Below are 131254 nucleotides of genomic sequence, written 5' to 3' on the forward strand. Positions count from 1 at the left end.
AAAGCCACTTTACTTAATTAATTCCCTCCCTCTCATAAGGAAAAAGAAATAAATATTTATCATTAGCAAAATTATTTTTAAAAACATATTTGCAGTTTGTGGCAATTAATATTCTGTTTGGAATTTGACTCCTTTATGACTCTTCAGTATATGTTACTCCATTCATCCGAATTTTAGTATTTGTCTAATAGATGATTCAAAAATCATCAACATCTTCCACTATGTTTCAGTTTGCTTCACTTGGTCTGTATTATAGAATCATGAAATCATTTAGTCTGAAGCATATAAAAACTGCAGAAGATATACCCTTTCCAAATCCAGAGGAACAACCAAATTGGAGAAGAGGTTAGTGGGCAAGCTGACTTGCTAAATCAGAAATATAAGAAGTGTGTATTGGGAGCCATAGAGATAAGAGATGTCCATGTAACATTTTGTTGCTAAATAAGCATTATGTAAAAAAGATTTCAATTCAACTCCTCATCATTGAAGCTAGGCAGCCATAAGTAGGAGTGAGTGGTAGGTAAAAATAATTTTAATAGAGACATCATTTTCTGCTTAGAATAAACTTAATAGTTATTGCATTTGACTTTTTTTTTTTTTTTTTTTTTTTTTTTTTTTTTTTTTTTTTGTCAGCCTCAAAGCAACACAAATCTCATAGGTCAAGCTGCTATCTTGTAAAGCTACAGGTAGAAATTTCTGGGAGGAAAACCAAGGTTAATTACTTTTGCATGTTTTCTGTCATATTTCTTTTCCCCTCTGGATGCTTAATGGAAAAATGATTGCTTTGCTCAGAGTGAGTACCTCACCAAGATTGAATCGCTTGCATTGGCAAGAATTCAGGGAAAAACTGACATCTGGAAAGGAGCCAAGGAAAGCTTATCTTTTAATTAAATGAAGCAAAAAACAACAACAAAAAAGATGCTCCCGAGTGAGTTTTGAGGATCTGTAGCATATTTTCCAGTGTATCAAACTACTTGCAGTCCTCTTTAGAGGCAACTGCAGATGTTCTGACTCCGTCCTCTTCTCATGCAGTTCATTTTTGTCCATCTCATGCCCAAAAAGCATGTAACACCTTTTTCCTATAAACTTCCACAAGACTTCAGACAGATATATTATTGCTTCTTGAGCTGAAACCTCCACATTCTCCCCAGCCCTTGACACATTTGAGAGCTTCACTGCTACCTTCATTTCCTGGGTTCAAAGAGCAGCCTTCTCAGGTTGGCACAATTCCCTGTTGTTTCTTCATATCCTTAATCAAATTATGTTCTCAACATTTTTTTTTTCTAGAGATTTCTGGGAAGCTGTCATGAACCAACTCTGACACGCAAGCAATTTAATGTTCTAATTGGTTCTTAGTCGGGAACTGTTCTTCTAACCTGCCTGCTTTTCAGAAATTTCCCAGAGGAATTTTGCTAAGTTTGCAGGTTTGTATGTCTCCTATACAATGTCTCTTGAAAGAGTTTCTGCAGGAACTGATGCTTATCAAGCTCTCTATTCAGTGTCCTGAAAGATAATACTTGAGTTCTCTCTCATTCTGAGCTTCCCAAAAACAACTTCCCTTCTGGTTAGTTTTTAAACTGCAAGATCATGGTCTTTGAACCAAGCCACCTCTCACTGACTATTCTTTTATTTCACTTCTTTGTCTATTTGTTCCTCATTTTGGTGTGAAACAGTCGCCATCAGCTCAGGTATGGCCTTTTCAGTTTCAACAGAAGCCTGGCCAGCCTGTCCCAGGCAGATGTTTATATTAAAGAATATGCCTGTGATGCAGGCAGCAAAAACTCGGTTTACTCAGAACCCAGTAACCATCAGTCACTTTCTGCAGACAGCGGGGCCTCCTCCGGTAGAACCACTTCCTGTGGTTTCTTTCCTTGCAAGTTTCCTCCTGCTACATTTCCAGTGAATGAAATCTGAAACTCCTTTGCAGGAATCACAGAATCACTGAGGTTGGAAAAGACCCAAGCCAAACCATAAAAGAAACTGTAGGTTGTTTTTCCTTGCAAATGCAAAAATAAAATTAAAACAGAGCGTCCACTCTCCTGTTGAGAGCTCCAAACCACTGTGACAGGTATTGGAGAAGGCAGAAGCTTTTCTTCTATCTGTATGAATTCTGTATGAATTCTGCTGCTGTACATCCCACCCATTTCTGTGGGATGCATTCCCGGCACAGCTCTCTATGACCCTACTCCAATCCATAGGTGTAATGTAGAGAGCAGGAGACATAGACCTTGTGTCCTGGTTGGATTTTTATGGTCTGCCTGGGTCTTAGAGCCCTATGTCCTGTGTCACATGAAGGGAAGTGGCATGTGTACTGTAGGGACACCTGGCAGAACGGGGTGAAAATGAGGAGGCTTGGGAGGCTCCACCTAGTCTTAGATGGTGCCCAACAGGCACTGGTAGGTCTCCTGTGGAAGTGGCAGGCACCTGTAGCCTATAAGCTCCCCAAGCAAGGAGCTAGAGTGGGAGAGCTGCAGTTGTGGGTGCAGCACCTAATCCCTTTGTGTGGGGTGTTCTGCTGACAGTCATCAGTGATTCTGCTGATTCAGTCATCAGTGAGCAGCTTACCCAACCTCTCTCGAGCTGGCTCTTCCCCAGCACTAATAAAGTGAAGGAAATAATGAAATAAACACAACCCTGTAAAATTAATTAATGCTTATACATGCTGTAAGTGTAATAAGAACCTATAAACCCGTCTCATCTAGCTGATTCTGATGCTGAGTTGAAAAGATCTGAGGGTGTATCTTCTATTGCCGTAGCGAGAAAATTAACATTAAAATTAACATTTTGGTGGCAAAAGCAGGTATTGCGGACCGAGTAGGTATGCTGCATATCTCGGTTTTTCCCTAGCGCTTACAAGACAAATTGGGTAATTAACTTAATATGCTTATTTTATAACTCTTTCTCTGCACAACATTCTTCCTGACCATTTTAATCGCAGCCGCAAATTCTGCTGTAAGCTGAACAGGCTAAGGAGGTGTAATAACCCTGGAGGACACGGCGGGCCCACTGGCCCTGCCCCTTCCCCCCGGATCTGGAGCTCTGGGGGCTCCCCCGCCGTGCCCCGGGTGCCCGCGGGGCTCCAGCGCAGCGCTTCCCGCATTCCCGGCCGCCGGCTCACGCCGGCGCAGGCGGAGCGGGGGAGGACGAGGGTGGGGAAGGGGCTCGGGGAGGCGCTGAGGAGGAGCCGCCGCCGCCGCCGCCACTCGCTCCGGCCCCAGCCAGCCCGGAGGCGGCAGAGGAGCCCCGGCAGCCCGGTAAGGAGGGAACCCTGCGGGAGGGAGAAGGGAGGGGAGAGAGGGAGCCTTTTCTCGCTGCCCTGCCGGTTCCTGCAGGGCTGGCGCGGCGTGCCCGCACCTCCTGCGGCACGGCTGCCGTGGGGAGCGGCCGGGCCGCCGGCCGCGCCGTGCCTCACAGCTGAGGGGCGATGCCGGCGGCGGCCGCGGAGGAAGGGGGTTCACGGGCACACGCGGGGCCGAGCGCTGCCGGGTGGCCCCGCTGTCCCGGCCCGGCGGAGCCCGGCGGTGCCCGGCGGTGCCCGGCGGTGCCCGGCTCGCCTGCTGCAGAGCCCGCGGCGCTGAGGCGGCCGGCCGCAGCCCGCGCCCCGGGCGGGAGCGCATCCTCCCCCGGTCCGGGCTCCGAGCAGCGGGGCAGGCACTGCCGCTCCACGCCTCCCTCCCCCGGCCGGATACACACTGTCACACCCGGAGCGCCACGACAGGTTTAATTTCATTGGGTTTTGGTTTTTTTTTGGTGGTTTTTAAAGGGGGGGGGGGGGGGCGGGGTGTTTGCGTGCTTGCTTGCTTTTTCTCTTTTCCTCCTCCTTTTCTTTGCCGGGAGTTGCTTGCGTGCTGGGGAAGGTGGGGGGCAGAGCTTTGGCAACAGGAATTGGTCGGAAAAGCGGCAACTGAAGGTAACAACCTTCTGGGGAACGGCGGAGGGAAGCAAAGGGAAAAAAGCCCAAAAGCACCCAAGAAGGTGGTGTGGGGGCGAGGGAGAGGAGGAGGCGACGCCGGAGAGGGAGGATGCCCGGGCGGCTCCGGGGGGCCGTGCCGGGCAGGTACCGCGGCCGGGGGCCGGCAGCGGCCGGGTCGGGCCCTGGCACCGGGCGGTGCCTCGGAGGAGCGGCGGCCCCGGCCCCACCGGCGCTTCGGCTCTTCCGTGGGTGGGCTGGAGCCGGGGGGCGACCCTGTGAGCGAGGGCAGGATGTGGCGAGCGGCTCCCGCCCGGCCTCGCCGCAGGGTTGCCTCCGGGCGGGGGTAAATCGCAGTGCGATGCTGTTGAAAATAAAGGAAGACCTAATCTAATTTTGGGGGAGGGTTTCCTTTTTGTTTTCCTGCTGTTAAGCCTATACGTTGTTTCTGTTTGTTTGTTATTAATAGAAGTCTGGTTTTAGCAATTGAGTTTTAGTCATATGGAGAAAGCGCCTTACTCTAAGCCTTGGTGCTGTTTTCTGTCTCTCGGTTGGGAAGTGACTGGATATCCTTGCTACCCCCACCCGCAGGGCACCAGAAAGATTTAACGCAAACTTTGGGACAGAATCCTGTGAGGATCTTCTCGGTTCTCTGTAAACTAGAGACATGTGACCTTGTCTTGTCTTATACAGTCCTGTACCTTAGTGTTGCTGCTCAGAGCAATTTGCTTTTACGTGTTTGCCTCTATGCCTTTTAAGGGCATAGCCAGGGAAATAAATAACTAATGACAGACCACTATCTTGTGGGGGGAAGCAATAAAACTAAATGGGAGTTCACCCAGAAATACTGCACTGTAAACTCAGTCAAGGGGCTAGTTCTGCATGTTTATTTAGACTGAGAGTTTGTTATCTCTGAAGGCAATTACTAGGCCAGAAAGATGTGTTCCAAAATCTGTATCAGCTCTAATCTAGGTTCACTTGAATTTGTATTAAAACAAGTGTGCAGTTGAACTGTCAGATGATCCCAGAAATGTGAGAAAGGCCTTTCAGAAACTTTCAGTACCAACACTCACATTGTTTTGGCTTGTTAGTTTAGAGTGTAACTTTCTGTGCCTGCTGGCGTTCTGGAAACCACCTCTTAAGAAGGTGGCACAGAGATCTGCTACTGGTGTTTGTTTTGATTTGCGCTGCTGTATCAAAAGCATCCTTACTTCCTGCTTACCTGTAATGTTCTTGACTAGCAAAGTGCAAGTTGTGTTCATTACTGAGGTGCTCGTCTTTTGTTTGAAGGAGCTACGTAATTCAAAAATCGCTCTTATAGTCGCTTTAGTGAAGTTGTAAAATCCCTGCTGCAATGTAGTGCTTTAACCTCTAGATCTATTGTGTTCTTCTGACAACTTGTTCCTGCATAACTAGAGTGTTTTAAAACATTACCTCTGTGTTTTGGGGTGTCTATCTAAGTTAAAATCACCATAAATTTCAGTATGTAGGTGATGAGAACTGGGGATGAGAAAATTGAGGGGCATGGGGATGCATTCACTCAAAGGTATCTGAATTAAACATGAAGCAATAGCAGTTTTAGGCCAGCCTTCTGCTATATTTAGAGTATGTTTGAGGATGCATCTGATATTATAACAAAGTTCCAGATTCTTCAGTTCTTCCAATTCTAGGATTCAAGTCTAATCCCTGTCATGGCTTGTTCAAATTAGTGATGGGGAAATGTAGTTTTAAAACGTCTTGAAGACCATGTGAGAAAAGGCTGAGTAAATAGAACCCGTAGCATGTCAGCTGGGAAAAAAAATCCAGAGATCAATGGCTAGAAAATGAATGGCCTGTTAACAGAGGCACAAAGTTGATGGCTCTTTTACAGGAAGCAGCTTTGACTGATAAGCTTCTTGTACTTTTCCCAAAGTTAGTTCAGATCTGACAAACCTGAATCTTGGGGAAGTGGGTGAGCTGGGAAGGTGTGGGAGTGCTGGCAGAGAGAACATGGATGATGACAGGGCAGAAGGATTGTGACAGGGACTGTTGGCAGTAGGACCAGAGGCACAGAAACTCATTTGTCTGCGTGGTGCAGTAGAGAAAATGAACAAGTGGTCATTGTCTTCAGAAATCTACTGGATACTGACAATTTAAAGTCCAGTGGCAGAGTGTAGATCCTTGCTCCAGAGGAGCAGCCTGCAGAATTAGACTGTCCTTGGAAAACAACTGAAAACAACATTTTTTTTTTATTTTTTTTTTCCCCCCCGTAGATTTCGCATAGAAAGCTCATAGTTCTGAAGAGTTTGCCAGGATTTTTCCCGATAGCAAGTTATTTTGACCTATACTAGTGACAGATCATGTGAGCAACTCAGTGGGGTGGAGAAAACTGTGCTGATGAGTACCTGACTCGTCTGGGGACTGTTGCTTATCTTACTATGTTTTCTGGTTTTGCTGTGTTTGGAAGAAAACAGTGGGAATAACAGCTGCAGGGGATAACGTTAGCATGTCCTATAGTTGGATTATTTTGCATTATCACTATGAAAATTATAGCATTCTGTTTCCCTATGCGTCCTGAGTCCACAAATGAGGCTTAAGAAATAGAAGTTTTAATATTGTCCAGCAATATTAAAGTTATCTTAAGCTACTAGGAGTGGGTCATGGAAAGAGTCAGGCATCACCAGATGTGTCTGGAAGTAAGGATGATCCGAAGGACGTTCACTTCCCTGGCTCAGGCAGCTATTTCACAAAGGCAGTCGTCGTTTGGGGGCTCCTCACCCGTGCCCACGTGGAGCTGTGCTGGCGCTCCCCAAACCTTGCTCCCTAAATGTGGGGTCCTGCTTGACCAGGGGGTCAGCCTGTCTGCCTGCCTCACCTCTGGCTACGCATTCCCGCCCTCCCGCTTGGGATGGGACTATTACTCCCGGCCAAATGCAAATCTGCTCTTCTTGTTGTTCTTGGCCTGGTTTTCAGTTGGATGAATTCCTGGGTCTGACTCAACGCCTGACTAAAACACGCCGAGGGATCGGCAGAGATGGAGATCGTGGGGTTGCGGGAGGAGCTGGCTGCTCCTCCTCACAGCAGGGGACATTCAGCCTCATGAGCTCGCTTGGTGCTGTGCTGATGCTTCTGATTTAATTTGGCTCCTATCTGGCCAATTTGGAGAGGGAGGAGAGGTGCCTGACTGTCTCCAGTTAGCTGTGTAGGCATACCCTTCAAGGGGGTAATGTCTACAGCCCCTTGTCAGAGAGCAAACTTTGTTCTTCAAGATAAAACTACAGCAGATGCTTTTTCTTTTATTGCAGTTCCTTTCCATTCAGTTTTTGAATGGTAAGCCTGTATTTTCCATTTTTTAATGCCATCTGAGGCAGACATTTTGTCTGTGGCATTTCTTGTATTTTTTTTTAATTCTTATTTTCATGGTGCTTTAAGGCTTTCTTTAGAAAATAGAGCTGTCTTTGAGTGACATGCAGCATTAAAATTACAGCCAACTAGGTCTTTTCATAGTGAAATAAAATTGTAGGCATGTAATTAATGTTCTGTTGATAATTATCAAAAATTGGAAACCCTTTTCCCCTCAAATCTGTGGCTACATTTGTTGTTAAAGCATGAGGTGTATTGAAGGTTTGACAAAAATACCTGTAATTCAGTTATAATTGTGTTCTGTTCTAAGCTTATATTAGCTGTGTTTTGCAGAAGTTGCTTGAATGTGTTTCTCTTTGTGTGTACCTCTGCTTAGGCTGTTTCAAGTGCCTGGAAATCGTGTGGAGCTCTGTTCTTTCACCCATGTTCACAGAAAAAGTATCTTGCGCCTCAAAAATACACTGTTGAGTTTGACTCCAAAGTTTTCTCCTTCCCAGTTAATTTTTCTCCTTCCACAATGTAATTGTGGTGCAACTGTGTCCATAAAATATGGTTATGTTAGGTTTTCCTCATAGTTCAATTAATTTTTAACCCTCTATACCAGTGTCCATCTTCCATATCCACTTTAAGTAGCAGGTGGTTGTCTTGTGGGATTAACAGAAAAAATACAAAACTTGATGACTGATTAATGCATTCAAGAATGGCAGGGCTGGTCGCAAACCCAGATGCTTAAATATAATTTCTAAAGCCGTTTCTCAGCTTTGCCTTTGTCCAAGCCCAGATCCATGTTTTATTGTGTCCAAAGGTAAGAGGCAGTATTACCATGAGGTGTTCTCTGCAAACAGACACAAGGTTTTGATTCCAGTTTTGAGTGGCTTGTGTTTATTTGCATTTGCAACTGACTCAGTTTTCAGTTCTGTTTCTTCAGTGCTGTATAAAATTGGGACTGGTTGGACTGACAGCTCCCTTTTTTGGTTGGTTTTTTTGTTTTCTGCTTTACCTTCCTTAAAGAAGCCATAAACCTAATTGTTTGAAGGAAAGAAAGGTTCCCTGATTTAATGTAAAGAAGGAGGTATTATTTTACTGTAGATGGTGCAAAAAGGCCTTTTCTTATTTGAGGGTTGCTGAATGTAATTACACAGTAGTGTTACAACCCTCTCTAGAATATTCCTTCAGGAAGTACCTTAATACTGTTGGTGGAATTACGGAAATGTTAATTGACTGAAATTTTGTAAACAGTGCAATAGATAAACAACAAGAAAAAGGTTCTTACAAAGCTCTGAAGTTGTATTGTTTAAAGAAATGTAAAGCAAGAATAAGTGTTACGTTGATAATGGAGCAATCACTCCTGTTTCTGATGAAAATCTAAAAAAAGGGAGATGCTGTGTAGGAAAAGTACCAGGCCTTTTCAGGAGGGTAGTTCCTACTCTTCACTTTAGTAAATGCTGAAAAAAGAGATTCTTAATTTACTCACTAAATGTGTGAATATTAACAGAGCAGAGCAGTATTCTAAAAAGGTCTTTGGTATGTGTCTGCTGTGGAGTTAATGGTGGAGATGGTTACAGGTGGTTCTCATAGTAGCCAGAGGTGTCTCCATGTAATGATTCATTGGCAGAATAAGAAATTGTCTGAGTCATCTTTATAGGTGTGCAGCGATAGCTCAGAGGAGAGTTACAGCTGACTGGAGCTGATGCTGTGCTCCAGCTGAGGCAGCGTGCCCAAAGCGACAGCGTGACGCTGGTGCTGTGGCTTCGTCATTAGTGGGTCCTTGTTCCCTGAGCAAAAATAGCAGTAACTTGGGGAAGGTTGTATCTGTAGCAGTCAGCATTGCTTTGGCCAAACACTCAGCACGCATTGGAAATACATTTTTCTGTCACTACTGTCGTTTACGCCTGAACTAATGGGGTTTTTGTCCACTTTCTCTGTTTTGACCTGTAGTGGAATAGTTTTGCTTCATGAGCTTTGCTCCCATTGTGGTATTGCTCTATGATTAATTGACATTAAGTTATTCACCATTTGTCAAAGTTTGGCTGGGCAGGGTTGCAGCATCTGAGAGACCCCCTTCATATCTAGGGCCTTCAGAAAGAGGTTCTTTGAGCAGAGCCTTGGCCAGCAGGCAGGTTTGTGTGCTGGGGTGCAGCACTGGAGTGTGCCATGGGTTTCTCTCTTAGGTAACCATCCTGTGGTGTGGTCGTGGTCTGTGATGAGTGACTGCCAAACCCAGGAACTCTGCCCACTCTGGTCCTGGCTGGGACCAGCAAACATGAGGGTGCGTCTTTGTCTCATGTCAGGTGGGCACTCAGCTGCTCAGCCTAGAGCAACGGCTTGCCTTCAGCTGGGCTTCTACAGAGAGGCAAAAGCAGTTTGGAGGTGGGATGAAGACATGAACGAGTTTTGCTTGTCCTGCCTTTGTGACAACCAGCAAGATCAGCTGCTGCTTTTCTGGAGTAAGGAAAGGAGCCTCTTCTTCTGCCAGTATCCTGTGGAGCTTCTAGGATGGTGGAGCCAGGGACTGCCACAAATCTTTTCAAAACCATCTGCTTTTACCACCTGTCACTGGTTATTCACTAACATGTGGTCTTGTTGGGCATTAGTATTAAAAATCTTTCTCTGTAAGTACAGAAATGAAGAGATTTTTCTCCGGTCCCATGCTTGAGCTATAGGTATATAATTGAGGTGTTTCAGAAGTGCTCTGTTCTGAGGGAGAGTGGGGAGTAGAGAGAGATAAAAGGACTTGCCTCCCTGACGTAAAGCACTTTCTGATGTAGTACACGCTCACAAAGCTCTTTTATTTTTGTTATCTGTTGGTCTGAAATGCATGGCATGATTCTGTTTAAACCTAATTTTAAGGACAATTTTGAGGGTGAAATTTTGTTATAGAAGGAGCCCTTAGCAAAACTATTGCATATACTGACATCAGCTTATTCATTGCTCTTGGCTTTAAGTCAAGGGGAACATCACAGTCCAGGACTGCTTTTGGATTTCCTTTGGCTATTGAATTAAATGTCATTGCTGTAAAGGACCCAACTCCTTTGTTGGACAAAAAAATTTTTGAAGAGGATGAGGCTATTGGTCCCCAGGCCATTAATAAGACACCCAAACTCATGTGAAATGTATTCACATTCCTAAATTGAATGTGACAGACAGAACTACACCCTTAGTTAACCCTCAACTCATATAACTGCATCCTTACTGCTCTACTTTTAACCCTGCAGACTGCAAAGAAACAACCTGCTTGCTTTTACGATAAAATATGTGTTTATGCAGTCTTGGAGCTCTGATAGCCATGCAGTGTGTGCAGCAGATTCTTCTTTATGCCTGTGACTGCAGCTGGAACTTCTCAGCCTAGCTCTTTACATGCCCTGTGATCCATTCTCTAGTAACATACATTATTGCTTTGATATGGTTCTGCTTCTACTTCCCTGTGGAGCCCTGCTGCAGGAAGAAGTGAAATCCCAGGTCAAGATGTTACAGGCATTGAATGACACTGGTTTCTACCAGTGACCTCCTTTGAGTCCTCATTGCTGCTGTCTTCATTAGATACTGCAGAGCAATGCATTCCTAGTATGGAACAAAATGTCACTGATTCCCCTCTGCACTTCTTTGTGCCTTTCTTTGCATCTGAAATAAAGTTGATGGTGCTTGCAGAGAGGAGAAGGTGAGGAGCCTGGGGGTACAAGGGTGTTTAATGCCACACTCTGCTATGTGTAGCAAAGTAACCATCAAATCTTGCGCCTAGATGCAGTGCTCAAACCTGCCAGCTCAGTGGGAAACCTTTGTGGTTCTGCAGATAACCAGTAACATTTGCCATAAAAGTGTTTAGCTGTGGTTACATTTATGTTCAGTGGCTACTGCCTTGTGCGTCCTCCAAGCAGCCAGTGGGTTTCTGCTATACTTGAATTTAAGGTTTCAGGTACCCTAAACTGCATAATGATTTGATAGGAAGTGCTGGATCCTTGATTCATTTCTCAGTTAATATTTTTTCATTTGCTCTATTTCCTAATCTCTGTGTCCTTTCCCAGGCGTTTTGGTTTGTTCCTATGCCTAGTTCTGTTGTCACTTTGCTAAGCTGAGAGAGCTCAGGCTAGGTCCACAAAGACTCATTTCCTACCAGAGGTGGATCCTTTCACCTTTGTTTTGGCCTATTCCCAACCCCTCATTCTTCTGTAGTGTCAGACAGACTCCTAGCTGTGTATTAATCTCTTTGGCTCGCAGTAGAATTGAACCCATCTCCAGTGTGTTCTAAAGCTGTCTGTAACTAAAATCAGTGCTTTACAGGCACCTGTCTCAAATCTGGTGTTCTGCTGTTTGCCACAGGGTCCAAATCAGCTGATCTGTGGAGTAGTATCAGTTTCTTGTACTGGAATGCTCCATACATGGAGCCTCAGGTGTTTTGGCCCAGCGTTTTTTTCTGCTGGATGTTTGTATTGGCCCATATGCAGCTGAGATTGTTTTCCTGCCATTGGGGATGCTGGATTTTCCACCGAGGGGAAAGCCTATTGCTTTGGCTGGCTCAAGGTTTTTCAAGAACTGATAAGGCGTTGCTTACAGCTGATAAACTTTTCCATGAAGAGTTCCCAGCAAGCAGATCGAGGAGAAGGTGGAACTGTGTGCTTCCAAGATGAGGTAATGACAACCCACCCATATTTTAAAGAGATCTCTGGACTCTGCCAACACAGTAATACTGTTGAAGCAGCCACATATGCAAACTAAACTGTGATCTGACAGCAAGTCAATCTCAACCTACAGATGCATTAGCTGCTCATATTATTGCACTTGGACGGGGGGGTGTGCCTTAATTCTCAGGTTCTTCTTGGAAACTTTTGCCAATGCTACATTTACTGTGGCATTGGTTTTCAAGTAAGGAATATTTGTGTTTCAACAATCACCCCTCTGCTGGTGATTCATCAACAGGCTGAAGTTCCATTAATACTGATCACATTTGTCACCTTTTCTGGAAGGCCAGAATTTCCCCAGCCCAGGATGCTGATATATACAGGAGGACAGGTTGCTTTGCTCTTGACATTCAATATGATTTTTAACTTCCCATCTTAAAGGTTATAGGTTAGCACATCTAGCTGTTGATATTTAACCTTAAAAATTAGATAAGCATGTTGAAAAAAAAAAAAAAAACCAACCTAAAATGCAATACCAGAGATCCTGTTACTGACCATACATTGCATCCTTGATGGTGGGAAAGTTGTTGCCTTCTGAAGTGACATAATCTGCATTTGTCAAAATCCAACTCCTCTGCTTGTCACTAAAATTTCATTTCCCTGGCAGCCTAGGTAAGTCTTGTTCTGGGAGATGAAGTAAGGTGATCTGGAGCCCTTAATAGGAACTTGTTTCTGATCTGAGGTTCATGTGTTCAAAATGTTAAAACAGTCACAATACTGTAAGTTTTTCATTAAATGACAGGGTGCCTTGAAGGAGAGTAGTTCTCTTAGTTTCTACATACGCCTACACTGAGCGTGACTAACATGATTGTGACTGTGAGCCCTTAAATAAAAAGTGGAATTCTAGAAGTCGGTTTCATAGCATTCCTAGATACAGAGCAGGAGATTTGTACCTTGTCTCCTTGGTAAGAAGAGTAAGCTGAATTTATTACATCTGATTATTGGAATTAATTAGGACAGTAGGATTTGGTTTTGTAAAATACATGCAAGTCCTCATGTGGATTTTTACTCTAAACATATACTTTTCAGTGTATTTTCTGTATTATCACTCTAGAGTAGCACTGGCAACATTTGGTGCTTTGCTTCATGCAGTTTTGTAAAAATATTACCAAGTACTGCTGACTCATAAAATAAAACGGGCACTTCCTTGCACTTACTTTTTCTTTTTTTCTGTCTTTCAGTCTTCAAAAATCCTACCTGCTGTGTGCAATCTTATGTCCTTTCCAAGTAAAGTATAGTGCCTAAAATAACCTGTAGATGCTTTTTATCTGAAATGCTCATAATTGCCAGCAGCAGCTTCCTTTAAATCATTTACAGGCTTTTCACTGGAGTGTCCCATAGGTAGATGGGTTTTTATTATGTACAGTGCTGTGTGCAAAAATCTTAGCCAACAAGAAAGTTCCACTTGCACTAATAGAGATTTTGCATCTATTTGATAATTGTTTTGAAAGTTCAGGAAGATTAAGGCCAGGAAAATACAGCAAGGATAACTAATTCCATGATGAAAAGGTCATACTTCATTGCCTTAGCTTTTTAAAATGCCATGTTTTTCATACTTTATGGAAATTTACCTTTATTCCTTTAAAAACAAATTCTGATCTGAGTGCACTGTTAGGGTAAAATATATCAATTTTGTTTTCATTGTCTTCCTATTCATAAGCTGTAAGCCTACAACTGTAGAGCTTTTTCTTTTTCTTTTTTTTTTTTTTTTTTTTTTTTTTTTTTTATTTTATTTTAGTGTTTCTCTATTGAAAAAATTATTTCTTTAATATATTGCAAATAAATATCTGGTGTAGTGTTAGCAGGGGAACATATGTCCTGATGTCTTAACATAAACATGAAAGTTCTACTAATTTTTCTCCACCAGAACTGCGTGCTGCAAGAACAAGTTATGCTGGGCCACAGGTAGTGTGGTTTCTATCCTCTTGAGAGTGTTCTCTGCCAGAAAATGTTCATTTTAGTGGTCATGTTAAGTCTGCACTTTGTGTTTACTCACACTCTCATTGGAGATGTGCTTTTTTTTCTTTCTAAGAGTGTGTCATTAGTACTAGAAAGCAAAGGGAACATAGCAAAGCACAGGAGTGATAATAACAAAGTAGGTGAAAATAAGGTAAATGTGGTAGAATTGAAGTCAGATACAGAGATCTGCCAGCGTGACACAGGCTGAAGGAAGAGGAGCAAGGCAGTGCTTTGCACTTGTGTTTCCCACTTCACTGTTAACAAAGAACATGAGATTCTGAACTCTGCCCAGCCCTGGGAGGCACATCTGGAGAGCTGTGTCCAGCTCTGGGCTCCTCAGCACAGGAGGGACAGGGAGCTCCTGGAGCGGGGCCAGCGCAGGCTGCAGAGATGATTTAGGGCCCGGAGCATCTCTGACAGGGAAAGGCTGAGGGAGCTGGGGCTGTCCAGCCTCGAGAGGAGCCCCAGCTGAGAGGGGCCCTCAGCCCTGGGTGTCCCTGTGAGCAGGGAGGGCTCCGAGCAGGGCCCAGGCTCTGCTCCGGGGGCCCAGCAATGGCACCAGAGGAACGGGCAGGGACTGAGCCCAGGAGGTTCCACCTGGACATGGGGCAGAACTTCTGTCCTGGGCAGTGACCGAGCCCTGAACAGATTGTCCAGAGAGGGTTTGGAGTCTCCTCACTGGGGATGTTCCAGAACTGTATGGGCACAATCCTGTGCTCTGGGATGACCCTGCTGGTGCAGGGAGGTGGGACCTGCTGCCCCACTTTGATCCCTTCCAACCTGACCCGTCCTGGCATTCTGTGACAGAGTGTATGCATTGTCTAAACACACAGAGTAGGGAGTAGCGTTCAAAAACTCCATATGGTGGAAATGGCTTCCCTTTTTTGTTCTGAACACTGAGAATTGGCAACCATGCAGGTGGCTTTGTCTGAAGACCTCTGGAAACGCTGCCGTTAGACAGCATTTGGGTCCTCCTGTTTCTCAACTCCGAAACAAGTGGCAACTAGTCTGCAGCAGGTCCCTGGTAAAGTTAAAGGAAAGGGTAGATAGCAATCTTGCACTGAGCATTCAGGAAGGTAACCTGATGGGTTAGATCTGTCAAGACAGCAGTGAGATTCTTTAGTGTCAGTGAAGGGGAGTCTCCACGGTTCCCCTGAAGGAGCCATAACCTAGCAGAATCTATGTGGAATCTAGTCATTTTAGTCCTAAGTTTGAGGCCATGTGTCAGAAAGGTGAGTTAGTATTTTTCTTTGTTCCTTCAGTTACTTTGGAGATATTATTAAGGGAAGGGTTGAAAGTTTTCTTTGTGCTGTGAGTAGTTCTTGGCTCTCTGTTCTTCTCCGTTAATCACTATTTTGAGGCTATTGCTCTGAATATTTGAGTTCTCTTCTTTTTAATATCACTGGATAGTTGTGAGAAGCAGTTTTGGTGCTGAGGACTATGAGATAGCTGCTCTCATGGAGCTTGAGGGTAGAGTCCTTTCCTGTTTAAAAAGGGTGGGGTGGGGATAAATGCTGTGTCCTCAGAGCCCAAGCCGTGTGGGATTGAGTGCACAGGCAAGAGGTGGTCTTGCAATTTGTCCCACCAACCAAGAAGCATAATACATTCTTGTTCCAAATACAATTTTGTACAAAAGCAAAGATTGCGTAGGAGAACTTAAATAAGCAGTGCAGCGCAGGGAATATTTTACTCCTTGGAAGTATTTTAAAAAGCTGGCTATGTTCAGATCCATCAGGCTGGATGGGATTGATGCTAGATTGCTGAAAGACATAGGTGAGGCAACTGCGATTTTGCAGTTGCAATTCTCTGTGAAAATGTATCAGAGAGGTTCCTGAAAACTAGGGAAAGGCTTTGTTTATTACACCCATATTTTGAAGAAGAGAAAGAAAGGTAGTTCAGGGCTAATCAGCCTTCTGCAATCCCTAGAAATATTATGTATCATGTCTCCAGGGAATTTGTTTCCAAATGGGGGAAGAATGAAAAGATAGTCAAGAATAGTTGACCCAAATGTACAGGGGCAATAAGTATTTGATGAACTTGAATGCCTTTTGTAATTAAATGACCAGATATGTAGATGTGGGCATATTGGTGGATAAATTCCTTGCTGTGAGGGCACTGAGGCAGTGGGACAGGTTGCCCAGAGAACTTGTGCATGCCCCATCCCAGGGATGGAGCTTCTGGCAACCTGGTCTAGTGGAAGATATCCCGGCCCATGGCAGGGAGGTTGGAACTGGCTGATCTTTAAGGGTCTTCCAACCCAAACCATGGTGTGACTCTCTGACTCCAGTGTTTCTTATCATCTCTCACTGAGGACGTATGTGGATTGTTAGATTAATTCAAATTTGTGTGGATATTGGAGTTAAAAATGTAGTGTTCCACGGGTCAGTGTCTCACTGGAGACTATTAACAAGTGAAGGATTGGGCCAGTGATGTCACCTCTCTGTTAATTAGCATGAGAAAAGTTATAGATCACATTAAATTGGCACAAAAGAGACAGTTCAGTGCATCAAGTGGTAGAAATTCAATTCAGATTTGTCTTGGGAAGCCTGAGATTTGGCTAACAGAAAGCTCTTGAAGTTCAGTGAGAATAAACATGAAATTCTGTGCCCGTACAGATCAACTCCTTGCACCAATGTAGTCTGGGAAGCAGTTGGCTGAACAGAGCATTTGTGGAGAAGCTATGGGATATAATGATTGCTGCCAAATCTGAAATGAGTTAGTGATTCATTTTCATTGCAAATGAGACAAACAGCATAGTGGTCTCCATGGTCAGCAGATCAGGGGAAGTAATTGTCCTCAGAATTGCTGAGTACTCTGTTTCTTCAGCCAGTCCCAAGGTTCCTCAAATGAAAAGCATAACGTTTAGAAAATGAAGAGTGGACTACTAAGGTGATTCCGAGCCATGGGAACCATAAGTAATGAGGAGAGATTAGGGTCCTTGGACTGTTTTAGTTTGGCAGAAAAAAAAAAAAAGAGGAAAAGAGGCCATCTTACAGAAGCCTGTAGCTTCTTGAAGACAAATCCTTATGACTATGGAGATGAACTCCTGTTTGAGGCAGATTGTAATAAAATAAGGAACAACTGTCACAAATTGCAGCTTAGACTGGCCATTAGGAGATGTTCAGACTGGTCATTAGGAAATATTTTTCACCACTGGGAAGCACAAAAGTTTTAACATGCCACCCAGAGAGGTGGTGGAATCTTTCCTTGGGTGTTTTTAAGACTTGGCTGGACCAAGCTGTGGCAGACCTTATCTACCACTAATGAGCGTCCTTCTCCAAGCAGAGAATTGAGCTGCTGATCTACGAAGTATCACAGCAGGGTTTTTTGTGTTTTTCTGTGATTCTGCCCAGGACATTAGGGCTGAGCAATGCAGAGAAAATTTCGTACAGCTGTGACATTCCTGCGTCTACGAGGGTGAATCTGAAATGGTGGACAATGGAAGTACTTTTGTAAAGATTTCTTCCTTACTGTCAGCTTGAAATATATCCATGTACTAGTCCTTCAACCTGCATGAGATGTGGGTTTATATTGCCTAGCCATTTTAAATTTTTCTGCTCTTTTGACATGCCATGGGAATAAACACCACAGTGTTCACATGAACAAAGGAAGCCAGGTAATTTGTATTTCATCAGAATTATTTCATTTGAATTATTTATTGAGCATTACATCTACTGTTTTGTAGGGGTCCTAGGAACTGCAGAAATACAGAAATCTGTTTGTGAAACTTAATTTGTCAAAAGTAAGAGAATAAGATATGAAAAAATAAGCTGTCAGAATCATAATAGATCTGGTTTCACCAATCAGTGTTGATGATTGTTTTCAATTGAGTTGATCCTTTTTTAAATCTGACTGTGATTGATAGCGAGTGCTGCAAGATTTAATTGAAGAGGCCAACTCATGGAAAGTTGAAAAAGTAGTCAGCTAAAAGCCAGGATAATTAGAAGCATGATGTTATCAGTAATCCAGGGTAGGAGCGGAGAGAGACAGAATGGGGTCAACCTTTGACAAGCTAGAAAGAAACACCCAAAGTCCTGGTTCTCCAAACCCACAGCCAAAGTCCCATTGCCAGAAACCTGTGGGTGGGAGTTCTCTCCCTTGAGGCTGGCCAGGAAAAGGTGTTGCAATGGTATGTTGGTCATCCTTCATGTTTTACCTAGCTCTCAGATAAGCACTGATGCCAGCTGCATCAGGGGTAGGAACATGCAGATGTGCCTGTATTCACTTCAGAGCTGATTCCAGTTCCAAACCAGTTTTATTTCTTCCTCTTACTGCCTGAGCCAAGAAACTCTGCAGACCTAAGTCAAGCCAGTTTAAGCAGGATCAGATCTCATGTAAGTTGCTTGGGATTATGTACAGAACAGGGGGAAAACATCCAATCAGCCCCTAAATATTTTGTGTTTTGAATCCAGGAGAAGTTGGCCTAGGAAAGCCTGGATTTAAACTGATGACTTTAATTGATATAAACTGATGGAAAGTACTAAACTGAACAAAACCTTGCTTGATGTGTGGTCATCATTTCCTCATTCAGGATATTTCTGTGAAATACTTTCCCAGATTGTGTCTATGTGATTAAAATTGGTGTTACTCTTGATTTACTGCACTCTTCTGTGCTAAAGAGCTTTGCCATAAAAATAATGCAACGTAGAAATGGTGCTCTGAGTAGATGCGGATTTCCTTCTTATGGTTGGTATTGCTATAGCAACATTTCCCTCCAAGCCATGACTGTAATTACAAAAGTTGCCATTGATCTAATAAGTAGTAAATTAAATCTGTATTTAGCAATGAACTCCTAATGTCAAATGAAATAAATACCTGCTTTTCCTATTCATCCCCCACCAAGCATGAATTCTCATTTCAACAAAGGAATTTTATTTTTAGGAATTCAGTTTTTTCAGTAAGTTGTTTTTAGATGTGAACACAGTTTTCAAGTCTCTGGATTCAATATGTTAATTGTAGCTTAATTTAAGTATCAGTGTTTGCTGTGGCAGTTTTGTTGGGAAGGTTCTTGTCAGGAGTGTCTCTGGCTCTGCTGGATATATTGGGGGTTAATTACGATCTTGTTTCGATCTCAGAGGAGGCATACCAACAAAAGGAAATTTTACGTGTAGAACATCTTTAAAATACATTTCAAAGACAAAATATTCCTGGTGAACATTTCTTTTGTAAATCACATTATTCATGTAATAGGAATATGTCTGTGTTCATATTTCTGTTTTCAGTCCAGAATTAGGAATGGCAATCAGAAGCAAGGGTATGCACAAGGGGTGTAGCTAAGAAGACAGTACGGGAAGGTCAGTGCCTGTCTTCTTGAGTATGCTGCCTGGAAGTGAACTGTGTGACTGCAGCCAGCAAATCTCATTGTTAGACTACATGCATAAACCCACATGCACATAGGAATTAGAATATACAAACCTGATTCTGGTTAAACCCTGTACATTATGCAAGAGCATTTATGGAATGAACTTAAGATCTGCAGAGTGACAGCAGCTAAGGTAAGAGTGCAATCAATCATATGTAATCGCATTTTGCTCAAGAAGCTGAGGGGTTATTGTTATGAAAACAAAAGCATAAATCAGTTTTAATTTCTTGGATATGATCTGGTCTTTCTTCTCTGAGCAGCCCAACTGGGAATTCCAAGCTGAGTTTGCAGCTTTGAAATAAATTGTAGCTTTACCTGGATTTCTTGGTTCTGTTTGTCTTATAGTAAGTGGCCTGTTCATTTTAAATTCCACTTTGTGCTTAGACTTTAAACTGGGTTTTATTTGAGAGATTCAAGGTTCTTGAGCTGTGATATAAACACAATTTACTGAAGGGCCTTTGTCTGTGTAAAACAGTTGAGAAATGGTTTTGGGCCCCAAGTACCAAAGGTACATGGTGTTAACATCATCCCCTTCTCTTTATTTTTTGTTGAGTTCTGAGAACAGACTCATCTCTACCTCAGGCTGTAACTTAGTTGTCCCTCTCCTGTAATTGCCCCTGCAGAAGAGCCTGGCTAATACCTCCTTCTGTGTGCTTGGTACCTTAAACTGAAAGGAATGAAGAGATTGTTGTCATGCCATAAAACATGTAGAGTGGAAATAAAATCACTTGTATCACTGGAGAGGAGAGGGAGTGAAGCATATGGCTAAAGCTTTATCATCAGGGAGCATCACATTGCACAGATGATTTTTTGAGCCTGAATATGTTTAAACCAAAGCTGGTTGATATGTGACTGGTTTTATCACCATGTGGCCACCTGAGAGTTGTTGGAAACACACCAGTACCTCTAAATCTTGTAGTTAAGCTGGTTACAAGCTACTTAACCTAGGAATTAGCATGAACTTTATAGATATGACGAGTGTACAGTCTGTTCTGAGTTTGGAATGCTCCTAATGGAAATTTTATATGGATACATCAGCATGAGATAACAAACTATAACAATGGCATTTGTAGGCAAAACTTTTTATGTGTGAATGTGGGTTTCAAAGGCTGTGAGCCACTTCTGACACAGGCCTGTTGAATCTCATGCTTCACATGTATGATTTAGTTCATTGGCCTCTCTTCTCTAAAATTCTGTCTGTGGATGGTTTTCTCTCTGGCTCCAGGCTACTGCTGATGGTGAGTTGGTAGAGTTGGAGAGGCAGTGTTATATGGGACTGTGCTGCAAACCAGATTTTGCCTCCCAGCCAAGCCTGCCTGTGAGATGTTGGGCATGGAATGCTCACTTTCTTCATGACCTGAAAGCTTAATGTGCCCTCAAGACTCTGATCTGTCACTTCTTTCCACTGTGCTAGTGCGGAGTCTGTCATTCCAAGATGGTGCTGGAATAACTTGGATGGTGTCATTTAATATTTTGGTGTTGTTTTTAGATGATGATGATTGATTCAATCTGCAGTGGAATTCCAGCAGAATGAGTGATGTGCATTGATTTATGGTCACTGAAGATTATTGGTTTACTTTTTTCATGGTTAAAAAAGGTGCTTAAGTAAACTAGAGAACTTAGTAACCAGCAGAAATCTTTTTGTGCATCAGTGTGAGGATAACTTAGGGGAACAAAAAAGTGCCAACGTTTGTTCTAATTTCCTACTAGACAATACATTATTTGTAACCTTAATATCATGGCTACGGCAACTTTCTTTTTAGGCCTTAGTTGGTACTTCAAAAGATAGGGCTCTATATATGTTTTGCTCTGCTTGCCACACTTCTTGGTCATGAATTCTGACCTTGTCAAGTGGATTGTTTTCATAACTGCTAAGCAACAGCAAAACTCCAAACCACAAGGCATTACCAGAGCAGTAGTCTGCATTTCTGTGGCCTCCTGCCATGGGATGGAGTCAGTCGGCATGCTGCAGGTGCAACAAACTGCAGAAACACAGTTTGGCCAAGTTTGAAGGTAAAACTTTCTTTGGTTTTCTGTGTTATACCATCTTAATAAATCTCCTAATTGTGGAGGCATTCAGCGTTATTTTATGAACCAGGGTAATTCAAAGGCCTGGTAAAGGGGTTGCACTCTCCTACATGGTGTAGTTACTTGCATAGATCTAATTCCTCAAAACTGCCTTGTGTATCCTCCAAAGGCCAGAGGATATTAGTTCTTGTATGATGCAGACTGAAAGGGAAGTGCATTATCATGCTGAGTGTAAGTTAATTCTATGACTCAAGTAAATGGTTTTCATTCAGGTATGAAGCTTCTCAACTGTGTTAGTTCAGTTGTTTTTAAAGTTGTTGAAAGTGCTTCATTTTCTTGCTAAAAAGTGTTACGAAATGCTGTGTAAATACAACTGTGCAGTGAACTGTCACTTTTCTTTTTAAATTTGCCTGCTGTAAATTTAGTTTTGTTTAATGAAGCCTATAAACTGAGCAGATGAGTTGGGAGTGCGTAACCTTGGAACCCTTCCTCTGTGCCTGACTCACAGACATTTTGATTTAGCTTCAGGGATGATTCTCCTTAGATTCTGTTATCCTCAAATGGCACTAGTTTTGCCAAGCTTGGCTATTCAGGAAACATAAATCATGTAATCAAAAAACATGAGAAAGCACTGAATGAGAAAACAATCAGACAAATGAGCAAATCTGTTTGAATTCCTGAGCTTTAGTCTTCTCACTGCAGTACTTGAGGCAAGAAGAGCAAAATTCACATGTAATCAGGGAGTCCAGGAGCTGGCTATTCAAGAAAAATATTACTGCAAGTATTGTTCTGGTATTGCTAAGGATAGGAATACTGTAATATAGGTATAGTCTGTAACAGATTTTAGCTAAAGCTAAAAGCAATATATGATGTGTTGGATGATGTCTACTGGTTCTTCTAGATTCAATTTTCTCCATATATAAGCTGTCAATTCAATTTGCTTACAAGCAGGGCAGGGTTTTCTTTCTTTTACTTAGTTGAAGAAATAAGCCAGTAAAATCAAATAGGGGTTTACTTCTTGCAAAAATTGTGGTGCTGTGGTTACAAAACTTGTCAAAAAATGTAACTGTTTTAATCTTCTGTATTCTTCTTGATACAAAATACACTCACAGCTCACCCAAAAAGATCCTGACAAGGTCTAGCTGGACTCTGTGTAGTTTTCATTTTCATCTTTCTGATTTGTTTGGTTTAGGGACATTTAAGCACTTTGTTTCCTTTGGGCACAGTGTGCTTTGTGTCCATGGTTATCCGCTGAAAGCTTTAACCAGAATACCAAATTTTGGTGACGTGCAGTCAAGTGCTCTTTTGCTCCCTAGGCTCTGGGTGCTTGTATTTTAGAAAGTAGAAAGGGATAACAAGACAACCAACTGGTTCATGCATGAGCAAGAATTTTAATTTATCAGTTGTCTTATAACTCCTTGTTTTCCTAAGTTTTCATTTGGAGCTTGTCTTTTAATGTCGCTGAAGATGGAAAGGGAAATAAAACAGGTTTTTCCTCAGCCTCATGTGGCAATCATCTGTCAACTTCAGATTTCAATAGTATATGTCTAAAGACCTTCTAGGGAATGTGGTCTGGATAGTTACCATTTCAAACCAGATTAACTTTATGTGGCTTAATGTATGGGATTTGTGGGCATTGTGCAGTTTTATTGTCTATAAACACCATTTAGCTGCTGGTGATTTAATCTTAATTAATGTTACAGCTCCTGGAATTATGTGTTTCAATGCAGTCATGGTGAACTTTAAATTAAGGTCTAGCAGTCCTGTACATAAGCATCTCCTAAGGGGTTTGTTTTGTTGGATTTTTGTTCTCTTGAGTAGGGAGTGTTTATTGTCTCCGTTCCAAGGACTTCCACGTCTAATATGTAGCATTTTGATTTACAAAACAATTCACTTGCATTTTAATTTTCATTAAAAGTCTCATGGAGTGTAATGGTTTTTAGTTGCAAATTTGGACAGGCATGTAGTGCTGTAATCTTTCTTTTGACTATTTGCCACAGGCCAAGTGAAATTAAATATTTTGGAACATCTTAATTTTGCTGTCTGACAAGTTTCCTCTAAGTGAAAGCAGATGGGTTTTCATCATCAGGAAGGGAAAGGAAGTGTGGCATGCATAACAACAATAACAACAACAACCCAATGAGTTCTTTTTATGCAAACTTGTGCAGGTACTTACAGTCTGTGTCTAATAGTGAAGTGCAAAGATCTGAAGTTCACTTAAGGTGTGAATTATCATAAGAGTTAAAGAGTGTTCTATTTTATTTATTAATATTTTGCATTTAAGCATCTTGGGGTTTTGAATATTTTGTGTCTTCTGTGATTCATATTCAGCTAAAGTGCTGTTATGTAAACAGGTACATATAGTCCTAAATCTCTTTGAAGTGGTAACCTTTTAGAACATTATAATTTGTGTCCAGTTTAAAGCAGTGCTTCACATGCCGTCCTGACTAGGAACACTTTCCAAATTCATGGATTTAATGAGGTCAGCCTGTCTTATTCTTTACTATGTTATAGCATGCATTATGTCCTTGTAATTCTCTTACGAGCTCATTCATTATGAAACTCTTAACAATGGTGTTTCAGATAAGGCCAATAAAATTAAACCCATTTGTAATTTATGAAATGTAGTCAAGCAAGCAGAGTATGTTCCAAAAATGAGTGTTACAAAATTTCTCTGGAATTGTTTTGCGGCGGTTTCCTAACAACAGATTTATTTCTGTAATGTGTTTAAAAAAAAAAAAAACTCTTTATGCTCATAGAAAGCTTAAAAAATTATGCTCTAGCATGAATTCTAGATGTAAGAAATTAACATTCACTGTTTCTTTTAAGATAAATGAGTTTAGAAAATAGTACTTGAAGTGAAAAGCCATCCTGATAGTTAAGGAGCATTTACAGCAGCTGTGTATAACATCACCTGTCTTACAGATTATTGCAGTCTGCCCAGAAATAGTTAAAGGACATGCACTCCTAGGAGGAAGAAGGTATGGCCGAGCTGGCTAAGGGATCCTTCAGTTTTGGTGCAGCAGCTGTGGAAATGCAGTCTTACTCAAAACGTAGACCACCAAGGGCTTTATCCCCATGTGCATTGCCTTATTTCATCTTCTACTTGTGTGAGCTTTAATTAGTGCTGAACTTAGAACTTCATGATGCACTTGGAAAAATCCTTGCACTTCATGCGCCAAAGCCTTCACCAGTTCTCCTGAGAGAACCTTGCTCCTGCTCACCCATGTGCTTCTAAGGGGATCGTCCAGTGGAAACAGAGTTATATAACCTGATAATGAGGGTTTTCTGGTTTGGTTTGGTTTTACTCTAAGAAATGGCATGTTGTTGTGTAGGGTATGGCCTATAGCATCCATGAATTACTTTATGGGACTTGATTTGGTAGTTGGGAGATTTGAAAGACTTTTCAGAAAACCATTAATTTAGAGGACATATAAACACCTAACTTCTTTGCCCATATTTGTGGTTAACAGTATGCTTAAATAAAACCGCAGAACAAAACCTCTGTTTCACTCCAGGAGGGGTGATACACATTGCACCCTAAAGTACAAAAAAGAAGAGTGTCATTAATTACAATGACAAATTACGTATCTTGGGGAAGTCTCTGATGAACCACAGAATCTACTCTTTTGATTTCTGTCTGCATTAAGTGCTACTTAGTTGTCCTTGCTAATTTGCAATTAAAGCTAGTTTTGGATGTGGTTGGCTTTTTGGTTGTTTATAGGGTTTTTTTCCTCCTGTTAAGCAGTGCATTAAAGTAAAACCTCTTTCATCCCAGTCATGCTGAACATGCTTCAGTGTGATCTGAGTCAAACAAATAGATGACAACCAAGAGGAATTTCTGCTCCATGCTTGCGGAGCAGCTAAACTTCAGGTGCCACAGACCACATCGTGGAATGGTGTTAAAAGCAACCAGCTCCCACTAAGCATTTCCCTCCAAGGCAACAGTTCTCACTGTGAGAAAATGCATTCCAGTTCTGCCCTAAAAATCCTACCAGAGCACAAGTGGCTCTTCTCCTAAGCCATTGCAGATCTTTGCAGCTATTTCTGGATACTGCTCTGAGATGAGAGGAACTGGGTGGGTCAAGAGCATCAGTTGTGCTCCTGTTGGTAGCATCTTCTGTGGCCGGGTGCTGGAAGCTGAGCCTTGTGCCAAAGTGGTTGGCAGGAAGTGGAGCAGCTTGTGAGGAGCTGCCTGTGCCGAGAATTGATTCTTTCTTTTGAGGTTTGGCTGGGGGTATAGCTCCTGGAGGGCAGTACTGCTGACATGGCGAATACCAAACTGCTATTCAGAGCTAAACAGCTGATAAAAATGGGGGATGAGAGTGCAGCACTCTGCAAAATCCATGTGCTTAACTCTCAAAGCTGTTTTTGAGAAGATAAGAAAACAGACACTGAAGATGCCACTTCCACTAAGCTGTATGTCTGTATCTTTTAGAATTAAAGCTTCACTAGACTGTAAAAGGCCCACAAAACCTGATAAATGTGCATTTGAAAATTGGAAAGGGCAGCACCATCTCCATAATTCCTCACTGGCTTTGGAGCCGAGCACTCCTGGTATCATTTCTTTGATTCATGAGAACAGCTAAAACCTAATAACATGGAACATAGTCATCTCTCTAACAGGCTTCCTTTCAGAAGACTCAAAAGTTTTTTAAAGCTACTGTTCAAAATTCATTTCACAAGTCAGGCTCAGAATAGAGATGGAAAAGTTAGGAATTTGTATTTTGCTAATTCTGAGTGAAACTGTGCAGAAGGAAAAATTCTTTGGGAAAGTTTTCAGGCTGCCTTGAGAATATGTTAACTTGGTTTGTCATGCTGTCTTTCTGATTTTTAACTCTGAATTGTTTCTGAATTTATGAACATTGGACAATTTTTTGTCATGTATTTCATTTGACCAAGACCTGCTCCCTGTAAGTGCCAAGGAGAATCAAAACCACCTTGTCACTGTTATTCATAATTGTGCCTTTGAAACTGTTCTGACACTTGGCCAGGCACCCAGTCACTGTGTTTTACAGCTTCAGCCAGTCTATTTACATATATGGCAGAAGAGGATCTAATAATCAGATCTAGCTGGAACAATTCCAATGAAACAACTTCTGCGAGTGTTGTCCTCTGGCGCATTTCTGCCTGCCTCTGAAGGATCCTCAGTGCCCAAACACTGCTGCTCTGTGGGCAACAGTGGCCCAGGACAATAGGGGGTTTGTTATGGAGAGGGAAAGGGATAAAAAGCCTGGGAGCCTCCGTTCCTGGGAGGCTGTGACCTCAGCCCTCAAGGCTCTCTGGAGCAGAGAGCTGTGAGGGTCATTCCTGAGGATCTTTCAGCTGTGTATTAAAGTGGTTTTTTTCATGGGAAGGGCATGATGTCAAAAGCTGAAATTACAGGTTTTGGCATCATTTAAGAAATTTTTTGGTTATTGTTGGCCTTTTTCAAATTATTTAAAACGGTTGTAGGGGATGTTTTACTCCTGGAACTGTGTTAGTCTTCCTGGAAGGGCACTGCAGCCAAGAGCTGCTGGGTGTTTCTTGTATCTTGTTGTGAATATACAGTAGTATCTTTGAATACCAGTACTGATAAAAATAGTAATTACAAATAATTAAAACAGTCCTTAGGAATTACTGACTATCCACCTACAGGAGCACAGTAGTGCTGTAGACTTGAATAGGGAATCTGGGATCCCCAGCACAGGAAGGACATGAGCCTGTTGGTGCGAGTCCAGAGGAGAGACCACAGTGACCAGAGGGATGGAGCAGCTCTGCTGGGAGGAAAGGCTGAGGGAATTGGGATTGTTCAGTCTGGAGAAGGAAGGCTTTGGGGCGACCTCACTGTGGCCTTGCAGTGCCTGAGGGGAGCCCACAGGAAAGATGGAGAGAGACTCTGGACAAGGGCCTGGAGTGACAGGACAAGGGGGAATGGCTTCACACTGACAGAGAGGAGGGTTAGGTTGGATATTGGGAAGAAATTGTTCCCTGTGAGGGTGGTGAGGCCCTGGCACAGGTTTCCCAGAGCAGCTGTGGCTGCCCCATCCCTGGAAGTGTCCAAGGCCAGGTTGGATGGGGCTCTAAGCAACCAGGGACAGTGGAAGGTGTCCCTGCCCATGGCAGGGGATTGCAATGAGATGGGCTTTAAGGTCTCTTCCAACCCAAACCATTCTGTGAGTTTATGACCATGCAATGTGTATGTGCCCTGCATATAAGATAAACACCTCTTTCCTAATTTGTCTAACACCTGTAAGAGGATGGAAGATGAGGGTTTTTTTACATCTCTGACAGGGCACTAATCCTTTTTTTGACTCTAAAGGTTTTTTGCTCAGTTGAACAGTTGGTAAAATTAATGATCTTTGGAATTTGCAATAAATGTGCCTCTTAACCACAGTGCCGTCATGACTCTATGTTCAGCTGACTTACTGCTTTTGTCTTCTTTCACACATACGGCTTTGTCTCTCTTTTTAAAAATCCTGATAAAACTTTAATTGTCCCGTTATTGTCTCACATGTTCTGCCCTCTAGCAGATGTCAGGGATAGGAATATACTTGCTGCAAAGTCAAAGGTGAATAAACTAGAAAAGATGTATACACATTTTTTTCATTTGGGTTTGTTCCATACTTTTGTATGTCATGTGTTTCCTGAAACATCTTATTTTTTTACTAAGGGATTATCTTGTTTCTACTGGTAAGCATAAGAAAAGATGAACAAGAGTGCTTTTTTACCATCTTTTGAAGAATTTTCACTGCAGAAAGGAAAAGGAAAGAAGTGAAAAAAATCTTACTTTTTTTTTTGTTTGTTTTTAACCAAGCATTATGCAGTAATAACTGCCTTGGCTTCTAGCAGACATGGTATTTTACCTTTCTGGTGAAAAGCAATAGTTCTTAATGTGTATGCAGCATCCCAGCATGACAGGCTCAAAGAGAAATAGACACCATTTGACAACAGGAACACCACAGGAACTTCATCTTCTGTCTCAGTGGTGCTAATACATCAAGGTTGTTGTGACCTCTCTCTCAGAGAGCCTAAAAAGATAACTACATTTAATGATAGCTGTTTGTTTGGCTTTCTGGGGGCTTTTCTTTCATCTTGAACTCTGTTTGATTTTATATTTTTAGCTGTGTATTTACCAATATAGAAAAATTAGAGTGTTTTCTTTTTTATTTATTAATAAATGCTGGAGTGAAAGCTTCAAGGGGTGAGGCTAGGTTTAGATAAGAGTATGTAGGCGTGGTAACATGAGAGCAATCTTGAATAACAGCATCAAACCTAAGGGCAAAGACATGGAAAATTCAGATAAGTACCAAGACTTGTCATCTACTCAATTTACTGACTGTTTTATGTGTTTCATACTGCCCCAAGCTAGGATGACATGGAAAAACACCAGAAGGTACTAGCATCTATAAACTGTTCAGCTTGGGACCTGATGTTACTCTCTCTGCCTTCCAGTCTCAGCGACTGGTGTGGTGCACAGTATGAACCCCTTCCTTTCCCAAGCAGTAAATTGGTGAAATTGGCATAAGCAGTGTTTCTGAACCTTTTTAGATTTGTGGAAATTACAGTATCTTTCTGGAAATTCCAGTGTATCACCTATATTGCAATATCTCTCTGTGTCCCTTTTACCTTCAGATTTTCATAGAGCGCCACAGGAGTCTCTGTGTCTGTGGCCACGGTCAGGGACCTGGATCAGTGGCAGGAAATCAGAAGAGAGATATTAGGAAAGAATAGTGTTTGTTGCCTGCTAATTTGATGGTGTCCGGCTGAGAACATCTTTATTGTAAACTATGCAAAGAGTGATTTCCAGCAGAGAAAACTGAGCAGCTGCTTCTTTACTGGCTCTCTCTGCTTCAAAGACACTGATTTTCAGGTCAGATGCTACTACCTGGAGTTTTATTGTCATTCACGTGCAATATGTGCACTTAGCAAATCCAGTTGCTGAAGGTGGTAAGAATTTTGCTGTTTCCATCACCTGTCCGCCTGCAGGAAGGGAAAAGGAATGAGGGCTTTTTAAACTTGGGAGATAAAGTTCCTTTTCCACAGTAGCTGGAAAGATGAAAACTAAAAGGCAGCCAGACAGGGATCGCTGGAGGCATTAGCTCAGTGCTGTTTAAAGGTGTTTCATAGAAATACCATGGAAGACAGGGAAGCTTAATTAGGAGTTCTTAACAAATCATAAATCTTTCTTAAACATAACTCTTAATGTGGTTTCCTAGAAGCATTTCAATGTATCTGAGAAATGGAAGGAATCCTGCTGTGATTGACTTTTTATGTAATGCCACATCTTCCATAAATGAGATCTACAGAAAGTTTTTGCTTTGCTTCTCCCTCCACTCCAATATCCTAAAATAAGCAGAAGGTGGTATATTGTAGATTGCTAGCTTGTGCCTCTTTTTAAATTTTTGAATAGCAAATATTAGAATAGATTTTTCGTTTCCATGCATGTTTTCCTATTAGTAAAAGAAGATTACAAATACATGCATGATATTTAGAGGGTTTTTTCCCCTGGGTAGCTTACTAGAAAAGCTCGTGTGATACGGTGTCAGACTGGGTTTGTCAGAAAGGTACACATAATTAATTGCAAAACTGTCATACATAAATTACTGTTCCTTCCATAATGTGTTAAGGAGAACTAATTGGAGTATACTTTCTTCCAGATGTGCATACTTTCATTTTCAAAACTAACCTCCTTACAATTGCTTTAAACAATTGGGCTTTTTTGGTCAAGAACTGTTTTGTTGCTTTATATTGATGCAGACTTAAATAATGAGTTCTGGGCCCATGGCTGCAATTTAGTGATGTGAATTGGAAAACTGGATTTTCTGTAGCTTTGTGAACCAAGCTGGTAAACTTTCTGAAATAGATTAACAGAATGAGAAACACTGTTTCTCTGATTTAAAAAAAAAACAAAACAGAAAAAACCAAACAAACGAACAAACAAAAAACTAGGTTCTTGCTTTCTGCCAGTCATGATGTGACCTCCTTGTTTTTTAGATTTGTATGGCTTCTTACACTGAAAATTGCACTTTCTCACCCCTGTAAAGGATCGTTTCACTTCTATAAATGTACCTATAAAGAAATTGCAGTCTTAAATCACATTAAGGAAATTACCTGATTCGCAGTTATCTCCATTTGTTAGGCACTGAAGCCCAAATACCTACAGAATACCAAACTGTAGGAATACCAAGGGGAACTTTTTAAATCACTAAAAAAATTACTAGCAACAAAGTTGGAGCTGTAAGTTATTTCTCTTTCTTCCAAGAAAGGGCTACAAGTTAAAGTTCCTCACTGAAAAAAGCACGTTTATGTTTAATGAACAGTGTGTGCACTTAGTGGACATCTTTCCCATTGTTTTCTCTGTCCTTTTTTCTTAAAATATCGGTAGGTGTGTATTAGTATAAAAACCTCTGCCTGCTGACTCTTTTTCTTCTTCCTCTGAAACCAGATCTGTGTAGTAGTAAGGCTGTAATTAAAAATCAAGTTTGTAGGGTCTGTAAAGTGGGATGGGCTATGCGTCTTGTATCAGATACCTTTAATATATTCTCCCACCTTTATTTTCTTCCTGATGTCACGCAACGGCAATAACAAAGTGATAAACACTTCATCTCATCATCCTCCACCCTTCCATAAGAATCTCTGGTTGCTATGCATGGTCTTATCACTCTGTTGCTTTATCAGCTGCTATCATCACAGCCATTGTATCAGCCTTAAAATGGTAATATGCAGTTTTGATGTTGTACTGGTTACTTACGTTTTCCATGGCACGGTGCCTTCCTTTTGCCAAGTGAATTCTGCAGTACATGGGCCTGCTAGAGTAGGTGAAGATGCCAGCTGTTCCTTGAGGTAAGAGCCTCAAGGCAGCTCTTGAATAGGAACCAGAATCCTTGTGTCACGAAGGAGTTTGTTGTCCTGCTTTTTCATGAAGGGAGAAAGTGATCTAGATGTAGCTGTCAAAAAGAAACTGCTTATCCTTGCACACCAGCAAGACAAGGATGTCTTCACTGGGCAGTGCACTATAAACTACATTACAAAGATGTTGATGCACAGATTCAGTCCACCTTGGGATTGCTTAAAAAAAAAAAAAGCCTTTCTGTCTATCCACATCCTGTGGGTGCAGCAGCACACACCCATGATAAGGCAAAGTTGCTAACATAATTTGGGGTGCCTGTGAAACACTGGAGGATGTAACAAATACTGCAAGATATGTGCAGACCAAACAAGTTACGTGAACTGCAGGTGAGCTCTGGAGTACTCTCCGTGCCTCTCTGGGGCTTTTGAGGGCAGTGTCACAATCAGCCCTTTGCTCATGTAATGCGAAGGGTTCAGCCAGGTTTGTGTCAAAGGTGTGATGGCATGGAGAAGCAGTGCAACCAAGGAACCTGCTTCCAGGAGCTCCTTCTCCCTGCAACCTCCTGGGGAAATGCTGCTCTTGTTACCAAATCTAGGTTTTGGACTCCTGTGTGCTGAGTGAGGAAAACACTATTGGGAGAACTGCTGATTATTCTGAGGGTCTCTAGCCAACCATCTGCTTTGCTCAGCAGATGCTTCCCAGATACTGGACATGGAATCACAGAATCATAGGATGGTTTTGGTTGGAAGAGACCTTAAAGATCATATTGTTCCAATCCCCTGCCCATGGCAGGGACACCTTCCACTACATCAGGTTCTCCAAGCCTCACCAGCCTGGCCTTGAACATTTCCAGGGAGGGAGCAGCCTCAGCTTCTCTTCATAAACTGAGGAATGGCCTCACCACCCTCAGAGGGAAGAATTTTTTCTTGCTATCTAATCTAAACCTACTCTCTCTCATTTTGAAGCCATTGTCAGTAGTCTTGGCAGTCCAGGCACTTGTCAGTAGTCTCTCTCCATCTTTCCTGTCAGCTCTTTCAGGTACCTGAAGGCTCCAATGAGGTCACCCCAAAGCCTTCTTTTCTCCAGGCTAAGCAATCCCAATTTTCCCAGCCTTTTCTCCTAGGAGGCTAAGAGAATTTGAATGATAAACCAATTGGGAGCAGACAGTTCATCTTTCAAGAGCCCTGTCAGTGTAACATAGATGAAAAATGAGTTCCTTCTGTGGCGTTTGTAGTCATGGGCTGTCATGGGCCGCAGTGTAAAAGGCAAAATGAGTGTCTGTAGATAGGTACCTGTAATACTTGATCTTGTTCCAGTGGAGGGGAATCTTGTCCTCCTTTGTTTATGTCCAACAGGAAATGTCACTGAGGCTGTATTAGTGATACTTAAGAATAAGATTCTTAGAGTCAAGAGGGTTTTTTAAATTATTATTTAAATTGCTAAATCTTTAGAGTCTCTGCAGTCTTAGACTAGAGTTGAAGGCACATATGTAATATAAGCTTGTTATTCCAAGAAGCTAAAATAGCACAAGCAATAGTATAGTTTCTAAATTTTCCATTGATTAAAGGAATGTTTAATTAACACAGGAGATACAGAAAGGGAGAGTCCTGCTCTTGATAGCATTTTGCAAAGGTTGCAGATAATAGCACATCTGTTAAGTATCCTCCACCTTGCTACACCACAACTCATGCACTGGCAGGTAAGGGAAGCCTGGAGATAAATGAGGAGGCTGCATTACTTTGTGGATTGGGAGGGAGAAGCTAGAACCCGAGCAGTTACTCCACATTTTGATTTTTCACACCCATCTGTTGAAGAGGAGGAGGAGGGGAGCACATTGCAGCTCAGATGTGGATGGCTGAAAACATTTCTGTCCTCCATGCTTCCCCAGTTCTGCTCCTGAATTTTTTCTGCAGCTGCAGGTGGGAACTGGGCAGAACAAAAAGAACCTCCTTCTACAAGTTCTCTTTATGTTTTCCTTTCCTAAGCAAGGGTTCGTCGGTTTTCTACAGTACTTTGAAACATGAAAGAAAACAAACCATCTCTGGGCAGATTACACAGGTGAAGGTGCAGTTGTTGGATAAGGATTATTTGCCATAAGAATTCAGTGCTGTCTGAAAAATCAGAGAGGAAAAATTACTGGCCTGTGAATTTGAGGAGGACAACTGTTCTGGTTGAACTGTCCAGGGTCTCAGTCCACCCTTCTCCAAGTGATAAATCAAAGCGATAATACTTAAAGAAAAGCTGTTTAACTTTTTAAATGTTGAAATAAAACAGTTATGGTTCTCTATCATTTTTAAAGTCTGCTTATCACCCTGAAGTACTAAACCTATGACATATAACTGACATAGTTTTGAGAATATCCGTTCGTTTTAGAGAGACAGTAGTGACAATTCAGTTTGTTTGTTTGCTGTGGCTTTTTTAGTGAGATTGTGACTAAAATTTTCTCTGATTTGCATGTCAGTTTCTCCCCAAGGAGCAGATACCAACTCTTGTGGGAGCATCAAGTGTTGAGCTCTCTTCCTGGCACACCAGGACAGTGCTGTGGCTGCTCTAGTAAACACATCACCCAGGTTTTGCGTTAAAGCAAGCCTGTAGACCTGGCTCTTCCAAGCAGGTAATAAGGAGCATGAGTTCTATTCTTTGGTCAGTCCTGGAAAAACTCACCTTAGGAGAACTTCCTATATTGCCAACCAGCTGCTTTTGAAACAGTGCTAAGCCTCAGGGTTGGAAACACGTTTGTCAGCCAGCTGAGAATGGGAGCATATGTCTCAGTTCCTGCACCTCAGTGATGTTTCATTATGGTGTGCATCACAGATGCCTTCCTGCTCCTACACCCTTTTTTCTTGCACCTCCCTTCACCTCCCTCTCACTTTTGATTGGGATTCCTCCTGCTCTCTTGTCAGGAGAGTGCTGGTTCCTGTTAAAGGAACCAATCTAGGAAGAAGGTCCTAGGTCAGTTTTGGTGAAGTATCAGTTTGCAGTGGGTACAAAGCGCTTTAATCTCTTTAATCGTATCCATCTAGATTAGACACAATAGCTGAGATACCTGTTTCCAGGTGGATCAAGATGGGGACAGAGCTCAGGTTGAGGGCTGACCTGTAATGACAAGCTTTACTGCCTCTTGTCACCATGCCCTTCATAAGACAGTAGACATTATCTTAGGCTTAACACACTAACACTGCTCACACTGCTGCCAACTGGAATGCAGCCTTTAGCATAGGAAAACTCCCCCTAAATATATATTCCAGAAATGAAACAAGCCTTTTACCTTTCATTTTGTTATGACAAAACTACCAAAATTCTGATAGATTTATCTAAAAATATCATAGGCTTTGAGAAAGGAAATTGCAGGTTTGTCAAAACCCTTTATGTACCAGCACTGAGTAAAACTCAGTTGTTTGGCAATTTCTTATGATTTTGATGCAGTGGATTTGATCTTTTCTTCTGGTTGCATTTCTCCTAACCAAGCTGCATTTGTGCTGCTTGGGAGAACCTTATGTTCCTGTCTCATTGCCATGGTACCCATGTGGAAAGACTTCCAGTAGGGAGAATTTGCTCCTGTAGTCACACACTTCCTCATCAGAACATTGGTTCAAATTAAGTTGTGACAAAGCAAAAAGAAGTTTTGTTACTGAAACTTTCTCTCAATTGCTGCAGAAATCTCTTGTGACAATGCAAAGTGGATGAAACATCCACCACCATCCCTTTTCCCTCCTGCCCCCACCCCCTTACTAGCTTTACAAGTTCTTGGCAGAACCTGACAAGTTTTGGGGTGGTGTTTTGGTGTGCGTTAGTGTTTTTTTTAAGATGTCTTTACAGAACTGTGCTACTTGGTGTTGCTGGTGAATAGGGCAAGCTGACAGTCAACAGGTAGGCACAGGAAATGGCTGAGGACTGAATTCTGATTTGAAACCTTCATCTTGTAACAGCTTCATTGAGTCAAAATACGGTTTGGCCTATTAAAAATTAAGAGTCTTCCTGGTGAGGAAGAGGAATTGTCTTTGTGTGGCAAAGACCCATTGCCCTGAATGTAAAATGGTCAAAATAGGAAGGTACTTCCCACAGCTCTAAGTCTTTTGCAGCCCTAAATGTTGCACATATTCATATTTATGTTCTCTCTTTCAAATCACATCTGTCTGCTTGCCACCTGGGGTTCTTCTTCACGAGATCTAAAAGGACTGCTCCAGCACTCAAATCCACTGCTCTGCTTGGCTTGGGGCAAGCAGGGTTATTTTTGCTGGCTGAGGTGCTCCCTTTCCTTTGTGCAGGAAAGGGAGCTGTTAGATGGAGATGTTAAAATGAGAGGGCTAAGAGGTTATGTCTGTGCTGGACCTTAGTCTGGCAGTGGTGTGGCACAGTATGAGCTGAGAGCTTCAAAGAGACATCTGAAGTGTCAGCTGGCATGTGGGTTAAATGAGCAGTGTTAATTAACTGAGGAACAGTGCTGTCTGGAGGGGATTTTAGCACTCCTGGTGCTGGAAGCAGCTTGATCACAGCTAGACCAGGTTATCCCTGCAGTCGTCTGCTGCTTCAGGGTCATTTCAGGATGTTCTCCCCTTGGCTGGTGGTTTGGATGCTACAAATGAAAGGGTTTGGTAAACACATCTCTGTCTGTTTTGCTTTGATGAGTGTGTCATGTCTTTAGAGCGCTGACAATGTTGGGATTGCCTTCGGGCATTTTTGTTTTGTTGTGGGAAAAAGGGATTGTTTTTCCGGGTTGGTTTGTTGTTTTCTTACGCTGGTGTTTTGGTTTTTTATTAGTTAAAACAAAAGATCTAGTTTTAGTGTGTGACAGAGGAGCATTGTGTGAAGAGTGCTACTAAGAATGGTAGTTGTAGAATGATGTGTGCTTGTTGTGTTTTATTGTTCTGAGAACAAACATGCCTCTCCTCTTTAGCTGCAATCTGCTGATTCAGCTGAAGAAGCAAGGTCAGGTTTCATCTCTCTTTTTTCCTTTCTTCCTGTAATCTAGAAATATTTTAGAATATTCATTGTTCTCTGCCAGAGAGCTTTGTGCTTTCCTTCTTAGCTCTGCAGTAACCCAGGACTCCTGTGTGCTTCCTGTTGCTTCCGCTCCACATCCCACCACATTTTGAGCTGAAGCAAGTAAAAAAGGCCTAATAGTTGGGAGAGAAGGAGGAAGGTTATAGGTATCCAGTCAGAGGAGGCAAGGCTGCCAGCAGCAAGGGGATAGATTGAATTCATTTGTATTTGTGTGAAAGATATTAAAAGTGGCCAGTGACCCAGTGGTCAACACGATGGTCACTCCCATGCAGTGACACAGGACTTGTCTTACCCTTTTCTGCGAGGGGCTGCAGAGATTCACAGCAGAGAATGGCAGTAATTCAGTCACTCTCGGTGACATCAGATTTCTGAAGAGCACAGCTGGTGCTCTGCAAAACAAGTGTGTCCTCTGACAGGAAGGGTCAAAGACATGCACAGGGGGAGGGTCCCTGGACCAAGGGGGGAGATGAAGGTGTTACCTCCTTCTCTTGGTGAAGACACCTTCAGTGCCACATAAGATGTCTTGGGCAACAAAGATTTCAAGTCCTCTCTCAGTTAGATGACTGTTGCAATTGAAAACAGGCAAATCCACACCTTTTTTTTTCCAGGCTGTTGTGAAAAAACAAGGAGGCCTTTCTGATGGTGGCAGGAGGGTCAGGTGGCTTGGAGAGAGGGCCTGAATCCTTGGTTTTGTTGGAAGGAGCAGTCCTTCACCAGTGTCTGCATCGGAGCCAGGATTTTTGGGGTTTTGTGTCTTTTGCCATCTGTTAGTCTCTGGAGGGGACTGGGAAAGAAAGCATTGCTAATATTTGCAGTTACAGTTGAGAATTGTCCATGAGTCGCAGTAAGATACGAACTATTTTCCTTCATGAACTTCCTGGTCATTTGCAGCTTTGGTGGCAGGTGACGGATGGCAGCGTTGCCACTAGGGCAGCCAGACAGATGAGCAAACTTGGAAAGCTGCCCTGCCTGAACAGATGTTCCTTTGCACAAATAAGTTTGGAAAACTCCTCTGAATGGAGAGTACAACCAGATCATTTTGTTTAATAGCTCTGACTTTCATGTCAGAGAGATCAATAATTTTGAGGATGGAAAACTGCGTAAAGTTACTTTTACTGTTGCTCTGATTTATTCAATGAGAAATACAAAAAGCACCCAGCTATGAAATCATTAAAAGTGACAGGCCTGTCATAGGATTTTATCGTATTTCTATCCTTTTCTAGACACAGCAAGAAGATTAATTTAATGAAGTAATGAGTATTTTGCTTCATAGTGATGTTTGGAGTAGAAAAGTTCAATGAAAAGATTGGGAATATATATTCAGATTACATTGAAATGGTAAATATTGCACTGTTATGAAAGAAGTCCATTTTTAAGCTTTCCAACATTTGAAATATTTCTCTAAAAGCTGACTTTTTTTTTTTTTTGTGTCGAAAGTAGCTGTAAAAGCAATACCTCACTGACTTAAACATGCTGCTGCCACCCAAACCTTTGCAGTGAATTCTGACTCCAGCTCTCATCCCTGGCGTCCCACGAGCGTCTGGGTGTAACTTCTGCTCATGTGAATGTGTATTGTTGTCTTCAAATGTGCTTGCTAAACACCTGGCCTGGGGAGGGGTTCCTTTGTTTTCTTAGGAATTAGAAGAGAACTTTGTCATTTCTGTTGCTGCCTTTGGTAGATTCTAAGATGAGAACAGAGGAGCAAGGTCCAATGGATTTACTTAAGGATTAAATATTTATATTGCATCAGGGTTTTCAAAGAGCTCCCTACTTGACTGTTCCCATATAAAACCATAAACAGACCTGGCCTTAAAGAAGAAACGTTCCCCTAACAGTGCCAAAAGATTAAAACCAGTATTTTTAGTATATACTTGGTGACAGAGAAAAAGCCTGGTCCCTCAGCACAGGTGAAGACAGTCTGAGGGCTTGTACACATTCTGTCAGTGGTTATCCAGCAAATTCCATTTCTAACTAAATGCCTTTCTCACTTGTGAATTAGAAGAACTCTTAAGTCTAGGCTTGGATTAGTTGGGCTGATTGACTCAGAAGTGTTCCTAGGCCTGCGTGTACCTCAGGTCAGGGAGGAGTTTGGTGTCTCCAGAGCAGCTTCACTGGCAATAAATATCAGGCTTTTCAATCTTGTTGAGTTTCCAGAGGAATGCTGTTAACCACTTAATTTCTGTCTGTTATGTGCCTCTCCAGCATGTATCCTGTGTTCCTCACTCTTCCATGCTTCCTGCCCCCTCCCTGGTCTTACTGCAGTGCCAGTGCTTAAATCTGCACAGCACAGCAAGCTTCCCTTCCCAACGCTCATGCAAATTCCTCCCATCATCCCTCACTGAAGGGAGAGGCAGCCTAAGAACAGATTTGATGCTGTGTCGGTGGTTTGAAGGAAACATCACTCTGATGTCAATGTGCTTTAATGTTATTTCTAAGACCTCCAGATTTTTCTTTTGCCACTCTTAGGTTAGATGAAATCCATTTGTGTACTGTCTCTCTGGGAGTACCAAGAGCCTCCTTGGGGAGGAAGAGCTGCAGATAAGGGGTTTTTTAGATGGTTTTAAGCATAATTGTGTCTATGGCATGTTCACCAGGACAAGTGAGGAAATCCTGTTTCAGATGATGATGAAGTGTAGGTTGCACTTCAACAGTGATTTCTGTTGTTGCCTTTCTAAACTAACAGTGGTTTTGAGGAAGAATGGACAAACCAGTTCACAGGGTGTGCAGCTGCACTGGCAGTTTTGGATGTTTCATTTTTGGAGTTGGAAGAAGGAGGTTATGCAAGTCTCAGCCTCTACAGCTACAGAATTGTCATACCTAATAGTAGAAAGTCATGAGTCATATTATCACCCTGTTCCATTTTTCTGCCTCTAAAGAGATCTAACATACTTAGAAGCTGGGTGCTTAATGGTATCTTTTGAGGTTGTTAACTTTGTAGGACAGGCTCTTTAACTGGTCGTTCTGGTACAATTAGAAAATCAGTATTTCAAGTGCACAGAAAAACACTTTTCTTTTCTGAAGACTTCTCAGAGATCAGTGCTTGTACTTGTCCTCCCTTAACCCATACACTGCTTTCAGTCCTCAGTGAGCTCAGGCTGCGCTCGTAGTCACCCTCTCCTTTCCTCTCCTCTTGCCACGTGGCAGCTCCCTGGAGGACACAGCTGGTGTGTTCAGCTGCTTGGTCAACAATGCCTTGTCCTCTGCTTCTCACTCCACGTTGTTCCTCCTTCAGTTTTCTCTGGAATCTCACCTTAGAATTTTAGAATATCTGGAGCTGGAAGGGACCCACAAGGACCATCCAGTCCAGCTCCTGGCCCTGCACAGACACCCCAGCAATCCCACCCTGTGCCTGAGAGCATTGTCCAAATGCTCCTGGAGCTTTGGCAGCCTTGGGGCCATGACCATTCCCTCAGGAGCCTGTTCAGTGCCCGACACCCTCTGGGGGAAGAACCTTTCCCTGATATCCAACTTAAACCTCCCTGCCACAGCTCCAAGCCTGCAGGATGCAGTCTGATTTTGTCAATTTGCAGTAACAACTTCACTCAACAATTGCTCAGCGTCTTCAGCATCTCCAACAGCTGTTCTGAGTTTCTCTATCTGAACAGCTAAGAACAAGGTTTTTCTCATAGCTGCACAGTAAAATTGTTTTGCGTATGGTTTCTTAGAAGTTTCTTGCTTTACAGTGTTTGTTTTATGTTAGAGGGAGTGCACTCAAACCTAGGTGCATTCCAGCCTGAATTACTAGGCACCGAATGAATGATACAGAAGAATGAAATCTACCAGAGCAGATCTTTCTGCTCATCTTCCCCTTATGATTTCTGTCTCCTTTGATCAAATACCTTTATTCTTTTATTAGATTAAGAAATCTAAATTAAATGCAGCACTGTGTCTCCACCTTACGATGATGCAGTGAGCTGGAAACTGCTATGTATGGCTTAGATTAGAAAAGAATAATATGCAGGAGAAGTCACTAAAACTCATAAAGCTCTTTTGGATTTGACTTTGTGGAAGGTTGTCCACAAAGAGCGCAATGACTAGAAATAGAGTGTAGTTGGTTTGGTCTAGTCTACCAGAGGCCAGTCTTGAACATAAAGCCTTATCATGAATTTAAATTAATTATTATAATGCATATTGTAATAAATACTACCAGCTGTCCTGCATATTGAACAGTTCTGAAAGTAGATGCACCTTCCTTCTCTTATTCCTTAACTGTGCTTTTATGCGGGAAAGTCAGAGGGTGAAAATCAAAAGCTGCACGGTGATATGAAATAACTTTTTTAGCGGCAAAGATGCATTTTGTACATTTTAAAGTAAATTAATTCAAATCTACAATAGCTATTCAGGCAGCTATATTATGGTACCATTTCTCTGCAGTCTTTTACTGAGAATCCAGGAATTCTGAGATTTAGCGGTGCAGGTTTCCCACTTTACACGGCTTTTAAATGTTGCGTCTTTTCTAATTTGGCTTAATGAAGAGGAGTAGAAAAGGCCGGGTCAGGCAGATGGCCCAGGAAGCAGCATTACATTGAAAGTCCTTTACAGCTGCCTCTGGGAATGCTCTAGGGAAGCAGCAGTTCCTCTAAATTTATTTTAGAAGTGAAATATTTCAGAGTTAAGGGGGAAAGCACTCAGGGGAGAAGGAAAGAGATCTGCAGAAAAGGAGGAAAAAAGCCCAGAGCAGCACAAGCATTATGCGAAGACAGAGAATGTTCCAGACAAGTAAAAATTATTTCACAAAACAAAGACAAAATTTATATATCTTTTGGCGGTCAGGAAAATATTTTTCCTTAAAAACTTCTCAACACACCCTCTCAAAAAGACAACTTCCTGAGCGATGCCTTTTTGCATTTGTTTTGTTGACACACCAGAATATCTTCAGTTAAACATATTATTTTATTTATATGGTATCTGAAACACTTGTTCATCTCAAATAATTTTTCTGCTCTAGGTACTGATTTCTTTCTTTCTTTTTGTACTCTTTCCTTTACACTTTTTGGGCCTTTTTGAGGCTAGTGTCAGTAACTGTAAAGCAGTACTATGAAATCATTCTGCTTTTCCATATGAGACTTCAAAGTCAAAGCCAAAATACTGCAATACTGCTTGCTCATCATATTTTCAGTGGGCAAAAAGAGGAGTGTCCGACAAGGAGAGTCAGAGTCACTTTCCATTGGTTTTTTGCTGTCTTTTTTTTTTTTTCTTTTTTCTTTTTTTTTTTTTTTTTTTTTTTTTTTTTTTTTTTTTGTGGTATTTTGGGCTGTCCACTGACCTGCAGTGACAGCAGCCAGAAGGGAGAGCACACGACTGTACATGGAACAGAGCCATTGCTCGTCCCAGCTTCCCACAGAAGCCTTCATGGAAATATCATTGAAGTAGTAAGATTACATTCGGGAGTTTCATTCTGATAAAACAACACTTCAGGAAGATGCAAAAACCTGCTCCCAGGGTAAAAGGAGTAGAACAAGCCAGCTCACAGGCTGTGGCTTCCAGAGGGCAGAGACAAAGCCTTTTTTTCTGAATCAGTCTCCCTGCTCAGACACTCCCTGGTTTTAGTCATTCAGTAGCTATTTGGAGGCTTTCTCAATGTGGGAAAGATAAAGATATTTGGTTTTGGTTGTCATTAAACAGGCAGTGTTCCCTCAATGAAAAGGAATTGTTTTCTGGGGAGCAGGTTGAGGCAGGAGACTAAGACATCTCAGGAAAGTCTTTCTGGCCAAAATAATTATTGGGCTCCATGGTAACCTATTGCTCAAAACCAGGAATTGTCATACTCAGAATCTAGGTGTTTGATTAGTAGACTAAAAAAAAGAAACAACGAACTATAGAGAAATTGCATAATTCTGTGAAACTCAGTGGTTTTGTAAGTATTTATATTTCTTTCTGGATAGAGTTCCTTATTTAGCTTGGAAAAATTAGCTACATGGAAAATTAGCTGTATTTATATCTGTCCGTAATATCTAAGTTGTTTTTGCCTAAACTTCAGGATGATTTGTATTGAGTTTTATTTTTTTTTCATCATCTTCATTAGTGCTAATGAAGGCTGGTTTTAAGGCCTGTATTTGGAGATATTTTCCAGAGGCCAACATACCATTTACAGCAAGCAAAACTGAATGCCAGCCCAGAAAAGAAACTAAACTTCAGCTCCTCTTTCCCCTTTTATGTATTTGTTTTCTTCTTCCTTGTCTTTTTCAAAGGAAAAATGCTATGAAATGTGGTTACAATCAGAATAATATGAAACACAGAGTTGCAGAAATACAGAATGGTTCTTGTCTTTCTCCTTGCCCATCCTGAAGATGGTCTTGACATTTGCCTTTTACTTTCCGTGGATCTGTTCGTTTTCTCCATGGCATTCCCAAAATACCAGATTGTTTACTTCCAATCAACAAATTCATTCAGTCCCCTTGGATGCTTCCCATCCAGTGCCACACTGTGTCTTCCTGTACCAGGGGTAACACTTTTCTCCCTCAGGTTCCTTTGTGAGACACAGGCACCTGAAAAGTCTAGAGCTCAGACTTACAAATTTATATTTTCTACACAGACGTAGCAGAAATTAAGAGAATTTCCTCTACTGAAGTTACAGTTTCTGTCCAAATACCTGTGAAAGGACACCAGGACTTAGGCAATTTAGCAGCAAAAAAAAGCACTAACTGATGGAACCCTAGTTTTCTCACATCCCATGCATCAGTGTTTGTCATTTTTGCAAATAGTGACTTATTCCCCTCAAACTGGGCAAAAGCAGCTGTTACTTCAGATTTTTTCAAAGGTTTCATTATACTGGAGTATGGGATGTGATTTGCCACAGTGCAAAACAAAGGGAAGGCAAAATGGAGGAAAAAAACCAAAAGAGTGATAATTAGAAAAAGAAGACCTGTTTCAAGTACTTTCACATACTGTATAAAAACATATAATTAAAAATATTGTATTTTAAATATAGAGGTTTCCATGAGAAGGTGATCTAAAGCAGTTTGAAAACCAGAGAATTTCATTTGACCCTCAAGTTAGGGGAAACCTGAAGTGGTTTAAAAAGCTTGTGAAGGTTTGGTTGGTTGGTTGGTTTGGGTTTTTTTTTTAGTTGCAAGGTGCAGGCTTTTACCTTAATCTCTTTGCAGTTCTGACTCTTTCCCTTCTGTGATTGTGCAGTGCCTGGAGCATATTCTGCCCCACGATTCTCCAGCTTCTGGTGTAACTGGTGATGCCCCACTCTGACAGAATGAATCTCATGAGCAACTAAAACAATTTTTACTTTCTACACAGACAGTCCAAAGAAATTCAGGGTTCACAGAAGGTAATAAAATGAAGTCCACCTTTGTGGAATGATGGTGATACGGGGGGAAGGCTGAGAAGAAGACTGGAGATGCTGCTCCATGGTAAAGAGAATGGCGAAGCCCCCAGGCTGCTGAAATATGAAATGGACATGAACTCAGTCTGGTTTCATGTGTTTAGGCAAAGGCATTGTGATGCTTCCCTGTGAGGGAGGACTGTAATTCTGTGTCTCATCTCACTCTGATAACAGTCAGCAAATCAGAGAGAGTTTTTAAAGAACAGCTTAAACAAAAAGATTTGACTGGGAAAGATAAATGAGAAACAGTTTAATAGTAGAAGACATAGCAAGCACTGATTGAGAAGAAATGAGGAGGAGGAATAACTAGAGCTGATTTAAAACTTGGTGTTTCCTTCCCTCAGGGAATTCTCTTAACTTCAGCATTTTATGTTTGATAGGAATAAAAAAATAAGTTCTAATTTCTTTGCTGCAATGGAGGGTTGTCAAAAATCTTGGTTTTCAGAAGGATGGTTTGATTTTTTTGTAAGGACCAGTTTGACATTTTGTCGTTCCCCCACCACTTTGAATGAGTCCTGGGAATGGCAATTCGTAGAGCTCTACATTGATCACTGTGAGCTGGGGTCACTGACCAAGCATTTTGCCCTGATAAGTGATATTGATGCACCTCCTGCTCTGCATCCAGAGAGCTCGGGCAGAGTGGAGGTCACAGCACAGGATTTTGCATGAGAGTGTCTCTGTTGGGAGATACAGCCTGTCAAGATGTATAGCTGATAGTGATAATGGATTGTGGGTTGTGACAAAGGACAAACATGTTGTGTGGAAGAAATGGAGGAAGGTGGTGTGTGCTCTCAAAGGAAAACCATGACACATGTGATGCTCTAGGTAGAAAAGGGAAAGTAAAGTACATTGTTTCTGGAAGCTTATTGAGACGACGAGGAGGTTTTATAATGAGAGAGAGAAGCAGGACATTTATGCAACCCTTTATAAAGTTCATGTTTAATTCAGCTTTCCTATGAAGATCTCCAGATCAGCAGGTGTGCATCATCCACTGGCTGTACAACAGCCATCAGCTGTTATTCTGCAACAGATACTTCTGTGAAAGGGGTATTTATTCATGTGGAATAGGCTTTAATTGGGATGCTCTTTATGTAATTTTTAGGGAGAAAAGGCATCCATAGGAGCTCACACAAATTTCTGTCTTCATTGAGAGTCTCTGAAACACCTGCCCTAAGAGTAACAATAACAGGAAAAAAAAAAAACCACCAAAAAACCCAAAACAAACAAACAAAAAAACCAGCTCATTTGAGGTGTCATGCTACAAAGATAATCAAACTGTTACTTGATTAGTTTTTAGCCCATGGGCTAAAGTGACTCCTGCAAGGGAAATGGAAGTTATAGTGGGTAGGGAATAATGAAGTGCAGGCAGCTTGAGGCTGGTCCCTCAATCCACAGCTGCATTTGGGTGGTCCAGCATTCCAGCAGATCTTGAAAGTCTCCATGGAAACAAGGGCCCTTTCCTGGGTCTCAGAGCAAGGAGGTTCCCTGTGCTGGTGCCAACAGACAAGAGACACAGGGTAGAGATAACTGTTCTTTCTTTTCAAGGTGTTCCATGTCCTTCTCTTTCACCTTCCTCCCTACAGCAACACCCTGGGAGTCAAGGGAAGCTGGTTTCAGTAGGAGGTTAGAAACTCCTCAGTCCTTTTGCTTAGGATTCTGGTTTAAGGTCCTAACAGTAACAGCAGCAAGCTCTTCTTGTATATCCTGACTGTGTCAATATTGTATTTTGCTAGTGGGAGGACAAATTGCCTGAGTAAAACATACATCTTTTCACTTGGACTTTACTTTTCAAGACTTTCAAGGACTTTTCAAGAAAATATGTTGGACACAGCTGAGATAAATATATTCTCTGTGGGGAGAGAAAGTAATTTTTATTTTTATCCTGTGTTTCTTCTGCTTTCTTGATGAACTGAATGCTTTTACTCTAAGATAGGGCACAGGGAAGACTTACAGCCTGAGATCACTTTGCTGTGATATGTGGAGAAGAACACGAAAGCATCATATTAGGCTATTTTTAGTGAAAACAAAGTACAATAAACTCTGGAATAAAGGGGCTGTTTTTCCTAGGCATTAGGAAAGGATTGTCAAATTGTCTTTATAGATGATATTGTGTGCACAGTAGTTCTGCTCTCACAGGCTGAAACCTGAGCTATGCTGGAGTTGTTCTGTGATAAAGTGACTTACCTTTCAATTCAACTGAAAATTAAAAATGCCAAGCCCATTGTGGAAAGAGCAGGGTATGTTTATTAGAAATAGCTGTCAAACAAAAAGCTCACCTGAGCTACAGTGTCAACTTGTCTTTAGATGTTGCAATTCTTTTTGTGTGGTTCATGGTGTGCCATGATTGCGTGTGTCCTTAGAGCCTTTTATTTCCTAGTAACGTAATGGCATCTACTGCAAACCTCACAGTACTTCCCTCATGGCAAACAGGAGAGGCTAGCTGATCCCCACACTGTACAATAAATGTTTCCATGTTACCTGAGAGTTTGGCTTTCTGGCCCAAACTAACTGCTTGCAGATAAACTCTGGTAACAGGTGATTTTTTTCAGGTGATTCATGTTCCTAACTCCTTGCCCTGTAAGTGATATTAGGCCCCCTCTTCAGTGTTGGGCTGGGATTTTTCCTTTTAAGTGATCCTTGGTCCTCACTTCTCCACTACTGGCCGTGACTCTCTCGTAGAAGGGATGAATTTAGGCTGATGGTGGCTATCAGGAGTTCCTTTTGTTCCTTCTTGCTTTGTGGCCATAGCGGATCTGTTCCTACCATAAGTTTCCCAGTTGGGAAGACAAAACTGCACGTTGGGCTTAAAGGTCTTTTCCCTTCTAAACGAAGTTGTGATTGGGAAAAGAACAGAAAATCTTTGAAGGAGAATTAGCAGAGTGTTGGCAAAACATCCACAAGGAGATGGAGACAGTCTGAAATTATTTGAGACATCATGCAAATCCCGGGGAAAGTTGCTGTAACTGTTAGAATTGTTAAATAGTAAAACTGGAGTACTTGATGAAAAAAGGTGGATGAAATGTTCCTGCTGAGAGGCCAGTGTTTCACTGTGGGAAAGCTTTGGCAGTGATAAAGGACCTGCAAATTCTTGCTCTTTCCTGCCCCTGCCTCATCCCACTGTTGCTTCACAACACCCTCAGCAGTGCTGACATAGCTCTTTCTCAAGCCACATCATAAACCAGTCAAGTGTATTTGTTTAATTCACAACATGATCCCACAGAATTTCTTCCTACACATGTAAAGGGACAAGAAAAATATGACCTGAGTTGCTAAAGGTAAGAATTTCTAGAAAACCTTAAAGCTGCTGCCAAACCCTCTTTGTTTAAGCATAGTGCATTTTGGGTTTCAGGAAAGAGAGCAGCAGAGGATTGGGATGAGTTTCCCCTGTGAATACACTGCATTGATTGTCTTAAGCTTGCTGTCAGACCTGCAGAGTATTGAAATTAAAGCTTATGAATGTACACATTTAATAAATTATAGGGCCCGGGCTCTATCTCAGAGCTAAACTACAAGTAGTCTAAATCTGGAAGAAGCAACCTGCTATAAGAAAACTTTTCTGTAGTGTAAAGATGATCTAAGAATTTCATCATCCCTGAGGCACTGCTGTTTGGTATGGTGACTAGAGCTGCTGATTGCTTTTGTGGAGTTTTTGGCACCTGGGAATCCTGGCAGTGCAAAGATGTCCTACTCTTCCTTGAGTTCATCAGTTGACTTAAAGGTCATAGATAATAGTTATCATCTTCTGTCACTATTTATAAGACTATCTACTTGTTCTATGAAATATTTACATTAAGTTTTTTCTGTCCTGCTAAACACTGTGACTTTCTAACCTGAATTTGAATGCTGAAGTTTACTGAAGAGGTTGAAAATCTACAAAAGTGCCTGACTTTAATTTGTAAACAGATCATCCAGTCTCCTTAGACTTGAACTCTTTATATCCTTTGAAGTTGGGGTATACAGGATCACTCTATTGCATTTATTCTTCAACCCCTCACTTTGACAGCTATTTTATCCTGTAGGACATTATTATCCTGTAGGATATCCTATAGGAGATTGCAGCTAGATCAAATAATTCTCAAGTAAGTAGCATCTAAACAAGATTTTTTTTCTCCCAACACAGATCAGCTACCATCTCCTTCCTGAATCTGTGCTTAAATTTGCTTCTGTCAAATGGCTCATGCTGCATCCCCAACATGATTTCTTTCTTTTCTGGTAATTAAGGACTCCCTCTCTTGCAGGACATCTCTGCCATTCAGTTGTTAAAATCCAGGTTTCTTGGCTTGCATTCAGTATAAGATCAAAGAGGAGGGATGTGGTGGCAAAGGCTATGATGCATGTGGTGGCAATCTCCCAAAACCTACGCCGGCTTCCACTGCAAATTGAGGCCACCTTGGTGCACTGTATACTGTGGTTTCAAACACCCTTCTGATAAAACAGGAATCCTTGGGTTCTACTGTTTCTCTGACTGCCACCTTTTTTCTCTTCTCATCCTGCTGGAAAGGGGTCAAGGAAGAGAATTGGCAACAATTTTAACAGAGCATCTCTGTAAGGCTCTGAGTACTCAGCCAGGAAAAATTTTCAGGAAGCCAAATATGCTGAGTTTCAGGCTGTTTTATACTGCTGGGGGAGGAGGGTGAAGAAAAATATGTTTTTCCTAAAATAGTATTTTTTGCTTCTGAGATTTCAAGAATTAAATTCTGAGCAGAATGAAACACCTCTTCTGCTTTGTTTTTCTTTGCTGTCATGACAACAGAGAAGTTATTTTATGCTATTAAACTGTAGAAAAAAGATTGTTGCTGCTACCATGTACTAACATGTACTTTCCTAAGAGTTGTAGTTGAGTGGGAACCCTAATCTGTGTGCAAATATCAGTAACTGTCTCTGTATTGCATGAAGTATCTTGAAGACTACTCTTTGCCAAGGTCAATGTGTGTTTTGGCTGTTAATAATATTTTTTTTTTCTTTCTTGTGACAGGCCTACTGGGGTTACATGCTACTTTTTATGTCCTTGTCCAACTGAGCTGTGTATTTTGGCAGCAACCAGCATGGCAATCCGTGTGTACCTCACATCAGCCCTTCCTAATAGTACTCTTATCTGGACCTAAGATTAGCAGGAAGAAGTCCAAGGTGAGGGATAGCCAACAAATGTCACAAGGCTTGGAGAATGTGGACAATAATTCAGTTGGTGACACCAGCAAGAGGACCTTGTGCCTTTTGGCTGCTGTTCAGAGAAGCAGGGATTTGTAAAAGTTTAGTTGCTACACCAAGTCATTTAATGTTTATTTTCACAGCATCTCCAGGGTTTGGGCTAAGGACAGACTGATCCTGTGATTGCAGAGATCCAGGGAGCTAAGAGACCTGCTTAAGGTGCAGATCTTTCGTATTTCTGCTTGGCATAAATTAATTAAGAGAGGGAGATGTGGCTTGTTCTGAATATCAAAGTTTAAAATATGCAGAACAGAGAGATTTAAGATGGAATGTGCCTGCTTTGCATGTCTTAGTGTGATGGAGCTAAAAGCTCCAAAGCAGCTTGCTGGTACTTCAGAACTGGTAACACTTGATATTTCTCTCTTCAGACTGTGGGCTTTGTCTCCAAGATCATGAGGTCATACAAAAGTTAAAGAGAGCATAATTTCTTGGGAAAATAAAAAGCTATTAAGAAAAATTGAATAATAAGGGGTTTTTTTTCTCAAATGATATGGATAAATCCTTACTTCTAGATGGGTCCAAAATACCTTCACTTTGGCACACAGCAGTTTCCTGTCCCTGCAAGAATGGAAAGGCTTAAAAAAGAGAATAATTAGGAGGCATATTTATTTCTGTACCTCTCTGTGGTCCATGAAGCTGTGCTAGTATACCAACTTTGTCTGGTCCTGTGAGTTTTCATGCTAGACCCTCCAGAGGCACTACCACCAGATAGGCTGCAGAGATTGACATTGGATTGTTCCATGGAATTTCGCTTCCTGAGGCCTGTGAAGTCAGCACACATACCTCATTTTCAGCTTAGAAATGACTTCAAAATTTAAAATGAGTCAACTTTAATAGGACCAGGTGGGATTTCCTAGAAATGAAATGGATTTCTTTCTTTTATTTATTTTTTTTAATAGACCGTGCTAGAATGAGTGAGGGGTAGGGGAGCCAGCATTGCAAACTTTGTGGATATTTTTCTTTATCAGATAATTAAGATATTGTTAAGTATATTAAAAAGTAATTAAAAACCTTTATTCTCTGTAAGAGCATGGAAAATTTGAATGCTTCATAAGGGTTAGAAGGAAGATGAAGGCAAACCTGTACACTAACTTGGATCTGGCACTGGTTACAACAGGGTTATTCAAGTGCTTTCAACTTAATTCAGACTTTTCTCAGATGCTGAGAACCAAATCATCATTGAATTTCTTCTTTCCATTCCTTGCTTGAATGTCAGTGCACAGAGGATGTATTAGATGACATTGGTACAATCTGACCATCCTTTTCTGATGCTGCTCTTATGTTTTATTCAGTGCTAGGGTTTTTTTTTTTTTAACTCCTGCAAATGTGCCTTGTCATCTCTCATCAGCATGTCTTCTAAATATTGGAGAAGAGGGGAAGAAAATAATCAGTTCTTTTATGTGCAAAAGGAGGAAAAGTTTTCGCTGTGCCAGTGTGTGCCAGCCAAGGGGCATTTTCTATTGACATTTTATTGTCTCTTCTTTCTGGAGAAGTGTGTTTCAAAGGTGCCCAGTGCTGCAAAGCTCTCTGCTGCCTCATTATTCAGAGCTGCTGATGTGAAGAGGAAAAGTTCCTTAATGCAGCTTTCACCAACTCCAGGGAATTCTCTTTAGTTTCCTCTTCCTGCTCTTTTCCCTTTATCTGAAGAGTAAATGTTTGTGTTTCTTGGAGAACTTGGGGCAGAAAAATCTGCAGGCTGTGCTGCCTGTCTTCCATAGAAACCAAGGAGATATTAAAGGTTTATTTTCCTTGCAGCTCGTGAGAAAATCTAATTTGGAAAGATATAATTTTGATCTTCTAGTTTGGCTTCTTCCATGTATAATTATTATTTCCTTCCTGAATCCACAGTTTTGTCTTTTTTCTCTTGAGTGGGAGGAGTAGCTGCATGGCAAAAAAAAAAAAAAAGTATCAGGAAACCAGAACTCACCAAGAACCAAAACAAGAGCAGCAGAATACTTCTTCATATTAACGTATGGAGTCGATAGGGGTGAAATTGTAATACTGTAACAACAACTTTGATGAAATCAATATCTCTTACAGCGTATATGGTTTTTTCTTGCTTTTGTGCTCTTCGTCTTGTGAAATGGATATTGCTTCTCATTCCTGTTGTAGTGTGACCTAAACAATCTCAAGGAATTAAACACAACTCTCCAAAACACCATGAAGGTGTTTGGCTGGTACTGCATCATTAAATCATTACCAGCCCCTTAAATGGCCATGTTTCTGACAATGGGAATAATAAAATACATGTTTACATTGTTTCTCTGGGGTCTTTCAGAGATCATTAATTAAGGTGTATAAAACAAGGATTGCACAAATACAGTACTGCGTTTTAAAAAGCGTTTTTAGCAGCAGGGTGTGGAATAAACATTGCTATGTTACTGGTGAAAGATTTTGTGAAAATGTAGAAAGAGTTCTGCATACTCATAGCTGAGTTTCAAATAAGGAAGAGCTGATGAGAGTAGAAAAGTGTTAATACGTTTATAAGTGCAAATAACATCATGGTTTCTGTATTTTGGTGATACCTTCTTGCGAACTGCACTTTAAGATCTGTCACAAAATATTATGGCAGTGGCTGCCAGATGTCAAGAAATGAGAGGGTCTGGGTCCATTTCCCATTTCCTAGTGAACTATGTCCTTCTTGACCAAAGCCTGCTTTGATCAGTGCCTGTGTTAGCAGACTGTGTTGTCACCTATCCACAGCAGGCCAGCTGGCAAATTCTGTGGGAAAGATGCATTTTCCAGAGCATGTGAAGAGACCCTTATAGGTGTTTTTTAATTTCTTTCATCTGTTGGTCTCAGTGTTGAGGAAACTGTTTTCTGGAAGAGCTCCTTTTCCACTTCATCCATGTTGCAGATCGCCAGGATATCTCCCAGGAGTAGGTTGGCTTTGTGTGTTTAGAGATCTCAGAACTACTTGAAGTTTGAATCTGCTGTGGGTAATTCTGGATGTAGCATGGTGAGGAGATCTCTTGGATTGGCACTTCCAGTTCACTGTGAGGTGTCTTCTGGTAAAAGCTGAATGGAAAGTCCTCCACAAACACACTGACTCAGATATTAATCATGGAGTCCTACTGACTCTCCTTTTTGCTGCTCTCTTACTTTTTCTTTTTTTTTTTTTTTTTTTTTTAAGGTACATTTTGTAATCGCAGCATCTCCAAGACATGTTCGTCCTGTCCCATGCTCAGTGGGTTTCCTTCAGTTTTCCACTTTGATCAAACAGTGCTTTACTCTGAAATTCCTAGCTGCTTTGGAGCTCTCCATTAATACCTGGCTTGCTTTCATATGGGCAGTGAAGGTTCTTGCTTAATTGGGATGCTTCTGTATTCCCTGTCAGAGTTTCCAGAGAGGAAGGCCTGCATGCTGTGCTTGAGATCCCAATGAAAAACAAAACTTGCAAACTCTTAGGATAATGTTTCCTGTTGAAAGGAGCCAAGGTGAAACCAATATTCTCACTGGGCACATCAGCTCTTAAGCTTTCATTCTCTGGCCCTGAGCTATCCCACATCCTAGGGAGGAGCAGCAGGGATCAGCCATGCGTGTAACTCCATGTTTCTCTTGCTAGAAGCACTAGATCAAGGATTAAAGAGGTTGGAAGCACATCCAGACAGGGGCAGTCAGAGTGAGCAGTGGAAAAGTCTACCCAGAGTGGTGAGGTGTAATGGGAGGCAGAAATATGCAGAATCTGGAAGGTGCCATGTGTCTCACTGGCTCGTATTTTAAGAACTTGTACACTTTATAATTCTTCTACATTATGCATCTAATTTTTTTTACTGCTGCGTTTTCCTCACCCTCTCTCCAGAAGCCTACAAGCCCCATACTACTGTCTCCATTGCCCCTTCCCAATGCTCCAACTCTGGATCCCTGTAGGAGGAAGCAGCCTCTTGGATTCTCCTCACTGTGGTTTCTTGCTTTTCCAAAGGGGGAATTAGGTATTTGTCAGTCCATCACATCTGCACAGTGAGAGTCACCACAAGGCAACTACCAGGCTGGACCTGCCTCAGGTCTGCTGCTGGAGCTGCCATAGTCTCTGCACCTTGTCCTGCCTCCTTATTCCACTGCCAAGGACTCCAGCAGCAAATCTGTCAGTTTGTTGTGGCTCTGATTCCAGTAGTGCCAGAATTGCCTTCAACAAAACAGGGGATGAAGGGGAATACTGGAGAGCTGGTTGCAGGTGCTGATTTCCCAGCTCACTGGCAGAATAAGCCTGCTAGCAGTGTGCAATAACGACCATAAAATTCCCTGTGGACTTCCTGGAATTATGTAGGCTTTGGTCATGCTTCTTCCCTGCTACTGAAGGGTTCAGTCGTGCTCTAGACAGAACAACTTTGCCAGGTGCTATCAAATGCTGTAAGCCTGAAAGATAGAGAAATGTGGGGAAAATGAAAAAAATGAATGCTATTTGTTTGTATTTAGCCTGAGATTTGAGTCACTGATGAGGGAAAAGGCAAAGCTGTGGTCTTCCCATTGATAATGTTCTCTTTCAGGTTTCAATTAAAAAACCCCAACCTGCAGATATCTTAAATCCTTGAGTTTGAAAATACATGTCTATATATATGCTTTGCTATGAAGTTAACAGTACAGACTCTCATATTCATCTGGTCATCCTTTTAAGACTCTTCGTGGTGAGAAATATTTTAAATATTTTTGTCTTTCAGCTCCAACCAAGACAAGACTTAGTTCTAGACTGCACTTCTTAATGAAATCCCAACATAAAACTACTCAGGCTGCTGAGCTTGGCTTCCTATTGGAAAGAAAAATAATTAGAGTTACTTAGTTAACCTGAAATCTGTGTCTGAACACAGCAGGTAATTTTTTCCACTCTGTTAGATCTGAGATCTAAAGTGTGAAATGTCATTTTAGCTTGCTGTCACAGGACTGCTAAACTTCTTATTGCAGTCACCACAGCTACTGTATTATTTGAACTCATCAAGACACTTCCCTCACAACATGTCAAGAGCTTCTCAGCTGGTTTCCTCTGTCTTATAAGGAAGGTATGAACAAGTTCAAATGTCATGGAGGGGTAGAGGAAAAGGCATATTTGCCCTGTTACAGCTTATAAAAGTTCACAGTGTGAGGTATTCTGTAGCTACTGCTATCGTAGTCTCGATGACCCAAAAATGGATGAGGCTCAAGGAAAAAAGCAGTTGGCAGATTTTTCTGTCTGCAGCTTAAAAACGGTTTTCTGTGCATGAACTGCACAAGTACACATATGTTCCTAAAGAAAAGGTTCCAGTGAAAGCCTTTGTGCTCTGGGGAATCCAGACAGACTGAACAGGTGGACTCTGTGATCATCAGAAACTGGGAATGATAAATACCTGTATGTATGTTTGAATCCCTACAGCTTTATAGTGTTATTCAGCCAATTATTAATTATTTTGCCTTTGTTTTGAAGCTTAATGGGAACAAAAATGCACTTTTATAGTGATAAATCTGCACAGGAGCACAAAACTACTTGTATTTTCTATTTATATCTGCCACTAGACATAGCTATAGGAAAAAGTTGTAAAAATAGAAAGGTAGCATGGTAAAAATAGTTGTTTTTAAAAGCATGGTAATTAGGAGGGACATAATTTTGACCATGTTCCTGTACATGGTCCTCAGTTTCTTATTTTGTTGTTTTCTGCAGGGTGGTTTTTTATGGGTTTTTTTGTTTGTTTGTTTTCTTACAAAACCTAAATGTAGTTTCATTTGATTACATTAATATTTTGGAGCATTGTGCTTAGATATTTATCTGACAGGGGCACTAGAGGGAGTGACAGTAGAAAAAAGGAAGGCAGTCTGTCCATCATTCCAGGGCATAAATTTACTTACTGGATAATGATTGGTGATATTGATTTACTTGGATCAATATTGCTGTTGACTCTAAATCTTGAGTGAAGACCATTCTTCTTTATGTCATGACAGTGCCTTTGTGAAGAACACAGTTGCTGTAATCACATAAGTATTTGTACTGCTGCTGTCAATCATCACTTCATTTCCATTTGTTACAGAAATGGAGACAGTTTTTAGGCACCCAGGCATTTTTGGGGCTACTGTGGGATAGTTTTTCATGAATGCTGGCATGTGGAAATTGCTGGGAGGTAGCAATCCTGCAGCTACTGTCCTTCAGAGCAACTGTGCTAGTTGGACCTATAAGAAGCCTGGAGAGGGACTTGTCACTTGGGTAGATAGTGACAAGGGGAAATGGCCTTCAGCTGAGAGAGAGTAGGTTTAGATTGAATATTTGGAAGAAATTGTTCCCTGTGAGGGTGGTGAGGCCCTGGCACAGGTTTCCCAGAGCAGCTGTGGCTGCCCCATCCCTGGCAGTGTCCAAGGCCAGGCTGGATGGGGCTCTGAGCAACCTGGGATAATGGAAGGCATCCCTGCCCATGGCAGAGGGTAGTTATGAAATGGGCTTTAAGGTCCCTTCCAGCCCAAACCATTCTGTGGTTCTGTGCTTCTAACATTGCCAAGTCCACCACTTAACAACATCCCCAAGTGCCACATCTACATAGCTTTGAGTACCTTCAGGGTTGGTTACTCCACCACTTCCTTGGGAAACCTTTTCCTATGCTTGATAACCATTTCAGGGGGGAAAAAATTCACAAATGCTATAAATGCACTATTTTTGATGGGGGACAACAATGAGTAGTGGAAAAGGACAGAAAATCTTTGTTAATACATTAGCTGCTGGTTGCTAATAAGAAGTTATCAACTGAGATTTCTAAAATAAAATAAATGTGCCAGACAAGCCTGTTATCACACAGAGTTAAGTCTTAATTTCACTGAGACCTCCCTTGTGCAATGAAGGGGTGCAGAGTGATTGGTGTGCAGTGGATATGGCAAGGGTTTTGATTTAGGGTTTGGGGAAAGCACTGCTGGTTGTAGAGATCCTAGGAGAAATAGCAAGAGGAAAATGGCTGTGAAATGTGAATTGGGGGATGATAAGGGGAAGGATTGCCTGCAGGAAAGCTCTGATGCAGAATGTCTGCATTTAATTAGGCTGAGGCAAAGCAAAAATTCCCTTCTAGTCCTGATCTATGCTTTGATCCTGTAACCTGCTCAATGGCTTTGCAACAGCTAGCTTAAAAAAAAAAAAAAAGAGAGTGAATACATATGTGGACGATGTGATGCAGAAAGGAGCCTGCAGAAGCTGCACCTTTGAAGTCTCTGGTAGCTGCTGTTCTTACCAGGTGGACAATTAAATAGGGTTGAGGCAGAATACATTGATATTTGGGCTACTGAGAAATATTTGTTCTTTAAAATCCTACATGACAGACGTAGGTATGTCCTCAACGCCGTTGCCTCACCTCAGCACCAAAATGTTTACAGGCTTGTTTTCCTTAATTTTGGAGAGACAACGTAGTGAGACTGAGCAAAACTAACAGGTTTCACTAAAAAGTCAAGAGGCTCCTGTATCAGTTGTGTTGCATCAGTGGCCCTTCTGTTTCATTCTGTGTTCTGTTTCTTCATGGTAGTCAAACAGTTTTTACTGCTCAGGAGAGTCAGAACATTTGCAAAGCTGTGCAGGTAATGCTTAGGCAATCTGGAAATTCCAGCTTTTGCCCACATCTGTCCTGGGGGCAGGTCTTTGGCCCAGCAGCCACAATTGCCAGAGGTTTCCATGTCTGTCTGCTTGTCATGTAGCATTCAGCAGTGTGCAGGATCTGGCTGTGCACGCTGCTCGTTGTCTCCAGCTCTTAATTATGCTGTCACACTTCCCTGTCTCTTTAGATTTAACTGCTATAAATTAAAATGGATTGCAAAACTGGTGTGGTTTTTCAAGTCATGAAGGGTTTCCGGGAGCAATGAGTTTCTCCTTGCGTGTTGCTACTTGGGGATGCTGTTATGGATTTGAATTGCTACTGTTGGCAAACAAGAAATAATTTGAAATGTATTAGCTGAGGAAAAGTGATTTAACCTTCAGGCTTCTAACAACAACATTTATATTTGGTGTAAATTGCTTGGAGCAAAATCTCTTTTGCAAAGAGGATTATCATCAGGAGTTCCGTCTGGCTGTAAATGTGCCTATCTTTGAATCACAGGATTTTATTTCTTTATGCTGCATTAGCTTCTATAGTGCCTGTACAAAGGATGGATTATGACCTTCCTTTTAATTCTGTAGCTAAATGAGAGGAGGTTTATCTTTGTTGTTGCTGTGAGGTGACGTTAAATAACTGGAAGTTCAACAAACCATGAGGAACTTTTAATTTTTCCATAGAACAGCCATTTTATCATTCTCTTTGTTTCATTTTCTGTCATCAGTAAAATTTCCCTGACTTCATAGGCTACACAAATCTTTCTGTGCCTGAAGACCTTTGGAAATGCATTATGTAATTTCAGTGCCTCCTTGCTGGTACTTTCTGCTTGTTTGTGTCAGCAGCGCTGTTGTCACAAATGGTGTGCAGTGTTGAACTACAGCCATTTTCTGCTCTGATTCACTGCTGCTTATTACTGAAAATGCAGGAAATATTTTAAATCCAAAGGCTCAAATCTAAGCTAATTTATGTTAATCCTCATTGAAACGTTGGCCATTGCAGTGGAGCTTCCCTAGTATTGAGTTTGGCCCAGAAAATGAAATCAAAGGAGCTGAGTGACCTTTTCCTGGTGTTACTGAGGAGCCAGAACTTAAGTCAATATGATGTAAAACAAGTCACTCTTTCAGCTATTTCTAGTATGCATGGTGTGTATTATTTTCTGATGATTAAACAAGCAATAAATGCTTTCATGCAAAAAAAAAAAAAAAGTATTAGAAATAATTGCTTTTATGTATTGTAATTACTTGCCTACTTTGGAGAGTCTCTGTAATACATCCCAGGACAAAATATAAAAGAGAAAATAATTATATGAAGATGTATTGTTCAGGCATCCCCAGTGATCAGCCCATTTAAAACTCATAAAATAATTAATAGACTGAAGAAGTAAATTGATAAGACAGAAATAGTCTGTGACCACTTTATACTGCTTTTTCTGACCGCAGCTATACAAGTTCTCTGAAGCAACAGAGAAATTTTTCTTTCTCTGCATGTTCCAGGTTAATTATAACTCTTCTAGAATCCTGATTAAACAAAACCGTCTTATGTATGATTGGATATTTTCACCCAAGATTAAAAATTTATTTTCAGAAAGTAACCAAGAATTATTTTGTCTTAAAGGACTCCTGCTGTCTGTGGCTTTGTTTCGAAAACTATGCTTGTCATTAAGTATAATTTTGGTTGAAGCCGGTTCATTACATTTAATATGATGTCTGAAAGACTCATCTGAACAGGCCAACCTTCTTGTTTATGGAAATTACATCCCTGCATAAAGTTGTATAAGGAGAAGCTCATCAAAACCAGTCTGAGTACAAGGAGATGCCAGAGATACCATTTTTGAATCTAGATGTACATTTTTAGGCATACGGTCCTTTGCTCTTGCACAAAACTAAATTTATTTTATTTTTCATTTTATGCAGTTGAGTTGAAAAGACAGATATCTCAACACATAAGCTTCTGAAATGGCTGCTGGGCTGTTTGAATAGGGCATGATCCAAACCATACTGAAATAGTCACCTCTTCCAGTCCACCTCCATTGCTCATCCTCCCTTTTGCTGTCCCTGCGTGACACCTTGCAGCTGTGGGGTTGCAGTGGGCAGTGGCAGCATTCAGTGAGGTTCAGGTCCACATTTCCCTTCGCAGCACTCTGGCTCTGATAGCACCTGACTCTCTGTGGAGTGTAATACACCATTGCAATCTGGATGCAGATTTGGCATCACCGACACATGTGAAAAATGAGGACAGTTGGGTAGTTGTTCTGTTAAATATCAGCTCAATCGTACCTGCTCTGGGCAGTGGGAGGTTCTTCTGTGCTATTCAGCTGAGGATATGAGGGTTGTCTTTTGCAGGAGGGAAGTATCAAGTTTGGTGGGATTAGGATTCCCACCTTTCCCTTTGCTTGCCCTTTAGCACAAGATCATGGCTTTGTTTGTAATGCAGCGCTGTAGCTCATCCTGTTTGATCCAGAGGAGACTGTGAGAGGCAGCAGTATCCTCAGAGCAGCTTGTGCACTTGTGTCTGCAAAGATGCTCAGTGGGATTCCTGGCTCGTGGTTTTTTCATGCTCTGGCTGGAGATGAGTCAGCATCAGAGAGATCTGTGCTGCTGCAAAGACACTGCGCTCAGTAGTTCAGGTGGCATCAGTAATTCCTTTCCTGCACCAATTAGTGCCTAAAACATCTGAGTTGCTGTATATACTCACTTGAATTGAGATTCAGGAAGCCCTTGCATGGGCTTTTCTCTGCAATTCAGTGGCTTTCTCACCTCCAGTCAGATTTGAAGGAGCCAGGAACCTCAGCCTATGAAAGCCTTCATCCTTCTCTACCTCACTAAGGATCTCCTCACTGCAACTTCTGACTGTAGTTCAAATAGTTCTACCAGGCACTTAATCCCTTGTAGTTTATTTGACTGGAAAAGTCAGAGCTGAGTATTGACTATTCTTTAAAATGAAAGGCCAAAGTATAATTTTCTACAGGAAAGAATTTGAAAAGGCATGCATATAGTTCTCCTTGGTTTGAAGTTGACCTCCAAAGAGTCAGGTCAGCAGGCATTACTTGGGTCACACCTTTTGACCTCAGAAATCCTCTGGTTCCTAAAAATTTCTGTACATTCTTCAGTACTTTCTTTACAAAGGCCAAGCAAAATCAATAAAAACAGAGAAAAAGCAATCACACTCTTAAAAATATAAAAAACCAAAGACAGTTGTACAAAATGAAAAATTCAAAACCAAGTTGAAAGGAAAATACCTTAGCAACCCTGAATAGAAGCTGGATTCTGCCTTTGAACCTGGAATGTAATAAAAGCCTCTTTAAATTTGCTTGAACAGTAGAGATGCAGGGATCTGTCTGAATATTCCAAATTGCAGCATTCTGGTTTTTGTGTCATGATCTCAAAACATGATGTCATGTGTGTGGATTAAACAAATTCACAGATTTTTTTTTTCCTGATAATTAGCATGGCATCAGATGGGTACAAAATTTTTATCATTTCTTCTGAAGCTCGTGTAGGAAATAGAAAAATAAATGTACTGCAAAGAGACATGAACCTGCTCCCACAACAGGCAAACACCATTTCATTCTTTGTGGCTTTTTATTGTGGATGAGGCCTTGAGCAACTGGATCCAACTCTGAAATTGGCCCTACTAACTCTAGGCTGCCTAACTTGGACTGCTTTATTATGGAAAATAGGAAGGATGGGCTTTTTCTTCCCTTTTCATTTAATCCTAGGAGGATAAGCCAATAATCAAGAGCAACAGCAGATTGCCTTGAAAGTTTGTTTTTTCTGTGACTGTGTTTGGTACTTCCATTTTCATCATAGCAGCATGTCTTGGGAGATTAAATTTTTTGGGTTTTTTGAATCAGACATTCAAAATAGTCTCAGACTAGATGAGGAAGAACTGTCAGATATGTACATGTCGTCCTTGTCAGAAATGCTTGATGAAACATGGCTGCATAGTTAATTTTAGGGACACTTCAAAGTAGTGTGATTTATTTACTTTACTATTCTAGCAGGCATTGAACATCTGGCCAAAACAAATGAAGCCCTTTTTAGGTAACTCAAGCAGGGAACCCAGATGAAACAACATAATAAATTGATGTCCACCACACGTTGAAGCCTTTCACAGTTATTTATGCAGTAGTCTACAACTCTTGAGAAAAAGCAGCAATGCTTAGTGATGCAGGTTGGACATGCTCTCTACTCCTGAAGTGTGGGAAGGAGGGTAAATCCTCTGGCATTCTCCAAGTTCCTGGTGCAGCTTACTCTATAAATGTTCCATTCATTATTTGTGCAGTTATGATCTTTTGGTTATGAATTCAAAGCAAGTATTCAGTGCCTGGAAGTCGTCCTTATATATCTTTTTGTTTCCTGTTGTTCACGGGGATTGGTACAGCCTCTAGTGACTAAGGACTTCTCTCCTTCATTTTTCTCCATTGCAGAGCATGTGTCATGCCAAATTTCTGAGGTCTTTTGTCTTCATCTGGCTAAACTACTACCTTCTTCTGGTCCTACACACCTTTCACACACTTCCAGCTCTGCAAGTTCCTGTCTTACAGTATGAGTCAGTTTTTCTGAACCAGAACGAGATGTGACATTTTGTTATAAATAAGTTAATTATCCAATAGTTTTAACCTGTTGGTTTAACTTCCCAAGTGGCCAGCTCTTTAATAAGAACAGTTTTTTAATAGGCCTAGATGAGCCTTCTGCATTCATCTAAGTTATGATCTAGATGACATCTGAAAGTAGGCTAATAACCAAATCCACTGAGCCAGAATACCCACAGCTATTAGTTTGTAAAATAGTGTTCCTAAGAGGTTATTCTGCTTGACCCACTTTCTAAACTGGATTCTACACCTGATGATTTGTTGTGGATTCAGAAATTTGGGGATTTTCATTGGTTTGATGCTGAGTACTGTGGTCCCAGGCAGCACTGGGAAAGAAGAGTAATACTCTGTTAGTCTTGACCACCTAGTTTGTGTCTCGGAAGCTTTTGCCAGAGGAAGAGTTTTTTTGGGATACTTGAAGATCATTGTTTTGGTTCTTGAATATGTGATTGACAGCATTTTGCTATTCTTATTTCTTTTTGTTTCAAACTCAGAAGGTTTTTTCAAAACATTTACTGGTATTTTTCATGAGCCTTTTCCTTGCAGTGTGTGTTTTGTGCTTGCTGTGGGTTGCCCCACTTCAGAGATGATTGTTTTGCTTCTGTTAGGCTAATAGGGGAAGAGGGGCTTTTCTAAGAGGATTCAGTCCAGCCTTGTTTGCATTTAATCAACTTAAGAGTTTGAATCAGGATGGCTGGGAACATTCAGGCCTGGAAACCACTGCATCTAATTAAAATATTTAACTGGGACATGTCATGTGGGAGCCTGGTCCATGTCAGTGGATCTCCAAAGGGGAGCCTATCACGTCTACACTCCTTAGAGTGAACTGGGATGAATTCTGGCCATAACAGCTCATAAAGGGTGGTGACCTGCACGTGGTATTGCAGTTGTGCAATGTCCCTCACTGTCTCGTCCATGAGAAGAGCTTTCTTCATGGTGTTGTTCCAAGCCAAGGCAACAGGAAAAGACTGAGCATGTCGATGAGTGATGGCTGACAAGGAATGCCGTAGGCACAGTGGAATTGAAGTGGAAAACACAGCAGTGTTTGTGAGGAAATCTCTTTCTCCTTTGTCTTGTAGGGATAGCAGCATATCTTCATGGCTGCCACTTCACAGTAGCAGATAAACACTGTTCGGCACTGCAGTGAGCATCTCCTGCTGGGAGCCTTGGACAGCACGAGCTGTGTTTGACCTCTGTGTGCAGCTGTGGTGTCATGTGGAGTATAAGGCTGAGCTTGATTTTTTTAAGCTTCTCAGATTTTTGTGCTTTATTTTCACAATGAAGACTTTCTTAAAAAAAATTTTTAAAATTTCCATTGACTGAACTAATTTGAGTTAACATAGGTGACTAAAAAGGTTATCCCAAAAGCCTTTAAAGCCTTATTTCTGCATCTTCTCAGGTACCTGCTGCAGGAAGGGACAGAACAAGAAAGCATCATGTCTTCAGTCTCAGCTTATTACAATGGAAAGACCGTGCTTATCACAGGAGCTACAGGTTTCATGGGCAAAGTACTGGTGGAAAAACTTCTGCGCTCCAGCCCTGAAGTGAAAGCAGTTTATATTCTTGTCAGGCCAAAGGCTGGACAATCCATGCAAGAGAGAGTGGCCAACATGTTGAAATGTAAGGTAAGTTCATATGGTTTATTCTGGAATCTAATCTAAAATCCATTTAGCTGGGTGAAGCAAAAGGGCTTCTGTTTTACTCAGTTCATGAAGAAAAAAATGCTGACTTCTGCTGTAACAGCTGTGTATTTTTGCTGTGTCTAAGACAAACAGCCAAAAGAATTATACATGAACGAACCTGTATATATCTGTTTTTGATGGGTGCCACAGCATTTTACACTATAATGATATAATCTTTCTAATTCCATTTTTGCATGACCTCCATCCATGTGTCTTGATCCTCTTTAGTTTGCCATCCCAGTGAGGAAATCTGTAGTGGCAAGAGGGATGTCAGAGCCCTCTGCTGTATTTAATGTAAACATTTGTATGGAGACATTGACTTGGCCTGAGGCTCTCAAGATTCTCAAGATCCTCCACATCGTAAGGCAGTGGTGAGGTTGTGAACTTGCTCACACTCCTCCAGCTATGATAAATGCCAGAGTTCAAGCTCATGCCTAATGCTAGTGTGAATTTGTACGTAGCTGTTGTGAAATGAGAGGAAGGGACAGATCTGGCCCTAGCAGGCAAGGAATTACTTGGAATTAATCTGAGAAATGTCAACATATTTTAATGGAGTTTTGGTCTAAAAGTTTGAACAAGACTTGACTGGAAGAATACTCCTCCTGTGGAGGTTAGAGGTAAAATGAGTGACTTTGAGACAAGTAGGTATGGCAGAAAATGTGCTTTTTTCCTTTTAATGTTTTGAGGCATTTAGCTAGGAAAATCTTATGTGTTTCCAAGAACGTTGTTTGGTTTTGTTATGTTTTTAACAGAGGGTAGATAGTTTTCATATTCAGGAAAATTTGTGAGTGATATAAAAGGAAACAATCACATTGATTGCTTTTTGCAACTCTGTCATGGAATGATTTAGGTTGGAAAAGACCCTCAAGGTCTTTGAGTCCAACCCTCAACCTCACATTGCCAAATCCACCCTCATCTTTCATCACAGTGGATAATGTTTTTTTTCACCAACCAACAAAATCCCAAATGTGCTGTGTTTTTGCCTTTTGTGTTTTAAAACACTTGAGGAAGTGATAAACCTAGGTATTTAGCAAGACTTCTGTAAACTCTGTTTGCATTTTATATATAAATACTGCTGGCTTATCTCTTCGGTTGGGCAGCACAGCTTGGAGGTGTTGTTAGCTCTAGGTGAGGTTCCCTAGTAGCTGTTTTATTGCTGCAGCTGTACTAGATGTACCCATTTTTCTTCCTAGGATGTGTCACCAGTTTTAGACATGCCAACAGCAAACAGGACCTGATAACCTCTCCTTGAACCTTTGGCAGCCTGCTCCAACGTGTTTCAAATGAGCAAAAGGAGAGCAGAGCTCTAAGCTAGGCTGCTAGGTTAGTTAGCCTTGGGAAGAAAAAAAACTCTAACAAGTCATCCAAGTCCTCTCAAAGAAAGGAGATGTCTTTCTGATGCTGGTAGTTTTAAAATTACTCAAAAATCCTTGCCTAAGGCAGAAACCCTAGTCAAGGGTTTTGCCATGAGCAAATGTTGACACCCTTGGAGATTTTTTTTTTTCTAGAAATGAAACTGTTAATTCCACTAGAAGTTAATTTAATGACAGATGAGGAGGGCAGGAAACAATATTCTTAACATTTTGCTGGTCTTTTCTAGTTAGTAATAATCTAGAGACTGCCCTTTCATTTACAGTTGTGGTTTACATCCTCCAGTTTGAGAAATCCTTGAGGTATGTAAAGAATAAAAATGCAGCAAAACTTTGCCCCAGACCTTCAGATGACATTCCCATTTGAAATTTCTGGTTGTAATCTGATGAGATATATTGGAGTAAGCACAGGAAACTTCAGAATAAAATCCTTTCTCTTATTTATGTGTACTATTTACATGTACTTTTATGGTTTCTAAACTCTAGTCAATAATTATTACTTTTCCCCACAAACTGCAGATTTAATATGCAGGATAGTATTTGTATCTTGGTTTAGGAGAATATACTTTATTTCTTCTTTCATATCCTACCTTATGTAAACTTCTCTACTGACCCATGACACATTCACATTACAAGGAACTCTTTCTTCTTTTGCATTTAGCCTTGACCTAATATTGTCCTCTGGATTTTCTTGGTTGCACATGTAGAAAGGAAGTATTCTAGGAACCAATGGAACAGAGCAATACAGGTTGCCAACTCTTAAATACTCTAAACAAAGAGATAAAATGAGTATTTGAGATGAAGTAAGATCAAAGTGAAGCAGATTGGTTAGAATTAGTTACATAATGTTTAGGTTCTTCAGGTAAGGTCCTCTGAGGACTCCTGAATTTTGGTAGTACTTAGAAATATTTTCAAAGAACTTGCCTAGAATTTTGATCCCTTTGCATATATATATCCCTTTGCATATATATATATTATGATCCCTCTGTGGAATTTGTGTGGCTTTTGTCATTATATCTACAAGGGTTTAAACACTGACGTGTCACATTTGTGCCCTGTCTTGTTTACAGTATGTGCATGTGAATATGCTGGAAGATGACTCCTGTTAAATAGAAGAGCAGCTGTGGGTTACAAAAGGGTGATACAGTGTGAACAGGCAGAATAACTTAGTTTATGCTTTTCAACAGTTGGTTACTTGGAATTTTTCAACTTCTGAATCCAACATGGAAAGCAAAATACAGAAAATAGTTTGGGCGTAAATCAGAATTCCTTTACTGCATTCTGTAGCTGAATAGACATTGAAATTTAATATAAAGCTGCTTTCCTTAGGTCTAGTAAAATTAGTTTTATATGCAGGTGCCTTAGTGCATTAATATTCAATGTATAATGAACAGATACTCAATTATCTCAGCATCAAATCCAAAACAAGCATGGTGACCTTGCTATTTATGAAAGGAGATGTTCTATTTTCCAGCATCAAGTCCCTAAGGGAATCAAGCTATTACCCTGTGCTTAATGAAATGCCATGTCTGCCTTGCACAGAGCACAGCTGTTACACAAAAAACCCCAGATTTCAGTACTGGCTGCTGCCTGGATGTGTCCAGAGATGTGAGGCAAAGCTTGACAGGGTTGTATAATTGTTAGTTGAAGGGAGATGTGTGTTTATCAGAGAGGCAGGGAATTGTTTCAAGGAGCATCTTTTGCTGTCTGATCCTTCTGTGCACAGAAATAGGGAGGGATGCTTGGAGGGGTTGTCTTGGATTCCCTGGAGAGCAGTTACTGGGCTAATGCTGAGTCACTGATTGTGGCTTTCCTGTTGTCCCTGGGAGAGCAGAGCGTTTTCCATGCCCGGCATGCAGTGAACCAAGGCTGCTTGCTGCTGCCAGGCTGTTTCTCAGATATATTTGTTCAGTGTTTCTAATTAGAAAGATCAGACAAAGTGGGGAGTGGAAAAGGCTCTTATTAATGTCTCTGATAATTCAAGGAGAAAATGGGGAGGCTGTGAATGAGGCTGCTGAAAATGGGGAATTGGGTGTGACTGTAAAATGCTGCTGCTTTTTCCTGTGACCAACCACAGTTAACCCTTCTAGTTACAGTGGGTGCTATAGACAGAACTTCTCTCCCCTGCAAAGCTTTGTCTGGAGCTGCACATTGGGATGGGCAATGCTATCAGACACCTTTGTCTTTTCAGTGTTTCCTCATGAAGTGTGTTCTGTTTATCAGCAAACATCTAGCAAGGCTCTGTAAATTTCAGCATATCATTCCAGATTTATTTTTCCCCACCTCCTATGACTGTCCTTGTCTTTGCCACCTCACTCATCACCATAAGCAGTAAAAGCTCTCCATGCCAAACTGGTGCAGTGTCACTCCATCCCTGAAATCTGCTGTGACCACTATAGAGGGGCCTGTACTTGGATCAGGGTTAATGAAGTTTTTGGGTTAATGAAGTTTTTGGGTTGATGGAACATGGTGATATTAGGTCATAGGTTGGACTCGATGGTTTCAGAGATCTTTTCCAACCCAACTGATTCTCTGATTCTGTACGTGCCCCATCCCTGAAAGTGCTCAAGGACAAGACTGAAATAATAGTTTTTCTAACTTTGGGTTTGAGGAAGTGAGTTATAGAGTTATAGAATCATGGAGTCATAGAATCAGTTATCTTGGGAAAAGACTCCTACAGTCATGGAGTCCAGCTGCTAATTCAACACTGCCAAGTCCACCACCAAACCATGTCCTTAAGCATCATATCTTCATGACTTTTAAATACCTCCAGGAATTGTGACTCAACCACTCCTAGCCTGTTTCAATGCTTGATAACGCTTTTGGTGAAAAAAACCTTTCCTGATATCCAATCTAACCCTTCCCTGACAAAACCTGGGACTGTTTCCTTTCCATTCTATCACTTATTACCTGGGAGAAGAGACTGGCCTCTACTTTGTTAAAACCTCCTTACAGGTAGTTTTAGAGAGCCATGAGGTACCCCCTGAACCTTCTTTTCTCCTGGCTAAAAAGTCCCAGCTCTCTAAGCCACTCCTCCTAAGACTTGTGCTCTAGACCCTGCTCAAAGGCATTTCCAGCTGCAAGAAGCTGTGTCCCTTATGTTACATGGCTTCTCCTTGTAACTCCTCCATGACTCTCTCCCTGAAACATGAGTCTCTGGTTACTAAGAGGTGCAGTTCTGTGGTGGTATCAGCATGGTTCCTGCTGATGTTGCAGTACTGGAAGCTCTAGGAAAGATTATGACCTAATGGTGTGATACATTGTCTTTTATTAAAAGAAGCAATGCAGCTGAAACCCAGACAAGCCTTGGGGATGCCATTTGTCTCCAGGTCACAAGCTCTGCCAGATGGTACTGAATTCAGACCTCAGTTTTATCACTGTCAAGGAGAGGTCACAGTGTAATACTCCATCTTTGCAAACTGTCTCCAGTCTTTCTGCTCCTGCGGGTATTCACAGTAGTAAAGTCAACTTTTTTAAAAAATAGCCTGCAGTTTTCAGTTTCCTCCACTTGGACAAAGGTACACAGTAAATCACAAAGGAATTAAGAATGTTTAAATGACATAAGGTTCTAAATGAAAGGCAAAAGCACAGTATGATTTGAAACTGTAGAAATGAGACGGATTACTTTGAAATTAGTAAATCATTGAAAGCAAAGATGCTTCTCAGTTAATTTCAAGTATATTCATCATTCTACAAAGAAAAATGTTTTGGTGTCAAAACCTGACACATTGGTTTCCTCATTTTCCACTGGAAAGAGAAACCCAGCATGAATCAGGGTAGTCCAACATCAACCAGGGGCCACCTGCCTGGCAGCAACCGCCAGCTCAGCAGAGTCTTGATCATTGCAAGGTGTGTGTACAGAAAATATGCCTTCTGTGAAGGGCAAAGCAAGATTTTTTTGAGCAGCTCAGCTTTCTCTCTGCCTACTTGCTTGGCTGCCGCAGCAAGGAGTTTAATGGTTTCTGTCTTCATGTCTTTTTACACACATACTCACCACCTGCAGAGCAATCTGTAAAGCTGTCCCATACTTTTATCTTTACTTCTTGGTTTCATGCAAGTCTTCTGTGGCCTGGACTGGAACCACAATAAATCATCAGATTTCAGGGTTGTTGGTTTTTTTGTTTGTTTGTCTGGGGTTTTTTCCCCCCTTAAAATCACTTCATGATGTCAAGTAGATTGTGATCTAAACAGCAACACCTCCAGGAGAGAATACAGAGCCTCAAATAGAAGCATTCCAGAAAAATCCCTGTAGCCAATTGTATGCTAATGCATGTGCCGCTCGTGCAGTAAAGTTTTTAAAAAAGCTGAAATCAAAGGAGAATTTTCTTTGTTTCACCTAAGATATGTAACAAGAGATGTGCACATGTTTAAATATTAATATTCAGTTTTTCTGCTGAAACTGTGAAGATACTGTGGTTAATAATATGCTGCTGTCTGAGAACTCTGATGGTCAGAGACCTTATTTTGTCCAAGGAGTGTTATGGACAAGCTTTTTATGCAGCCAGCAACAAAACTGTGCTCTGCAGCCCAATGAACATACGCACATTTGTATAGACACAAATGCACACATACACATAAGGGCACTCTCTTTCAAGTTAGCCATTTTTATTTTATTTAGTGGTGGTTGTCCCAAGTGATTTGTGTGTTAGTGAAGATTCTGCAGTGAAGATTCTGCCAGCTGATAAATGACAAAATAAAAGTTAAGCCCTTAAAGCAAATGAGCAGGCAGTACCTTGAGAATGATGCAATTAAAAAAACATCAACAATGAGATTTTCTCTTGCCAGTAACAGCATAGAGGTTGCAGTTAAGCTGCATTTGCTGCCATCTGTAAAATGAAATGCATTTTTAGTGCTCCATAAGCAGTGATATTTTGGGACACTTACAGCCTGTAACTTCACAATATTTTTTCTTTAATGTGCAAGGGTGTCGTACTGAAGAAAGAAGGAATCTCATAAGGGAGTTAGCAAACTAAGATTGCAGTTGAGTCACAGCTTTAAAGGATCTTCACAACATTGCTTGAATTTGCATTTATGCCTGCATACTTTCTGGTTTGCAGCCAAGGCCCAGTTCCTGGAATCAGTGGAATTTTCTCTTGGTACCTTCACTTAGCTTTGGTTGAGTATCTTGTGAAGGGTAGATTTCAAAGAGGTGATGGGCCCAAACAAGTAGTTTACAAGTCATCCTTTTAATTCTGTGGCATTCTGGTGGATTTTCTTTTTGTTCTGGATAATGACATGTATGAGTTTGATTTCCCTGCCAGTATTTCAGCTTCAGATGACAGCGATTTAAACACAGGGAAAAGTGTTTGGTACAGAGATGAAAATGCAGTTAATCACTCTTCTAAATCTGAGAAACCAATACTGTCTGATTCCAGCCTTGGAGCATAAGCAAGCTAGACAGTTTCTGTGTTAGCAAGCTATCAAACAGAAGAAGTAATTATTTTATTGGTACTGCTGACCATCCACCTTTATTGGTACCGCTCTCACCCACCTCTTTTCCCATGTGATTGCATCTGAACTCAGCCTTGTGTGTCAAGTTGGAGATGGAAATAGTATCCTTATATTAAAATTCTTTTCATGTGACTAAAGAAAAACTTTAGATTCTCTAATTCACAGAATTTCCTTTTATGCCAGTTGGAGATGTCTCCATCCAGAAAGTTGTGCCTTTCCAGGTCTCCTTGCCTGGAGAAAACTTTCAGCCTCACCACTACTGCTGTCTACATATCCTAAAGGAAAAAGTCAAGGAAGTGGGAGAGTGTGCATGAGAGGGATGGAGGAGTTCAGCATGGCATTTTCAAAGACGATGGGTAAAGAACAAAGAGCACTGAAGAGAAAAGCTCTCCTACGTAAGCTGCAGAGTTTTACATCAGTAGCAGAAATCAGAGCCATTTCCCAGCAGCTTTTGCTGGCAGCAAGGCCAGGGAACAACATCATTAGAGAAGTCCTGTTGGGCATCCTTTGTAAGCCACTGATTTCTCCTGGATCCTGGTTTTGCTCAGGCACACGGGAGAGCTGAGTTTTTAGGCAGCTGCACAGCATGCCTTGTGTTCCCAGTTTTGCCAAGTGACCCGTTCACCAACAAGGCCTTCAGCAAACATGTTTTTAAACAATGTTTGTCGTTTTGCTGGAGCCTGGGACTTGGCTCTTGATGTGTGCGAGTTGGCACAATTCCTTTTTGGGCTGTTGCACTTCAGAACTGCTCTGGACACCGGCGGAGCTGCTCGTGTACCACAGCTCATATGCAGGCCTGGGTTCTCTGCTTGGGATTGGGGCTGAATGAGGACAGATGACCTCAGACAACCTCTGGGGGCATGCAAATCATAGTTAAGAAGAAGGCTCATGTTTTTCTAGAGTGGGTTGACATGGAGCCATCAGTTAGCATCCAAAGAGCAGAATTGGCTATTTGGTCATTCAACACAGTATAAAGTTAACTTCATGTTTTATGCTTTGTGTCTGATTTTATTCCTTTCTATCCTCAGCTGTTTCTTCCATTTTTTTTCTTAAAGGAAACTTTTCTGTTTTCCTAAATTGGACTGTGGCCTTTCTTACCAGTATTTTTTTTCTCTGGCAGCAGACGGTGACTGAGTGATGAAGGCTAAGACCAGTTTTGTCAGAAGACCCTGTGTAGTGGGTTGAGTGGGACACCCTGCAAAGAAGTAAATTTTGTTGTGAATGAAACACAGCAGTTTAAGAAGAAATCCTAAAGATAGTGGGGCAGAATCTTTAAACTTCTCTTTTTACTTCCCTCTCAAAACATGATCCTTGGCTAGTACAAAGTTGTTGAAATACTTGGGAGAAGGGGGGGAGTGCTCTGATCCTTTGGACCTCTGAGAGAACTGCTTGTGACACAGGAGTGCATCTTGATATTCACAATCCAGAGTTTTTGATCTTCTGGATGTCCCACAATTGATCCTAAAATCCATCCTCCAGAGGATCACACAGCTTAAAAGTTGTCTGGAGGTCACCTTTGACTGCAGTTTACTCTGGCAAATCCAACCTCCTCTTTTTATTACATTTACCAGACCCGTAAGAACTGCCAAATATATTAGGGAGATTGCATTAAAAAAACTGTGAGGTTCTGTCTTGCATCATTGCATACACAAATCCAAATGTCTGAATTGTGCCAAGCCTGAAAATTGGGCTTTGATAATTTTCTGGGGGCTTGTATTAGGCCTTTTGGGTTTTTTCTAAGGGAGCTGGGAGCTAGAGTATAATTAGTGTCGTAAATTAATTTTGCTTCTTGAAGCGAAACAGCTCTTCCATTCATAGTTAAATGTGAACGATGGTGTGACTGTGAACAGCACAAACTGATTGCAGCCAGACTCCCAGAATGAGCTGGTCTGACTCTGCAGAGGGAAGCCCTATTAATGCTGGAAACAGGGATGATTCACTGCTGCACTCGGGACTGTGGAGGCGGTTGTCCATATCCTGCTGTTGTGGCCTGATTTGTGGTTGATCTGGAGGTGGCAAAAAGAAAGGGTTGCTAGTCTAGCTAAATATTTTTAAAATCAAGGCATGCTTTATTCACTCTGTTGAAAATTACCATTAGACTGATTTTTGTTCAGTTACTATAAGCTTTCACTTGCTTTCATTGAGGAAGGTTGGTGTGTCTTCAGTGATGCATCAGTCTTGTGCTGCAATTTGAGTCTTGTTTTATCCTGAATTCAAGGAGGTTGTGTTGAAGTGGGTGCCACTGAAGGGTTAACAGAAACCTGCTTTGTGTTGTTGCAGTCTCAGTTGAGTGAGTTTTGCTTATTGAGTGTGGCTTTTTATTTATATGATTGAGATGAGAGAGAAAATTAAGAGTGATCTCCTCATACATGAAGCTTTGAGATAGTCAGTGTCTGATTGCATTGAGATGTAAAAGCAGGGAGTGAGTGTGGGATGTCCAGATGGGACTTCTGGGCACTGCTGCAGTAGAAATATGAATAACAAAAACAAGCACTGACTAGTGGCTTGTTTGAAAACCAAACAAACCTTTGATACTAGCTAACTGTGTGTGTGTACTTTTCATCTCCATTATTTTGTGTCTTCTTCTCATCTTTTTTGTCTATTCTGCTGGTTTTGTCCTTGTGTTGCCATCTTATCCTAAAAGTGGGATTTCATACCTTAGTTTAGGAGCAGAGGTCTCTTATTTTGGTTTTGTATCTTCACAACACTAAAATGTGTTTTCAAGCCTTCAATCTACTGCTGAGCTCAGCAGAACAGGGGCCTGTATCTGGTTACAAGCTGGGTATTACTGGGATTACAGTTGTGTATAATACTACAAGTACTTCATCAGTACAATAAAATGTTTACCGTGAACAGTCAGGATCTTTCTAGTTGGGAGGGGGAAAAATGCCTCCCATATGTTTTTTGGCAAAGAGAATATGGGTAAGGACGAGCAAAATGGACTTTTTTTCTTGAATTACCTTGCTTGCTTTGGTAGAGCTCCCACCCCAGGGCCCTAAAAAGAGGGGAAGAGAAAAATCCTCAGATCCCAAAATACTCTTTCAAAGTAACAGTTTACTTCTTTAACTATTTCAGTTTTTTATTTTTATAATTGCAGAACTAGAGCTCTAAATTACAGCAAAAATTTCTACTCAGTTGCCAGTTTTTTCCATGACATTGAAAATTTCCCCTTTGGATGAAGCAAAAATAAGTTATTTATGTTCTGTTTTTTTTTTTTTAGTGAATGAATCTTAAAAAATCAGGGTGTCCAGAGGGCTCTGTACTTGTCCGAAGTTTATATTAATGTTTTATTTATTAAAGATGTATCAAAATCTGCTAAGACACACACACACACTCTGTAAGTATGGGTAATTACACCTCCACTCCAAATTTCATGATATTTCTGTAACAGCTCTCAGTCTGAGCTCTTTAAACCTTTTTCAGAAGTACCTGTTTCATTTCTGGTGTTCAGGTGTAAAGCAGGCTGTGAGAACATGACAGTAGGGATGCAGGAGGGTAAAAAAGGGTTTATCATTCTTCAAGTGGTAAGCTCATGTTTCAGAAGACCAGGTGAATACAACTGTGCCACTTCTGGCACCGTATGTGTGCCCACACCTGAGGAATTAACCACCTGAACTATCTACCCACAAATAGATAGCACTGGGAAGGGCATTTCCATACAAAGTGTGACAAAATTCTCAGTGGTGGAGGAGGGAGAAAATATTTTTCTGGCTAGATTTCTGCTTGGGGAGGCTGCTTGCAGAAAGGCAATAACCTGTTCAGAAAGCTGATGTGTTCCTTGTTGTGCTGTATCCATGCCTGGAGGCACACTGTCTCCCTGATGGTTGACTCCCCATTGGATGTGGGCAGTTCCCAAGCTGCTGCCCTTGCTTTGATCTCCAGGAAGCTGACTTTACTAGAACTCTGTGTGTGGGTATGTTTTGCAGCAAATTTCTTTGCCGGGGGGGTAAAGAGAGCATGAAGAATTATGTATTCCATTTATTTCAGAAGCCTTCAGGATTACTACATTCTAGAGAACAGTTAGGGCTGGAAAAAAGGGCAAATGCTTCACCCTGTATTAGAAAGGGGCAAGAGGGACAATTCAGCTGCAGGCCAGGCAGTTTCACTTCCGTCCCTGGAAAAGAAAATCATGGTGTGAATTTTCTTGACACATTTCTGAGCACATGAAGGAAAAGGAGGTCACTTGAAGGTCAGCATGGATTTGAAAAAGAGGTGACCTAATTGCAGCCTTCCAGTACCTGAAGGGAGCCTGCAAGAAAGATGGAGAGACTTTATTGACAAGGGCCTGGAGTGACAGGACAAGGGGGAATGGTTTCAAACTGAAACAGAATAGATTTAGATTAGGTGTGGAAAGAAATTCTTCCCTTTTAGGGTGGTGAGGCCCTGGGACAGGTAGTCCAGAGAAGCTGTGGCTGCCCCTGGATCCCTGATCTTTAAAGTCACTTCCAATCTAAACCCTGCCATGATTTTATGGTTTACCGTTGGTACACTTAGCTGGACCAATCTGGTCCTGTGATAAAATGATTGAATCTGTGGATGAGGGGTAAGCCATGAGTGTCATTTACCTTGTCAATAGTGAAGCTTTCAGCATTGTCTCCATCAGATTGCCAACATGCAGATAAGGATGTTACAGTCAAGGTGGGGAAAAGAGGCCTGTCTGGACATTCAGACTACAAGAGTTTAATGGCAAAGAGTACTTTGCCTGGAGGTCACTTATAAGCAGAATTCCCTTAGGGTTTGTCTTGGAACTTAGCCTGTTTAGTACCTTAAAAAAAGAAAAAAATCTCCAGGTTGTAGTGCATTCGTTATGCCACAGGTTCTGCTGGTAACTGGCAGTGCTGTCATAAGTAATATCTAATGTAGCAAGCTGGAGAAGGGAAACAGGATCTGGATCTGGGAGCTCCTGGGTGCTGGTAGCTTTCCTAGGCTTTTTATACATCCTTTGGCTTTTACTTTTCTGCCTCTGCTGCGAAGTGTTCATTACAAGGAAGTTTCTGTGTTCCAGAGGTCACTCCCTAAACAAACCTTAGTGAGATAAGTTCTTCCAACTGCCTCAGCATGTCCTGACTGGGTGTTTTAAGTCACAGGAATTACTGCACTTGGTGATAGTGAAGCAAGTGAGTGGCTGGCAGCAAAGGGACTAAAAAAGAGTCAGTGCCATTAACAGCATTTAATACTCACATTCACAATCCTTGGTCCTCATGGGGGATTTCAACCACGCAGGGAGCAGATTAGGAAGGACAAAGCTCTTCCAGTGCCTAAAGGAGGCCCATGAGAAAGCTGAAGAAGAACTTGAGAAGATATGAGATAGATCAAAACCTCATATTCATCCTTCAGGACAACTGTTTAAATATCTAGATTAACCAGTTACCCCTTCTGTCAAATAAATGAAATTTTTTTTTTCCTCTTTCAGTGTGGAATAAACCAGATGTGCAGCAGTGTGTCAGAAGCTCATATGAAATTTTGCAGTGAGTTCCAATTTCAACAAATGGGCTTTAAATAAAATACCTACTTAGGCATTTTCCTGGAACAAGGTTTATTTGACCTGTGTCAGCAGAAGGCAAGCAAGGAGCTTGTGTCTCATGATTTTTTTAATCCTAGAATGCTAAGCTGCGAAATCTATTCCCATGCTGTGAGTATAAATTCTAACACAGCCACAGAATTCCACATTGCGCTGCCAGAGATACCCAGAACTTGCTTATTCATGTGGCTGCTTGTTCAAATATGCTCTTGCCAGCTGGTTTCTCCACCAAACTTCATGCTCAGGGTGCAACTCAGCTTTCCAGGTACACTATCCAAGTTACACAAGTTTCTAAGAACGTGGAGGTAGGACTTGCAACTTCTTCCTGTAAAATGTCGTTGTCACTTGACACGTCACATTCTCTCCACATATGTGGTATCAGGAAAGTGATGCATCTTTTTGAGAGGTAAGGCCTAAACCCACAACATGCCTTCTCTGAGATACCCGGGGGTTTCCTCTGTGAAAATATGGTTTGCTGTTTTGTTGTTGTCAAGGTAGTAGAAAACCTGAGATAGTTTTGGGGTTTTTTGTTTGGCTGGTTTGTTTAGGGTGTTTAGTTTGTTTTGTTTTGGGGGGTGTGTGTTTGTTTGGGGTTTTGTTTTGTTTTTCAGAACGGGCAGAGAATAATAAATAAATGTGCATGTAACTATTAATGTCATCAAGAGTGGTGAAACATAGAAACAGCCTGCAGAGAGAACCTGTATTGTAGGTGAAAATTAGAAGAAAGAGGTGTAACATCACTGGGTGTATCCAGAAAGATAAGCTGGCAAAATACAGGCTTGCTCAAAGGGCTGAGAGATAAGGCTCTCCTCTTCTTCTCCATCCTTTTTGATTCATCCATCTCCTTCATGTTGTCACCATACAGGTTCCTCAAGGATGGGATTTTCTCTGCATGGGGCTCTTGCTTTGTCCAGTGAAGAAAGGACATTCAGTTTCTGATTTCAGTCTTTCCACCAATTTAAAGTTCTAGTCCTTACAATTTCATATCAATTAGCAAAATAAATGACCATCCTTTTTTTTATCTGTGTAGAATAAATAGAAGATTTTAATCACTTCATAAACATCTGCCAAAATATTGCCTTAGCATCTCTTCCTAGCATCAAATAAGTGGTTCTTTCAATATAATCTATTTAAAGGATTTACACTAAGAAAGGATGCACAAGAGATCAAGGTATGGAATTCCAGAGGGGGGAAAAAATCTTGTATGTGAAGGCGTATATGTGCTAAAAATACATTGTGGCGTTTAGATCTGAGTCTCATTGTCATATTTTTAACCCATTAAACCTGATTCTTTAAGAGATTCATGTCCCCACAAATCCTGAGTACTGATTTTGCTTGTTTCTGTTTCATGGTGAGCAGAAATGCAAACTGATCGAAGACAATGGCCTGGGTTCTGTTGGGATGTCCAAAGGGCATCAGGACTCTTCACTGTAAGCTAAACAGAAAAGGAATACCGAATAAATCCAGTTTGCTGCAATTTAGAATTGTTAATGTAGTACTTGTATGATTTTGATGGAGTTTTATCAATAGAGAGTCTCTGGGCCTTTAGGGAATGGTAATTAGATTCCTCCCTGTCAGATTTTCTATGTGCACAGTACATTGAGTGAGAGGACAGTAACCATTCTTAGCAGCATGGAGACCTTGAGCTTCCATAGGGTATGGAAGCAGTAAATCATTTTGTCATCCTTCCAAAGTTCTGCCCTTCAGCTCTTTCTTTTGAAGCTTAGAAGATGATCATTCTTTCTGCCCTTCCCCTATCACACTTCTTCCATTTCGTTCTGACAGACAGGATTTGCTGCCTTGGGGCCTAGCAGCCCATTTCCCCACTTCCCACTAAGCCCAGACATCTCCAGGGAAGGTTTTGGTCAGAACATCATTCAACCATCAGCAATTCTAGCTGCACCTTTTCCAAGTCAGCTCTGCCCCAAATCCAGTGTGCAGCTCTACTGCTCATATCTGTTTAAGGATCTGAAGATCCTCACTGCCATGATCTGCTCGGTCCCATCCTCACATCATGGAATGGTTTGGTTTGAAAGGGACCTTCAATCTCATCTCTTTCCAGCCGTCTGCCATGCTGGGACACCTTTCACTAAACCAGGTGATCTTAAAGGCCATCTACCTTTAGGAAGCAAAGTCCTTTATTCCATACCCCTCTGTATATCTTTGCTGCCTCTCACCATAATATACAAACCTCTTATTCCTGAGTGTCTGCCCTTTTCCCAAATGGGATTAACTATTTATTCTCCTTTTCTTGCATTTTCTGTGTGCCTCTCTTCCAGTTCATAGATGAAGTGCACTGCAGGAATATTAGCCATGCAGCCCATGGGTACCAATGAGAAAAATGCTCTGTGGTTTGGGATTTGTCCAGCTGAGAAGACTTCTCAGCAGAACTTCCTCACACCAGCGTCCCCAAGACACATTGTCTTGTGTCTTACTGAAGGAAGTGGTTTAAGTAGTATCTATATCTCCATAATGAGAAGTTGTAGTCATAAAGATATAGATCAGTCATTGAGCTGTTCGATGGAGACAATTCTCAGTTTTTACATCAGGCAGCTGATGTGTTTCAAAGGTTATCATTTTACTGGGTGCCTCAAAGGGGAAGGTGTTGGCCTCAGATTGTTATCTTATCAAATAGGAATGTATTTAATGTTTATTGCTGTGAAATATTAACTATAAATAAACAGTGGAATTTGTTGATGGACATACTCCATCTCCTGAGGTACACTGCAAATACATTCACATCCCTGGACAGAAGGTGTGTCATGCTGAGAGCTGAAATGCATAAAATAAATGAACCTTTGTAATGTTTGCTGTCAACTAGGTGAATTTTGCTGGAGGCTTTAAGTGAAATGGCAGCTTTTTATTTCTCCAACAATTTCAGTGTTGATTAGTACCAAAAAATTACACTGCTCTTGTGCTACCCACAGTTTTTTCATAATAATGTAATACCTCCAGGTAGTTTAGCTCAGGAGGGAAAGATGGGCTCTTTTGGTGTTTTGGTGTTCTGGTTTCAGTGATGGGATTGGAAAAGTTTTAGCTTTATCCTTGTAGTCCAAAATTATGGATGTCTAAAGGAAAAATTCACGGAATAAGTGTTGCTCTGTGGGAATCAAGGAGGCCATTCCACAAGGGCAGGTTCAGCTTGTAGCAGCATAGGTGTATGTGCTTTCTGTGCAAGCAGGGCAGGTCTTGCTCCAGTTTTGAGGTTATTAGGCCTGGGTCATCACCCAATTATTAACATAAAGCACATCTTTAATCTCTGCTCCTGATTGCCTTCATCCTTACTGGGTGCATGAGCTGAAGGAGTCCTGTGAAGTATGATGGAAAGATACTTGAAATGTTGTCTGTTAAACAAAAAAAAAGCCACAAAAATCCAAAACCAAACCAACCAAACAAAAAAACCCCCAAACAACAACAAAAAACACACAAAAACCTGCTTGAATGCCCATTTTTTATGACTGAACAGCTGAGGAGGGAGATGGGGTATTCCATGGGCATAAAGGGGGATAGCTCCTAGAAATTTTCTCTAGTGTCTGAAGGATGTTAGTAGTGTTCTTATAAAGAGCCCTACCAGCCTTCTAGCGCTACAGTGGGTTTGGAACAGGTAGAAAAGCTGCAAAATTACTGCAGTCTGAGCTCAGGTGAATGTCCTGCATTCAGGACAGGGAGGGGTCCAATCTCCTTCCTCCAGGGAAGAAGGGAGCGACCACCACAGCTGCCTGTATTTTTTTTTCCCTGCCAAGGCACAGAGAAAGAACAAGCAGAAACGTGGGTGACAACAGAAGTAGAAACAGAAGCAGTGATAAATCTCTGAGTCTGCATAACTTCATTAAGCACTGCAAGCAAGGCTTCATTTCTGTGTGCGTGAAAATATCCAGCTGCCCTCTCTTTCTCTGGAGGAATCACATTTTTTGGTAAGAAACAAAGCCAGGAAGGTTCCAGACTAAGGCACCGTGCCCAGGTCCGTGCCTGTCTGTACCCGGGGCTGGGACCTATTTTCTCTCTGTATATACACTCCAGTGTGTTTTGCCTCTTGTCATCAAAGAGCAGTGACATTGGGGGTAGATTTTCTGCAGTCCTTGTTGTCTGTAATACTTTAATTTTAGAAAATGCAGGTGTTCTAAAGGGTTATAAAATCTCACCTAAGTAATGGCACATTTCGTTAGAAACCTGTGCACATATTCCTAAATTCTTCCTCGTTTCCTTTTTGTTTTCAGAATATGTTTATACTCTTTTAAATGGCAATGCAGAAGCCCATCTGTTTGTTAGGGATAAATAGTAAAATTGAAGTTTATCTCTAGCAGATATTTGTCAACATTGTGCAGACTCAAACATATACAAATCTGGATACACATTTTAAATTAATCCAAATAACTTCATTTTATTTATTCTTCTTTAATCACTTTGTGTCTTTCTTTTGGGGAGGCTCTTTGGGAAATACTGATTATTTTGCACATATTAAGTAACCCTTCCCCCTATATTAGATATATTTCAGTAGGGAAGACCAGATGATAAAAGAAATCAAACTGATGGACTGAGAACAAAGGAAATCATGGGCTTCAGAGTCAACCAGTGGCCTCCACCAATAGTAGCTGGAAATGTTTCCTAGGAAACCAGGCTGAAAACCAAATTCTCTCATGTTAAATTTTCCATTTAACTAAGAAGCCAGTTGTATGTATATTAACTCTCCATGTGTGCCATTGTGTATTTTAAATGGCAGGGTATAACCTTAAATAGGCACACATGGGATGTGTTACTGTGTTCCTGTGAATCTGGTTTTGATTCAAAGGTGAACATTTCCCCAGTAACAGTAGGAGAAAGCAAATAACTCAGGTAGAAGTCCCAACTTTTACACAAAAATACCTGCTGTGAAATTACCCTTTGTGCTGGACAGAATCAGATGCAGAACAAATGCACTGGAATGTAATTTGTCAAAGTGAAATGTAATGTTAGTTTTCCTGGGAGGATCCAGATTTTAGAGAACATGATGGATTCCTTATTTGGAATAAGAGAGGGGGATGACTGAGCAACTGTTCTAAGACCGAACATTTTTTGTGCTGGAGGCCCAAAGGTGTGGCTAAACTGAAGCCTTGCTTATGTCTGTGATAAAAATTAACTTCCTGCTGAAGTGGACATGAAAAAAACAGCCCCAGCAATCCTGAGGCAACACTTCTGCTGCTGTTCGTGGCAGTGGTATACATTTAACCTCGTCCAGTTGTGTGTTACCCATCCATCTGCACAAAATGGACTCTGTGAAAAGCTCTGGAATAGGTGACTCTTTCTGTCACAGATCTGTTTTTCATGTACCATTTCAGCACTGATTTGGGATGTGTGCTGGATCAAATGAGAGTTAATACAGCTGCCCCTGTGCTCATCTGTGCATTACAGAGAAGATTCTTTTGATTTTCCACCTTAGTTGCTATCCATCAGTTTTTCCATTTACCAGTGTCTGCTTTGGTCACACATCACTCATCTGGGTTCCCCTCAGATGTGTCCTCTGAGGACAGGTTTTACTGCTTTCCTTTGGTTTAGATGAAACCCCCAGATCACCAAGTGGCAATTTTTATGTTTCCTATCCATGTTAACTCTGCAGACCCATCAGGATTGCTACCTCTGGGCAATTTTCCTCCAGATAAATGTTAGTTCCTGATTAGAATGGGTCAAAAGCAGTTTATGGTGGGTAGGAAAGGCAAGGAGAGCAAAGCAGTTAATTATATCCTCTTTGTTAGTGAGCTTGAAGCTGGAATGAGTGATGTTCCCAGCCTGCTGGGATGCAACTGGCATTCCTCAGTTAACTTCATCTTTTCCCAGGGCTTTTAGATACTCTCTGGGCTGGCATTCCCCTGCCTCACCCTTGTGTTTCTCCCTCGCTTCTCCCTGGGGGCTCTCCAGCACAGGACTGAAAAGCAATGAACAATGTCAGAGGACAGCACATGGAACCTACAAAAAATAGCAGATTTTTCAATGAGCCTGTAGCCAAGTTTTCTGCAATTCACCCCATGACTCTTGCCTTTCTTAAACAAAATTTCTTATTATCCAGTTACAGAGTGATAATATTCCCAAGCTTAAACATTTGCTGTATTTTTTGTTTTTAAGCATAGATCTGGCTTTGAGTTAATGCCAAAATTTTGATGTTAATTTGACCCTCAAAAGATAGCTCTCAGGAAAGAAGCACTTGGTTAAGGAAGGCATATTGCCTTCTGCAAGGCTTTAAAATAGCTCAGTTCTCCTTCCACTCGTGTGACCTTGGGTAAGTCACTTCAAATCTATGTGACTGTTTCTTCCTGTGAAAAATTATGTGTCTCTTCTTTATAAAGAACTTACTGATGAAGAAGACTATGTAATAGGTATTAATGGAATATTTAATAAAAACCCTGTTTGAAATCCAGAATGCCTGTCTGGAGACCTTTAGTTACCCGTCTCTCCCTTCTGTGTAATGTCTAATCTGGAGGTTGAGGGACATTTAATCAGTGTCATTCCCTGGTCACTTGATACAACTTGGAGACCATCCTCTTTCAGTTTGCTTTCCATGTGCACGCATGGAAGCAGGGAGTTCCTTGGAGTGCAGGTGCTCTCTAGGAAAGCAGTCAGCTTTGTGTGCTTGTCTGCAGATTGTTCAGGTACTAATAGAAGTTCAAATCCCTGGCATCAAGGGAATCAGCAGAACATGAAACCAGAGTGGTGAGAGACATCTGTGCTAAAAATAAATAAACCCGAAGTAAGATAAGCTCAGTGTCCAGGAAAGGCAATGGTCTGTGAAAGTAATTCAGCACTGAAGAAGGAAAGAGTACCTGATAGCTATAATTTTAATTTTTTAAAAAATAATAGCTAGATTTTTAACTTGATTATATATTTAGTCAGTGAAATGAGGCTTTAAGCTGTAGTAAATATTTGTGTGGCTAAAAATATTTTAATATATATAGAAGATAATGTTGTAAATTAAACACTTAAACCACTCCCTTTCTTCTATAAACCATGCTGAGACCTGGCTTGGAGGATGTAATTTGCTGAATTACCTCTTTCTTTGAAACATTTCTTGCAGCTCTTGTCGCATGGTGGCTCAGATCAAATACATCTTTGCTCTGCTCCTGCATGGTAGTTCTTGTGCCCCCTGGATAATTTCTCTGCCTACACCTGCTTTTGTGCTCCCATCCTCTGACAGGAGCTGCATTTAATTAACTCACCAGTCCTTTTCCCTTCTTTTCATTAGTTTTTATTCTGCCAGCAGAGCTAGATGGATTCCAGCTCCAAATGCACAGCTGAGCCCGTGCACTGGGAAGGTGCCAGGACTTCTGAGCTGCAGCACTGAAAAGAGGAAGTGGCAAGAAACGCCATTTCTGTTCTGAAAAGATTGACATTTTGTTAAAAGAGATGAATTTTTTTCTGAGGCCAGCAGCACACTTCCAGGGTGTTGGTTCAGCAGGTCTCTTCTGGGACTGAGGGAAAATGTTGCATAGGTGAGGTGGAAGTGCTGTCTTTAACCTGAAACCAGCAATTCCCTTTCTCAGGCCTTTCCAGGACAGAGTCTTTCCTGTGGAAGGCAAGGCATGTATTTACTTGCTCTCTCCTCCACTGCAATTTGGTGTGTTGCTTGAGTGACAGAAGTGAAGGTGATACCCAGGGTGCACTTGATCCTGGTCTTGGAACGCCTGGCACACGCTACAGTCCAGCTTCTGTCTGTCTGTGTCCTGCAGTTGGGATAGGGCTCCCACTTCATCGCTGTTATTTGGCGGGTGTCATGGATTTGATGTGAGGTGATACCTTCACAATAGATCTGTTAGCTCGTTCAGTTTAATCTGATTAAACTCTCCCAGTCACCTACTTAGGTAAGGTAGATGGGATGAGTCGGAGTCAGAAAGATTAGGAGACTTCTGCATGATCATGAAAAGGTTGAAGGCTGAGGAACGAATTTGAGGAGCATCACCCCTAACTCACGTATAAACCACACTCCATGAAATCGAAGCCCAGGCTGTGGGAGGGGAAGAAGGACTGCCATGACATCATCCAGTCATTCCCCATTCCCCACTTCTTGGACAGGTCTTGACCTTTTGGTACTGTAGCAAAAGAGTAGGGTGGAAGGGTTCACTTATCCTCCAGAGTCAGTCCTTGAGCAATGAGTATTGCTTTAGAATAATGATGAACAAAGTTACAAGTTCGTGTGTTGTCTCCCGGGGGACTCATGTCACCCAGCTTGTTACAGTCGTTTCTTTCCTAATAGAAGAAACTGGTTGTAGGCGTAATTCTGCCGTGGTGTGTGGGAGGGAAATCTTGGGGAACAGATGGTTCTTGGTGAACAGACTCCAGTGACTAAGACCGACTCTCGAAAAAGAATTAATCTATCAAGCTGATCTGCTGATGAACAGAAATAGGAAAAATAACCATAATGCAAATGCAAAAATGAACGATGAAGCAAGGCTGCCTGTTGTATGTTTGACAGTGGTATTTCTCTCTGGCAAAGAAATTGCTTTTCAATAGCTTTCTTATGGAAGGGATTCTCTAAGCTGTTTCTTTTTCAAATGCTAATGTATTTATCATTGAGCACAAGAGGGCAGAAAACCAGGCACTCAAAACTCAGAATAAAAAAAAAAAGAATTCTGCACTAGGAGAAACTTTGCATCTGCATATTTATGTCTGCCTACTTGAAGATGGAAATCATTAAGGATGGAAGACCCACCAATACATACAGTTGGAAAGACAAAATTCTTCACTTGAGCTCATTTCAGTCCACTAGTGTTTATAAAAAACTCACTTATCCCTTAAAGTCATGGTTTAGTAATTGGCACTTAAAATTACTTTCATGACCAATACTGGACAGTTTCTAAGTGGGTAGATTAAAGTCTCTCCCCATTAAACAGGTTTTCCTCCACAAAAGAAGTACCCAGGGCTGTGGGCTACTGCTCAGTCATGAGTAATCTCTTAAGGGCTCCTTGTCAGCCATTTGATAAGCTGATGTTTCATTGTCAGGGTGTTTTAACAATCCCACCAGCTGGGAGTTAGCATCTCAATTTTACCAGCTTGACATCTGAAAGTAGTTCAGTTGAGTGGCCCTTTCTTATCTGGCAGTATTTTTCAGGACTTCTTTGGTTGCTGTATTGATTGAAATGCAGTTTTAGGTCTGTTAGGCCTGCAGACCCAGCACAGCTCAGGGGAAATTATTTAGAAGTCCATATCTGTGGCAAGCTTTTCAGTTTAGGGCTGAAAATGTAGTAGGGAATTCCCAATCTGTTATGTTAACCAGTAGTCCAGGATACTCTGCTGCTGCTACTAAAAATGTAGCAGACAAGGCAGAGTTTCCCTTGGGTTTAATAGGACCAGTGCTAAGCAGTCTGAGACTTAAATTCTCCTTGCCTTCGGCATTACAGTAAAAATGTCCATTTTTTAAAATAAATTACTGTACATGCTTTTAAACCATTCTTAGGCACAATAACTGATATTAAACTGCAGAGCTAAGGGCTATCCAGTACAAAGCATCCTGCAGTAATGTTTCAGAAGTGGAATCTGTCCTGGTAAAATCATACCTAAACTTGGCAAGGTCTTTTGAGCAACATGCAAGGAAATGCAGTTTTCAATGGCTGCAATGCTGAATGTAGATTAGCATTCTTTTAGAATCGGGCTTTAATCTTGGAGATGATCTCCTGAGCTGCTGTTTCTATGGTGGCACATCACTGATCTTCATGTCCTATAGGACACAGATGGCTTCTGCATTGTCAGTGTTGTATATTAGTTGTTATTTCTCTTGGTTCAGAGAGTGATCAGATATTATTATATAAATTGAGCCTTCTCAGGAGATGCTTTTTAGGCATGTGGGAGGGAAGGAGACACAGTGTTTGGGAGAGTCATCTCTTCCAGTGTAAAAGGGAAGAAGATATTCTTGGTTTAGTACACTTTTGCTCCCTCTGAATTAGACAAAATTGAAATGATCTGAGTGGTGAATTGGGCAAAAGATGGGGAGATAATAGCTGTGCTGTTACCCCTGAGAGAAGATGCCAAAATGGAATGCCTTTCATTTGACATTTCATTGCCATAAAATGTTCCACATGAGTAAAAATTGCATGGACTAGGATCTTCCTTGTGTTTTCCTCATAGTTCTGCTGACCTGGTGAGCTAACACCCTTTTGCTGTGAAAATGAGTCTGAAAGCAGCCATTAGAGCAGTCTGTATGTGAGATACTTGGCCATTAACTCAGATATTGCTGGAGAATACAAAACACACATTCACCACTGGGGCACGTGCCACCTCAGGGGTCATTTTCTGCAGCTGCAGCACAGCAGTGTTTTTTCTTTCCTGCTTGGGCATCCCATAAAGCTGCTCAGGGAACCCCAACTCGTGGGTGGTGCAAGGGTCCCAGAGAGGTGGAGATTCAGTGGTGTGGCAACACCAAAAAAGGGCTCTGCAAAAGAAAACCACAGAGGAAGGTGGAGGGCCAGTGGAGTACAAGAGTCCCCCCACCACAATTACTGCTTCAGTGATGAAGATCTGTTCATGCTGTTGTGGTTCCCTCAGGCTGACAGGGATGACACTATGAAACAATTCCAGAATCTGTCTTAGATCAAAACACACCTTGTCATTTTCCTTACAAGTGTGAGAATCAGAAATGTCATGAGCTGAGCACAGAAAATCTGAGAACACCAAGACTAGTGTTTTCTCATTCTGTTCCAAGTGCTCTGGAATTACTGGTGTGATTTGGTGGGAGGATGGAGACAGAGACTTGGCTAGGTGTGAGGCTGAGCATCCATCTGGAGGTGGGTTGAAGGTTGTACCTGTTGATTGAAGGATAGAGCTGGTCTTTCAGGCTGGTGAGCCAAAGCAGGTAGCCATTCATTACCTTACAAGTCTGGCTCTCCCCTTCAAGGTCCAGGCTTGAGACATAACCTGGATTAAGAGATTATGATGATGTTAAATTAAGCAGTACACTGCTAAAAGATTAATAAAGCAATTAAATGATAACTAATCTAAAAGCACACACAACTATAAAGCTACTGATTATCATTATAATTATGATCAATCAGGTCCAACTTCTGTTGAGTTATAACTGTCTCCCTCACCACTTCAAGTCTTTCTCCACTGTCTCATGCCAGGTCTTTTCAGATGAAGATGTAATGGAAGCTCCAGCAGGTTATCCAGTAAGGGTCTTTTCAACATCACTCTGGACTTGAATTCATCACCATTTGCAGGTGTCTACACACCAGAAAAAAAAAAAAAAAAAAAAAAACAAAACCAAAAACCCACTTTGTATCTGATTTTATATCTTCCTGTTTTCTATTTCTGGATATTTGGTTTTTTAACTACTATACTTGTACTTCACTTTCTCTGTCCAAACTCCTCTCAAACAGACAGTCTGTTCCCAGTTACTTTTTCTCCTAGTTGGACTCATTACTGCTGTTTTACTCAAGTTTGGTGGATTATTTCAGTGCTGTTACTCAGGCAGTCTTGATTTGTACAGTTTTACGTACATGATTGCCTGGGTACAGGTGACTTTGAAGACTTTGCACCACACAACTCCCCTGCTAACATCCAGTTTGTGCTGGCATCATATTGTTTACTGTACTCACTCACTAAGACAATTTTATTTTGGTCTTGACTCTTCTATCCAGTTCTAATGAAGCACAAACAGCTTCCCCTCTTGTGCATAGCCTGCATAATACAGCACCACAGTAACCCATTTATCACACTCTGGTTTTGTGCTCCTGCTAGCTTGTTGTCCTTGAACTGTTTTAATTGCTTTCCTCATTCTCAGGAGAAGCATTTCTTGATGTTCCATCAGGACCTCCTGCATACACTTTATCACACTGTGGTAGCTGTACTTTATGCCCTAGAGATCCTAACTTTACAACCATGTAGTTTGAGGAAGGTCTTTAAGTATTGAGTTGTTTTTTTTTCCCCTGGGAATCTGGAAAACCAATAGTCTGCCTCCACCAACTGTATGTAGCAGGACAGGTAGAGAAATTACCTGTACTTCCCTCAGTTAAATATATAGTTAGGATATAAAGTATAGCCTCGTGCAAGTAGTATTTGCAAACATTGTGCATTTCTTACTTGTATGGGGTGAGAGATGCATTTCAGTACCTCAGGATGGTTGGTTGGGGTATGTTCTGTTTCTCCTCCACTTGTTCTGCCGGGGTTTTTTCACTGGTAGATTAAAGCATTAAAGGAATTTATAACCTCGTGGGACCACAGCCAAGGACACAGGCTCATTACTGGTAATCCCTGCTCAGACGGATGGGGAGGCTTTTGTGTACAAACAGCTTTTTGTTGTTCATAGAATCACAGAATCATAGAATATCCTGAGTTGGGAAGGGCCCACAGTGATCGTCAAATCCTGCTCCTGGCCCTGCACAGTTTAACCTGATTGGAAACCAAAGTTTAACCGGGTTGCTCGTTCTGATGACCCATGATCAAGCGATTTGTTACACCTGAAGCATAATTAGCCCAAGTGTTCACTTTCCTGCCTTGTGTGGACAGGGTAGCATAAACTTAATTGGTGCAATCTAGAGTTGGAAGCTAAAGGCAGTGAGCATGAATTCCAGTTCAGCTTACATGGATTATCCTCTTTGGTCTCCCTTAGAAGCAGTATGAGTTGAAAATATATTTGCAGAGAAAAGTAACTTTTCTTTTGATAGATGTATTAAAAAATGCATGTCAGTGTGAAAGATGTCTCAAGCCACAAATTCTGTGCTCAGATAGTTTTAACATTCTGGCCTTAGTTGGAAGAATTAGAAGAGTGCCAGAGATGATAAGTTAGGCTTGTTGATTACCCTTCAGTGGTCTCTGAGGTGCCAGAGCCAGTTAAAGCCTGAGCCTGGCTTAAGGACAGTTGATATGGCTTTCTTGATCCTGTTTAAAATGTATGTGTGTTTCTTTCCATACTGAAATACCTAGATTTCTCTATTGTTAAAAAAAAATATAAAAAGCAACCCAAACAAAACACAGACAAAGTCCTACTTGACTGTGGACAAAACTCATCTTACCCTGCCTTAAAGAGGAACAGTCTTGCCGGGTGTGTGAAACATCATCTGACTTGTCTTTTACCATCAGGCCTGTCAGAACATTCTAGTGGGGTGCAACTGCAATGGCAGGAGAGGGAGAAACACTTCAGAGGGTGTAGCTGAGCCATCTGTGGCAACGCTCTGATCTTTGTACCGGGAAGTAAGCGACATCTGCTCCTGGCAGACGTGTTACTATTGCAGGCTGACAGGAAATGGCCCTCCTGACAACAGGTATCTTTGTTGGGAAACAAGACAACACCTCCTGCTTGATGAGACCCAAGCGACTGGAAAAAGGGAGTCTGCCTGCCAAAAGGTTGCTACAGATTTCCTGGGACAACTCTGCCTTTTCCTTACATCCAGATAATTTGACAAAGTTAACTGTAATTGATGTTTTAAATAACGTTTTGTTTTGTTTTTACCCGTGGCCAGGAATTGGTGAATTTTAAGAATGTTCATTATGGGCAGAGCTAATTGAGCCAAGCACTGTTAAAAAGAAGACTATATTTTGAATAACATACAAAGATATTTGATTTGGAGAGAAGGTTTTAGCTGTGATTCCAGACAGGCTTCTGCAACCATATCCAAAAGGTTTCTATGGATTCTTCTGAGAACTGGCCATAATCAGGCATTGGTTACAGTTTTTCTCCAGTAGCAGGGGTACTTGCAGAGGCAGACTGTGCTGTAAGTAGCTGACTCTATTTGGACAGATGGTTCTATCTTCTTAAAGAAGTTTTAATTTTCCTAAGCTGAAGGCTCCTTGGATGGAAATCAAGGATTACTTGTAACTCTCTTACTTCCTTGCTTACTTGGAATAGTGACACTACAGAAAATCGGTTTACAATGATTAAGACATCCTTTCTTAGATGTTTTCTTAGAATATCAACTGTTTTCTTCTTCACTGGGTTGGTGTCTTGTTCACAAGGGCCCTCACTTCTGGTAGTATCTCTGCTCTTCCTATGACTCTTCTAAATTGCATTAGCTTCTGATAATCTCTCAGGGATTTTCCTGTTTGTTTTCTCACTATGTGCTGCATGTAGCCTGACTGTGGGAATATGGTCCTAGTTAAGTGATAGAAAGGAAACAAGGCAGGTATTTAACAGGCTGGGGTACCCCACCTTAGGGCTTTTCTTTTAAATGCCGCTCAAAAAATTACATTGTCATGATGAAGATAACAAAAATATATGTGGGATGACATAAGAAGGCCAGAATATTTGTGTCAGATGTGAACAGAAAAGAAAAATGCTGAAATGAGAAGTTGTCCTAGGTAAATCACAAAATCATTGAATGGTTTAGGTTGGAAGGGGCCATAAAAATGCAGTTCCACTCCCTGCTATAGGCAGGGCCACCTTCCACTATACCAGCTTGCTTCAAGCTCTGTCCAACTTGGCCTGGAACACTGCCAGGGATGGGGCAGCCAATGCTGCTCTGGACAACCTGTGCCTCACCACTCTCACAGGGATGAATTTCCAAGAATATCCCATGTGAACCTCTTGATGAGAACAGGAGGTTGCTGAGAAGAAGGTCCAACACAGCACCTTTCCTCACTGACTTCTTTGTCACTTGGAGAAGAAAGTTCTCATCAATGCATTCCAGGAACCTCCTGCAAAACCTCCATCTTCACCTGGAGGTTTGACACATCCATAAATTCAATATTCTTGGCATGAATTTCAGTCACTGAGAGCAGCTGGCAGGAAATAGCTCACATTCATGCCAGAAAGCTTTCTTACCTTCCAAGACATCATGGCCACAGGTAGGCTATCTGTTGGGAAAAGCCCTGGTTCCAGGCTAGCTCCCAACAAGTGACCAGTGACATGTTCTTTTTTCTGGTAATCTTCTAGTTTAATTCATTCTAGAAGAGTGAATTATTATTCTACGATATTAATTTCCCGAATGTTCAGCTCTCTACACTTGACTGCTGTCTCACTCCAATGTTTGAAGAATCTCTGTCTTTTGAGTAGTTTTAAATATTTGATGCATTTGTCTTGATTCATTCAGCTTCTGCTGTGTGTGGCATCAAAGGATTTTTACCTCCCTTTTCCCTTTTAATTAAGGTGCACTTTGGTGGCCACATTACCCCTGATCCTCTTCATGGTGACAGTCTCTGCTTTCTGGCTCAGGAGGACAGGGGGAGGAAGTGCAGAACACCCACCTTAGGCTGCCGTTCCTTTGGAAGAGCTCTTTGAAGGGTCCCAAGTTCAGAAGGCTGCATCTCTAGACTTGCTCAGATGTGCTCCTAGGAGCTGAATGGCTCAGATGTTTTGTCCTTGATGCAAAATCTGGAATTGAATCCCAGCATTGTGTTCTATACCTTCTATGTGTCCATGTGACAGCCAATATGCTCTCAAATGGGAAAGTAATTTTTTGGTAATTTCTTTAAATATTTTTCCAAATCCTTCTTGGTAATTTCTAACAACATCTCCTGAAAGTAGGAATCTGTGTTTGACAGAGCTCTTAGTCCTAGCTAGTGATCTCAGGAACTCAGCGAACAACACTCCTGAAGTTCCCCTGGAGTCCAAGCAAATCTGGCAGTAAAACTTGGAAGACCTGGGATTAAAGGCAATAGGTATGGACAATCAGATAAAGAACCTGTGTCTTGATAACTTTATACATACTGATACTTGCAAGTCCATACAGTGATTATCAAAACCAGTGGTAATCAATTCCGCAAGGCAGGAACTGAAAAAGGGCACAGGGATCTGACTCCGACTGTGACTGCTGACATTCTTTGGCAATTGACTCCTATTGACCATGGCCTCATTGGGGCATAGTTATGGAGAAGGATGGGAAGGAAAACAGTCCTAGGAAATGGGAAGAAACATTTTCAGTGGTTCCTGCAGGAAAAGCTTCAAGTATTGCTGTTCTCTTGCCCTGCTCTTACATTCTTCCCTATCAGACACCAATGGTGATCTCAAAGTACCACTCAGGAGCACCCGGAATATCTGCAATAAACATCAGGAAACTCCTTGTTCTGTCCCTGACTTGTCCACCCACCTATAAGATGGCACAAGAGAACATGGAAAGCTTTTCCATGTCTTTGAAATCCCTCGTGCTCCTGTCTACAGAATCTGACTCGAAAAGTGTTCCACATTCACTGCTGTGTAATTCAGTATTCTTGCTAGAAAACAGCAGGCTTGGTCAGCAGCCAATCTTCAAGAAAACTGGCTATTCAAAACCACATCCCAGATAGCTGGATATACATACTAGTCTTAGCTGACCTTTATTGAAACTTTCAGTCACTCTCTTTGTTTCTATAGTCTTCGTTCTTAAATAATCAGCTGTTTTGTTTACTAGATGTTGGTGGTGGGTCCTGTATTTCCACTACATTAACTCTACTCAGGGGAAAGTAATAGCTCTGGATTGAAGCATAAGCCATTTGTTTTTCTGTAATGAGGAACGCTCTGCTGCCTGCTTTCCAGCTGATGAGATGAATTATGCTTTATTTGCCTTGAGAAGAACTGTATTTAAAAGCAATTTTCTGAAGAGGAAATGAGGCAGAGAGTGCAAAAAGGGGGAGAAAAAAGGCTCTATCCCAATTAAAGCTTCCTGATCTGCATTTTCACACATTTCTTGACAGAATAATCTTGGTGTTTATTGCTGGAAATCTACCAGGCTAGAGATTAATTGCTGGCTAATTGCTTTGAAGCTGCCAAGTTATATCTCAAATCTGTTACAATTCAAAAAAGTTGTGTACCTTCCTTCCGTAGATGTATTGGAGAATTTTATCAAAAGCAAATACAAGTGATAAACCCTTTCGACAAGACTAAACTGCAGACATCAGATGTTTTTCTAAGAGTTGTTTTCATGACTTTGGTACCTTCAGTGGTTTAGATTTGTGATGATCACTTGTATATTTATGATGCTGTCATTGAAATCACCGAAGGATGGATTCACACCCTGAGGAGTGTTATTTTGTGTATTTATATATATAGGCTGTTCCCCTGAATTTGTACACTAATGCTCTTTTCAGAAGAGGGATTTCAAACACCTTGCATTTAAAATTGTTCCACACAGCCAGTGAACAGCTTTTTCTTTGAAGAAATTCTCACCCCAATATTTTATCCCTTGGTCTCTCTTAAGATAAATTATATATTTCCTTCACAAGGAGAAATTCTTGCCTATATTCTCCTGAATCATGCTAAGCAATCACTTGCATTTCTTTATCTGAGAGGTGGAAGCTTTTTTTCTTTTTTCTTTTTTTTTTCCTTTTCTTTTTTTGTGTGTTTTTGTATAATTGAGCTCTTTCAAGCTTAATGTTCTTATTGGTTCGTCGTATATGAGTTCCATTTTGTGGAATTTCTCTAAAATGGATTTTCTCCATTTTAAAGGTTGTCATACAGTAATGCCTTGAAATGTTCATGTTGTAATGTAAGTTACCAGTCCTCCTAGAGAAGCCTGAGTTCCTGGCACCTATTAAATACACCTGAGGAAAAAAGATTGCCTATCTTAGCCACGCATAAAAACTTACTGTTTTCTGGGTCTGTCACCAGTGCTTGATGGGGTAGAGGGAGATCCAGGTGTGGTGTCCAAAAAAGAAAGGACTGCCCAGACCTTTGAAAGGCTATTACAAAACTAGATTTATGCAAGTTCCTTTTTTAAAGTTGGACCATGGCTTAGGCACTCCACTTTTCATTAGTTTGTATTTGCTTCAGTGAAAATGCCTCGTGAGGAAGATGCAAAGCCATTGGCATTTTGCACTGTTGAGTGGTTCCTTTATTTTTCAGCTGTGCTTTTCCACAGATGTGCAATTTGCCCTTTCTTTGAGGTTTTTGTATCTTTGTGGCATGTAAGAATTTCTGATTGAAGGATGTTAGGCAGAAATCTGAATTATTACATGCTTTAAGGCAAGAGCAGGGAACACCAAGAGCTGCAGATATTGTTTGGAAAGGGAGGTCAGAGCTTAGGAGAGCAGGAAAAAGGAAAGTGTCCATCAGACACACTCAACTAGAATGTTGGGAAAAATTCCAGATGTCCTGTTTCCATATTTTTGAAAATGTATGGTGAAAACACAGAGATTTGATTAGTATTATGAATAGGAATTGCCTGATTATAAAATGAGAAATAAAAAATTCCCCCCCTCTGTTGAAGGGCAGCACAGCCAATGCTGAACTTACATCCTGTTTTGAGGTTAAAAATGAGAATAGGAGCATTAGGATGCTCAAAAAGACACTGAAATCAGGGTAAACATTATTACTGATTTCCCTCAGTTTCATTAATACTGGACAACTTCAAGTCAAAGGCCTTTCCTTTCTCTGCACTATAATTTTGTGGCAATTCCTGTATCCCTTCAGAAGTGCTGCTGACCTGGCCAGCCTTTTCATGTAATTTCAACAGTACACCAGGCCAGTCCACTGACTGTGTTTTATATTGGCAGATGGCTTCTGAAAAGATAAGATAGAACAATCCTTGGGCCTCACACAGTTACTGGGGATTTATAATTTATGCTCTTGGTGAGTTCATCAGAATTTAGAGATGCAATTGCAGTTTACCTTCAGACAAGCATCGTCTTTATGTTAAGTACTCCTTGAACTGCAGGAAGCAGTATAAAATAAGCTGCATTTGTTTTGCTTTTAAATCTTCCCTCATTTCCCTGTAAAGCACTGACAAGTCTGAACCCTTCAGCTTCCATAAAAGAAGTAGCAGACTTTGATTAAACAGCTGCTCCCGTTATCTGATTTAATGGTGACAATGTACTGAATGTTCCTGTAGTGCAGAAGGTTTCCAAAGCAGTGTGCTGACTTGTGCACTTGCATTTGGAAATTGCCTTCATCCTTCAGAGGAATGCAGTGAATCATTGGAGGGGATGAAAAACTGCAGCAGCTGAGTGGCACGTGGTAGCAGCAGGCACAGAAGCCGAAGGGGATATTATCTGCAGTGGGAATGTCAGGAGGAGATGTAGGAAGAATTTAGCAGTCCAAGGCTGGCACTGCAGAAATACTACTCTCACTTTATATGCCGTGACTGAAATGGAGAAAGGGCTGATTCATTCTTTCTCTGTCTTTGCATTATTTATGCTAAACAAGTAGTAAATAACTCTCATTTCGTGGCATTTTGCACCCTCTTTGCAACAGAACAAACAAATGCAAAATAATATTCCTGAGAGTCATACAAGATAGATTTGGTCTCACATGTAGAGAGAAACCTTTCCATTTTGTGTCCCATCAGAGTTTGCTGGCATCTCTCAGGAGATGATGCATATTTGGAGAGCCAGTGTAGCATCTTGTTATAAAACAAGCTTTTTGTAGACATTAAGGCTGTTGGTGCTTCAGTTCCTGCAGCCAACACCTTTGCCCATGAATAACTCTCTCTAGAGATCTCTTTTCTGGCCTAGCGACACTGATGTGTGCACTGAGGTGCAGATGAGAACAGTGAAATGGCGTCGTCTTGTCCTAACTTAGGCTAAAGTTTTGTGTTTATAAAGGATGTGCAGCTCTGTGGCAATTTAAAATAAGTACAGAGTGTGGTGCCTAATGGGGAAGGCTAATGATACTTTTATCACCTCTTTATCCTTAAGAATCTCAGGGTTTATCTAGATTTGCTTGTCAGATAAGTGGAAAGATGATAATCCCTTAGTCAAACAAACAAAAAAAAATACTGCTATTGGGATCAATTGAATCTTTCAGGTGTCTTTCAGTATGCTTAATTTATGTCACACAATTTCTGCTCATTCACAAGCACTGGGCACATCAAAGACAGAAGCAACTCTTAAGAAAACAAGAGGCCGTGGTAGTACAGATTTTCCAAACTCGGTGTTGCTGGTGTGTAGGCTACAGAGGAGGGGAAACACCCCAAAACCACAGAGCTACTGAAAAGTCAGCTGGTCCATCCTCCTGCCCCAAGGCAGCTTCAGCTGTTCCTTGCCTTTCCCGGCACTGCTTATGTAGACAGCTCTTAAAGGTGTCCAAAGGTGGTTGTGATTCATCCCGTGTATCCCTGAGTAATCTCTCTCAGTATTAGGTGTTCCTGTCAGTAGACTTGTTACCTTGGAGGTGTGATTATCCTTTGGAATCTAGATTATACCTCTTCAGATCCCACAGTCTGTTCTATTGATTCTTTCTACCTTTCATGATGTCACTTTGCTCCCGCCCCCCCCCCCCCAAAAAAAAAAAAAAAAAAAAAGGATCTTTTTGTACTTAACAGTTGCTATTAATTCAGTTAAAATGGCTCAAATATAATAATGCAGAAATGTGTCTTGGAAAGAGCTATGGATCATACTTGTAGGGAGAAAAGGGCTGGAAGACGGCTTGAGAGGCCAACCAGCTGCACACATGTTCAGTTATGCAAAGCTGCTGGTGGCACTCAGCAGCTCCAGCAGCAGGTTTATTGAGATGCCACATCCTTCCATCCCAAAAGCAGGTCCTGTCTGCACTCCTCTGGCAGGAACTAAGAGTGACAGTAGACAAGGAGCAGCAAAGGAGGAGGAGCAAGACTGTGCCCAGTTTCTCTCCTCTCTCCAAGTCCTTTGTAGAACCATGGAGCCTGAGTCTAAAGCTGCACAGGCTTTCCCAGGCCATACTCTGGCCTCCTGCTCTTTAGCTCCTGTTTCGCTCCTACAGGCAGCCCTCGAGGTCAAGCAGCAAGTGGTTGCAGGAGATGTGGACAGAGGAATTTCGGTGGCTGTCTGAGGAAATGAGTGGTGGTAGAGAAGATCCATTAATCTCTTCAGAGCAATGCATTACTCCCTCTATTTTTGTCCTGTTTCCCTTGGGAGGAAACAAGTGAATGGACTATTTTATCATCTCACCTGTGTTCCCCTGGACAGGAATTCTCTTTTGTGGCAGTTGCATTGATTGATGTAATCAGACTGGCTGCTAATCAAAGCGATCTCAGCAGCCTAATTCTGTACCTGATCTCTCTCTCTGTTTGTGCTTCAAGGTCTTTGACAGGGTCCGAGAAGATTGCCCTAATTTCCACGAGAAGATTAAGCCTATTAATGCTGAACTCACTCAGCCCAAGCTGGCCATCAGTGCTGAAGACGAGGAGGAGCTTCTGACCCGGGTCAATGTTGTCTTCCACTGTGCAGCCACAGTTCGCTTTGACGAACCGCTCAAGTATGTCCTGCTGTTCTGTGTTTGCTGAGTGTGATCCAGGGTGCACCATGGCACTGCCCAGAGCATCCCTGCAGTGCTAATTCTCCACTTCCATGTTTGTGCTGCCCGTGGTTCTGCTCTGAGCATGCGAGAGATGTGCTCTGAAAATGTGTGTGTGTGTGTGTGTGTGTGTGTGTGTGTGTGTGTGTGCATGCACGTCAGAAGGGAGCTGTCTTGGCACAGTCCCATGGGAACAGAAGGAAGAACTGCAGGATTGGGTTGTAATACTGTAAGGGAGTTAAGTATGACCTAAAACTGAGGTGGGGAAATGTGTGGTTTAGGCCATCAGGGAGATGTTTTGGCAGAGTGGAGACAGCTTGAAGTGAAACTGTGTTGTGTCTGTCTCTAAAACTGGTGTTGTTAATGGCCTTTCTTTGTCACTGAGTATCTGCAGAGGGAAATGAGCTGTGGTTTGAGAAAACAGGCCATCACAACCTCTAAAACACCCAGCTCTCACTGTAATTAACTGTTCACAAAAAGTGCTTGGTTTCTGAAGGAGTTGCCTTGGAAGTGCCTGTCCAGGCAGGCTTTTCCATTAAGAAAAACCAGCAGAAATAAGCCACTCAAACAAGATTAGATGTGTAAATGCTTCTGTGCAGATTATCCATTTCAACATACCGAGGTGGATGATCTCCACTGCCAGATCGTCACAGTTCTTTTGAAAAACACTAAAGCTGTGATAGTAGAAAACACAGTTCATAATATCAGTCTTTATTTGCTCAAAGGCTAAAGAGATACCCACTATGTCCACCATAAAGATTTGCTTTTTAGAACAACTAATTAGAGAAACACCAGAAAGAAAGCAGCTCTTGATGTGATCTTGAGCCAGTATGTAAGTAGCTACAAATATTCTTAAATCAATGCACAAATGAATCCACTTTAAAAATAAGTCTCAGTGGCATGAAACATCAAAGGGAAACCACACTTTTAATAGGATAGATAGCTAGAAAGATGTTAAAAGTTTAAAAGGTCATCAGCTTGCACGCAGTGCAGATACTATTTAAAGATTGTATGTGATCTGTCAAAATCTCTTTAACAGAAAAAGGAAAATTATTATAAAAAGGCAAAATTCTATGAAGAGTTCTTCAAGTCAAATTATTCCTGACTGAATAATAAAATATATCAAATGGATAAAAGTTTTAGCAAGTTAAATGTGAAAGCACAGTATTGCTGCTCATGAATTTCTAGGAGCAACTTGATGATGACACAAATAAAATTATTTTTTCAATATGGCAGAAGCTTCAAAATTGCAACAGAATATGAAAAGACAGTAGATATGAAAGGGGCAAAAGCATTGCTGTGAAGATACTGGAGAAGCAGCAGTGGAGACACTAAAATGAATTATTGGCATCAACATGCAATATGTTTAGGGAATTCTCCAGATGGAACTCTTGAGGGCAGAAATCTTGGAAATCGTGTTATACTGAAATATTAATAGATGCTGTTCTAATAGAAATAGAAAAAAAAATGATTGACAAAACAAATAACAAACTACCAGGGTTAGATGATATTCCCTTTGAAGGCTAAAGGAACTCTGAACAACTCAGCAGAAATCCATACTAAGCCCATATTATGAGCACAGTTCTGTTCACCACATCTCAGAAGGGATGCAGTCAAACAGAAATGTGCATGGAAAAGTACGTTTTGTCTGAAGGGTGGCTCAAGTAGGAATATTCATTCTGCTTGAAGGGCAAGAGAAAATAGAAATCTATAGAAAATGCTTTTCTTGAATAGCAGCATGTAAAAAGAAAAGTATCTCTAGCTTTATATACAGTCATCCAAATATTGATTGTACTCTTTAGCTGATGTTTTCATTCCTTTGGACTATTTACATTTTTCTCTTCAACATAATTAAGGTTTTTTTTAGTGCACACTGTGCTTGATGGCATAATTCCTAACATTGTAGATCTCTTTGAAAGCTTCTGCTGCTGGGCTGAGCAGATTGCATATTCCTGAGCCTTCTCCCTTCTGTGCAGGAAAGTGTCTCTATTCCAGTACAAAGCATGCAACAGAGTCTGCTGGCTGAGATCTGTTGCAGATTGTCTCTAGGACAACTTCTAGCTATGCTAAGTGCTTCAAGGTCAGCCTTGCTAACCAGGACATTCTTTCTCTTATGCTTATCAGTTCTCGTCTCCATTCCTTGGGAAATTAAGCTGTTACCTCTAATTGTGTCGTCTTTGATTATGAGTAGCTTCAAACTGAAGGAGAGTGGGTTTAGATTAGATATTAGGAGGAAATTTTTACTGCAAGGGTCCTGAGGGCCTGGCACAGGTTTCCCAGAGCGGCTGTGGTTGCCCCATCCCTGGAAGTGTGGATGAGCAACTTGGTCTGGTGGAAGGTGTCCCTGCCCGTGACAAGGAGTGGGACTTTCTAAGCCAGGCCATTTATGACACTACGAATCTGTTTTTTTCTGGACTCAAGAATTCTTTCCTGCTTTCTGAAACCATGTGTTCATCTGGTTTAGCAGTGGTCCCTCCAGAGAACACTGAATGTGTACCATAGGAACCACAGTGCCTCAGGTGTTAGAAATACATGTTCCAGGGAGGGGTGGCCAACATGTCACATTCAGAGATGTGAGTGCAGTCTTACTTGTGACCCTTCAAATTGAGTAAAAATATTTGAGAGACATTCAGTGTCCAGAACAGCAAATCCAACAGTGTTGCTTTCAAAGCTGGTTTCATACTTGCATGTCACTGACACTTTTCTGCTCCACCGTGTCACGCGCTCTACCCTGACTTCCCTTTCCATGCTGAGGTTTGGATAAGGCTCAGCCTTTATGCATTCTTCCCAGTGAAATGCCTTTTGCTTGCTTTCCCTGCGTTCCTTAGACATGCCCTGCAGCTGAATGTGATGGGCACGCAGCGGCTCCTGGAGCTGGCCCGGCAGATGCGGAACCTCGAGGCCTTCATCCACATCTCCACTGCCTATGCAAACTGCGTCCGGAAATGCATTGAGGAGATCATCTACCCTCCCCCTGCCGAGCCCCAGAAGCTCTTTGATTTAGTAGAGTAAGTAGGAACTGCATTGCCCCTTCCAGTGCTGGTTTCCCTTCACCCTGCAGCAAACCTGGGAGCTGTTCACAGAATTGGGTGGGATTTGTGTTCAGAGGAGCTGTTACTGTGTGGGAACTGGCAGTGGTCAGAACATGGATTCTTAGGCTCAGGCAGTGGCTTGAAGCCTGTGGGACAACCAAGTACATAACTCTCTCGGTCTGGCCTGGGAAATCATAAGGAGGAACGCAAAACAATCCTTGTAGATACCATCCTCCTGATACCTGGTATTTTTCCAACTTATTTACTGGTAGAGATATTTACAAAAAAGGTGGTGCCCAGAAGGACCAATCCTATTCATTGTACTGAAACACTGTATAAAAGAATCTGTCTTTTAGTAAACTTTGCTATAAGCCCTCCAAAGAAATTCGAGTTCCATGTATTGTTACTCAGCCATTCTGAATAGTACCAATAGTTGCTGCTGTTTCTTTGTGGTTTTTTTTAAGACTCTGATTTATTGAGAGTCCAGTATTAAGTTCTGCAGGAGTGTGTTTTCCACCAGGAGTGAAGCTGCTGCTTTCTGTAACACTGAGTTCTGCTGCTGCCTTATTAAGAAATTATTTTTTTCATATACCTTATTTCTTTTCTCTTTTCTGCTTCCCAGTGTTGTTTCCACTTCTTTCAGAAATCCTGTGGTATTTAACTGGAGTTACACAGGAGTGAGAAACAGGCTTTTTTTGACAGTTCAGAGTGAATCATTTAGGTTGGAAAAGACCTCTAAGATCACCAAGCCTAAGTTTTGACTGATCACCACCTTGTTGTCTAAACCAGAGCACAGAGTGCCACATACTGTTGGGTTTTGAACACTTACAGGATTGGTGACTCCACCACGTTCTTGGGCAGCCCCTTCCAATGCCTGGCCACTTTTCAGTGAAGAAAATCTTCCTGATTTCCACCTGAACCTCTCCTGGTATGATTACATACCAGGAGGAACCACTCCTCACAGTATGAGGCTGTGTCCTCTCAACCTGGACAGGAATACAGGGCTTTGATGAAACAACAAAAAAAGCTCAGTTAACTGAATTTATCAAAATGAATAATAATTAGAAAGAACAACAAAATCAGGTGATAAAGGCCACAGGAGACAATCTCCTTAAAAGAATTTTCCCACAACTGTTAATGTGTTTTCATTAATTTTCTAGTGGGTGATATAAGCAACTGATCTGTGATCTATTAACCCAAAGAGCTGGTATAAAATCTGTATTCTTTTTGATTTTGCGTAATGGAAGATGAAATTAATTAATGTCCACTAAGAGAACTGGCAATTACTAAAAAAAATTTAAACTTTTTTTAAATAAAAAAGTTTGTCTTAAGAAATAATTTAGCTGTCTTAAGAAATAATTTAACTACTCCAGAAAAGTTAGTACAAACTAGTTTTTCTATTTGAATTTCTCTAATAGCCCATATTCTTGGATATGTTTACTTCCAGCTAGTAGTCATCAATCATTTATCATTTATTCAGTAAGTGGAGCACGATAAAAGCTTGAGAAATGTCGTATTGCATCAGAGCAACGGGCTCCCTGGCCCAGTATCTTGCACTCAAGAGTGTCGCTGAGAGATGCTTTTTAGGGTAACTACACCAGCCTGGATAGTCCTTTCTGTTTCCCTCACAGAAACCTGAAGAGTCTCAGCCTTTTTACTGGCTCCTCATGTGCTGATGGATCTGTCCTTGTGCTGATATTGTTGCCCTTCCTCTCTACCTTTACTCCCTCCCTGAAGTGTGGGAGTCAGACAGAACTTCATGCAGTACTCCAGGTGTGGTCACTCAAAGTTTTAGTTAAATGACTTCAAAATTACAGCACTGGCTCATTCTCAGTACCTGATGATCGCCACCATTTCACTGGTATATAGATATATAGATATAGATAAATAGATATATATACATAGATTTTTTTTTTTGTCTGCTGCTGCTCACTGTCAGGCAGGTTTCAGAGCTGTCAGCTGTGATTCAAGAGCTTCTGCTGAGCTGCAGTTGCCAGTTCTGAGCTCAGCAACCTCTAACACCAGTTCTGATAGATTGCTTTTCCCAAAAAGTGAAGCTGCTCTGTCATCTTTTGCCCACTGACTCAGTTTTATGTCCTTTGGTGTTCATCACTGTCAAGACTCCATTTCACTGTCCCAAAAAAAGCTTACCATTACTTGCAGCTCTGAAAGCAATCAGTGTTGATGGCTCAGATTAAAAGAAGACTGCAGCACAGGTCTGATTGCAAATCAGAAGTGTGGAGAAGGGCTTGGCTACCTCAGAGGTTGTTACTTCAGCTGCTTCATATAAAACACTAAGAATTCATGTATCCTAAGCTGAAAATTAAGTAGAGAGGATGGTGTTTGAGATGTATCTTTAATATTTGCCATGTAAGTGAAAGAAATAGGGTGGATATCAGCGTTTCAGAGAGGAGACTAACAGATAATAGAATTTTACCTTCAAAGGGGGAGGGAGGGGAAGCAGAGAAGGAAACAGAGAAGTACAGATTATGTTTTGCATCAGCCAGCTGTGGATGATTCCCTTCACAGCCAACCCGTGTCTTAAGGTGATGCCCTGCAAGTGCTTCAAAAGGGATAATTGAACAACTGGATGCAATAACAGATCCATTTAACAGTGCTCTTGGCCATGCACTTGATATATGCTTGTGATTACTTATTCACTTGAAATCTCAAGGAGGACTCCCAGCTGTTTTTTTTTCTGCTCTTATCCTCCTGTTACATCTTGCTGTTTCAGTATTCTGATATTTAACCTGCAAGTAAACCCTGAGGCTTAAGCTGTGTAAACCAAAAGTCACACTTCTAAGTGCTGCCAGGCCAATAGGGGAAACATATAATCTGCTGCATCAAGCATGGTTTGCCTTAATCTAAAGCTGAAGGAAATCAGCTTTGAAGGGTGTGCTGAGGTGAGGAACACAGCACACAGCAGTCTCGGCTGAAGCTATGGGTTGGTTATTGCAGAAAATACAGATCTAGCATTGCTTACAAGAGTCCTACTAATGCAAAGCCATTAACACAGAAAGCTGTGTTTTCCTGTGGCAGAGTAATTTGGTACATATAATGGAGAAGTTATTAATTGTTTAATTTGCATCATTTTCTAGGAAGGGACAAATGCAGCAGTGAGTAGAAGCAGCAGCTTTTGTGAGTTAGCATTCCAGAATCTTCCAAGTAGGTCACAGAACAATTCTCCTTGCTGAAGTGTCAGCTCAGCTTCCCTGGTGGGAATGTCGGTCAATCAAATCACCTGGCAAGCTGGTACCCCTTGGGACAGGTCCTCAGGTAATGCAGAGACCTTTCTGGAAGGATGAGAGCGAGGGGAAATGGCCTCTGCTTGTACTTCTACACTTGTCTTTGCTTTGCAAACCTGCAACACCCTATTACCAAAATTAAAATAAAAAAGAAAAGGCGGAAAAGGCTTGCACACAGCTTAACCTGAGTTCCCAAATGAACTTAGTCTTCCTCCAGGCTCTGCAGAAATAGCCTTCTCCTTTTGGTAGGCTGGTAATTAGCTACTCCACAGATTCAAACAAGAGCAGTTTAGCTGAGACCCTGAGGTTCAATGGCTGCCTAAGCAGCTTTGCAAATTATGTCAATATTATGTGCTGCTTGTAACCTCTGCATAGGTCATATTCTATGTTTAAATCTTTTCTTCTGCTTTGTTTCTGCAGCACAGGACCAGGCTTGCAAAGGAAGGTGAATGGGCCTCCATAGGCCTTTTTTATTTAAAGAAAAAAATCCTGTATACTTCAAATTGTCAGATTTTTAACATGTTCCAAAACTGAGAGATTTGCTTCATCCAGCCCTCCCCTGTGAATCAGTGCTTTCTTATACAACAGCTTCCCATCTGTGCCCAGTGAGAGCCATCTAAAAAGTGCTGTGCCACCTGAGCCACCATGTCTTTGAAAGGTGGACAGAATCAAGCAATTTTTCAGGTGTGTCAGTCAGCATTGCATTTCTCTCCCCTTGACCTCTGCCTTTTTCTGAAATTCAAGACAAGGAGGGGTGAAGTGAGGATCTGCAGGGAGCAGTATCCTTGCAGTGCCCCTGGGAAGAGTCCACCCCTTCAGACTGAACTGTAAGTCCGTTGACTTAATTACAAATTGGATTATAGAAGCTAATCTTCGATTCTGTGGTGTAACACCAGGCTGCTGGGAGCCTGTCAGGGACTGGCAGCGAGGGCTCTGGAAGCACAGCCAGTTCTTGTCCTTTAGACCCAGATGCTGGCAGGACCTGTGAGGTCCTGGTGCTGTGCCAGGGAAGAGCCTTTGGGCATTAGGCCCTTCCTGCAGCTCCATGGTGGTAAGGGCTGCTTTTTAAAAGCTATCTGCATAACTGCTTCTGATTAGGTACTTGAATATCTTCAAAAAATAGAAAACAACTTGGCAGAGTTCTTTTGGGTTTTTTTGGTGGTTTGGTTTTGGTTGGTGTTTTTTAAGCATCAGCAGTTTCCTGTGTGAACAAATCTGTGGAAAGCCTGCTAGAAGGAACATCTAACACTGCAAATGATGGAAATCCGCTGTTGGAATAATATCCCTGTAGGATGTTTTCCCAGCTTTTGAGACCTTTGTGTTGTTACATGACTTGCTGACTCAAGGTTACCTGGAATATCCAGAGACATATTTGGGAATATACAGGGACTATGTTGGCTAAAGATAAGCACTGCTTAGTGGGATTCCTAGGCTGGAGAGCTCCATTAGGCTGTAGACCATGGCAATATTTATGTTACAGATTGCAGTGAAGCAATACCCATGCAAGAGATTGCTTTGAAGTGAGTTTGTAGAGGAATTGCAGCTAGGCATGGAAATTCACCAGGGTTCATTTTGCACCTTTAAAACAAAAGTAACCTTCTCCTACAGAGCTGTTTTAAATCCAAACCTTAAATAGGTTTGACTGGCTTATCCTCTGTTTCAGGTGAGGATTCCTGTCTCACTGGTCTGTTTTGCCTGAATCTTTTTCTCTCACTGCACTGTGGATGATGATGTTCTCCTTGTTCCCGTAGGTGGTTGGATGAATCCATCATTCAAGACATCACACCCAAGCTGCTTGGGGAGTGGCCCAACACTTACACCTACACCAAAGCCTTGTCAGAGTACCTGATCCAGCAAGAGAAAGGAAACTTGAACATTGCGATCATCAGGCCATCCATCGTGGGAGCCAGCTGGCATGAGCCTTTCCCAGTAAGCATGCATACACAATTCCCTACCAAGAGCCTTTGGATGCAGCTGGAGCTGGGGTACTGTCAGGAATGCCTCCTTGTAGCAGTGTCTTGAGAAACAGGTGTCCAGTTCATAGGGAAATGTGTGAAAGAGGTCAAGATCCTGTGCTGGAGTAGAACAGCGAGCCTTCTGCAGTATCTTCAGGAAGAACTCCTGTGAAAAGACCACATTTAAGCAACAGTAACAAGAGCTGGGATAGTTATGGTGCAGAATGCTGGTCTTGCAATTGACTGTTCATTCAGGCACACCAGGGGAGTTTCTGTGCTCAAAACCTGGGATCTGAAGGTCAGTCATACTCCTGGTGCATTCTGGTTTAGGTACAAATGTCAGGCACTCAGTAATTAAATGCAGCTGTACTTTGGAATGAGAGAAATCATTAAGCTAAATATACTGATAGGAATAATGTGCCCTAACATTGCAGCCAAATTGGAAAGGCAGCACAAAGTCACCTTTGGCTTTCATGCAGTCTGAAGTGTGCCAGAGATGGCTGAGATACAGCCAAGGCTCTGGGCCAAGCTCCCCATCTTGGAAAGACAGAGAGCTCTGTTTGGTGTCACAGCCTGTTCTGGGTCAAGCACCTCATCACTGCTCTGAACTCCAGCTCCGACAAGTGGCAGCTTCCCTGACCTGAAGTAGGATGAGATTCAAAAGGAGTGATGTGGTTTGGTTTGGAGTTGTTTTCTTTTTCTTCCTTGCTTTAGAAATTAGCTGCAGTGACCAAATCAGTCTTGGTGGCAGCTGCATGTTATCTGTCAAAGGTAAATATCACTCCAGCTGTTTTCAGCCAGAGTGCCAGCACCGAGACACTGGTATTTAAAGCCAGATGTTATTCCTGAGGCCAGGGAACAGGAAAGAAGTGGTTTCTAAGCAAAAACTTAGATTCTGTTGTTGATGAGTAAATTGCAGGCATTGCATCCCCTGGTACTGGTTGGCATCCTGGCAGCTGTCCTCAGATGGGCTGGCATCCATCTAAACTGTCTACACTACGCCACTCTCATCATTTAGAAGCCTATGTAAGCAACATATCCTTGAAGGGAACACTAATCATTCTTCTTTTCCACAGGGTTGGATTGACAACTTCAACGGGACCAGTGGAATATTTATTGCGGTACGTCTGGTTACTATTTAAGCTCCCCTTAAAGCAGAGCTTAAAATGGCAATTCTGATGTTACTCCACAGCCCCACTTAGAAACTGTGTGCAGTCAAGGGTCACAGGAGTTTTCTGAGCCTGGGAGAAAGATGTCACACACTTGCCACACATCTGTCAGCTGGTAGGATCCAGAGGATGGTCTGTTTGTGCTGAGCTCGAAAATGAACACTGAGAGAGTATTCATGTTGCTGGTTCACTAAAACATGAATTGCAGTTCCGAAAACCCGAAGAAACTAAAGTTTTGAATGCATTTGGCCAGATTGTCAAAGAAATGGCAAAAGACGTTTCCTTGAAATGAATCTTTTACCACAACTTTATTTTCCAGGCCAGGTTACCACACTGTCAATACAAGGCAGCAGTATTTATCCTTCCATTTGTCTCTGTGTGTATTGTTTCCAAATCCACTGCTATAACTTGTTATCCCTCCACAATACCAAAGATTCTGGCTCCCATTTGCCACTGCTTTGTACAGGATTTCTCCCTGTACAGACTACACCTAAATAATGTGTATGATTGAGTCAGACTCTGGCAGTTAAGTGGATAATTCACTATTTTTTCCTAACTTGATAAAATATTCTCTGTAAGATGAAAATAATCATTAAAATTAATACATGAAAAGAGTAAAGTTGCACACCATTTCTCCTGCCTTATACATTTTTTTTCTGAACTAAAATCACTGCCTTAGGTCTCTCTGTCAGTCCAAAATTCTGTATAGCTCTGGGCAGATATTTATGTTCATGTATGAGGTGTCCAACTTCATTACTTTGTCAGAACTATCAGCCTGGTGCAGTGTATAAAAGGATTAGTGGTCTGCAATCATAGGAGAGCAGGATAAAATCCAAATATGATCTTGTTAAAAAGGCTCATTTATATCTGAAGTAGATCATAAATAGAAACCGTTACAGTTACGGAGTGCACAGGACAAATAATGCTTTCATCTGAACCCTATCTATACATTTCAGAGGCATTCAATTTTTTTTCACAGATTATTGACTTCCAATCATGTCACAGTTTCTCTAAAAAAACCCTTCTATTCCTTGGTGACAGCTTAAAAAGCTGGTACTGCCTCTCTGCTCTAGTCTCAAGATCTTGTCCTGGTTTCTGGACCATCTTCTGCACCAACATCTTTCATAATGTTGTCAAGATCAAGGAGTGCTTTGCAATTCTTTAATTTTGCAGATGCACTTCTTACATTTTCATGTGTCAGGTTCTAACTTTTGTACTGACACAAATTTTATTTTGGGTGTGGGTTTTTTTTTTGTTTTGGTTAGTTTCTTTTTTTAATAATAACCTTTGATGATGTCTGTCAAAAATTTTATCCAGAACTGGTTTGCAAGAAACCTTGGGGCCAGGTTTTGTAAGCAGATGCAGCCTGTATCTTTAGATCCAAGTTATCTCCATAAAAAGCAAAGATTATGAGATTCTAGGGTCACTGTGGGAAATAGCTTCTCTTTTTATATAGACGATTAGACTTGCACTGAGATTTGAAAAGGAGGTGATATTTTTTGGTCCAGGTTTGAAGCTCTATATATATATTTCATTGTCTCTCCTACAATGTATAGTAGGAGAGACAATGAAATTTGTATCATCTACACTGAGCTCTTGGGTGGCGAAATGTGGTCTGTAACTACATTGAGAGTTGCCCAATGAAAAGACAAAAAGCAATGACAAGGATGCAGGGTGTAGAGACAAAGTCGTTTGCGGTGTTTTTCGGAAGGGAAAAGTGTTTATTATTACGGACCCAAGAGACTTTTTTCTTCTGAAGGGAGGGAATTAATAAGTACCTGAATTAATGTGTTTGAATGTGGTGAGTTGTTTGAAAATGAACCCTTAAACATCTGAGTGATGCATCAGTTTTGATTACCTGAAAGTTGTGTAAGTACAAGCAACTCTCTGGGCCAAATGTATTTTAAACTGTGCTTATTAGATGAGTAGCTTTATTTGCTTTAATGAAGTGTTGAAAAAAGCAAAAGGGAAGTGGTTTTGGTGGTTTGGTTTTGTGCATTTCAAGTGTCCCTCCATACCAAAATGCTCACTTTCAGCTTTTAACCAAGCCCATCCTATAGGGAGAACATCCCCCAGATTCAGATTTGGTTCAGATGATCTTTGCTGTCACTTGGGGAGAATCTGGACTCCAAATCTTGCGAAGACTTTTTTTTTTCCTCAGTTGAAGTGTTTGAGTCTGATCATTTCATTCCATAAATAGACACATTTCTTTTAAATATTCATGAAATATGGGAGTCCGAGTTGTTTTTGATAATCTAATTATGTTTCTTTCGCCTACAGTTGCTCCAGCTGCTGTGGGGAGCTGTGTTTGTTGGTTGAGGAACAAAATGAAATTAATTACATTTCCGCTGGAGTGTAATTAAGGCATTTTGTCTCACAAATGCAAAGACCTTCCTCCCTGCAAGGCAGTGAAGCTGTAGGGCACAACTGGTTTAATTAGTGGTCTGGACAGTGACTGGCCCCAAAGCACCTCCGCTGAGAGGCTGTCCAGAAACATCAGACTCTGACCAGGAAATTATTTTGGAGGCTTCACTTTGCAGTAGCTTCTATTTCACTAAAGAGAAAAATGTCAGCATCTATAAACAGAAACCGAGCCACACCTGACAGAAATACCATTGAACCATTTTTGATGTAAAAAGTAACCTTAAAAACTTAAGCCTTTGTTAAATACAAAACATAGGAAACCTCGAAATCATTTATGTGTGTATGACCATCACATGCCACTCTGAACACATTTTGCAGCAGATCCATCAAACATCCTCGATTTGAAGACCTCAGAAAGGTCTTGAGTGTGAAAATGTGGTAGTTGATTACACAGTGGTCACTAGTGGGCAGGTGTTCATAGCAGTGGAAAGTTCAGAGCTGAACTTGGTTGCCTCCTTTGTCTCTTTCTGCCTTTTTTTCTCTCCCCTTGGAAAAACCCAGTAGTAAGAATCTAAAGAAAATCATAGTGATGTTGCAAGTTGAAGTTTTAGTGTCTGAGTCTGACCATAGTTTACCTTAGGGCAGCAGAATTCAATGCATGACACAGGTTTGAGGAGGATGGAGTGAGCCATGTGGGGAATCTGGAACTGTTGTCTATGTCATGTGATCCCTCTGCCCAATGCATCAAGGATGAGATGGGACTGCTCCGAAGTCCTAGTTCCTCATGAAAATTAAATCAGTCACAAGTAGTGTTCCCTTAGTTGGAAGCTGTGAAATGCAACAAACACATCTGATTGCAGAAGAGGAAGGGAGGAGCCACAAAAAGACCCAAGAAGATAAACACCTCCCAAAGAGGGGATAGAGCGTTCCTTAAAATCCACCAATGACCACTAGACAATGGCATGTGCTTTACAAGTTAGTAGCAAGTCTTAAATGCTTTTTAATGACTTTTTTCTCTCCTCAGACTTCAGACTTTCCATAACTAAGCACTTCCTGTTTAGTTGCTGTATAAAAATTTAATCTACTTTATAATGAAATTGAAGTTTCAGATTGTATGAAAATAATCTAAGAAAAAGCTGTACCCTTTTCTTTGCCCTAACTTTTAAATATTGATGGATCTGTAGCAGATGCTCTTTTGCTCCTTCTCTGAGTCCTTCCCTCTGCTTTTGTATGGCTCTGAATTACAGGAGCTTTTATCCTTCCGTGCTTCACCAGCACTTTTATCCTCTCAGGTTTTTCCCTGCCTCCTCAGCTTTACTGCATTATTTCCCACATGAGAAATACCTTGATTGCAGCCTTGACTCTGCCGTGTGAGGTTTCTTCTCTTATGTGCTGTGTTCAGTCCTCATCCCTGACGCACCAAGTAAAGTTCCTTCACCCCATTTCACCCCTATGTTTCTGTATTTTGCCTTGTCCTCTCTGATCCACTCTGCCCTGCTGTTGCCATGTCTCTCCTGTGGAATCTCCAAAGCCTGACTGGTCATCGTGGAAACCCCTTGATAAGCATTTGGGTTAAATGTATATGTTTTGGGGAGCCTGATCCCCTGAAAAATGCACTTCCAACCAAAGCAAGGTGAACATTTTTTTTTCTTGCCTATTTCTTCTTTTTGGTTGTCAGTACTTTGTATTTGCACTGATTCCTTTTACTAAGTTTCGATGGGTGATTTGCTCTTCAAGGCAGGGGCTATCCTCTGTATCTTTGATTAACCTACAGCTTTGGAAAAGAGGAGAGTGTGAGTGAGTACATCCAAAGAAAAGGTAGTCAGCTTTTCAGAAATCTTACTGCTGTAATTTCCAAAGTGACTGCAGTCTCTGAGGGACACTCAGACCTCTGCCTGCCCGTGTCATTTAGGAAAATGTAATTTTCAGGCATCATGGGGAACTTTACAGCAGCAAATTCAGATACATTTCTTTCTTTGGGTATTTCTTTCATACTGAGTTAAATTAAGAGTCCCAGCTTTTCTTGTTGTACACAGCACAGACATCATCATGTTTCCAGGCGTCCTCTGAAAATGCAGGACAGTTGGATCCATGGGAGATCCGTCTTTGTTGTCACAGAAACCAAATAACCTGCAGCAGAAAAACCTTGCTGTGGTGCTGGCCTGTGCCCAGTGCACGCTGCTGGAGCCCTGCCAGTTAAATCTCAGCCCAGCCTGAGGTGGGTGACTGTTTCCCTGTGTCCCTGTGTCCCACAGGCAGGCAAAGGGATCCTGCGGACTGTCATTGCCAACAACGAAGCGGTGGCTGACATGATCCCCGTCGACGTCGCCATCAACCTGACCCTGGCAGCCGGGTGGTACACGGCTGTGCACAGGTGGGAGGGCTTCCCTCTTCATGTCATTCCTCTTCGGCCACACTCCTGGAATATTTGCTCCCTGCACCAGCACTTTAAAGGGAATCAGGGGCTGATTAAAAACCAGTGCAGGAGGCTGGTTGATTGATTTTCTGGTTGGTGTTTTCTCCCTGCGGGTGGGCAAGGACTGAGAGTGTAGAAGACACAATAAAGGCAGGGTTCAGAGTTGGGAAATCTCTACAGCTACAGGTGAGACCTATTTCTTACTTTTCAGAAGTCACTCTTCTGAAGGCCAAAGGCTTTGCAGCACTGGTTTTTTGGGCCTCCTTTTCACTGAGTTGCTTTTCAAGTGTCTTCTGGAATTTTCTTGGTAAAAAAGCTCTGCGTGTTTTCCTTGGGAAACACTGCACAACGTAAATGTATTATGGGCTTACAGGTTATATGATCTAAAAAATCTCCCTTCTTTGCACTGTTGACAAGAGTATGTAGAAGTGATATTAAGGATTTAAGGTATTTTCCTGTAAACCTCTGGCCTGGCCTGTAATCATTAGGTAGGACTACAGAGAATAAACCACATGAATTATTCTGGAGGTTTGTACAACTCTGAGAAATCAAACCCAGGTAAATAAAAGGCAGAAGTGTTTTACTCTGAAAGATAGAGTAAGCCCTCTGAACTGAGAGTAGACCTACATCCAGAAAGCTAAATAAAGATCTTAAAAGCACCTTGAAGAGCAGCTCACCAGCTTTCCCTTCAAAGCATCATTAAGAAATCCACCAAATTAAAACTGTGCAGTTTTCAAATATACAGTAAGAAAAATATTGTATTGATGTTATCACTTGACACCCTTGGCAAGGTTTAGGTCAAGAAAACTGTTTCATTAATTCTTGACTTATGTTGAAGGAAGAAATAAAACCAGTTTATTTAAGATCCATGTTTAGTTCCCCACCAAAAAATGCAAACTTTGTTTGGTATTAAACCAGGAGTTTTCTTGAAATTGATTGATTTTGTACTCCCTTCCCTAAGAAATGGAATTTTTCTTCATGTCTCAAAATAATACTTCTTTCTGTTTTCCAGACCAAAAAACTTGTTGGTGTACAACTGCACAACAGGGGGAATCAACCCTTTCTTCTGGGGAGAAATGGGTAAGGTCTCATTTAAATGGAGAACATCCATAGTGTTCCTCACACTTTGAAGAATTGATTTCCACAATTTCAGGGATATTTGGTATCTGCCATTCAAACTGCATTTTGGGGACCTAGCTGCAGTCGGTGAGGATCTTGTGAGGCAAAGGGTAATTCCAAACTAAACCATTCTAGGATTCTGTGATATTATAGAAGTGAAGTAGTCTTCCTTGCCCATCAGAAAATTCTGAACAGAAATAACAGGTGTGCACTTGAGGAAGAAAACATTGAGATGACACGTGGGCTTCAAGAACAGTTTGTTTTTTGATCATGAGTTTTGTGGGGAAAAAAATCAAATTATTTTCATGGCTGACTTTTCTTCAAGTGGGTATACTTCCAAGGCAGGGATGAAGGAAAAGGAGACAGATCCTGACACTCTTGCAGAGAAAAACTCATGGTGAAGCCAAGCCGCAGTCTCAGCTGTGCAGTGTGAAATACTGTGTACAGTTAGTACATTCATGGACACATGTACTGGGCCTGGTTAACTTTCTGTTACCCCTGCATTCATATCTTTGTTCCTTTAAATACAGGATGCTGGCTACTCCATCTCGCAGCCTTTGCTTTGCTTTTCCCCTTGCATTATTTACACGGCAAACTAAGTCAGCAGAGAATGAGACCATAATTGCATTTACAGAATAAATGTCTTAACCACGGTATTTGACCATGTGGCCTAGCAGGGAAGAGGTTTCAGCAATTGGCTGAGTGCTGAGGACATCACACCAAGTTCCTGGCTTTTTTTTTTTTTTTAATGAAAAATGAAATGTTGTGGTTAGTCACAGATCTGTGGCTTTTTCACTGGAGTGAATGCAAAGCTCTCCACAGGCTGCTACTTCAGCAAAAGCCACTATAGCCCCACTTTCTGAGGTTTGCCTTTCTTAACCCTTTTTTGTGTAAATTTACTGATGAAAACAGTAATGTATTAGTGCATTGTCATAGGTTTTATTCTGTTCCTCTGTTTATAACTGTGGATTTAGCCATGAAAACATCTGGGTCCAGCAGCAGCAGCAGCTTCCATGAACAGCTCAGCTGCATGGTGGAACTGAAGGCAAAATTTTCTCCTTGGATCACACTATGAAAGCTCTATCTACAAAATGTTGTAGCCACAGTTCTCCTGAGAGCAACATGCTGCAGAGAATTAGGATGGAGTACTAAAGTGCAAAATTCTGCCTTTAAAGAAAATTCTGCCTTTAAAGTGCACAGCTGAGAAAATTAGTTTGGGAAAGATTTCCTGCATATGACTGCAGCCATCAAGTCTGAATCCTCAGTTTAGTCTCCTACCAATTTCATAATGGGAAATAGACATATTCTGTTCAAGGAGCCAGGGTGTGTGGCTGATCATCAGGGTGGAGGATCCTGAGGGTCTGGAAGCTGCTGAGAAACCAGAGACGGGAATGCAAGTCACCTGGTGTGGGAATGAGCATTTTAGTGCAGAACAGACATAGGGTTTGCAGAGGGGAGGGCCTGGGCTGCCTGGTTAGGCCAGGTGACACCAGGACCTGCTACAGGAGTGACAGGTGGACACAAGGGAGTAGAGACTTCAAGGGGGGAAAGATTAAGCAGAGAAATTGGGGCTGGATTAGACTGAGAGTACCAAGGGTTGGGAACAAAAGTGACTGAGATGGTGATGCTTTGAGCACTCTGAGTGATGAGCTGGGAGGGAGGAGAAAGAGATTTAGAAGAGTTTATTCTTAAACATTCATTGCAAGGCAGTTAATTCTAAGGCTCCTCAGACACAGATAAAAACTCCAAGTGTTAAAAGGCACCTTAACTGATTTATTTCTTTTCCAAATAATGCAATGCCTTGGAGTTTTTCTTTTCCCTTATTTTCTCATTACTTTGCCTGCTGTTACAAAGATGTGGTCAAACAACTAAATTTTTATCTGAAGAAGCATATTCTGCTTTGCTGCAATGTGAATCTGGTTAGTCTGACTTCGTGAAGTACATTTTGCAGTTTCTCCTCAAAACTAAACCTTAAAACAAGCTGGAGAATTATGTTCAGCATGGAAAAAATTAAGTTCAATTTATTCTTGATAGTCTACCTGGATGAGACCTATGTCTGATTCTGTGCAGAACTTCCCTTTGAGTTGTAGGATTTGCTGCTTCATTTTTGTGCTGAGGTTGGAGGGGAAAGACCACCCACCCACTAAGTCATTGCAGTAGCTCCTAGAGGTGACAAATTTCTGGTTTGGGGTTCTTAGAAGAAGTACAGTGAAAGTCACTACTTGAAGTGCAGTAATGAGCTGACCACAGATACTGGAGAGTCCTGTCTGAATGTGACGAATGGAATCTGCTTATCTGAGGATGATCTGGATGTTTCTTGTGGCTTGCAAATTCTCATCTGATTTTCTATTTGTAACATAAGCTTAGAGACTAAACTATAATATGAGCACAGATTGATGTTGTTAATTCTAAAATCAATTTTTCAGAAAGTGAAAAAAGCCCACATATTCTTCTTTCTTGAGCTTGCTGGTGCTCAGGAATAGGAGCACCATCTGTTTATCAGTCCCTAGGATGATAGTCTTACACTCAACTAGTGCAGTTCTATTAAGCCTCTGCAATATGCAAATGCCCCAGATATGCACATCTAGATGCCACTTTGTGGCACTGTGCCATTGCCAGAGCTCAGTAGCAGACCCAGCATATTTTGTGCCTTAACATGCAAAGGGAAGGGAAGATTCCCATCCCATCATTTGTTTTTGAGTTAAGAATGCAAGACACTTTGCTGCCTTAGAGCATCCAGAGGTCTTCTGAAAACAGGCAGATGTTTGGTGGTGTGGGTCAGATGTGGTTTGAAAGGATATAATGGAGTCTTTTTAAAGTTATCACCTTTAAGTGGCAGACTAAATCAGACATCAGCCCTTTGGAAAATCTGATTGAAAATAAGAAATGTCTTTTTCTTTATGCTAGCAGATCAAAGATTGCTTTCAGTGATCTAAAGAAATTAGAAAAATCACTTAGCAATTTCTTTTACATCTGCTGCAGGTGAAAGCAGAACTGCAGTTCCTTGTAGCTCTTAGAGCTGCCTGCTTTTCCTCCTTTATGTTTTGGTGCTTTGACAAGGAGGTTTTTGTCTGCCAGTGTTAAGTGTGGAGAAGGATTAGGTTTCAAACAGGTGATAGATGGATAGATGGTCATCAATTTTCATGGCAGAAGGGACAACCTGGTCCAGGCTCTGGTAACACAGTTCAGAGAGTTGTGGGCTAGAGGTGTGAAGCACAACAACTTGGGCTGTGCTGCACTGTGGTTCCAGCCCAGCTGGAAGTGAAAAATGCCTGTTCCCTTGCAGGGCAGTATGTCATGTCCACGTTCAAAAGGAACCCCCTGGAGCAGGCCTTCCGAACACCCAACGCTCACATGACCTCCAGCTACTTGATAAACCAGTACTGGATCACTGTCAGCCACAAGGCACCTGCCATCCTCTATGACCTGTACATGAGGCTCACGGGGAGAAAGCCCAGGTAAGGAATGGTGCCATCAGGCTCCTGCATCCCTGCTGCTCCTGTGGAGAGCAGAGCTCGAACCAGTGATGAGAACTGGAGTCCTTGAGCTTCTTGCGATCTCCATCTCTTGAGGAAAAGGAGGAAAATGAATGGCTATAGCTTAAGCACAGCCTAGGGCTCACACCCTTCTCACCACCTGGAGAACAGCACATCTTTTGAATGCAGTTTTTTACATTTCAGAGCTTCCCAAGGCAGAGGAGGACTGGCAGTCTTCTGCCTTCTCTGTATCCAGATCTCTACCACTTCAGCTTTCCAGTGGGATCACCCCTATCTGGCATGAGCTTGCATAAGGACTTGAGACTGGCAAGGTTTAGAATATACCAGCTAACACATTTTTTCCCCCATAAATCAGATGCCCAAGTAGCTGTTTCCAGCACTAGCCTGAAATCCAGGAAGTAGTTGTTTCTGTGCATGATTCAATTCTAATTGTATTTAGGAGGGCAGTTCACTGTTACGGGTGGTATTTGAGCCCTGGCAGTGGTGTGGCTTGGAGGAACAGCAATATCCATGTCTCATGTGGAAGGAATCTTCTTGTAAGTAATGTTACTCCAGACATTGTCCTCCTTTATTCCCTGCTACCACAGAGGAGGATTTATTACGCAGCGTGAGAACAGGATGCCAGTGCTGTGTTGATGTCAGCTGCTCTTGTGCTCCTCTGCTAGCTGGAAAGCTGGCTTCAGCTGTTTGCAAAGAAATCCCTGGCATTGCTCTGATCTATCCCTGATACTCTCCTTTGGAGGCAGGTTGGTTTGTCAAAAGACTTCCAGTTTGCCAGGAGGAAAGAATTACCCTAGAAATAGAGGTAAACTGAAAATGAGGCTGGAATCTCCAATCTTTGTTGAAATGGGCAGCAATAAGATCTTGACACTGCCCTTCCAATTGACATTTCTTTTCATGAAGCTGATTGGCATAATTAACCAGTGGACACTGCCTGCAATGCTGTAGTTAAATGTCAAACAGACCTCAGCATGATCTTCTGAACTTTAAGATTTGCAGCCTCAGCAAAGATAGCTCACCAATGAACTTGGGAGTTTTCCAAGTCATCTTTTTTTAAGTATAATTCTCGTTTTCTTTTTACACACTACTTCAGCTCATCCAGATATTGCTGCAATGTGGTAGAAAGCACAGTAGCAGCTCATTTTTCCTTCTTTTCCCAGCTACCTGAATATCAGACCTTTATGGTCCAAGAGCAGTAAACCATATCAAATAATAAAAAAGAAATGAAGCCTTTTTAGATGTAAGCTCATTTCACATAAATCTCCAGAAACTAAGCAAAACTACCCTAAATGGTTTCCTGTAAGTTCTGCACATCCATCCATGACTTAGAGCATAATGTGGTTTACACCCTCAGTAGTCTCCTGGGGCCATCCTGTCTCACCTGAGGATCTGCTTGTGCAAGGGTCTGTATGGAAGCAGATAAATCATTGCTGTAAACAGTTTTCTAGAAGGCAAAAAGCATGTCTGAAGTGTGGCTACACTGAGAGCTAATACTCGACTTATTCTTCTCAGTTCCTCCTCAGTGGAGGATGAGACTTCCTGTAAGAAATCTTTGCCATATTTCTACTCAGTTGATGTTTTTCAGATGACCTTTACTTCATACAAATTATTAGTCAGTGTTTTGAATGTGGTCACAACATTTGAGCTCAGGCAGTTGACATGAAACACAGTTTTCACACACACCTCTTCAGATCATAGAATCACAGAATGTTTGAGGTTGGAAGGGACCTTAAAGATCATCCATTTTCACCCTTGCCATGGTCAGAGACACCTTCCATTACCCCAGCTTGCTCTGAGCCCCATTCAACCCGGCCTTGGACACTGCCAGGGATTGGGGCAGCCACAGCTGCTCTGGGAAACCTGTGCCAGGGCCTCACCACCCTCACAGGGAACAATTTCTTCCATATACTAAAGAGTTTATTTTCTTAGCCTTTCTTTTTGCTGGCAGTTCCCATTAGACCTAAGCACTTTAAAGATTTTGGGGAGTCAGCTTGAGGGGCAGCTTCAGATCTTTCCAGTCTAGCTGCATAATTTCTTTTTCCCAAGTTCCTAAAATGTATTAAAATATTCACAAAGCTTTGCCCCATGGTGCTTGCCCTACACAGGAAGATTAATCTGAAATAATTTTAAAGCAGTTCAGATAAACTGCATTCAGTCAACGTGCACACAATTATTCAGAATGAAGGTGCCTTTAATCTGATGGTCTGCTTTGCTTCTAAAATGAAAGCCACTTAAAAAAGGAGTGCCTGTCTAAGGTTTTAGTGCTCTTTCCAGTTGCTTTGGCTGAGCTGCACAGTTCTGCTCTGAGCTGATGGACTCATTGTGTCTTTGTGTGCTGTGCTGAGTGCTTATCGCCGTGGCAGTCACGTCTGCGTGGGGAGAGGCCAGCCTGGCACCATTCTCCCCCAGACTGCCGCCTTTCATTTGTCACAGCAACTGTGTTACCCTCTGGGCAGCTCAATGTTTCACATGAAAACAGCTCTGTTTTCCACAAAAATCAGCCTTTTAATGCTTCTTCTTGCCCTTACCCAGTCTGAGAGGATGTGGTGTCCTCTCAGAACTGACCGAGCCCTGTACATCACACTTTAAAACAACTGCCAGAGGCCTTTTTTACTCATGACCACTGGGACAACCAAAATAATCCTACAGGGTAGGACAGCATTACTGTCATTCACTTTTATATAAAAAAACTAGTAAGAAAAGGCCAAGACACATGAGAGGACCTGAACTTACATTTCCCAAGTCCTCAAGCAGTTATGCCTCTGAAGCAAGACAACAGCAACATGGAGCTGTTGGAGTGGGTCCTGAGAAGGGCCATAAAGATAGTCAGAGGGCTGGAACATTTCTCCTGTGAGGACAGGTTCAGAGAGCCAGGGCTGCTGAGGCTGGAAAAGAGAAGGCACATGGGTACCTATTAAACCTTGGTGCACAGTTTTTCAGTACTTTAAGCATACCAGTAGGAAAGAAGGGGAGGGACTCTCATCATGGAGTGTAATCATAGGATATGGGGAATGGTTTCAAACTGAAAGAAAGTACATTTAGATTATATAGGCGAAAATTCTTCCCTGTGAGTGTGGTGAGGCCCTGGCACAAGTTGCCAAGAGCAGCTGTGGCTGCCCCATCCCTGGAAGTGTTCCAGGCCAGGTTGGATGGGGCTCAGAGCAAGCTGGGACAGTGGAAGGTGTCCCTGTCCATGGCACAGGTTGGAACAAGATGATATTTAAGGTTCCTTCCAACCCAAACCCTCTGTGATTCTTTGGTTCCATCTGAAAACTGAATTGAGCAAATGACTTCTGAGCTCAGTGTCCATATTGCAGATGTGGTCACCAAATGCTGGAGCTAATACCAAAACTCAGAGCCTTGCTTCAATACACAGCTCAGGCTTGGGAGCAGAAGAGAATTTCTGTGGCAGAAAGAGAAGTATCCACCTTGGGAACAGAAGCACTATACCTTTGTGGTGCAGACTTCATACTACCTCAGATGGGCTTTTCCCTCCACAGCAGTACCTGAGGTAGGTGCAGCTTCCGACCCTTAGGTCAGACCAGTGAGTTGGACATCAGTGGCAAACACAGTTGCTGCCATGTTGGAGCCAGCAATAAAAGCTGGGTAGCTCTAGGCTCAGGAGCTCAGCTGGAGCAGTTGGGATCTGCTGAACAAGTTCTTAGCCTAGTGAGTAGCAGGGCAGTGCTCAGGAGGAATTGCAGTGTTTATTCACCTGGATTGGTGGAAACACAAACCAGCGGCTTCTACATAAGGTCAGACTTCTGCTCACCTCTGATGTTCCCCCTTGTTACAGAATGATGAAGATCATCAATCGGCTGCACAAGTCTATGACACTCCTGCAGTATTTCTCCACCCAGTCCTGGAACTGGTCTTCAGATAATATGAATATGTTAATGAGTCACCTTAACACAGAGGACAAAAAGGTAAAGGTCTTGAATAGGGCATGCTAATCTCAGATTCTGTTCATCTGCAGCATTTATTTTTGGTGTATTGTTGAGCTTTTAAATAATATGTAGATGATTGGAATTTATTTTAATCTGAAATAATTAATTTATTTCAGGAGCTTTCCATTTATTACAGGAGAATGTTTTCAGGTCCCTTACAACCCAGCCTATTCTGTGAAAACAACTTCCTCTCTACAAAGCTTTTCTTTGCTCTAAGAGACAGACAGCTGCCTGAAAGCTTGCTAACAATTTGTCCAGTATGAGCAGCTAAAATGAACTGAGGTAGTTGGCTCTGCAGTAAAATTTTGTTTCTGCCAAAGTGACCCATTTCCTGGACTTCTGTTGATATAACTGCCAAAAGAGAATGCAGCACAGCTGAAAGTTACACTGATGCAGAGGCACCTGTTGACTCAATGTCCAGTTGATTATTTACACATAAGTCTGGTGACACGTTAAAACTGCATGGAGGTTTTCATTTGGATCCATTTGCCTGTGTGGAATGTCATTTTTCTTCCAAGATTCTCTGTGTTTGTGTGTGTACAAATACATGTATTTATGGAAAAGTTGCCACCTGAAAGATAAACACCTTGATTTTCTGCCAGCTAGCAGTACATTTCTGCTTGCTTTGCCCAGATTCCCAGCTGGGTGGGATATTAATCAGCAGCTGTGAAACGCAGTCTTGCAGTGTTTGGGAACTCGGTGGCTTTGAGAATTTCAGAGAGAGGGGGCCTTGTCAGGAACAGAGATCAAGGAAGAATTGATGCTTCAAGTGACCTGATTTTGAGCTCTGGTGTTCAGCTTTTGCTCTTTGTCTTTCAATCCCAGTTATACAACTTTGATGTTCGCCAGCTGCACTGGTCAGAGTACATCGAAAGCTACTGCATAGGTGCTAAGAAGTATTTGCTAAATGAGGACATGGCCGGCATTCCAGCAGCAAAGCAGCACCTACGCAAGTAAGTTACACCCAGGGACAAAGATAAGAGCTCCTGGCTACCTTTGGGGAAAATAAGTCTAGCTACATTGCAAAATTATTATTCTTATTGATTAAAATGGAAATAACTTATTTCTTACTACAGCAGTTTGTCAGTTTTTACAAACATAGAATAAGGGAATAGTTTGCCATAGCAAGGAATCCTAAGCAAGTTCATCATTCATGGATCATTTTTAGGAGGTTTACAAGGACCTCAGGAATGGGCTACTGACTGCCTCAGACAGTGCGCTGTGGTTCAGTGATAACATTTACCTTAAAATAAAACGGCTCTCATTAAAATGAAACAAGTCTTGGGGTCTTTAGGTGTCTTTTTTCCCTTGGTCAAGCGCTGGGAAAATGAGAATTAGAGAACTGCAGAAGCTTTTCCTTGATAGAAAGAAGACAGGATCATTAGGATCTGAAAAATGCAGTAATATCACTGAAATTGATGCTGTAAACTAACTCACTCCCCCAAAAAGAACAAATAATCCCAGTGGTTCATCCCACTGGTGCAGTGTTGCAACAGTGAAGACCATGTATGACCATTATGTAATTTCACAACTTTAAAGACCCAGAGCCACTTGTAAACAGGATTTGTTCCTGAATTACCTGTAGGAAATGCAGGGGGCTGGTGAGCTTCTTGTTGTTGGTGTGTTTTTTGATAAGATGCCTCTTTCCCAGGCTGAGGAACATCCGATACGCATTCAACACCACCCTCCTCGTGATCATCTGGCGCATCTTCATCGCCAGGTCGCAGATGGCTCGAAACATCTGGTACTTTGTGGTGAGCCTCTGCTACAAGTTCCTGTCCTACTTCAGGGCATCCAGCACCCTGAGGCACTGAAGCCATCCATCAGCAACCAGCCTCTTCCAGAAGGACCTCCATCTCCTCTAATCAGCAACTGTGGGCATTGGGGTCTGAAAGTAGCAGAAAAATCCACTCCCTCCAACAGCAGCTGGCATTTATTGTGCACTGTTACATGCTCACCTTTTTAATTTTAACTAATGCTTTAATACATGGTGGTCTTTCTTCCATAGGACCAGGCCAATTTTTAAAGCCATAACTGAAGCTTTAGGAACAGGTCAAGCGGGGACCTCTCATCTAGAGTCTGATGTGCAAGAGTAAGGATTAACCAAAGTCATTGTCTTCCCACTTACTACTCTCTAGGCTATCTTAATCCCATCTTCTTCCTCAAAAGAGGCAAATTAAAAGCACGACCTTGGAAGACAAGGATGCCACCAGAGAAGACCCAGCCAAGGAAATTAACATGTAAGAGGTCTTCCTAAAGCAGCTGTTCCTTCATTCTCATTCAGTGAAATGGTTCCTTATTGAAAAAATAAGATTGCACCTTCTCAGTTTTTCAAAACTTAGGAGGGGGAAAGATCAGTCACATGAGGCCAGTTAACATATGGAACAGTTTCCAGATCTTGTCTTGTATTGCTGCTGAGGACTGATGCTTTCAAGCCACACCTGAAGACACAAATAGAATTCATGCACCTGTGTTAACTCTGCTCACTCACAAGCTGCTTTCTTACAGAGAGGTCTTCTTTTTTCCCTGTGGTTAAGGTTTCAGTCTATTAAAAAATTCCTGGTCTTGCATTTGTCACATTTGCTTGGAACATTTTTGGGGTTTTGAAAAATGCTGTGTTAACCCTGAGAATGAAGAGAAGGCTTCATAAAAATTGGAAGAAGAATACAGAAACCCATAATTATTTTTGAAGTATAGGTCTTTTTTTCCCCCTGCAGAAAATCTCTCTCGCTGTAGCTGAAAACTAGCCTGATACTGGGCTTTCATTACAGCTAAATCACTTTGCAGTTGATCATTTCCACTGGCAAAGAAAGTGGAAAGACACACATGGAGGAAACATCACTGGGCCTGTTCTGCTGCCACTCCTGTCAGCAGACATTAAAAGGTCTGAAACTTGTTTTTCTTGAGAATAGGTTAAATGTGTAATTTAATGATCTTAAAGGTCTTTTCTGACCTAAGCAGCTCTGTGATTCTTTGACTTCTCTGTAAGAACAGTCAGGCAACTGTGAAGGTAACGTACTTCGTCCTGCAGTTTGGAATTTTCAGAATTTGATTTTTCAGAGTTTTAGAATTAAATTGCAATTTAGAAAGGAAGCCAAAGACCTCCCCAATGCTCATGGCTGTTGGAGATCCTTGTTTCTTGAAGAGAATTGTAAATTCCTGTGGGGGCAGAGAGAGAATCTTCTTCAAAGTAGCAACAACAGCAACAAATTTTACTGTTGTCATATTTTCCGAGTCAAATCTTACACCAAAAATTTTTTTTATTCAGGTAACACTGAATAAGCACTTTTAAGATGATCAGTCTTCAATGCAGCACCCAGTTCCTCTAGTCTTGTGTCATGCCAGCTGTCTGAAAAAGTAATGCTACACAAAAAAACAAAGTGACACAGTTGCTCTTTTGTGAGCTGAGAAGAGGAGAGAGTATTTACAAACCTGGCATTCCTCAGAAATTATACTTGGTTTTGGTAGTGAAGGTAAGAGCATATTACGACAGTGTATTTATATCTGAGCACTTCAAGCTGATTCAGAAATCTTTCTAAAGATTGAAGGAATTAATCTTGCCCCACATTCCCCAGAGGTCTGGTTCAGGGCAATTGCCAAAGGATGCCTGCAGCAGAATCTGACCAGAAATGTGGTGTCCAGGATGGCAAGGCTCTGGCATCGCCTGCCACAGACCTCTGTGTCTGTCACACACTGCTTTTGATCTGTGCTTAAATAGGTCAAGCACTCAGTTTACAAAGATGCAAATTTCTGAAGCTCTTGCCTTGGAAATGTGCTTCCTGTAGTGAAACTGATTGAGTGTGCATCTTCCAGCTCCAGGGCTAGAAAGGGGAAACTTGGAGCTGTGTGTTCAGGGGCTGGGGACCAACGTTCCCTTGTCCAGTGCTGCCACAGCAGTATTTTGGTGAAGGTTGGCATTGTACTTTGCTGCCTGGGTGGGGCTGAGGGAGGTTGCTGCAGGGATTCCTCCAGGAAGAGTGCATTCATTCCCTCAGTTACAGAGTCGGGTCATCAGGCAGCAGTCCTCAAAGGAAAGGCTAAAAAAAAAAAGCAAACAAAAACTGTAGATCACTTTGAAACAAACTTCCACTCAAACATTAGGGAATAATTTCACCATTTATCCTGAAAGTCTTTTTAAGTGCCTGCCTTATGGACAAAGAGAAGCAACAGTAAAGGGGATCATAAATCTTGGGCTGTGCATGTGACAGACAAAAGCTTGGGTCTTAGAAAAGTCAAAGGTGCAGAGCTGCTACACCAACATCAGTCAGCTCTCCTGATACTAAAGTGTCCCACCTTTTCTTCCTCTTCCCTACTCATGCCAGAAATTCCTCACAATAGGCCTGTAGGCATTCACAGTTGTGTGCATGGTCTGTATTGTCCCCACAAGTCTGAGGTGTATTTTTTGCTCCCCTGAGCATATCCAGAGCTGGTTTTCTGAACACACAAAAAGGTGCTGCACTCAGAACAGTGGTGGTATGACATTTTAAGGCTCTTCAGCATTTTGCTGAAGGAAACAGACACACAAAAGCTACTCAGCCCCAAAAAAGCAGCAGGAGTTGTTTGGGTTGGAAAAACAGAGCTGTTGCAGATGGTGTCTGCTCTTCTGAAGACCTTTCATAGCCCACACAGCATTGTCAGCAGCTGGCTCCAGAGCTCTGGCCTTGCCTGGGGCAGATCAAGCTGTTAGCTTGTCTTAACACACACATAACATGCAGGGGAACTTGAATCTTTAATCCATTTTCTTGTGGCTTGAGATGTTTCCAGCTGATTGTCTGAAGCACAGACATAATTCAGAAAGTGCCAGTTCTGACTGTCATCACGGTGACCTGGGCATACAAGCTTGTTCTCACCTCACACAGTGGCTGATGTTTGATGGTTTACTTTGTGCTCCTCAGTGGATTTGTTTGTGCTCTGAAGAAACCCAAGCCTTGGGGGAAATATCTGAAAGAAACACTGAATATCATTTCACCATCAGCAACGGGCAGAAGCTTGCAATTAACAAGTATCCTTTTTTAATTAAACAGTGATAACAAAACAAACCACAACAAATCCCTACAATTAATCTCTTTTAACTGCCTTTTGAATGACAACCAAAACTGTTTATCTTCAGCATGTCTGTTACTAAAAAAATAAAATTTCTTACCCCTCCACCCTCCTCTGTTCCCTTGTTAAGAAACAATTCTTGGACAGTAGGGAGGGAGGGGTAACAGACTCACTGATAAATCACAGTTTGTTGGCCCATTACCCGCCTCCTGCAGAAATGTGTTCTTTTACATTTTCTAAGGAAACGTGAATACATCTGCCTGTGTGTACAGCTGCATCTTCCAGCACCAGACAACAGATGTGGTAAAAGCAGTGGAGCTTATCTTGAAGTGCCAGGCTGTGCTTGTTTGGCATGCCCTGCCACTTCAGTTCACGACCAAGCGATTAAAACACACCCTCATTTCCAGTGTAAAGGGAACCTAACCTGTAGTTGTTAATCGAGTCATTATCATGAATAAGCAACTGGGAAAAGAGGGAGGGGGGCATCCTTTTGTTTGTAAATAAGCTACAGCTTCATGGTTGAAAGCATGCTGTTGCTCTGCCAGCGTTGACGTTCTACCACTGAAAACAAGGATGAACTTTCAGTACAATTTTAGTACAATTGGACCCCTTATTCTAGCACAGAGCAAATAACATTCCCCAGAAGGTAAGTGGTGAACATCCCATTACATGGTGCTAAATACTGCTATGAAGGTGGTACAGATTTACTTAAAGAGAATTAAAATGCAAAAAAGCGTATTTGGGGAATAAATAAAGATGTACTACCCCACTTTGCTCTATTGCTTGAATGCCAACTATGAATTGTTTTTTCAGATGAACATGTGGCCACTTACAAAAAAGTTTCTTGTCCTTACATGATCTTGGCAGACCCCAGTTTATAGTAAAATACGTACTCTCCCACTGTCCAGAGTTTCTATGGTTCTATCTGCTATTTCTATCCTCTTGTTAGCTACGAGACAACTTCCTGTTATAAATCTTAATTACAGAGTTTCTAATGTTAAGGTGTAACCTTTTGAGCTCTCAAATCAGATAAAATTATCAAACCACAAATTACGTGAACCTCAGCCATAAAATTGTTAATATGATGTTTATGTTATTTGAAACATTTAATAAAACAAAATATTTTAAAGCTATGGTCACTTTGCATTGCTTGGTTTGCTAGAGGAGGTGGTTACTTGCTGCCCATCACAGTTGAGCAGGGGTGGCCTCTCCAGCACATCTGCCCACATCTGCAGCACAGCTGTTGGTGGAACGGCAGCCCCACCTATAGGAGGGAAACTCAAAATTTCAAGGCTGTGATAGACTTTCAATCCTGATAACAGAAGACTGGGAGGTCCTGCTGTGATGAGTGTCCTGTGGAAACTCACAGAGAATGGTCTGCAGCAAAGGACAGTTAGGAGTAACCCAGTCAACTTCACTGAACAACATCCCATTTTTTTAATTTTTACCCCATTTTTTTATTTTTAAGTACAGAGACCTCACCTCATTTTGTTAGTTTTCTGTCAAGCAAGAGTAGATAATGTCTAGTCATTATCTCTCACTTCCTTGCAATATAGCAGACTTCAGTGAGAGGAAAAGACACATCATTATCATGACCCTTTGCTTAATAAAAATTATTTCCTATCTTGAAATCCATCAAAGATACCACTTTCATTTTGTTAGCAAATCTTGCCTTAAAATATAATTTTTTATTTTTTAATATGTAAATGTGATCTTCATGGAGAAAAAAAATCAATTTTCCATTAAGATGCATCAATTAATTGAAGCCATCAGCAAGAAAGTTTGAATTCTTTCCAAGGAACATATTTTAAGGTCAACCTGCAGACTTCAATATTTAAAGGTTTTCTTCTGACATTCTAATTGCCCAGTATTATCAAGGCAAATAATCAATTAAATAAATGAGGAGACTTGCATTCATCTTCATCCTTTAAGGGAAACAAGAATAGGAGGGGAGGAAAATGACGTGAAGTAGGACGAGTCCTTAGCTGATACACTGTAGATCACACGATAGAATAAGCACCAGGTCTCAAGGAAAGGCATCCTGGCCAATTTGCAATTTTGCCCATCTCCCTCAGTTAAGGACAACTGGTGTTCGTTAAGAACTGAGCCCACAGCTCCCACTTCCTAACTCCCAGGATGATTTGGCTGCAAAATGTGGAACAGTGATAAACTGGATTTCTGGACTCAAGCCCTACCTATGGAATGGATACCACAGCAAAGGAAGTTGAATCAACCCAGGGCCCATCCAGAGCCACGAGAGGGCCACACACTCATCTACTTCTCTTGCCACAGGTGCCCTGATGATACAAATCCCTGCAGCTGCCTGCGCTGCAGTCTCAGAGGTGACTTGTTCCTTCCAGGGAAGCAGCAGATAACACCCAGCCCCAGATGCAACAGCCACAGCAAAAGTACACAGCAAAGAAATGCATCTTCTATAGATGAAGATTAGTCAAGAGGGGATCAAGGCAATAGCTCTGGAGTTGTCAGTGTGCTCTATCTTTTCCCATTTTTCCCTGATCAAGGTATGGAGAGAGCTTTGCATAGGGCTTTCAAACAGGAATTCCTACCTCAGCATGTGCCCTGACTTCTGTGTTTCTGATTCTTTTCTCACTGCAAGTTCCTCGTCTCCAACTGGGGCTCATAACCACTCCAGAGAATACAAACCCTTGAGAACCACTGGCTTACAAATACGGATTTGAAACATTAACAAGCTTTGCTTATTTCATTGGAGGTCTTTTTCAACATCAGTGATCCTGTGATAACTGTGAAATACGAGGATTTTTCCTTCTCAGAAGTGAGACAAAATACTGAGAGATAAGATCCCAGGCAACATCCACTGCCCCAGGCCACAAAAAGCAAGTCAAAATACTGTTCCTCACTTCAGCTGAAGAGATGGCGAGAACTGGATACCCACCAAAAAAGAAAGGACTGTATTTCCAGAAATCAGGTGTCTGCAGTCTCAAGAGAACCAACAATAAGATCCCAAGGCAGGTAAATACCTGGAGAACAGCTAGGGGGAAAATGAGCACTAAAATGTCCTTGACCAAACTGCTAAAGAATGCACTGTCTCCTAATAGAGAAAGGGGAAAAAAAGGTTTACTAAACCTGACAAGCCACAAATTTCCCTACTGGTCTGAAATCATGAACAGGAATGGCACAGGAGATGACAAGTAGGTCGGATTACATAAAAGAATGTATTTTTAAAAACTAAATAAAAGAAACCAGCCAAGCAACAAAGTAACTGGAACATAGAACAGTCCAAAAACGTTCTATAACATTACTGACTGGAAGACAACAGGAAAACAAAAAATTAGCATAAATTATGTTATAAACACAAGATCAGCATCAAAAGGGTAAGGACTCAGAGGAGGAGTTCAGAGCGGACAGAGAAGAGGTTACAGAATACTTAATTTAGATTTTTTTAATGTCACCTATAGGCTGCAGCAAGCTGAGGTAGGCTGGTAGATATCCTGGAGAGCTCAGGAAAGATGGACAAGATTGAAGAAGACAGAGGAAATACAAGAGGACAAGAACATGGGAACTATTTTTAGTGAGCCTGACTTCAGTACAAGAACAATACTCAGCAGTCACACAGCAGTTAAAAAGGAAAAGAATAATAGTGTAGAATTCCAAAGGCAAATTATGTCACATCAAATCTTCTCTTACAATAGAGTGAGAGGCATTGTTAAAAGCAGAGGAGTTGGAGATGGCATACAGTCTGTGCTTTAAAAGGTTTTTATCTCACATGATCATTCTCACGAATAAGCTTAGGCAAGAACACGATGAAATTAATGCAAAACTTGACAGAAAATCACAATACTTATTTGCAATTCAGTGTTAACCTGGGAAATTATATTACATGTAATGCCAGATGAGAGGGAATGCTGAATGCTGGGATAGAGAGCAGGCTCTTAAAAACCTTGACCTCAAGGTGGGAAGACTGATCAGTGCAGGGGACAGGGAATATTCCTGTTAAATTGAAACTCAAGGCTACTACTTATGTTAGTGAAAATTATGTCTTTCAAATTAAAAATACTTGCACAGACATCTAATATGGGCTTGCCTAATTTGAGATACAGTCTTGAAAGGATTCTATATAAATGAATATTATTTGTTTCCCAAACTCAAGAATTTAAAACGATAAAATGCCATAGCAATGTGTTCTAACCTACTCATGTATTCTAACAGGCTCATTTATTACTTACACACTATTTTTGCATGAAGAGGCACTGCTTTCTTTAGTGAACTTGAGGGATGAATGAGAAAATTCTTCACAATCTCTTTTGCACCTCTATTACCTGGTGTCTCACAAGCTAGCATGCCACACATGCCACAGTTCAAGCACTGCTGGGTCAAGAAAATAATTAATTTCTTAATTAATTTTACTATGAAACTCATCACTTCAGTATCTATAGGCCAGATTCATTTAGATAGTGGGGCTATTAATCCTTTCACCAGCTTCCAATATGTTGTAGTTAATCCAGGCTTCCATTTTTCCCTGCTGGGAACAACAGACCTTGCTAGAATGTGATTTATTAGGATGCTGCATAAATTTCTATTAACAACCAACAGCATCTAATGCAATGAATTCATTTGTATCTGTATCAAGGACTAGGAGATCCAGGGAAAATAATCCTGTTTTATTGTGAAATATTGGCTGTTACCGTGGATGGGATACCTCTATCCTCCAAAGCACACAACTGCAGCAAGGGAAAAGCTCAACCATTGAGCAGCACCTGAGACTGCCATAAAACAAGGTCACACCATCGAATCACAGAATATCCTGAGTTGGAAGGGACCCACAAGAATCATGGAGTCCAGCTCTTCCCAAACCAAAATTAATCCTGACAAATAAGGGGAGATGGCCTGAAAACCACAAGTTAAACGAAACAATCACCTTTGTTTAGAGTAGCACAGAGGAGAGGCTGCTACTGAAGGCACATGGGAGTTAAACTGTGCCCACAGCTGCAGGATGTCACTGTCAAAGAGCTGCACCATGGCCCTGGTGTAGGCATGAACAGAGAGGAGGTCTGGAAGGAGCAGCCCTGATCCCACAGCGCAGAAAAGGGCTGGGCATGGTGAAGGCTTCTGGAACTGGGAAATACAGGCTGTGAGTCCCTCTACAATCCTTTATTAACAACTGCAATGAGCCAAAAGGACAAGCTGGAAAGCCAGCACTGGCCCAGAGGTGGTGTTGCCTTAGGAGTTTGTTATCTCCAAGAGTCCCCAGGATCTGTTAATACCCAGTTATTTGATGTTCCCTGAACAAATTTAGAGCAGCTCTCCTGTGAGAAAATACTGAGGGAATTGGGATTGTTCAGCCTGGAGAAGAAAAGGCTTGGGGTGACCTCATTGTGGCCTTCCAGTGAAGGGACCCCACAGGAAAGATGGAGAGAGACTTGACAAGGGCCTGGAGTGACAGGACAAGTGGTAATGGCTTCACACTGATAGAGAGAAGGGTTAGATTGGATATTGGGAAGAAATTGTTCCCTGTGAGGGTGGTGAGGCCCTGGCACAGGTTTCCCAGAGCAGCTGTGGCTGCCCCATCCCTGGCAGTGTCCAAGGCCAGGCTGGATGGGGCTCTGAGCAACCCGGGACAGTGGAAGGTGTCCCTGCCCGTGGCAGGGGATTGCAATGAGATGGGCTTTAAAGTCCCTTCCAACTCAGGCCGTTCTGTTTCTGTGACGACGAGACTCGCTCCGGGCAGAGCCGGCGGCGGCGCGGAGCGGGGCCGGGCTCGGCAGAGGGCGGAGCGCCCCGCGGGAGGGGATTGCAGCGGGGCAGGAAACACGAGGGCAGGTGAGGAGGCTGGGGCGGGCTCGTGGCACGAGGGCTGCTCGGTGCTTCCCAGGCAGACTGAGCTGAGGAAAAGGCGCTTCGTATTTCGCTGGTCTCTGGACGAAGCTCACGACTCGCCCGGATTCAGGTCTTAGTGGACGGCTGCCCTCTGTCCCGGGGGGCTCGGTGGCACGGCCAGGTTTGCTGCTCCTAGGCCGGGCGCTGCCAAAGTCCGCCTCCTCCCTTCCGCTCCCGTCTGCGGGAAAAGGTTCCACACTCCGTGTCCTCTCCTGTTCTAGATGGAGCCAGCATTGGGGTCCGTACCTCCCAGTCTCCAGAGCCCCAGGAGGAGCGATGGTGCGGGATATCCAGGTGAGCTGTAAGCGGCTGCTAGTTAAATCCCGCGGGCAGTGCGGTGCCGGCATTCCATCGGCGGGGTGCCATGGGGATCCCCCGGCATGCCACGCCACGCCGAGGCAAGGCTGCAGTGGCTCCTGCGTTTCTGTCTGCTGCGGTTTCCCAGCACCTCTTCTAAAACAAGACGATGCAGTTCAGTAGGAGCCAAGGGCAGCCAGCACACTCCTTTTTCCAGGGTTTCTCACAGGTGAGGAGGGCCTAAGGGAGTTGTGGAGCTGCATCCAAAGTTGTGCGAGTGCCCAGCTCTGGGTGTAGGTGCGAATGGAGGGTTCTGTGGTTCTCTGTCACTGTCGGGGACCTGCGGGGAACAATCAGCCTCGTGGCTGCAGCGTGCGGGATGAGTGCTCCTGCCACAGAGAGCCTTCTTCATCCGCCTGGGAGAAAGCTCCCTCTCGGGTGTAATTCCTTGATGTAAGAGAGAGGACTCCCTCTCTCAGCAGGTTTGCTTGTTTTATTGCTGCTATTTAGATGTTGGTACTCGTGTCCATGCAAACAGCATTTTGCCTCTTCAAGGACACGTTACTTACGAATTTTATTCCTTTGTGTCATAGAGGTGGGACTGAAATTGCCCTGCAGAGTTTTATCTTGAATGTAGAGAAAGAAAGCCTGGTTTGGTTTTATTAGTGGATTAAAAAAACTTTTTTGCGTTAAATGTGTGAGTATTATTTTAATGCTAAATCAAAGATGCTAATTGCTAAATCCTCTGCTTGCATTAATAGTAAACACCTGAAGTTGCTTGCAAAAATCAACCTTGGTTAAGTATTTATTAGGTGAGCCTTATAATTCTGTTAATTCTGAACAGCTGTAAATATAAGATCTACCGTCTGAAAAAGACCAAAAGACGTAATTTCAAAATATCAAAGACATAATTTCACTTCTTTTTTGGTAAATATGAACTAGCACAAGTGAGAAACAACCTAAATCTCCCTGCTAGTCTTGCCTAGTGAAGGTTGCATGGGCTCTTTGGTGCTGAAAGATCCCCACCCAAATGCCCAGCTTTGAAACTGTGTGTTTGTGATAATTTAGTAGGCTGGAAAGCTTTTGAGCTAAGCTTGCAGGAACAAATAGCCAAAAGTAGAAATTTGGAATGGGTGAGATGCTTCAACATGTTCATATCCTTCCTTCATCTTGGCAGTCTTCGTTTTGCCATTCCCTGAAGAAATACGAGGAAATGGGAAGAGGAAGGAAGAGAAGAGGAACATTCCTTCTCTTTCTCTTCTTCCCTTTGCCACTTTTCTCCCCCTTCTTGTCTCAGTCTTTAGAATTTCTATTCCTCTTTGGGAAAAGGGAATCTGGTGTAAGCTGAAGGTAGGCCTAAGAGACTGAGTTATTTTACAAGGAGCAGCTTATCTACCTCAGGGAAAGAGGAGTGTTAAGATGGGTCTCTTACTCCATCAGGGG

At 41.7% G+C, this 131254-nt stretch overlaps 1 protein-coding gene across 3 annotated transcripts; it reads left to right on the plus strand.

Moving 5' to 3' along the window:
- The first annotated feature begins 3134 nt into the window (after nucleotides 1-3134).
- FAR2 (fatty acyl-CoA reductase 2) lies at nucleotides 3135-120926 on the plus strand. Of its 3 annotated transcripts, none has more exons than XM_066319570.1 (12): nucleotides 3135-3254; nucleotides 62174-62399; nucleotides 95657-95832; nucleotides 98700-98879; nucleotides 103900-104077; nucleotides 105180-105224; nucleotides 109892-110010; nucleotides 111065-111132; nucleotides 114458-114629; nucleotides 118465-118594; nucleotides 119441-119568; nucleotides 120267-120926. In XM_066319570.1, exons 2-12 carry the CDS (start codon nucleotides 62211-62213, stop codon nucleotides 120427-120429), a joined length of 1548 nt encoding a protein of 515 aa, XP_066175667.1. In that variant the 5' UTR covers nucleotides 3135-3254; nucleotides 62174-62210; the 3' UTR covers nucleotides 120430-120926. The 3 variants fall into 3 exon arrangements, with proteins under 3 accessions (XP_066175667.1, XP_066175669.1, XP_066175668.1); XM_066319572.1 differs by lacking the exon at nucleotides 3135-3254 and adding an exon at nucleotides 3624-3718; XM_066319571.1 differs by lacking the exon at nucleotides 3135-3254 and adding an exon at nucleotides 3778-3910.
- Nucleotides 120927-131254: the final 10328 nt, after the last annotated feature.

Source organism: Sylvia atricapilla, chromosome 5 (assembly GCF_009819655.1).
Source record: "Sylvia atricapilla isolate bSylAtr1 chromosome 5, bSylAtr1.pri, whole genome shotgun sequence".
In the NCBI taxonomy this organism is placed as follows: domain Eukaryota; kingdom Metazoa; phylum Chordata; class Aves; order Passeriformes; family Sylviidae; genus Sylvia; species Sylvia atricapilla.

Excerpts from the sequence above, each read along its gene's own strand:
- FAR2 (XM_066319570.1), top strand. The coding sequence starts at position 62,211 with ATGTCTTCAGTCTCAGCTTATTACAATGGAAAGACCGTGCTTATCACA. Across the intron at positions 104,078-105,179 it reads GCTGGCATGAGCCTTTCCCA|GGTTGGATTGACAACTTCAA; the intron begins GTAAGCATGCAT and ends TCTTTTCCACAG. Across the intron at positions 119,569-120,266 it reads GCAAAGCAGCACCTACGCAA|GCTGAGGAACATCCGATACG; the intron begins GTAAGTTACACC and ends CCTCTTTCCCAG.